We start from the raw sequence: 144,179 nt of genomic DNA, 5'->3' as shown, positions 1-144,179 counted from the left end.
CCCCTTTCTTATCTGCTAACATGACCTGCCCTGCTACAATTCCACATTTTAGACACACATACATTGTCAGGTCTACCCAACCTCGGCTGCTCCCCTTCATGGCCTTGCATCTGGTGACACAGATCTGGGTATTTGTCTCCATTGACTTCACAGGACAGGTTGGGCACACTTGATGCATCTTGGGGTTTTACAGCTTTGTGCATGTGTACCCCTGACGGACTGTGTTCCCCAATCAAGTCTCTTGTTGTTCATTGCTGTTTTCAGTATGTTCTCTCCACCTGGATGTATACCATGACTTATTTTTCCATTACTTGTTCAAATTCAGCACTGTGAGTGACTGCATGGTTTGTGTTTACATTGTAGGCATCTGCATGTGACACATCGTCCACTCCACCAAGCTTCTGTTCCTCTGATGTCCATATGGGTGTTGCCAGTGCACCCTATGATACCTGCACACTTACTGGGACGGTCTTGTCCAGGGTGTGTGATCTGTTGGAGGGTGAGTCAACAGCTGGGTATTTTTCTCTTATCCAATTGCAGTGGTGTCCAACAGGGGGAGTTGGTGGTTGGTGCATGGTATGGGGATGTAGTTGAAGGGATTTATTTGCATGGATGTTGCAGACATGGGGGTCTTTCTGGTTTACTTGCCATGGTGGGTTGAGCATGCTGTTTCTGTGATGTGAAGCTGCAAATTGACCTTTCACAGGCAGCCTTTGTTTCCCAGTCTGCTCTTCACCCTCACCCACGTGGTGTAATTTTCCTCTCCTGCATCCATGGTTGACCCAAAGGCACACTTGGCAACTGACAGTGGGTATGCTGAACTTGTATGCTTGCAATCACTGGCCCCACTGGTGCCCGCATCCCAGGGCTGACTGACACCTGTTTCAAGAGTGCATGTCATGCTGTGCTTGTAATCCGTTTGATTCCCTGCCAGTGGTTTCTCTGTTGGTGAGTTTTGCTGATGGGATGTTGATAGTTGCTCACGCATGGTTAATTTTACTTCTAGATGTTGACACTGGGTGGTCCATGGCAATTACCTTGTTCAATATGGGAGTTGTCAAGGCTGTTCAGTTTCTTTACATTGATGCAATGCATGGCTTTGCAAGTTCAGAATGTTCTTTCAGGTGGGATGCTGTGGATGTGAGCCAGGTGGGTAACATGTGCAGGTATGTCAAAGGCACTGAAGGGCCATTGATATTGATATTGATATTTTACAGGTTGTGTTGTCTTTTGTAGCAGGGAGTCTGCTGCTGTGTGAGGTGATTATTTGTTTGCCTTGTACTGAGGTGAGCGTGTCTGGCTTCATGGGTGTGGGGACACATGGTGATGGTAGGCTGGTGAGTCTATAATTGACGTTTTTGCATGCAATCAGGGGACACTAGTTGCATGGTGATTGTTGTGGTGGAGGCTGTCACTGTAGGGTGTTTATTGGTGAATTGTCATGAAGGGAGCAGGTCCAGCTGCCTGGGTGCTGTGACACATGGCGATGGTAGTCTGGCGAGTGATTGCTTGCAGTTTTTGCATGTGTCTTTCCTTCTGCATGGCATCCCACTCACTCAGCTTTTCATGTCATGTCTACCCATGCTGGCAGTCCACTCTTGGTTCGTCTGCCCCTTCTGGGGGTGCTGTCCAGGGACAAATACACTCACAGCATAGCATTGCAGGACATTTTGTGATGCCATGTTCACCACAGACACCAGGCACATGCCATTGGCTTTGTGTTGTTATTTGTCATAGGGACATGCATCATGCATGGTACACCAGCAAATGTGTTGCTGCCTGTTAACAGCTGCTCAGTGCATCTCACTACTCCCTTCACTTCCCTGCACAGTCCCTATGAACTCTGCCTTCCTTGCTCTTCCCTATTCCCTGCTCCCTATTGTGTGGCAGTCTCCTTGACCTCAGATTCTCATTCCCTTCCCTTGTCTGCTTGTCTCTACTATGTTGGTTCCTGCTGTGCCCTGCCTTCATGTATCACTGATGCCTCTTTGACCAGCTGCCTTCTGCCGGATCCTGTCTTCACTGCAAATCACAAGATGCTTGCATCCCATCGCCTTGGACTTTCCATCATTGGCTCCTATGCTAGTATTTACTGCACTGTGACTGTCCAGATGCCACGTTTATCAGTTGATGTGGTATTGCTTATGCATGCTTTCCGTAGTAGACAAGGGCAAAACAGGGATCCTAATGCTTCTGGACCTAAGTGCTGTCTTTGACCTCGTTGACCATACACTGTTACAACAAGTTCTGGAGAAAACAGCGGGATGCTCCAAGGCAGCCCTGGCATGGTTAGCATCTTTTCTCACAGACCATGTAGCCAGAATACATTGGGAAGAGAAGTTTTCAACACCACCCCCTATAAGTGCAGGTGTACCACAGGGTGCTAGTTTCTCCCCTCTTCTTTTCAACATATTTATGAAATATCTATGTGTACTCCTAGAATCCTTTGGCGTTCATTTTACTAACTACGCCGATGATACACAGTTAGTGTTTGAGCTGGAGGGTGTATATCAACTAGATAAGGAAAAGATTACAACCATCTACAATCTGATAGACAAATGGATGGAAGACAATTGGATGAGCTTGAATAGCAAAAAAACTGAGCTTATGATTTTTGGCTCCAATCAAGCAAGGGGTAAGTTTACTATTAAAGACACATGCATTAAGGTGGTCTCCCATGTTAAAACACTTGGGATGATGCTAGAGGCGTCCCTGGGATCAGAATCCCAAACAAATTATCTTCACAAAAATAATGCATATTATATTAGGCTATTGAGAGCCATATGCCCTCTTCTAAAAGAAAATAATGTGGCAAAAATAGCCAGGGCCATTATACTGGCCCGACTTGACTATGGCAACTCACTGTTGCTGGGAGCTTCCAAAAAATGCATCAGTAAATGCCAGATAATGGAGAACAATGCAGTCTGGGAATAAAAGGGATTGACAGAAGAAGCCATCTGACAGAGGCCTAGAGTTGAGGAGAGAATCCTCTTTAAATCTATGACTCTAGTACACAGATGTTTGTATGGAGTGGCCCCATCTTATCTAAGATCCAAGTTCACACGATACATCTCTAGTAGGGCCCTAAGATCTCAAACATCAGGCAAGTTACAGATACCCCAGGAATCCCGAACTATGGGTGCTGGGAAATCTTTCCCGGTTCGGGCAGCTCAGCAGTGGAACAACCTTCCAGTAACTCTGAGAGCAGAGCCAAATCTTTCTATCTTTAGGAAAAATCTGAAGACCCATCTCTTCAAATAATATGCCACTCCTTAGCCTTCTACTCTCTGTTCGCATAACATGAATTTGTCTCTCTGCGCCCTGATTCCTGCGGGCTACTGACGCATTACAAACAAATAAATAATAATAAAATAATAAATAAAATAATTGTGGCATTGAGAGTGCTAACAAGGGGAACCTGGGTTTCCAACCTCTCAGTCATCTCTATTTGGGAGTCCTCTCAGTGTCATTCTGACTCAAGCCGGATCAAAGTATTCTCAATGTCCCCTGACCAGAACACTGTTTACGTGGTTCCAGGTCCTTCACTTCATGGCACTTTGGGGGGAAGGCTGTGCAGGTGTTGTGGGTGGGGAAGGTGTCACTGTGTGGGGTGTTTTAACTGCATTAACCTGAGGTGGGCAGAATCGGGTGAATTGATGCACATGGTGATGGGTGGCTGGAGAGTTCTTGTTTGCATGTGTTGCATTCCACTCAGGGGGGCACATGTTGCAGTGTAATTGGTTGCATGGATGTGGTGCCTGCCCTGACTTTATGTTGATTTTCTCTACTGAGCGACTCTGCATGGTCAGATCAGTGCTGCATTTGAAGGGGACATTGCTGTTGGATGCATGCACTGAACACATCTGCAGAGTTGGGTGGTTTGCAGACCTGCAAAGGGGAGAATCAATGCATTCCAGGGTACAGCTTGAGCAGGTTCACAAGGTAAAATATGTGAGTTGAGATGTGGGTCTTTCTTGCAGTGCACTTGTATTTCTCAAAGTCTGAATGACTACTTTTATGTGAATGTGCATTGTGAGAATATGTGTTGTCACAGAATGGGGAGGGCACTCCATCTGTAAATTATTGTGAGACACTCATAAGGTGGCCAGGAAAGTCCTCACATGTGTTAGTTGCTAGTTTCCATTGTGTTCTGTGCCTTCCTACATGTGTTCTCCAGTGTGTTGTTGGGAGTCTACAAGCACAATAGTTGGTGTTGTCCATGTGACAGTGGTCAGGAATACATTGCTTCTGTTGTGTTCTTTGGTGTGGACAACTTGGACACTGTTGGTTCCACTTACTATGACTGTGTCAGTGTTTGGAACATGTTATTTTATGTGTAAAGGACACACACGGTATTCCTCTCCTAGACACATATTCTCATGGTGTTGTTATGGGCATGGAGGATATGCCCCAAATCATCAATGGATGGCACCAAGGCTGTAGCCTCACTGTGTGTGCTCCACAGGGGCTGGTTTTCAGGTAAAGTATGTTTGCACCAGCTGGTTGCATGAAACCTCTCCCATTGCCCTTTGGCCTACCAAGGGTAAGGGTTGTTCCTGTGGCATATCAACTGGTATGCCACGCCGTGAGGCAACATTGTGAAATACACATGCTGCCACAATGATTTTACAGACTACTGGTGGGCAGATGGCAAAACCCCACCAGAGTGGTCAAGGAAGCAGAACCATTACCAAAGCACCCCAAATGTGTGCATGCATACAGCCCCTAGTGCCTACATGTGCTGCATTATATCTTAACTTAGCTAGTTTAGCAGGATTCCTGTATGGTGTCTGCAGGAACATTGATAGTGGGTAAGCACTGTCCCCTGCAAATGTGTACATGGTTGTTATTGCCATTTATTGTCATGGTCTGTTGTTTAGTGTTCCAAATGCACGCTTGCATGGATGTGCGTGACAGTTGATACTCACCAATGAGCTAGGTGTTGCCATGTTTTCATGATGAAAGGGCCAGGTAGAGTGCTGACTGGAGGTAAATGTAGCTGTAATGCGTGCTGCCAGGGAAATTGGAATTGACTTGCATGATCACTCCATTTGCATCACAGATGACCTGCACGTTGATGGTATATGTGCTCTATCAATCGGGGTGGGCCTTAGAGCAACATGTTGTTTTGCTTTTCAGATATGTGTAGCAACCTCGGAAATATTCACCCTAGTACACGCACCAAACGTTCTTGGACTCAAGGAGGCAATTATAAACACTTAGACCAATAGTTAGAATATAAATGGCCCTTTACAGGCCCTTTATTCACAAATGTTATAGGTATACAAATACAAATGTTATAGGTATACAAATGACTATGAAATAAATGCAGTTGATGATACCTAAATGCACGGTAAAAAGTAATTACATAAAGAGTCTACATCACCGGTAGTGCAGTTGCAGGAGAAAACTTCATCTCAGCCACGACAACACTACCCAGTCCCAAGGCAGGTAGGCAGAGAGAGATCACAAGTGCTAACTGGGTCTGGAGCTGAGCGTCCTTCCTCTCAGCGAGTCTTCATCATCCGGGTTCTAATTCTCTTTCTCCTCATCGGGATACTTCTTTTCTTATGGGGACAAATCCCTGCTCCTCATGGGTTGAAAACTGCCCCCGGCCGAAGGACAGACATCAAGCATGGGTGGCAAAAAGTGGAAAAATTCAGACATTAGTGGAAAAACCCAGCTTGTCTCCCACACGCTCGTTCTCAGCTCCCCTTATCACTGCACATGCACAGCTCTGACTCCCCTCTTGGCTCATCCTTGAGCGAACAATACAACAACTACCCTTCATAGTGAGCTCATCTGCTTCATACTATAATATTGCAACCGTTGAAGAACTCATGTCTGCTTACTCAGCTCATAGAAACGTAGACTTTCATTGCGGAATGGAAGTGAATGTCCAAAATGGCCATGCACTGGGGCCATGTTTTAGCTCATTTTCGCAAACGCATTAGACATGGGTAAAGATAATGGCTCCAAGCACACATGAAAATTCTGCAACCACATAGACATCCTGGAACACTCTCTGACTTTCCTCCAGTGTTCTTGGCATATATATATATATATGCCTATGCACACACGCATGTGATGTTATGCATGCCAATACCTGGTGGATACAGCAGGATTGTGTGGCTATAGATATCCCACCAACTATGGCAGTGGTGTGGTGAAAGGAGCCTGTGGCAATAAAATGTAGTGTTGTCAGCACCTTTTCAATGGGTTTAAAGGCCTGGGAGCAGATGGCGGGTGATGCTATGTTTTGCTCCAACTCCCAGACTAGGTCTAGGATGACATGGGGTGTGAACCAGTACCTAGCATGTACCCGATTGTCTGGCATCCCAAACAGCATGGTGCGTGTTGCAAAAATCTGGGCCCTGTGCATCCTCCTCCTCCTTCTGTGTCCATGTACAATGTCTCCCATTACTGCGGCACTCATCGTGGCTGTGCATTTGTATGGTGTTCATTGCATGTTTTATATACATTGGCAGTTAGATCGCAGGGTTTGCGTGTGATTTTTCCCAACATGAGATTATGCTTAGCGTGACCTGTCTCTAAACACGTCCACATTATTCCTTGTTCTTCCTCATGCTGCATGGAGAATTGGGAATATGCATGTTCTGCCCCCTATTTTAATCTCTGCACAGGTCCAACCAACACCCTGTGGGGGGTCTCATGCAAAGTGCTCGACCACATGCAGAGAAGTGCTGGACCAGTGTGGAGTCCCGGCAATGTCCCAAAAAGGCTGGCAAAGTCGATTACGTGAATCAGAGTATTTTGAATGCTGAATGACACCCAAAGGGCCTGCTCACTGTGCATAAAATTCCATGAATCAGACCCTTAATGTGGGGGATACTTATGTCCATAAAGTATTGGGATACATTTTACCCACTCCCAATCCGGTTTTTGACTTACCTTGCATTTGTGCTCTGGGCATCATGGCTGGGCTTGGCATGTAAAGTGATGGCAAGGATTTCTGCTGGAATTGATGGTTATGAAGAGGGGTCTTCACCTGCGACCTAACAAGACCTTGAAAAGGTCTTCCACGCAATGCCCTAATTCCAGACTGCAGTCAGTGTGTTCCTCTCCCTCTGTTCTCCAGAACCCTAAATATCGGTTCCAATGAAAGTTGTGTTGGAAGGACTCTCCTAATATCTGCTTGATTAGCTTGGGGTTTGGAAGTCCTCTGAGGGCAGACGTGGGGGATCTGGAGAAGATCTAGGGGTACCTCAAACATAACATTCTTCCCAATTAAATATCCAGAAATGTGACCCTAGTTCTTGTTATTATGACGGAGACTAGTTTTGGAGTAGTGCAAGATTGTGTGCCTACTGGAAAATGTTTATCTTGGTGTATATATTTCCATTAGGAACACATATTTAATTATCAGCATTAAATCGCACATCAAATATTATACAAAAACCTAAATATTCCTTCTGTCAATCAGATACTTTGTTTCATTATACATTCCCTGTTTCAGGTACATTGAACCAAGTGTACCATATTCAAAATTAAAAAATCACTTAAAAATACCAAAAAATTAAAAAGTGCATGGACATTCCTAATCTATCAATTGAACATACAGAGCCCCAGAACTCTTATATGCCATTGTAAAAAGCTTTTGTAAATCTGGCTCTTAATGTCGATAAGTACACATTTGTGTCTAATGAAAATATAGAGAGTCACAGGCATAACTACTCCCAGTCCAAACATAAACTCTTGGACTGTGTACTGCATATCCCATCTGCTTTGATTGGCATGTGGTGCAGCATTCTGAGGAATACTCCCTTTACCAACCACCCATAGAACCTTTACCAATCTTGCAAATATATCTGGGCCCAAGAGTCACCCATGTCCCTCATGGAAGTCACTGTAATTTTACTTTGTCACACAACTCAAACAGTTTTAAGCATAATATTAGGTATTGGACTAACATATGAAGGTCTGAATTTGCAATAAAGCTGCACCCAATTTCTGGTTCTGGCACACCTCTGCCAATGACTATGATGCACTAGATGTAAGCCGGCCAACAACTGAATTAGGCTATACATAACCTTAAACCAGACAATCTCTTGAAGCTAATGTATTAAGTTACTGTACTGTTAGCCACGTTTTAGTTCCTGCATTGTTGGTAAGATAGTTCCATGAGTTGATCACTAGCTGCTGTGATCTGCTATCTGAGTGTGATCTGCAGTTTGAAAATTTGAATACCGGCAAGGCCAAGTCAGGCTTTCAACCTTCCAAGATCAATAAATGAGTACCAACTTCGAATCGGGGATTATTATATGAAAATATTTTCTCTGTAAAGCTCTTTGGTGAAAGTGCTATATAAATAACACATCATAATCATTATCATTAGTTTGTGGCTTCTGTAATGAAAGGCCTGAGGATCTATCCATTCCCAGCATTCAAGGCTTTTCAATGTTGTTGACTCTTTGTGGCAGATGTGTGCAGATGTGAGGAGCAGGGATTCTTGGGGTCAATAGTTCCTTTGAGGCTTACAATCCTTTCTGAATTATGTTAGGGAGCTACAATCTGTCGATTCCCTTTGGTCTCTTTGAAAAGCCATGTATTTGCAGACAGCAGCAGAGCATTGCAATTAAATTAGACGTGCAAAGTTGCAAAATCAAGGCTGTCTCACAGTCTTCTTTTGTACATAGACAAACTACCCATGTACATAAGCAATATTTGAAGGTGTGTGTGAAGTTTGATTTCAATCATTTGAGGGCATCCATTCAAACTTATGATTATGGTTATCATTAATATTGCTGTTAGGATGTTTACTGATCACACCTAGCTCGAGAAGCAACTGCATGCTTTAGAAGTCAAGCCATTCACTGGTAGTTGTGACATTAACATTTTTCAGGCCATATCTTGGGGAAATATATCCAGATATGAATTGTTCTCAGACATCATGTATGCATCAAGCAAGACATGTTCTTGGTTTCTGTTGCTCTCGCTCTCTGAACCAAGCTGAGCTCTTGGCCATATATCATTTAACCTGGATCCTTTCCCATAAATGGAACACAATGTATCTGTTCAAATTACAGTGGACGTTAAACACAGGAATGGCAACTCTGTCTTCTTATGGATTCTTTAAGATTGCTCTCATTACTTGAGAATTGAGGTATAATGTCAGCAGTCAATTAGTACACAAGCATCCTTGTGAGAAGACGGTACAGGGGAGAGAGTGTCTTTGGAAAACTCTAACCCTGAAAAACTAAGTGGTACTCAGTAACTATCAGAGGCAGGCCTTACCTTGGAGGTCTTGCAGGGTTTGTGTTCAAAGAGGTAAGGCCTCTCTCCACTAGCAGCCACACTTCTGTCTGAAGTGAACAGAAGAGCCTAGTAACCGACCGAGAAGGCAGTCTGCATGGAGGGAAAGAAATACCTCCAAAGAGGGGAAAAAAAAACAGCTAGAGCAGCAGAGGAATTGAAGTCTTGTCAGTTTCCAGAACAGAGATTCCAAAGGCAGCCGAATAATGGAACTCAGCGAGCTAGGAAACGGAGGTGGAATGCAGCAGTCAAGCTCAATGGCAGCAGATGAAGCAGGGGAACCGGAAACAAGGTAAGAGCCAGGAAGGGAGTAAGTGGGAGAGACGGGGAAGAGACAAGAAAGGGGAAAACAGGATCAAGGCCAAGGAACGAGTGTCGCAGTAATCAGGGTGGAAGACGCTTATTGCAATGCACCACTTAGCTGGATACCGGCGTTCTTATTCTGCCAGTGCAATGCACCATCTACGATGTCTGCGTCATCACACAGAGTGACACAGGATGTCTGCCCCATCTTGACAAAGGCAGACGCCCAGCATAACATTGCCATAGTGACGTGTACACTTGCAACTGCCATTCCCGGCACCAGCGGTGACGGAACGTTACATCATGCCCCTTTTCAAGGCTTAGTCCGCCCGGCTTCTAGTGCATTTCAGATCGAACTGCTTCAACAGATTAGGGGCTTGAACATGTGAATGTGGTTCCTAAGACTTTTCCGACACAAGATACCCCTTCCAATGTATTAGATACTGTAATGCTCTCCAAAATACCATGAGTTGCATATTCTTTAGACTTCATTGAAATCCTGCTGTAGAATCGGTGGTATAGGAGTTTTCTGTAGCGGGCCTACAAAAGGTTTAAATAATGAGTCAGCCTGTTCGTTTGCTGAGCCTGGAGGAGCAGGAGCTCCCTCCTTCTACTGCTGGAGCAGTAGGCAGCCCTGCACTGATGCCCTGGAGCCCTGCCTAACTCCAGGTATGCCACAAGCCATCAGATGATTTTCGGAATTTTCGGAATTCGGAGCGCGAGTGTGCCGTTTTTCGGCAATTCGCGGCGGATTATTTATTAATATATCCGCGCCGCTCCTGATTGCCCAGGGGCCCACTTCCACGTAGGACTTGCCCCATTACTGCACTGGAGTGCATCTAGCCACCATTGGGAGACACGAGGTCTGCCCCACTCCAAGATGGCCGACCGTCACTGCCACAACACTCCACTCGGCCCCACAGCCCTACAAGCATCGTGATTGGCTCCTCTCCCCTACTTGGGAGCCAACCACAAGCCGGCAGGCTTGGAGCCGGCCCACCACGAAGGCACCCACAAAGGCACTGTGCCTGTCTTCAGCCTGTCTACACCGTCGAGCCTAGAGCCAGGACCCCTTGCCGTCCACCCACAGGGTAAGCATACTGCCCCCCTCCTCCACAATCCACTCCCGACCCGCGAGTTAGAGTCCTGAACTGCTCTCAGCCTCCACAGACATGCACCTCCCAACATTGCTACGTCCAAGGTCCCACCTGCACCGTTGTGCTCTCGAACTGCAACAAAAATATTTCAATGCATATTCTGTAGCCAACTAACCATGCTCTTGCCCTGCATTGCAATATGCTGTCACTTGATAATAGCATCTGCACCTTATGGTCGCCCAGAGACCACTGTGATATTGTGTAGCACCTCATGGTCGCCCAGAGACCACTGTGATATTGTGTAGCACCTTATGGTCGCCCAGAGACCACTGTGATATTGTGTAGCACCTTATGGTCGCCCAGAGACCACTGTGATATTGTGTAGCACCTCATGGTCGCCCAGAGACCACTGTGATATTGTGTAGCACCTTATGGTCGCCCAGAGACCACTGTGATATTGTGTAGCACCTTATGGTCGCCCAGAGACCACTGTGATATTGTGTAGCACCTCATGGTCGCCCAGAGACCACTGTGATATTGTGTAGCACCTTATGGTCGCCCAGAGACCACGGTGATATTGTGTAGCACCTTATGGTCGCCCAGAGACCACTGTGATATGTGTAGCACCTTATGGTCGCCCAGAGACCACTGTGATATTGTGTAGCACCTTATGGTCGCCCAGAGACCACTGTGATATTGTGTAGCACCTTATGGTCGCCCAGACACCATTGTGATATGTGTAGCACCTTATGGTCGCCCAGAGACCACTGTGATATTGTGTAGCACCTTATGGTCGCCCAGAGACCACTGTGATATTGTGTAGCACCTTATGGTCGCCCAGACACCATTGTGATATTGTGTTGCGCCTTAGGGTCGCTTGAGACTTTACTCGCTAACTTATCTCAACATGTACTGCCGCCACACACTGTACCTCTTCACGGGTCTAGTCTACACCTTACTGACTAGTACTACTGACTACTCCGTGCCCTCAGGGCAACCCAACAGCCACTTCATGGAGCCCAGACACACCACCACACACGCCACTCCTCCAGAGATCTTACTCAGACAATACAGACTCAGAACACGCACACCCCATCTAGCTCTCCTCTCCACACCCATGCAGGTCACACCTAGAAACTCACGCCTAGGCTCTCGCACTCACGCCAAGACCTGCTGCCCACCATACACCACAACCCGCAAGCACCCTATCAGGTCCCCTAAGCTCGCTCCAACCCCACACGACCATTGTGAAGTCAGATATCACTCGACTAACAAGCCTACTCACACTACCAAAAACTGTACCCCTAGTACCAACCTCAAGCCAACTCTACCAAATAAGCTCCAACACCTTAAATGTGCTCTATTAAATGTACGCTCACTTAACGCCCACGCTTTAGAAGTCAATGACATCATCACCAACCAAGACCTAGACATATTAGCCATAACAGAAACATGGCTGCACCCTGCCTCTGGCCCAACTATCAGCTTAGCTGTACCATCAGGTTACACGATCCTAAGACAAGACAGATCAGCAAAAATGGGAGGTGGAGTCGCACTAATCTTTAAAGACACCCTAGCCTTAAGACAGACTCCTACCACAGGGGAAGACCCCATTGACATCCTCTCAGCCAAACTCACCCTCTCCCCCAAAGACACAGTAAACATTCATGTCATATATAGACCCCCAGGACCCTCCAATAACTTCAAAGGCATAGTCAACCATCTTCTTGGAAAAAACATTAAACAAACTTCCAAAACATTGTTTTTAGGAGACCTTAACCTTGGATATAATGATAAACTTGACAAAGAAGCTATCACCCTCACCAGAAACCTCACAGATCTAGGATTCACACAAATAGTCACTGCCCCGACCCACAACAAAGGCCGTATCCTAGATTGGGTAGCTGATCACAACTGTGGCTCCACCCTCAACTCCAACACAGCCCTTCCATGGACTGATCACAACTGCCTTCAATTCTGCATTCCCATAACCTCCTACTCCACACCTCTTATACCAGCACCGGCCATGCTAGCCAGAAGTGCTAAAAAACTTACAGCAGAAAATATCCGTCCCCTTCTCAACATCCCTTGCCTAGCGCCACCGTTCTCCTCTGACCCCTGCATACTAGCAGAGATCCTCAAAGACACACTCACCCACGCCATCAATACCGCAGCCCCTCTTGAAAACAAAAAAGCAAAAAAATCGTTTCACTCCAACTCATGGTTCACGGAGGACTTATTAAATCTACGCCAATGCAAACGCCAAGCCCTCAAAACATGGCAGGCCAATCCATGTGACACCACCAAAGTAGACTTTCTCAGTATCTCTAAAAAATACAAACATGCCATATTCCAGGCGAAATCAGAAACCTACAATAAACGTATCCTGGAAGCCAACTCCCACTCAAAAGAGCTCTTCACCATCTTTAAAGAGCTCACCATCCCCCCAATTTGCACAGATGAGATTGTTAAGGATGAGACCTGGTGTAACAGCATTCAAACAGCAATGTTAAATAAAATAGACCTCCTTCAAAATAAAATAGCAGAACACTCTAAGGCACTGCACACCCAGCAGACCCTCTCCGTCAATAACACCAAAGACGAGCACACCTCCAAATTCGATTTCTCCCCAATCACCGAGTCAGACACTCTCCACATCCTCAAACAGCTCAAACCATCTCGATGTAAAGGCGACATATGCCCCCCTAATATCATTAAAGAATGTGCGACCCCCCTCGCACCAATCATCACAGCATTCATTAACGCCTCATTCAAGACTGGCAATGTTCCTGACAGCCTTAAAGAGGCATGGGTACGCCCACTCTTAAAGAAACCAACCCTGGACCCTGCTCAACCTAACAATTATCGGCCTATTACTACGGTTCCATTTCTCTTAAAAATCCTTGATAAAGCTGCACATATGCAGATACAGGCCTACATAGAAAACAACTCTGTCCTAGGTAAAAGGCAGTCTGGATTCCGCAAAGGTCATGGCACCGAAACTGCCCTACTAGATCTTAAGAATCAAATTACCCTGATCCTAGACAAAGGCAAGCCGGCCCTTCTGCTCCTCCTAGACCTCTCAGCGGCATTTGATCTAGTCGACCACGCCATCCTCACCAACCATCTCACACAGGCCGCACATTTCTCTAAACAAGCCACAAATTGGATCACCTCCTTCCTCGAAGGTAGAGTGATGAAAGTGTTTTCCAATACAGCCAACGCAGAGCCTACCACCATCAGGTATGGAGTCCCTCAGGGCTCATGTACGGCTCCTACCCTCTATAATCTTTTCACCAAACCACTCTTTGATAAACTGGACGCACTTGGGATCACATACACCAACTACGCTGACGATACCCAAGTACTCCTCCCGCTCACAGGACTCTACCACCAGGACGCAGCCACCCTCCAGAATATATACGCCACCATCCAAGCATGGATGGCCACAAACGGTCTATGCCTTAACGGAGACAAGACCGAAATCCTCATCCTCGGCCAAAAACCCACCCTCACAAACCTCGACCCCCTCTTCACTAACTTCTGCATTGACAATTGTGTCATCCCAGTTCTACCTTCGGTAAAAACACTAGGAGTCCACATTGACGCATCACTCTCCATGGAGAAGCAAGTCAACTCCATTGTCTCTGCTTCCGCCCTGAGTACCAAGCTTATCAATGCAATCAAACCATTCCTAACTAAAGATAACTGCCTATCCATTGCCAGAGCCACCATTGGAGCCAAACTAGACTATTGTAATGCGCTACTGGCGGGCACTTCCAACTCCAATCTCAATAAACTTCAAATAACACAAAATAATGCACTAAGAGCAGCCCTCAATATACCTAAAAGAGACCACATTGCGAAAGCCAGAAGGGAAGCACATTGGCTACCTGTTAAAGAGCGCATTACATTTAAAATACTTACCACCGCACACAAATGTATTAACCTGACTGCACCTTCATACCTGTCTGACACGCTAGTTAGATCTCACACCAATAGGCCAACGAGACAATGCCACACTAACCTACTTAGGGTCCCTCGCATCAAGCGAGCTAAAGCAGGTGGAATAAGCTTCCCCTACATCGCACCTAAACTATGGAACGCACTACCTAGCACGCTCAGAGCAGAAACCTCTCTCACCACCTTCCGAAAAAAACTGAAAACCACTTTGTTCAACTAATTCCCCCATCATGTGTATGCTCACCCTCTCCTCTCTCTCCTCCTCACCCACAGCTACACACCTATAACTACTACTTTTCTCTTGCATCCAAGTTATGACCTCTATGTATGTATAACAAGTCATGTTCATATCCGCAAACCTTTCTATTGCAACTAAGTTATGACTTCTCGGTATGTACAAGAAGTCATGTTCATATCTGTAACCAGCGCCACGATGCCCTATGGGCTGCCTGTGCGCTTAACAAATACGAATAAATAAATAAATAAATAAATAATGATACATGAACACTGAATGGAGAATGGATGCAGTGCCAAGAGGGAGGTAAACATAATTTATTTGCCACAGAATGTATGGCTTTCAGGATGGAAAAAAGGCCAAACTCTTTGGGGGAAAATGTTCTTAGTGTCAATCTGCGTGGTAGATATTGGGCAGGGAGCCATACTCAATCCCCTTTTTGATACATTGGTGTCTCTGGTCTTCGTTTGACTGTGAATTTCTTGATGCTCTTCATCGAATGGGGTAATGCTACGGATGTATGTAGATGTATCTGGCATAAGGTATTCACCATTTCCTCTGCCATGTGAACAGGAGTGACACATGTGGGAAGTTTGTGTAACATCGTGTGCGGTATCCATAGGTATAATACAACTGAGTATATCTAGTAGTGGAATGTCTTGCATTGTTATAAGAACCTTCTGCCACTAGTTAAAGGGGTGACCAGTTGTCTTGGGCTTGTTTGGGCTTGATTGGGCTTCATTGGAGAACCAACAGAGGTATTGCTCAAGGGTTTTCAGCCTCAGTGTGTCTGTTAGTTTCAGCATGGTTACCAACACAGGTAAGTACACTTGCACACCAATTTGAATGTAATTTAGTTAGGTTTAAACAGAATGGCAATCTTTAGTAAATAATTTGAGGTGCGGGGGAGAAATACACAGCCTTGGTACCTAGGCTGGTTATATACAAAAAACAAAGAAGAAATCCAATATGGATAGCCACGTCCCCTGCACACTTTCTAGACGGACAAGATAGGCCTTTTGAACATTTTTTGTACATTTTTTTGAAATGCAATATTGATAACTTTCAATCAATTCTGTAGAAAATGTCCATAAATGATTCAGTTGAAACTTTCTGTTTTATAAAAAACAATTTTTGCTTTTTATTTGTCTTTTGGTGAGCCCAACGCGTTTCGAGTATAAAAAACTCTTCATCCGGGGCGGCATTTTTCAACAAATTAAAGTCTACAAAAGAAAATACATATATACTTCAATTAGTTAGAACTTAAAGCAGTTTTTACACAATTTTGAAAAACATCATATCAAACTTTTACATCAATTTTAACAGATACATTGTTTACAAGGCAGTCAGCCTAGTCTATAGGGCAACATCCCATTTTTCAGTACTCATTTTAAATCCATCTCCCACAGGGCTACAAGCTATAGGATTTCGTCAAAAATCAACAATTAAGGTTGATATGTAAATGACCTAAGTCTAGCATGGGCATATAGTTTCTTATTAAATTTCGAATGTGGGGTAATGTGCCTTATGCATCCATAGTTGTGGTACACAGTGGTGATGTAAATCACGATCAGAGGTATGTAAAAAAAGAAAGAGTTAGGCACATAATGAACAATTAAAAACAATGTTATTAGTCCCATAGATTATTGGATGTGCTTTCTGGTGTTCGTCTAAATGGCAAAAAAATGTGTCTGGCAAGGGAATTATCAGAATGCAGACAGTTTAGATAAATCTAGAGAATGTCATTTACAACACCTAGTCTTTACAAATACTGTTCAACTTCATGACCATCCCTAGCACTCATAATTCTTTTATGGCTCAAATCCAACCCGGTCCCCTAAAACGTATTTACTTGGTTTGTTTACGTCTTGGCGCGCGTGCGCGGGTGACGTCACGCTTTTCGTGACGTGGCATGCCCTTGCGCGCGATGACCTCACAGCCTCTTTTCAGTATATAAACAGGGACGCCGAGTGAATACATCACTCTGGTGCGGTTCCCGATCATACTCGGACTACTCCTGGACGCAGATGGATACTGAACTTGTAAGTTCCTTTTGATTTAGAGGCTGGACCCTCTCGTTTGCACTTATTATTCCGCTCAGCTAATTTAATAACCGCTTGGTTATATCATTATCCCATTTAGATATCCATACCATCAAGGCTTCACCAAAGTCTTCTTTCCATGAGATGCACTACATAGTGTCCGCTTGACACCTGGATCAGCTTCGCTAATCTTGGACCACTCCATGAGCCTAATATATGTTCCTGGGTAAGATGGTTGCCCATTTTTTACATTCCGAATGCTACTATTTAACCCACCTCTCCTAGCCGGTTTCTCTCATCACTTCCTCCGTATACTCACAGTTGCTTAAAATATTATACCACGTTCTCCAATTCTGTGTACCACAACTATGGATACATAAGGCACATTACCCCACATTCGAAATTTAATAAGAAACTATATGCCCATACTAGACTTAGGTCATTTACATATCAACCTTAATTTTTGATTTTTGAAGAAATCCTATAGCTTGTAGCCCTGTGGGAGATGGATTTAAAATGAGTACTGAAAAATGGGATGTTGCCCTATAGACTAGGCTGACTGCCTTGTAAACAATTTATCTGTTAAAATTGATCTAAAAGTATGATATGATGTTTTTCAAAATTGTGTAAAAACTGCTTTAAGTTCTAACTAATTGAATTATATATGTATTTTCTTTTGTAGACTTTAATTTGTTGAAAAATGCCGCCCCTGATGAAGAGTTTTTTTATACTCGAAACGCGTTGGGCTCACCAAAAGACAAATAAAAAGCAAAAATTGTTTTTTATAAAACAGAAAGTTTCAACTGAATCATTTATGGACATTTTCTACAGAATTGATTGAAAGTTATCAATATTGCATTTAAAAAAAAATAACAAAAAATGTTCAAAAGGCCTATCTTGGCCGTCTAGAAAGTGTGCAGGGGATGTGGCTATCCATATTGGATTTCTTCTTTGTTTTTTGTATATAACCAGCCTACGTACCAAGGCTGTGTCTTTCTCCCCCGCACCTCGAATTATTTACTAAAGATTACCATTCTGTTTAAACCTAACTAAATTACATTCAAATTGGTGTGCAAGTGTACTTACCTGTGTTGGTTTTCATTTGTTTCCCTCCTTCCGAGGGTTGGTACCTCTACAACACTAGCACCCACACACAGAATATGTCATTTTCAAGCATTAGTACGCTTACGGATAAATCAGCCACCACTCTAGCCTTTACAGCCGAAGAAGCCACAAGGATTCTTGGGCTAATCAAGGACACCGGTACAACCACACCATTGGACAATAATCCAGAAAGGCTTATACAAAAACTTGAACACCTAATTAGACGTGAAATCTCACAGAAGCTTCACGCTACAACTCTCGCCCAATATTACAAAGCAAAACGTATTCCAAGAGGCCTCAGAATCTATCTCAGGCCCACCCTTTGCAAGGAAAATAAGGATTTTGTCACTAGATGGGAACACATCCTTAACACGTGCTCATTAGATTTAATTCTTCTCACCATTGAAGAGCTTTCAAAGTCTGTTACTAACCTACAGGAAGAAATTGAAGGTATTTCAACCGAACTATCTAAACTCAAGACAGAAGCAGAACTTGCACAAATCCTCGAAGATACCAATACGAAATTAGAATCCTACAAACAGGATATAGAGCAATGAAAAATCAGAAAATTCCGCAGAGACACCTTGGACTACGCCCGGGACATAGTGTACTTGTGGCAAGAGTTTTATGCAAATAGCCGACCAACACCAAGAAGACCCTCCAGGCAACCAACAGGGGCAAATAATCAAACAGACAGCAGCAAAGTAACTAGTGGTGAATTTGAAGAAACACCTAGTACATCAGAAGCCCGGAGCCAGACTGGGACAATCCCTGATCCACCTACAGAGTCTTCTGAGACTACCGGTAGACCAACAACTGGAACCCCACAAATTCCTTTTTTAGGAAACGGAAAGCCAGAAGAGGACAGAAGAAAACTACGGCAGAAAAAGAAATAAAGAAGAATCTTGTCATCAATATCTCCTCCAAACCCCTCACTCAGGCACAAATGGACACACTTAACCTGGGAATTTCATTCATTCCTACAAACTCCACTCTTACTTTGAAGAAGAAATCAATCTCTTTAAACTAATAAGAAAGATGGAATTGAAGGTATTCTTTAACAACATTGAGGACAACCTGCAACCTAAGCCTACACCAAGATACCTCGAAATGAAAAATAAAAGTAATTTTTACCCTCAGGTAAATCACCCATTGATCAATTTATTTAAACAGAAAACTACAAAAGACCTCAAAAGACTAAAATATGTGCCACCTAAGAAACGAAATATCCGGAAACACCAATTAAGACTCATCAAGCAACTTGCTGAAGACAGTAGTCTCACTTTAAAACAAGCCGACAAAGGAGGCGCGTTAGTCCTCATGGACACAACCCTTTATGATGCTGGCTGTGGCAAACTTTTGAATGACACTCGAACCTACACACTTCTTGACAGCGATCCAATTATGGGGATTTCCAACATGATCAAAACAACGATTGAGAAAGCATTAACAATGGATTGGATATCGGAGAAAACAGCAGAATTTTTTAAACAAAAATATCCAATAACCCCAGTTTTCTATGGCTTACCCAAGATACATAAAAACCTACAAGACCCACCATTTCGCCCAATTGTCGCAGGAACAAATAGCATCTTCCAACCACTTGCTATATACCTTGATGCAGCACTTCAACCATTAGTACAAGCCACTCCAACATACCTCAAGGACAACACGCATTTTTTGAAAATTCTACAAGCTCAACACCTTACAGAGGACAACCTGATTCTTTTTACTATGGATGTCAACAGTCTATACACTTCCATCCCACACTCAGAAGGCATTGAAGCACTGAAATGGTTTTTACTAAATCATGGACGGGTAAACATTCAAAATATTTTCGCATTGGAACTATTGAACATCATCCTCTATAACAATTACTTCATACATATAATGGTCAATATTATCTTCAGATCTCCGGAACATCAATGGGGTCCTCAGTGGCCCCATCTTATGCAAACATCTTCATGTACCACTATGAAAAGACCTTTGTACTTGATAATATACTCTGGAATGATAAAATCAAATGCTGGCAGAGATACATCGACGACATTTTCAGGATATGGAGTGGCACCCAAACAGAATTGCTAAACTTTTGGAATTTCCTTAACAGCTGTAACCCAAAAATCGGATTTACCATCGAAATCGGCAAGCCACATGTGAATTTTCTAGATGTCACGGTGGAAATCACAGGCTCGTCTGTGAAAACCAAGATATACAGAAAACCTATGGACGTGAACAGTTGTCTTCACCATACAAGCCATCATCCGAAACACCTGAAAGACAACCTACCGTACAGCCAGTTACTAAGAGTTAAGAGAATTACGTCAGAGGCAGACACGCTGCATAATGAATACAGCACAGTGAAGAAAAGATTCTTGGATAGAGGTTTTCCTTCGGAGGTTTTTGATAGTGCTATAGCACGCACGGAAACTCAAGCCAGAAATACACTATTGGAAGGAAACCCAAAAAGAAAAGACAAAGGACTAATCCACACACTAAGATACTCATGTCAAAGCTTCCAGATCAAAAGAATAATACACAAAAATTGGGACCTTATCAAATCCGACAGTACACTATCTGAATTGTTCCCGGACCCACCTATGATGGCCTATAAAAGAGGCAGAAACTTGAGAGACCATTTGATAAAAGCAGAGAAACCCAAACAGACAACTCAGATGACCCTCAGCAAACAAAAAAAAGGCACTTTCGCCTGTCTACATTGCCAACATTGTAACAACGTGATCAAAGGTGACAATATTAGACACCCACACAATGGCAAAAAAATAATGCTAAGGAACTTTGCTACATGTGATACAAAGAACGTAATCTATGCAATCCGCTGCCCATGTGGTATGTACTACTTAGGCAAAACAAACAGAAAGGTTAAGGACAGGTGGACAGAGCACAAATCCTGTGTGAGGACGAAAAATTGCAAATCCCCTGTGTACAGACACTTCCGAGACGAAAAACACAATGTATCACAGATGAGATTTGTGGTACTCGAAGTCCTACGACCCCTAAGTAGAGGTGGGGACCTTCCAAAACTTCTGGCCCAAAGAGAACTTTTTTGGATAAACAAACTTGATTCCATGACTCCACTTGGAATCAATGAAGATTAATATTTAGGACCGTTTTTGTAAATTACCCCTGTAATACTTTGAGCCCAAACATCTCATTCCATGATAGGAGCTCAAATATCAAATTTCAAGATTTAGCCTGACACTCCTTAAAACTTTATTCTCTTTTAGCACCTGTTTGTCTAGACAAGGGATCACCTGTACCCGTTTTTGTAATATAAATGTACAGTTTACTCATGTCATGTAAACTCACAACAATTGTAATTTGGGACTAATATTGTGAAATTTGTGACTGATATTGTGTATTATATGCTACCCCATTTTCTAAACAAAAATTATACCTACAGGTACTAGTCTGTATACCTAGGATATCTATACTGTTGGCCTCTCGAGATTTGTTTACATATTCTGTTTTCAAATTGACATGTAAATGACATTCTCTAGATTTATCTAAACTGTCTGCATTCTGATAATTCCCTTGCCAGACACATTTTTTTGCCATTTAGACGAACACCAGAAAGCACACCCAATAATCTATGGGACTAATAACATTGTTTTTAATTGTTCGTTATGTGCCTAACTCTTTCTTTTTTTACATACCTCTGATCGTGATTTACATCACCTAGTCTTTACAAATACTGTTCAACTTCATGACCATCCCTAGCACTCATAATTCTTTTATGGCTCAAATCCAACCCGGTCCCCTAAAACGTATTTACTTGGTTTGTTTACGTCTTGGCACGCGTGCGCGGGTGACGTCACGCTTTTCGTGACGTTGCACGCCCTTGCTCACGATGACCTCACAGCCTCTTTTCAGTATATAAACAGGAACGCCGAGTGAATACATCACTCTGGTGCGGTTCCCGATCGTACTCGGACTACTCCTGGACGCAGATGGATACTGAACTCGTAAGTTCCTTTTGAGTTAGAGGCTGGACCCTCTCATTTGCACTTATTATTCCGCTCAGCTAATTTAATAACCGCTTGGTTATCTCATTATCCCATTTAGATATCCATACCCATCAAGGCTTCACCAAAGTCTTCTTTCCATGAGATGCACTACATAGTGTCCGCTTGACACCTGGATCAGCTTTGCTAATCTTGGACCACTCCATGAGCCTAATATATGTTCCTGGGTAAGATGGTTGCCCATTTTTTACATTCCGAATGCTACTATTTGACGCACCTCTCCTAGCCTGTTTCTCTCATCACTTCCTCCGTATACTCACAGTTGTTTAAAATATTATACCACGTTCTCCAATTCTGTGTACCACAACTATGGATTCATAAGGCACATTACCCCACATTCGAAATTTAATAAGAAACTATATGCCCATACTAGATTTAGGTAATTTACATATCAACCTTAATTGTTGATTTTTGACGAAATCCTATAGCTTGTAGCCCTGTGGGAGATGGATTTAAAAAGAGTACTGAAAAATGGGATGTTGCCCTATAGACTAGGCTGACTGCCTTGTAAACAATCTATCTGTTAAAATTGATCTAAAAGTTTGATATGATGCTTTTCAAAATTGTGTAAAAACTGCTTTAAGTTCTAACTAATTGGAGTATATATGTTTTTTCTTTTGTAGACTTTAATTTGTTGAAAAATGCCGCCCCTGATGAAGAGTTTTTTATACTCGAAACGCGTTGGGCTCACCAAAAGACAAATAAAAAGCAAACATTGTTTTTTATAAAACAGAAAGTTTCAACTGAATCATTTATGGACATTTTCTACAGAATTGATTGAAAGTTATCAATATTGCATTTCAAAAAAATTTACAAAAATGTTCAAAAGGCCCATCTTGGCCGTCTAGAAAGTGTGCAGGGGACATGGCTATCCATATTGGATTTCTTCTTTGTTTTTAGTTTCAGCATGGTTACCAGATGACAAGATCTTTTTAGGGCCGTGTTTGCAAACCGCTGACCATAAATGTGAAGTGTACTGAGCCCCTTTGTCTGACGTAATGTAATCAGGTAATCCATGCAACCGAAAAACATCTTTGATGAACACCTTGCTCATGTCTAAAGCTGTGGGTATTCTATGAAGAAGCTATACATTTGTAGGTTTTGTTAATGAGTCGATGGTTACCATTATGGTAGTGTGACCTTGGGAAGGAGGGACATTTGTGGAAATACAGTGCCTTGGTCTGTCTGGTGCTTTGTCTTGATGATGTTTCTCAAACTGTGAACAGCATTCTCATATTAACAACCTATAAATTACAGATTTTTGCAACTTCTGCACCGTTCTCTATGAGTCTTTTTCCAAAAATATATTTTCTACAGTTTCAGATACACAAATCTGTCTGGTCCCGCCTCCATGGTTTGCTGGGCGCACAGCACTCCCAGGCTCCCTTCCTGTTGGCAGGTGTTTTCTGTTGACAGTTTAATCTGCATATCTTTTCAATCAAGGGAGTCCTTTGTCTCTCCTCAGAGCAAGAGGCCGAAATCTCCTCAGACCTCCATTAACAACTCAATGACAGTTCCTTAGCAGAGAGCAGGGGGAAGATGCCTTTGTTTGGGGCAAACTGTGGAATGTGCCTATGAATTACTGTGGCTAACATTAGTTCACTTTTAAAACCCACTTGTTTAAAATTGTCTTTTCTAAATAACTTACATTTTCAACAAATATACCCACAGATCTCATAATTCCAGTCTTTTTTTTAAACATAGAGATTGAATTGCAGCAACCTATAACTTTCATTAGTTGCTTGTTTTGCCATGTTGCTCATATCTGCATACCACTTGTTTGATTAGTCTGGGTGATGTGGGTCTTCTACTCCATCTAGATCCAGGCCATGATATGCGTCATACTGTTTCCACTCCGCCCCCCCTTTTCCACCTCCTGCTCCCCCTAAACTAGTCTGAGCTTTTAGTAACTTTTGGTGACGGATGGGGAATATTCCAGATACTGTATTTACACATTATTCTGCTGGCAATACATTGGGTCTCATTACAACTCTGGCGGTCCCGTAATGAAGAGTGCCGGTACGGAACCGGCACCTTTTATTACGGGAGTGCCTATTAGAAGGTTCCCTTTGCAGGACCCGGAACAGATGTCTGGTAAAACCAGACATCCTTTCCGGGTCCCGCGAGGGGAACAGGGAGCTAATAACGGGCTATTATTAACTTGCCCGTTATTAGCTCCCTCCCCATTCCCATTGAGCTCTATGGGGGGCTCAAATGGGGAATGGTTCCTTCAAGGAGGAGTTACCGGGTGTTCCAATGTTGGAATGACCCGATTATTCCCCATTGAAGGAACCCAGTTTTGGAGCTAATGTCTGCATAAACATTAACATGTGGCAACTTAAATGTATCAGAATTAGGGTAATTCATATTCTTCAGACTGATATCATAATCAGGGGTGTCAATTACTGATATTCAAACAGTGGGAGTTTGATAGTCTTATTTTTGTGTAGTCTAGTAAGGTTTGTTGACACATTGTGGGCCCAAATTAGTTTAAAACCATCCGACACTAGGTGGGTTCCCTCTTGTACCATTTTAACTCCCTACCCCCTTCTTTTATACCCATTAAAATAAAAGATCTTGATAAAAGATAGGAGTGTAGGCCCTAGTACTACTAACATTTCCCCAATTGCTATTTATTGCTGTGTCGCTGGTATTGAGGGCCCTCGTCTCAGCCATGTTTGTACCTTTAGAGTGAGATATAATGGATTAAGTACACATTCATATTTTCATTTTACATTTTCATATTTGCCATTCATTACTTTAGTAACAAGTTAAAAAAAATGCTGAAATAAGTCAATAGTGCCGAAGTGAAAGAGAGAGAGAGAAAGGAAGAAAGAAAGAGAGAAAAGAGAGGGATAGAGAGAGAAAGAAATAAAGAGCGAGAGAAAAGAGAGACAGAGAGATAGAAAGAAAGAGAAAGAGAAATATAAGAGGAGAGCTATTAATCAATTTACATATGTACATGCACATTTTCACTTTGCACGCTTGTAATCATATTTGTCATTTTTTCTTTATGTGATCTCACACTTTATTTTCTAGCATACTCTCTTTCATTCCCTTATGGCACAGCCACGTTGTGCCCTTCTTGCTGCTCTCCCTCAATTGTTATGTTATCATGTGCGTTTGTATATCTGAGAGATGTATCCAGTATTTCAAGCCTTTCACTTTTACTGCTGTTGGTGTACAATACCCTACTTTGTATGGGCCGTGAAATTGTGGAGCATTCCTTCATATCACGACACTACACACATACACCATTTCTCCAGGCATTAGTTGTTTACTGGGGCTGCCTGCTGCAATTGTGACAGTGTCTGTTTCATTCTCTCGTGTAAAGCGTGGTGCAATTTGGTTTGCTATACTCCTTACTGCAAACTCCTCTCCTAGTATTGTGGCTGTTTTGTGTGCATCTGATGCCCTCCTTATTGGAGATATCGGAGTATGCATCTGTCTCCCTGTAACTATCTCATGCGGGGACATGTGGTGGTCTTTGCTGGGTTGTGTTCTTAGCTGAAATAACACTAGGGCAAGAAATACATCCAATTTTTCTTTAGGGTGTGACACAATTTTGACAATCTGCTTTTAAAGAGGCCGTTCATCTTTTCTGCAATACCATTCGCTTGCGGGTGTAAAATCGAGCATAACTTGTGGTTGATACCCAATAAAGATGTTACTGTCTTGAACAAGTCATTTACAAAATGCGTTCCATTGTTAGAGCGTTTGACGTCACAAATTCACAAACATGGGAAAACCTCACTCACCAAAAAATGTTGCTGCACATTTCACGTCCGCGTGGGCACAGAGCCTGCCTCCACCCACTGCAAAAAAGGGCAGACCACCAAAATGAGATGTCTTGCTCCATTGCTCCTCTCTCCCATCTCTGCCAAATCAATATGCATTTCCGGACCTGTCCGATGGGGCGGGCAGTGCTCCTCTCAATGTTCTTAGGGTCCTTCCTGAATTATACGTTTGACATGTTGTTCATTCTATTGCCAGCTTTGCCACATGTTCCTGCAACTCTGGGAGACACTAGTCTTCCTGTATATCTGCTGCTATATGCTGCTTTGCAGTGTGTGCTGGGAAGTACAATTGTTAAAATGCTATTTGTAACAATTCTCTGGGCATTACCATTTTCCCTGTACAATTTTGGTGCCAAAGGAGATTGGTTGCTGATTGTGCACATCCTTTTTGACACACAATTGTTCCTCAATGGATGCTCTTTTCTGCAATTCAATTATCTGTGATATGGACGTAGAGTTATAACCTGTTCCTTTTGCCACCTCCTCATTTCCTTTTAGTATGAATTCTCCTTTTATATTTTTGTTAAAATATGCCACTTCTTTCGCAGCTGCGTCTGCTGCCGCGTTGCCAGCTCCCCCCTCGTACTCATCTATGTCACTCCAACATTCTTCCTCCCTGTCCTCCATTTGCCTGTTCCTCTTCTCCTCTGCTCACTCGTAGGGGTGTCTTATCGATACGAAATAGGAAGTCCCCAAACTTCCACTCATCTTTTGTTGGACCTACTGGGGTATGCAGGGCTGGCAGCAGGGCTGTTTGTTCGCCCCCGGGCAGAAGTTGGGTTTGCCTGCATATTTCCCTTAACCAAGCCAATTCAGCTTGGGTCATAGTTATCTTAGTTTCCAAGTCTTTTGTTAAATGCCCTAAATTCACTGGGGGTACACATGTTGGCCCATGCAACCCCTTTGGATCATAAGGGGGAGGAGGAGCCGCTGACGGCATGGGGGCGCTTGGTTCGGGCACATACATAGGCTCACTATCTCCCTCAGAGGGCTTAGTTAGTAATGGGTACAAATTATGGGTTCTTTCCCGTCCTCCTTCCCTTCTCCTCCCTCCTCCCCAGCTTTTATAGTTTGGGGCGTTTGTTCTCTGCTGTTACCTTTAATTTGTGTCATCTCCTCGAACAACCTCCACAAATCTAGCACTTCTCTTCTATTCTGGAGTTGCTTACCTTTATAGTTAATCGACAAATAAGTTGCAACTAGGTCCAATACTGACTTGTCAAAGGACCCTCCCTCTGGCCATATTTGTGACTTCCCATCCCCTTTTATTTCTGCTAACCATTGCTCATGGTACTACTTTATCTTCTCGCTGTACACGTGGAGGTGTTGGCCTATGTGCATGAGCGGAGATTCTCCCCCATCATGTGTTTTTCCTTCACTATTGAGTGTGTGCGTGGAGGTGTGTATACTCTAGAGCCACCTTTTATGTTATCCTATCACAATATATTCACCACAAGAACCTTTGATCATATGATTGTTCAACACAATCTTTTGAACGTGCCTTTGTCTCAAAAAAAGTAATTACTTTTCACCAATGGACCTTTATACCATTAAATAAAATAACAAACACACTGACCATATAACATTGAACGTGACGAGTTCACACACTGTAGTAACACCAGGGTTGAACATAAACCCTGCCTTCCTGTTCTCCTTCTACCCCCTTCCCTGAAACCAGGTTTTCCCCCTTAATCCCCCCCTATATCACCCTGTCCTGGTCCCTACTGGACCATACCCTAGACTTTTACTCCTAAAGATAGACAAGAAAAAGAAAAAAAGCACAACTAGGTTTCTGAGCCTTCTTCTTATGCAAGACTCCCAATTATGTATTTTCTTCACCATATAAACTCCAGTACTAGTAGAAATAGCACTATGTGGCGCTGCCTTCCACCCCCTTTCGGAGCTAGCTTCCCGTATCACCTCTTACTTTGTCACCTCTTATAATATCCTAATGGCCATAGGCAGACAAGAAAACTCAAAGTACAGTCTCCCGAGCTTCACACCCACCTACTGTCCCTTCAATACCCCTAATCTGACTCCCTTCCCTTTCCCTTCCTTTATGATCACTCGCAATCAATACTCACATGTCCGTATTGATCCGAGAGCCTCTGTTCCCGGTCGATCCACAATCAGGGTGCTGCCCCACAATCAAGAGCCAAACCCGGCTCTGACGAGCGGTAGGGCTGGGTATTCGCAAAGCCGGGACCCATGGAACCTTCTCAGCAGCGTACGCATTTTCTAAGGTTACCAGTTGCAGTAGGTGGCACTTCTCTCATCAAAGAGAAAAAGAACGCTATTGCATCGGGGTCACCAAATGAACGTGGTCATTCCCATGAATATAATAAAAAAAACATAGACGGATTGGACAACAATGGACACATCCCAGTAGGGAATGAGACCAGGAGAACTGTCGAGTGAGTAAAAGGTAATTGTTATATAAAGATAAAATGGGGCATGCAGAGGACTCTGCTACTCCGAGAGCTCTCTGCCAACATTACAGGTAAGGTACACTATAAGTCCAAAACACGTCATCTATAATGTGTTCTATAAGGGATACAAAAACACTTCTAATTGGACAAGTTAACATAAGACATTATACAATGTACAATAGCACCAGTGCTGGTTGGCTGGAGCCAAAGTTGTTACTTTTTGAGGCGTGTGGGGCAGCTGGGCTCATCAGGGAGGGGATATGGGTCACGCTGGGTCCACACAGCTATAATTTCTGGCTAAGCTAGACTTTGCAGTAATCACAGGCATGCACAATTTAATATGGCACACAAGGTTCATCATAACACATTAACATTGATAAATTGTAAACCAAGGTGGGCATTCTTGACTCAGACCCGAGGGGGGCAGCTGTACGGTGGTCTGGGTGCCTTATGTCGTGTGTGATTCTAGGGCACATTTATCACGTGCTTCAAGTATCAAACATGGGTGTCAGGATTTGTTAGTATATGGAAAATATATGTCTGCTCTGGATTAGTTATACCGGGGGCAATTTAAGGGTGGGCCATGGCCAGAAGTCCCACCTCTGCTACATCAAAGAGGCTCGAAGTTCATTCAGACAGTAACTCTTAGTAGTGGGGGCTGTTTGATCATGGGCAGTTTTGTGGAGACAAATGGTTTCCAAGGGCCAGGCTCTGGCCCAGTCACACACGGGGCAATGATCTCAGAGGAAGAAGAAAGATACAGTGTCAGCTTGCAACAATCCACGCCCAGGCTCCCTTGAGAACAAGACAGCTGCAGCGCAGACAGAGGGGAGGTGGTGTGGGCTATCATGCTGGCTGTGCGCAGCACCGGACAGGGGAGAGATACAGGCTTGCCTTTGCGAGTTTCATGTGAGGTCTAGCAAAAGATGGAGTTGTAGTAAATACAAGATGGAGTCCCTGGGGTCCTGCTAAACACATTGGTTAGGTGTCATTCAATGGCTACCTCCCACCCGTCATCAGGGTTTGGCCGAGGGTGTACTGCCAACAATTCAATGAGCATAATCTTTGCTTTGCCTGGAATGTAGGGGGGCTTAAAAATGTCTCCTTCCCCCCATACATAGGACAGGAGATCAGCTATCACATTTCTTTTTCCCAGAATATAGGTGATGCTGATAGGTGAAAAGTGATAATGTGAAAACAAATTAGCCCACCGGGTCTGTCTGCTGTTTTGGCAGTCATCATGTTACAGAAACTTGATGTTTTTGTGGTCTGTTCGGAGTTATACTGGTGTATGGGCCCCAACGAGTAAGTGTCTCCATTCCTGCCAGGACGGTTTATGGCCAATCATTCTTTCTCTAATACAAAACAATTCCTTTCTGCAGGGGATAGAGTTTTGCAGAAGTATGCCAAAGGATTTTCCTGTCCATCCTGGCCTTGTTTGAGAACTGCTCCAACTGCAAAATTCAAAGCATCCGCTTCTAGGATAAATTCATGATCATACTGAGTTTGATGCAAAAGTGGAACTGAGATGAAGGAGAGCTTAAGATTGTCAAAGGCTGTCTGGGTTTCTGGTAACCATCTACATAGGGTGTTCTTTTTTAAAAGAGTTGTCAAGGGAAGGACCAGCCTAGGTATGTTCCCTCTGCTCAGTCGATGCACAGTCTGAATTCTGACATGTCCATTTTAGGTATAAAAAAGAAGGGAACACCTCTTGAGGACTTGGATTCAGTAACTAATCAATTATTTATAGGTTTTCATCTAAATATGCTCGTAAAGCGAGTTTCTCACTTTTTGATAGGACGAACATTCTACTGAAAGCAAACGCAGCACTGGGCACCAAGTCAATGTCACAGTCATCTATTCTGGGTGGAGGCAAGGACTTTTGCTGTTCTTCAAGAGAAACGTCTTGATATTGATGGTACTTTGCTGGCACCAAATTCGAGATAACCAAAGAAGTTGTTGTGGTGTGCACTGTTAAGGAGATGGATTCCCTGGATGTTTTCCTCTGCAAGCATTTAGCCATACGCTGTTCTGAACCCAGAAGCAGTGACCTGGCTTTCCAGTTTATAAATGATGGATTATGCCACTTAAACCATGGAATGCCTTGAATGACAGGATAGTGGGCTGCGGTTGTCAGATCAAAATATATATTTTTCGATGTGATGGTGTAGAGACATTATCAGCTCTTTGGTTTGTTCTCTGATTGAACCACAACTGGGTGGTATCTGTCGACTCCTTCAATGGGCAGGGCCTTGTCTTTAGGTTCAACAGGGATCCCCATCTTCCTTGCCCCTGTCCCATCCATGAACACTCCTGCAGTGCCAGAGACAACCATGGCTGTAGTTTCGACTTCTGACGAATCAGGCAGAAGAAACTGGATTGTCAGGACCAACAAGGATACAGCCTTATCACTTGAGGAAGTCAGGGATCTGTTTAGAAAGGGACTAGCAACTTCTTCCCGAACATGAGTCCCTTCTATGGGAGCTTGTGTTTCCTGCCTTGGGTGGATTAGCCAAATGACATGAACGTACAAGGTGGTTAGACGATCTGCAGTACATGCACAACCCATTCTGCTCTCTGAAATGAACAGGACAGCCTAGAGGCCACCCGAAAAGGCAGTCTAAAGGGAGGAAAACAAAACCTCCATAGAGGGGAAAAAACCTCCAGCTGAACAGCTAGCTAAGCAGGACAATCTAAAAAGAGGAACTACAGTGATGGAATCAAATCAAAAAGTCTTAGGGCCAAAGTCAATAGGACAAAGGTCTTTTGCTCAAGATCACACAGTTCAGGGTAGTTTGCGGTTAAGTCTTTGCCAAGAGTTCCGGACGAAGTTGATCGGTAGAAAAGTTAGGTTAAAGAGTAGAGAAGGACAAGCCCTCGGATTGGAGAAAGATTTCACACATTTTCATCGCGGCTGAATGTAACAAACAACCAGATTTGAACATTACCTTTCAATGGAGAAGAAGCTGTACTTGAGGTGGACGTTCCTGGTAGTTCCTGCAGGCTCACGGTTCCTGAAGCGACTGTCAGACTGACACAAAGTAAGAAGACTGGAGGGTCCTGCACTACCCAGGGAAGAAACCAGCAGCAGAGGAAAGCAACAAATAAAAGGTGCGCTCTTTAAAATCCAAGCAAGGTCCGACCTTCCTGGCTATCCGGCCCACTGTAGTTCTGTACAGCGAATTCGACAAGAGGAGGGAGTCCTTGCTTGCAGTTTGGGCAAACTGGATGGTCCCACCAGCTCAGGGGAAGAAGATTCCTGGAGGATCTTCTCTGTCGTTGGAGTTCGAGGATTCGGACCTGCAGCAGGGCTTCACCTGGTAGTTTAGTCATGGTAGGGGGTCCTCTTCCATCAGCTCCTCATCGGTTCTTTTGTTCCAGTGGCGACTCTGCCTTTCCAGTCCCAGAGACCTGCTTTTTATGCAGTTTTCCCCCATTCACACAGCCTGGCTGTCAATCCCACAGCAGTGTGGCTGTTCCGCCGGGACTTCAGAGTGCAACATGGGTCTCCAAGGAGACCCTGTACAGGGAGTCCTAAACCCCTCCCTCACATCCTGTCCCCCCAAGACATACAGGCGCCTAAGGAGGGCTTCTGCGTACAATCCCACGAAAAGACGGTGAACAAAGGAATCAAACATGGTTTGGCGCGCAGAGGAAAACACGAGAAAGGCTTTTACAAAAAGAAATGGCAAATAAACCCAGCCGGAACCGTAATAAAACATATATGGTCTAGCGGGTTTAAGTTCAAGGCTACCAAGATAGCCTAAAACAATACCAAGGTTATTTAAGATAACCGCGGTAGGAAAAATAGGGTAGTTACCACTGCCACCAGCCAAGTCTTGATGAAAGGGAGCAAAACAATGCTCCAAGAGAAACAGACAAAAAAGGATAAGTATTAACCCTTTCCAGTACTCCATGTAAGATGGTTTGTACTGTGTCTGTGGTTTGACAGAGGCTAATAAAGTTAATGACAACTTTATGTGTTCTGGGAGACAGTAGTCAGTCCCAGAAAATGGAGTCTGAGTTGGGAAGTCTAAAAGACAACCCTGTGTCACTGCACTGAAGGTGCTGTGTAACACACAGTAAAAAGATGATGCCTGTCGAGTAGGTGAGGCTCCACAGTCTATGAACACAAAAATGTTAAACAAACAAAGCAAAACAGGTGTAAGAGTGGGAAAAAAAGGCTCACACTCTTAAGAGGTGAAAAAAATAAATCCTAGAAATCCAGCAAAGCTGCTGAGGGACACAGTAGGTAAAGGAAATTAGGCTGACATCCAGCATAATGTTTCCAAAGCAACTGCCATGCCAGGGAGCAGCGCGGCGATGACAGAACGTTACAGTAACACATCAGAGTCCTGACCGGGATGAGTCCTCATATTAGGAAACCATAGTCAAGAGGTGCATTCTTGGACATACAGACTCACAGACGCAAAAAGTTCTTCTGCACCAATTATTAATCTTCTGCCAAGAAACATCTATAATAATATATCTTTTTTTTAAAACGTTTATTTTAACACTGCCAGTTCTACTGCCATGTTGCCATTGCATAGCACTCTAATAACGGGTGTATTTATAATCCTACTTAACGGTACCGAATCGAACGCCTGCAGACAAATACAAGGTTGATTTGACTGTGCTTGGATTCAAACGTGTTACTCGCATGTCTCACTAAGAGGGTCTCAATTATATGTTCACTCAATGAGTCATCAAATGGCTTATGGTATGTCTTCACATCACAACCGAATTGTTGTTAGATTGTCCTTGTTTGTGGGACCAGACTAATTTGACAGTTGATAATTCTCCTCTGGAATGGCAAACAGAGATAACATATGATGGCTGGACCTACTGAGCGGCCAGCAGCCATGGTGCAGTATAATAAGTTTGCAATAGAGGGGCTGTCACACTTTCAGCAAATGTAGAAGATACAAGTGGTTTGTGAAGTGTAAGAGTTTCTGCGGCACATTGGTCACGAGTCACTGAGGTGCAGGGCCATATATCAAGTGTCCTCGAGTACCAGTGTCACGCAATTTGGTCGGATTGAAAATCTCAACCTGTAAACCTTGAAAAAGGGTTACATAGTATACACATACAATAGAGAGTACTGTTTTAAGTTGTCTAACAAAATATGCAAAGCTTGCACCCAATGTCAATAACGGTGCAGGCTGAACATTTTAGGAAATTCAATTTAATAAACTACCATTTGGTTTGAAAAGTAAATGGTCTTAAGTACACGTATTTTATTTTATTTATTGGTCATTTGTAAGGCGCCTATACACAAGTGTTTCTGGGTGCCACAAGCCAAAAACGGAGCAGGAGAGAGGAGAAAACAAACAATAAATGGTCCTAGCTGGCCTTGTGACATTTGGGGAATGCAAGTGCAGTGATAATAAATGCAGGGGGAGGGGCAGGTCAGGGCAGAGGGTTGGGGAAAAAGGTAGGCGAGAAGTGCAAGAAGTCAGGGATCAAAGGGGCTGGGCAACTGCTGACGGTTGCCCAGGTGGGCAAGTGCCAGGGGAACCAGGGGAAAGGTCAACTAGTGGGAGGACGGGGTGGACTAGGTTCAGGCTATGAGGTGAGGGGTGCTTGAAGGCAAGTGTAGGATAAGGGGTGATGGGGAAGACAAGATGAGGAGGACCTGCACCTGTAAGGCACGTAAGGGACTAGGCACCAGTCACAGCAGTAGGGGGACATTAGCAGGGTAGAGGGAAGGAGGAGGAGAAAATGAAAGTCTTGAGAAGTTTCAGGAGCTTAGGGAGATCCGTCTCAATATAGCTTTATAGTTAACAAGGTACGGCTCGAGCTGTAGTTCTATAAAGCTGTTCGAAAGCCCTCAATTTTTAATTAATGTGCAATAAATGAGACATGTTTAATTGAAGTAGAAATAATTGCCAAATGATACATAAATGTTGCAGCCACATTGACTTGGTTGAGGTTTTTTTTATAGGGAGGTGGAAGGTGATTGGATGTGTGGAGTATGCCATTAAAGAGAAATCAGGTGTAAGTATGCCTGCCAAGTGCTCTAATTAAGGTAATTTCAGGTGTGTTTTTTCCCCACTACAGAAATGTAAGCTTCCAATTATTCCACACTTAAATACAGTAACAACACATTTGCAAGGTGCCTCTGCATATACATTAACTTAGTGTGCTATCAACTTACATGTGTGTGTCCTTCTTTTCCATTAGCCTTCCCATGCAAAGGTGCACCAAACATGAGGAGGTGAGGGCAAGGTTCCCAGTGACTTCATTGCAGCAAAAACCAATACATCCACGGTCCATATTACACAAAAATGCAGCTCTTCCTTCTCGGCTACTTTACACTTATTGAAACGCTTTCCTTGCCAACTGAAAGAGGAAAACATTTCTTTCTGCTTAATTTAAGTAGGCGGGGCTACGTGACGAGACCAACGCAGCAACTTTGCAGGCTTTCACAGCCGCCAGCAGCGCCTCAGGAACAGGTAAGCAATTACAACCCTAGTTGTGGTCTGCAATCAATCTGCCAGTTCGTATAGCCCGCAGATTGACCAATCAAAACGTCACACATATTCACTCTAGGGTGTTCTAATAATTATTAAACCTGTTCTGTTGGTGCACTCCGAATAACTTTTTTTTCTCTTCCTTTTTGGCAAATGTGAGTTAGGGAAAAATAAAACTTATGTTGTATTCGTTCACACGACACATCTAATGGGAACATTCCAACACAAACTGATAAGACAAAAGCATTCTTTCAATGACAAGTTCCATGGAGAGTTGACCTTATGAGAAGGCAGTGTTCATTTCTGGGCTACGGATCACCTGCTTGAGCAAATCGTGCTTGCAACAGTATTTGATGGATGGTTTGGCCGGCTAAAATGACTTCCCTTTCAACTTCCAACGACACATCCTCGCAACCACCTGAAATGATTATTGTAAAATAGATTTCTGCTATTCTAACTCCTGCTGATGTGTCTGCTGGATCCACAGCAGCTTCGTTCCGAAGCACAGACCAGCTAGACTTGGCGAGCGTCAGCAGCAAACAAAGCAAACCATATAATTTGCTTCAGGGACTGGAACGTGTTCAAAGATACGATATTTGAAACTGCACTTTTTGAAGGTTGTTTAACATACCTTCAAGCATGCCAAAAGGCAACTTAACAAATTACAGAACGAGTGGCACTAGAGATAGTATTTTCATTGAGTAAAGTAGCAGTAATATGCTTGTCGGAAAATCATCTGAGCAAAAAGGAAAACTTCATTTTTTCAGACAACGTACCTTATGGCTAAAGTAATGCAAATCATGCGTAAAAGTCTTCTTCCAACAATATGTAGTGGTGTATGGAATAAACAAAATGTAAGATGTGGATATTTTCCAACATTTGAAAATTGAAAGGTGGCACATGAATATGTCAGTGCCAACGATTCTCACACACCTGGCATGGCTCTCGGTTTCATTCCATTTCATTTTTTTTTGTTTTTTTTTGCGTTTTCTGTGGTATTTGTGGCAGATCGGCAAAACATGGAACTCAAAAGCTAGGATATCAATACTTTATTTCTTCGTAGGTGCAACGTGTGATGAACACTGGTTGCGACTATGTGTCAATCTACAGCTAAATGTGTTTTCCTATCTTCAATTATGTATGCAACAGCTGTCTGGAATGGCTGAAGTATGCAGTTTCAGAATAGTTAGTCTTTGCGAGATAGGTCACCTCTGAGATCGGCAGTTGTCCATCCATCAATATACTTGTTATCTTTAGAAGTGGAATGAGGAAACTAGACAGAGGTTCTTGGAAGTGCCAGCATACAAGGTTCCAGAATGGGTTGTAAAACATTGAGCTAGGATTGTTAGTCTACCTTATCTAACAAGGATACAATGCACTCTATGGAGTATAGAGTATATCATGACCCCAGCACACTTATTTTTACAACAGATACAGGACCTCATTCGGAGTATGGAGGTAGTCATGGCGCTATTTGCGCCATGACTACCTCCCATACCGGTACCGACTCCGACTTGGTTCAATGGGGATTTACCGGTGTAGTCTGACCATTGCGGGACCGGTAACTCCCCATTGAAAAATCCATTCCCCATTCCCATTTGAGCCCCCATAGGGCTCAATGGGAATGGGGAAGTAGCTAATAACGGTACTGCAAGTTGCGGTACTGTTATTAGCTCTGCAGTCCCTTAACGGGTCCCGTCCATAACGCCTGGTCAGACTAGGCATTAAAGGAGAGACCCGCTAAGGGACCTCGGAATAGGGCGCAAAGGGTTTACGGGCACCGGTGTCCTTACCGGTGCCGGTAATCCCTTTGCGCCCAACTCGGAATGAGGCCCACAGTCTCAGTGATATAGCCTCTAGCCACCTTATTGGCCAAATCACAGTGACAGAAATGCAGGTCACATCAAGCTATTTGTAGTACACCCAGGTTTTTACTTATTATACAGTTAGGGTGATCTGATTTGTTTCAACAAAACCCATGAAATATATCAGGTGTGGGAAGTGATGACCATCTAATCTTGTGGTCAAACACATTGCTCAGCCCATGAGCACATACATGAGATCACAACAGTGATCAGAAATGAGATAAAAAGACATCAAATGGGACATCTAGGTGAGGAGGTCAAGATTTTAGGCCGATCTTATAGGTCTTGTCGGGGTGTGTTTTTTGAGTTTGCGTTGTTTGATAGGCAGTGGTGAGCGATGTAGAGGATCTTGAAATTGATGCTGTTTGTGAGTGGGAGATTTTGTGCCACTTTTCTTGCCTCATGGATGTGTTTACTCTTGCCTATGTGTCAACAATGGCTGCAAACCTCTGGAACAACCTCCCTGCCCAGATCAGATTAATCAACTCTCATGCAGCCTTCCGCAAGGCCTTAACAACTAGGCTCTTTGTCTCAAAGAGCTTATCCCTATGAGTTCTGTATTGCATATGTTTCCTCTCATCACCCATTGACTACTCTTGTATGTATATGCCACACTTTGCTATGCAGTATACGGTACTATGTATATGAAACATGTAAACAACTGTAACCTAACAAACTGTCTCTAAGCCTTATTCTTGGGCCGCTTAATGTAACCCTCAAGCAAGCCTTCTTAAGTGTTCTTTAAAGCAGCTCAATGCCTGTGGGCTGTAGTGCGCTCTACAAATTCAAAAATAAATACATAAATATGTATAGGACTGCTCTCAGGGTGTTGTTCTGTACTGTTTGAAGCTTGCTGAGGTTTATTTTGGATGTGCCACTGAGCAAAGAGTTACAATAGTCTAGTTTTGAGCAGATTAGTTCATGTGCTACTTCTAGCTGGTTCTTTGAAGTGAGGAAAGCTTTGCTGGCAGTGATGAGTTTGGTGATAGTACCCAAACTGATCGTTTCCAATTGATCTTGTGATAAATCTGGCCGAATTTGGCCAGTACAATTCAATCATTTCTAAATGATCAGATTGGGTAATCACTACCAAAAATGGGTAGTAGGGGTTGTGGGGGTGTCCCTCGCTCCCCATGTTTGGTAGTGATGGCCTTTGGGGACAGTGGGGGGTCCACAGCTTGCTGAGCTTTAGAGGTAGGGGATAAAAAGGAAAAGCAGACCCGGCAGCGTCGGATTCCACCTGGGATCTGACGCTGAAGGGTCAGAAGATGAGCAGACGCCATAAATATAAGTAGGGGGTGGGTGAGGAATGCATTGGGGACCATGGGGGGTTTAAGTTTGGCCAGATTTGCTCACAGCAAAATTGTTTTCACGGCCAAATTGACCACAGTCAATTCGGCTGTGAACAATTGTGCCACGGCCATATCATATACATCCGAGTCTGGTAGCGTAGCCTGATGTGGAGGCAGTTTGATTGACCTGGTGAGACATATTTAGTGAGGAGTCCAAATATACTCCAAGGGTGTTCAGGGCTGTGGCCATTGGAATGTTGTGACCGTCGACGATGAAGGTTTTGAAGGCAGAGTGCAGTTTGGCTAGGCACCCCGAGGGACCATCAAGGAATATCTCTCTCTTCTTGTCATTAAGGCAGAGGCTATGTGAGGCCATCCAAGATTGTACAGTTTCATATATGGTGTTCACCTTGATGGCGTCTTGAGTATAGCTGCCAGAGAGTGGATGAGGATTTATGTATCATCGGTGTAATTGGTGTATGGAATGCCTAGCCAGTCTAGGTGATCAAAGAGTGGTTTGATATCTATGTTGTATAGGGTGGGGGAGATGCAAGAGCCTTGTGCTACACCGCAGGGGGCTGTAGAGGGGTGCGCAACAACTTTGCCTGCGAAAACCCAAGAAGTTCTGTCCGCAAGGAAGGATGCAATGCACTTAGTCACAGCAGTGGAGAAGTGGGCTGAGTATGTGAGGCAGTGGCATAGAGTTGATGGTCGACCAGGTCAAATGCTGCAGACAGGTCTAGTTGGAGAGGAGGGAGAGGTTGCTTCGGTCGTTGGCCTCGTCAAGCTCTATTTGGAAGTCCAGTAGGGCTGTTCCCATTGCTTCCTTGGGACGGAAGCTTGATTGACCAGTGCTCAGAATGTGGTGTGCATCTAGAAATTCCAGAATTTGTAAATAGACAACTATATTGATGATTTTCCGTAGGAATGGGACTGTTCGTGATAGGTCGTAATTAGGAGTGGCTTGGTCGAGGATGCCATTTTTAGGAGTGGGGAGATCCATGATTCTTTGAGAATCGGTTGCACAGAGCAGGACGTGAAGGAGGAGTTAATTATGACAGAGATAATGGGAGAAGACGTTCTGCACAGTCTTTTACATGATCAGTTGGGCAGGAGTCCCATTTGCAGTGAGAGGGTTTCAGGCAATTGATGATGTTGCGAACAGTGGAGATACAATTGGTCTTCAGCTTGAAGGTCTGGAGCTGGCTGGCATCTGCAGGAGGTGTGCTGCTATGCAGGTCTCATGCAACTGCTGTGACTGCTCCGATGTGCGCTTGATGGTAATCTTAGTTTGCAGTGATGCAATTTTGTTGGTAAGGGTATCTTGGGCCGTGGTGCATCAAGTGTTGTCTTTGATGATTGCGGTGGGTGGGAGATTTGGGGCATCCAATTCTCAGAGGATTGCAAATAGTTCTCAGGAGCTGGAGGGGGCATTGGTGATTCTATCACTGTACAAAGTAGATTTGGTGGTGTGTATAGTTTCTCTGTAGTGACGCAAAGCAGAGGTACAATGAGATTTGTTGGTTTGAGAAGAGTCTTTGCACAAGGCATCGTTATAGATACGTACAAGTCAGGTATGCACAGGGGTTCCAAGTCAGTCAGTTCAGTTGAACAGAAATGTTTTGAGTCTTTTTCTGAAGTCAGAGAGTTCTCCATTCTGAGGTGGGTGGGGCTGGAGGATTTTGCAAAGTGCGGTGGCTTGGGCAGGGAAGCTGAATCCTCCTGCTCTGGTTCTTCTGAATTTAGGTGTGTGCAGGAGGTTGGCATAGCCAGTTCTGGTGGGTCTGGAGGCAGTGGGTTTGGTGATATACTCTGAGAGGTATTGTGGAGCAATGTTAATGGATCAAGGTAAGAATTTTGAAGGAGATACAGTCCTTCAATTGCAGCCAATGGGCATCTCTCCTTTCTTGAGAGAAGTGGTCTGATTTGTTTAGGCCAAGGGCAGCACTAATGGCATTGTTTTGAACTGTTTGTAGTTTATGCAAGTTACCTTTGGAGTTGCCAGTGAGGAGGAAGTGTCAGTAATCCCCCTTGGAGCTGATGGTGACTTGGGCAATGTTGAAGCAATTGAGGGTGGAGAGGTACAGGTGGCAGTAGTTGATGACTTTGACTGTATATGTTGCTGAGGGGGCAATGGAGTTCACTTGTTTGGTGAGTGAGAGAGTAGAGTCCAAGCGGACACCCAAGGTTTTGACTACTGGTAGACCAGAATGGTGTTATCACCAAAGGTGAAGTGGGAATATTCAGGTTCTAGGTTGGCTAGGTGGGCTGGGTTGCTGACAAAAAGGAGCACCATTTTATCGTCATTCAGAAAAACCCCATGGGTCACCATCCAGGATTGGACAGATTCATAGATGCAGTTGGCAGTGCCTTGGTAATGGTTGCTGGAGAGGGATGAGGTTATGGGTGTTGTCTACGTAGTTGGTGTAATTAATTTGATGTTAGTCGATGAGGTCAAAGATGGGCTTGGTAAAGACGTTGTATAGGGTGAGGGAGATGTATGTGTGTTGAGGTCCCCACAGGTGATGGCAGTGGAGATGGAGGAATGGTTGCCGGTGAAGACATGTGACGTGCAGTCAGAAAACAAAGATGAGATCCACTGTCAGGCTTCTGGGGAGAAGAAGGCAACTGTGGAGAGAAGTTTGCAGAGTATGGTATGGTCAACAAGTCAAATGCCACAGATAGGTCTAGTAGCATGCAGAGAGAGAGGTTGCCAGAGTCACAGGCATCATCTTATTGATTGTGTAGGTCCAGGAGGGTGGACTCAGTGCCGTGACCTAGGCTGAAGCCGGATTGGTGGGAACTGAGGAGGTGGTGTTTTTCTAGGTGATCTTGTAAGCAATATTCAATCAACACTACAGCTAAGTCAATCCCTAGTCTGGGATGCTGAGGAAAACCCTTATTGATGTATTTTTATGTCCAGTTCAGTACTCTGGATGACAACCCTTGTATAACACCCCCCTCTTTGAATCCCCCTGACCCCACTGAGCCAAGAATAAGGTTTGTTTTGCAAATTAAAAGGTTTATTTGAACAATTAAACAATATATATATATATATATATATATATATATATATATATATATATATATATATATATATATATATATATCACACTTTATAATAAATTAATATCTGATAGTACACTTAGACATATGATGTTGATCAACAATAGGTAATCTGGCACTCGCACACTTCTTTACAATCAATGAGGAGTTAGTATAGGATGGATAAAGTAGCAAAAATACTTTTATGGTTTCCAGGGAAAATCAATGAGGAATAAAATGCAGTACAGAAATACTTGATATGATTTTAGCAAAAGATAAGATAATCACTTTTTCTCTGTCAATTCACCCCCCTCCCCTATGCAATGTAAGAAATGGAAGGAGATGGAAAGAGGAACACACGGTTCTCAGGAATGCAATCAAATACAATACGAAATTCAGTTCCCCCCCAGCAGGCTTAGAGGAAACAGGTAGGAGTTTGAAACACAGGCCCAAAATGCTTTTTAAATGTGATGGCAATGGATGGGAAATGTGCCAACTGATTTGAATTCCCTCTAGAGATTCAGGGTGAGTGGGAGATGCGTGTTGGTATTAGTTCAGGCTCACTTTAGCAATGCTCTATGAGTTATTACCAAGTTGCAACGGATTTTAACAAAAGAAAGAATGGAGCTGCTATTTTGACAAGTGGAGAAATTGAGCCAAAATCGCAAATCGCGGTAAATTTTGCGAGTGCGTAAATCGTGATTGCAGAGAAAGTATAAGGAGTAGGCCCAAAAGGTTCCAGAGATACGGACGATTTAATAAAGGTAGAATTTCGGATTTAAAGTAAAACCCAAATGACAGGTGACAGTTTGCAGCTGCAGAATTGACAGGTGACAGATGACACGATTTCTAGGAGGCAGTTCTGCTTAGGTTAAAATAGTTTGGATTAGATTATTTTAACTAAGAGATTGGTTCTGCACAGTTTTGCTAGGTACTCACAATATAAATTTGAACTAGGCCTCGTCACGGATATGGTCAACACGTCCGGATGCAGTTCAGTCTGCTCGGCGGGTCAATCAGGCACCGGTTCTGCTCACAGCGATCTGGGTCAGCTCTGCTCTGCTGGTCTAGCCTCTCTGGATTCTGGATGTAACACTGCTTTCTGGGTACTGCTACAGGTTCTTGCAAAAATTCTCAGCAAAAATTCAAACAGCTCTCCCGGCTGTTGAATAGTTTGGTTGGTTTTGAGTCCTGCTGAAGAGGATTCAGCTGGTGGATTCAGGCCTCTCCGCTACAAATTCTGGAGTTAATTTCTGCTACAGGTTCTGGAGAGTGATGGATTTGATCTCTGGATGTGAAGTCGTCGGTCAGCATGCTCCGCAGCAAATGGAATTGAATGTCTCTACCTTTCCCAGCAGTCTCTTTTTATGTGTTTTGAAAATGGGTGTGTCCTGGGCCTAGCTAAGCCTGCCCCTCTCTACTTGTCATTGGCCCAATTCTCCCCTCTCCCATGATTGGGGAATTGGGTTGTGAGTCAGAGTGATGAGGTCTGTTTATGGGTCAGAGGATCCTCCCCTGGTCAATTTGCCCACAAATCTATACCTGATCCAAATACATATTTCCCAGGTACACAGTTGTTTGACATCACATACACACATCATATATTACTAAAGATGGTCCCTTTCCCGACTCTGGTGTTTCTAGGAGCTTGCATTCAAAAATTGCAACTTATTTTCGATTTTAGTGGGTTTTGCAACATGGGTTTTTCATCAAAAATTATACAAAGGTACATTTCCCTTCCACATATATCCCAGTAACTTTCCATGTCTCTACTTAAACACATGGTCTACAATAATCATAATTAGCGGGGTTTGGCCCCAGAACATGGTACAAATTGGAGTTTGTCTCAAATCGTGAGGGCCTTTTTCAAACTAAGACTCTCAAAGTTGTACATTCCTGTCATTTGGTTACAATAAATTATCACTGTTTCTATAAAATATATATTTGTTGCAATTCAACCCCCCAAGTGTTTGGGTCCTCCTCCAGGAGTCTTGGTGGGTCAGTGATCACATGTCTCTCCTTGCTGGCAGAGGGCTGTTGACAGGAAACACTCAAAATTAACATACCCCATTCAACAGAAAGAGCCTTTTGTGTGGGCTCCAGCAGGCTGCCTGGAAGTCTCTCCTCAATCAATCAACAGGGTCATGTGATATCCTGCCTCCTAGTGTGGGAATCTCTGAGGTGTTAAGGTTTCCCAGCCTCTTGGCCTCTGGGAACAGCAGGTGGCTAGATTTTCAATTAACTAACTAGCTTTGAAGTTCCTGCCCCTCTTGCAACTCCTAAATACAGTTTCCCTGTCCGAGTTTAGACTGCTAGCGCCACCTTGGGGAATTTGTCGGTACTGCATCCATTTTTGAGTTGTCTTGAATTACTGCATTTCAAAAGAGTGGTCTTTTGCTTGATAGTATAGGACCCTTGCTTAACATTGTTTTGATGGCATCCTTACAGTAGAGTGGTGATGTGGAACCCCCCACAAGAAGGTTGTATCTTTGGAGTGGTCTTGTGCCAACTGCGCAGTTCTCCTATTCTGGCCTGAATGTGGGTGTCGATAGCTCATCCCCACATCCACCCAGTCTATTGATTTAGTTTGTTCTGGGATAGAATAATGGGCGGCGACAGCTCATCCCCACATCTACCCAGACTATTGATTCAACATGGGTCAAAACCCTTGACAATCTTTGATGTAGTCGGCACGGTCTATTATTTTCAAGAAGAATGGGATGGAAGTGATAGGCCTGTAGTTAGCGGGGATGGCAGGGTTCAGGGAGGGTTTCTTCAGGAGGGGGGTGATTCAGGCTTCTTTGATGGAGGATGGCATATAGCAGGAGTCAATTGATGCATTGAGGATGGCAGTGATGAAAGGGATCAGGGGCTTGGACCATTCTTTGATGTGGGGGGCTGGGCAAATGTCTGCTTTGCATATGGAGGGTTTGAGCTTGTTGAAGAGTGATGCAACCTCTTGGGTGGTGACGCAGATGAATTTGAAGAGGGGGTGCTGTGCAGGCACATTCGCTGGCCCAATTTTTGGACTAGAGGGTGTGGTCGTCAGGGGTGTACCAGGTGTTGGTAGGAGAGGAAGGCTTGGGGGAGCATTTCTTTAAGGGTCCAAGGGTGTCCACAGCCGTGGTGAGGATGGTATTGGATAGGGTGACAATTTTGTTTAATGTTGTTGCTGGTGGTGGTGGGGTGGGGGTTGAGGAAGGGTAGGATGTGGCCACTGGTGAGGTTATGGATCAAACAGCAGTAAGTGAGTGGGAGCTGGAGGAGGATTTGTGGGGGCAGGTTGGCTGATGGGAATGGAGAAGAGGATGAGGTGGTGGTCTGACCAGGCACATGGGGTGTTGGAGATGATGAGAGGATGGCAGTTATGGTCGAGCATCCATTCCAGGGTTCGGCCAAGGTGGTGTGTGGAGTTGAGGATCGTTCGAGAGAATTTGAGGGAATCCATAGTGGACGATAGGGTTGTGGCCTCTTTGTCAGATGGGTCCAAGTAACCCAGGTTGAAGTCGCTGAGGGTGAGGGACTCAGTATAGGGTTTAAGGTTGTGCAGGAGGAGGTGGCAGAGGTCATCCTCGAACGTCTAGGTTGGGCCTGGTGGGAGGTAGATCAGATGGATGTTGATGGTGCTGGAGGTGGACAAGGAGAGCTTGACAGACAGGGATTGGCAGTTTGCGAGGGGTGGTGTGGCAGTGTTGCAGATGTATAGAGTGTCTTTGAAGATAAGTGCGACTCCACCACCTTTTTTGGAGATACAGTCATTGTGAAGCATGAAAAAGCTGGTGGGATAGTGATGAAAAGGGAGGGGCCTGTGGCATCATGGAGCCACGTTTCATCGATGGCCAGGAGGTTGAAGTTGTGTGAGAAAATGAGGTCATGGATGTAAACGGTGTGTGCGATGACAGAACGTGCATTGATGAGCGTACAGGAGTTGGGGTAGTTGTTGGCGGGAGGAGTGGAGGATTTAGCAGGTGATGAGGAGAGGTGTTTTGGGTTATTGGGGTGTCATGCGCATAGGTAAGCATTACACAATGCTGGTGTAGATGGGTGGGGGAAAGTGGGGAGTTGTGTGCAAAGGCTGGCATTACACAGCCCTTGTGTAGGTGGCTGGGGGCCAGTGGGGAGTTGTGCGCATAGGTGGGCATTGTACAATGCTGGCACAGAATCCTGGGGGCCAGTCGCGAGTTGTGCACATAGGCGAGCATTGCACTATGCGGGCATGGGTGGATGCAGTGAACGGCTTGATGAAGGGGTGGATGTGAGTGGGGATGAGGGATAGAGGGGTGGGCAGGGTTTGGAAGCAGGTGGAGCATTTTGGGTGGATGAGGGAAGCGCAGTATAAATGGATGAAGAGTAGCAAGCTAGCGTATAGGGGCTTACCTTGGCCTTTGAGTGGATAGTAGGTAGATACGTGAGCCGGGGTTGACCAAGGGCCTGCAGTGATTAGGGTGGATAAGGCAGGCATTGCTGCAGGCCAGAGGAATGCTGTTGTAATCATGAGGATTAGGAGTGTGCTGTGCATCTTTAGCGCATAACACCTGCTTTGCACAACACTGCACCCTTGGCGTGTGCAGGCTTTGCCGCAGAGGGTTCGGTAGCTCGATTTTAAAGGCAGGAAGGCATCAAGCATGGGGTGCATGCTGTAGTTGTAGCGGACATCTATCGGTCAGCGTAACCTGTGGACCTGCAACGCTCAACACCGTGCCCTTGACCTGCGTGAGCTTTGCAGCAGAAGATTTGGTAGGCCGGCTTTAAAGGCAGGAAGGCGTCAAGCTAAGAGTGCATGGTGTAGTTGTAGCAGATATCGATTGTGCAACATAATCTGTGGACCTGTGGCACACATCACTGCACCCTTGGTCTGCACAGGCTTTGCCGCAGAGGGTTCAGTCGGCTGGTTTTAAAGGCAGGAATGCTACAATAATAGGGTGTGTGTCGTAGTCATAACGGATATCAATCAGGCAGCATAGACTCTGGACCTGAGGTGCACAAATCCGTGCACTTGACCTGCATGGTCTTTGTTGCAGAGGGTTTTGTAGGCCTGTTTTAAAGGCAGGAATTTTGGCTACTGGTTTGGTGCCAGAATTAGTATGAGTGGACCTGGGTTGGCTAGATGGGGAATGGAGAAAGTGATGGGGCCTCATTACGACCCAGGCGGTAAGGGGTTAACGGTGCCGTAAAAGGTGGTGGCACCGTTAACCCCTTACCACCTAATTACGAGGTCCCTTTGCGGGTCCCTACCTTAACGGCTGGTTTTTACCAGCCGTTAAGGATTGGACTCGCAAAAGGACCTTGGAGGTATTTACGCTACTGCAATTTGCGGTACTTTAACTACTGCCTTCCCCATTTCCATTGAGCCCTATGGGGCAAAAATTGGAATGGGGAAGGGCCAATGGTGAATGGGGAATTACCGCCCCACCAACCTTGGAATGGGGCGGTTATTCCGCCATTCACCGTGGCGGAAATGGTAAAATACCAGCGGCAACCATGGCGCTACTAGCACCATGGTTACCGCTTGGGTCGTAATGATCCCCATGGTGTGTGGTCTGACCATGGACAAGGGAGGTTAGATGAGATGGGGGTTTAATGTTGTGATCTTGGATCCAGTTGAGCGTGCAGCGGTGAGAGTGTGTTTGGCTAGTGATCAGTTGCGTGGATTCAAGTGCTGCCAGTGAGCTTGTGAGAGAGGCAGCTTCAGAGTCGAAGTGGCCCAAGTTGAGGTCACCCAAGATAATCGGGTGGGAAGAGGGCTTAAGGTTGTGTCACATGAGCTGGGAGTGGTCCTCTTAGAAAGTAGCAAGAGGGCCAGGGGGCAGTAGATGAGGTGGAGTGAGATGGTTGCATTAGGTGAGCATTTCAGCTTGACAAATAGGGATTCACAATTCAGGAGGGTGGTTGTGTAGAGCACCTAGAGAGGTAGGTAGTCATAGATTAGGGCTACCCAACCTCCTTTTTTTGTGATCCGTTGCAGTGGAGTAGGATATAGCGCTTAGGAGCGGCTATGGGCAGTGGAGGGCCGGATGTAGGCATAAGCAAGGTTTCTCTTAGTGCTAAAGTGACGAGGGCCTCAGTGGTAATGAGGTCCAGTATGTTGTGAGCGTGCGCCAGCAGGGATATGGTGTTAAGCAAGGCACACTGGACTGGATGTGCCAGAGCAGCTGGGGTTGGTGGTGCTGTGTGAAAAGGGGTGTCAGCAGTTGTTGCATTTACACTATGTAGAGCGTGCGTGTGGCACAGACCAGGGTAATTGGCTGTATGGTATTTCAAACGACCATTGTGCTGGGTCAAGGAGGGGGTCAGGGAGAGGAGAATAGGTGAGGTATTTTGTATATCAGGGTGCAAGTTGCATTTGCCTAGTTGGCGTGGCTTTAAGGATGGTATGTCACCTGAAGTTGGGTTGCTGGAGTGAAGATTTCATGTGTGCATTGGGGTAAGATGTGGGAAGGCCTTTGTAGGGTGAAGAGTGGTGTGGGGTTCGTGATTGGCATTCCAGAATATGCGCGGATGCAGTATGTTCTTGTGTGCAGATCCTGCTGTGTGCCTAGGTGTGCAATGTGCTAGTTGCTCATGAGCAGAGGGTGTCATGGGAGGCACTCGAGTCATGCTTAGAACAAACAGCGTCGTTAGGCGATAATGGTTGTCCGGGCAGTGTGTGGACGTGTTGCCAGCTGCAGAGGAGGCCACATATAGTGAAGGGATGTAATCGCACGGAATAGTGGAGGGACAGGTAAGGTATTAAGCAGCATGGCCATTGCGCATCTCATTGTAGTGGGCAGTGCCAGGTGCCACTAGGGTATGGAATGGCCCTCCAAGCTGCGAGATCGCAAAGAGGAACGGAGTAGGTGGCGGGAGCATGGCATTGTTACTGACAGTGCATCAAGACACCGGATAGGCATAAGGCAAACAGAGTAAATCTGCTGTGTACGTCTGAGATGTAGGGCACCCACGCCAGCCTTTAGAATTCCAATACCACATTTGAGGGTCTCGGAATGTGGAGAGCAGGCAACCCTGAAACTGTCACTTGGCCGTTAACTGGTTGATTTGTGTGCTCTTCTGCATTACCAATTATCTGTGCTGGTACACGTTGCTCATTTTCAATGCGAGTAGGTACTTCCTCAAATTGCAAGGGTGGTTGGCTGGTATTGTTATCTTTCAGCAGCCAACTAGTCAATGTACCCTCGCTTTGCTGGCAGCATTTTCTATGCCGCATTTCCTTCTTCTTGGCTTTCTTCGTCTGAGAAGGAGGCTCAGACACTGATACAATAGTTGAGTTTGGAGGTTCAGTGTACAGACACAGAGTTTGCTTCTGAGGTTTATTAAGAGCTTTCAAGCGAAGTAAAAGGCGTTTTTTTAAGCGTCTTTCCTTGCGTATTTGATAATTGAGGGGTGATGATAAAACATTTTCTGAGGAACAATTTGAATCACGTCATCCTGAGATTCAATGATTATATGTGCAGGCTCAGCAATGCCATTGAGAACTTCCCCAGATTCAGTTAATAACTTTGTCAATTAAGATTCCTTGAGAAAGGAACCCATGATATTGCCCTGCCTTGTCGCTTCCTCATAAATGCGTCCAAAAAGGTTCAATAGGATCTTTATAGCAAAGTGTACTACATTGTTATTTGATGCTGATGTTAGATTTAAGGAATTATACTGACTATTGGTTTAGTTGTCAGAGTCAGAAGGGGATGTATGCAACGATGGTGGGGTATCATCCATGACTATATTTAGGAGGCTGAGAGGCATTTTGTCACCAAAACAGTAGGGTTTAGATTCCGAGAAATGTCAGATGAATTCAGTTGGACGCCCATGGACTCTACTTCTTCATGTCAGCCTCCACAATAGGACGCATTGAATTGCTAACTTGGTAACATAATTCCAATCTCCCTAAATGTAGAGTGCAAATCTGATTTATTTCCATTTGGTGCATCATGGATTTGTATGTTGATCTCTTATTGTTCTGCATTATTCACACGTGCAATAGTGGCCTGTTTTTTTGTGCAAAATGAAGACATTTCTTTTGTTTTGTCTTTTGGGCATTCTTTGTTGGAACCTGGGTTACAGAAGTGTTTATTATTTTGGGTGAATCCACACCAGAAGCACCGCCTGCTCCCAGCATGGTGGCACGCCTCTATCCGTTGCATTTGCCATATGGTTTTTGCTTCCATAGGTTATAATTTCTTGGTTTGAGTGGAGGCTTCCACGGTATTGTGGTTGTTATTAAGCTAGTGGGAGGACTTTAGAGGGAAATACACTAGAGCGTGTCGTTTCACCACCGTGGCTCAAAGGGACCAGCCCCGCAGTCACCATGAGAAAGAGTTGAGGACATTTTTTGCAGGAGGCACAAGAGCTCATATTATTACTGCCAATTCTTTAAGCACCTCCCCAAACACTTGCAACAATGAAAATACTTGGGAAGGTACAATCACCTCGTTGGGGAGAGGGGTGTCTCTTAAGTCACTTACTTATTTCTTGTAAGTTGTTCTCCGTGCCCCTTTTTGAAACACGCCGGCTGTCCCCCCAAAAGGCCAGATGGGGGCAGTATCCAAGGCCACCCAAGTTCTGGCACCGCAAGTTGTCAACCAGCATTCCTGCTCCGCTCGTGCCACAGAACACAGAACCCTCAATCACACTCCTCCATGCTGCGCTGCTTCCAAGAAAAGACACAGGAGATAGACTCTCCTCTATAATGCTCCACTGGCAGCTCCAGTAAATCCGAAAACACAGAAAACTCGGTCACAGTCCACCACATTTTCAGCTAATACTCAATCTGTTTAATACATACGAGTTATTCAAATATGTTCATATGCAGATAGTTAGACTATGTGTTCAGAACAGTTCAAAAACTTTAGATTTATGTATATGTATAATCAATGCATCATGGTGCATGTTAATGTGTGTTTTATTTAAATATCTATTAAGTGTTGACAAACTTTATTAAAATGTGACCCACCTGACCTTAACATTTTTTTCTCTCGATTTATCATATTCCTTGAGAGTACATGTTTTACCTACCTAGGAATCCCAAGTTGAACTCACCGCAGATCAGTAGCCTCGGATCTCGTGTTAGGTGTCAGGCTCATTTGACAGGTTCGTCTTGCCAATCAGAGCTCTGAAATACTCTTAGGGAGGATTGATGCTCTTTAAAAGGCCCATCTCATTTCCAGTTTGTTTTTATTTTTCTGGGCCGTAGAGGAAGTTTATTCATGGCAGTATCACAATTGCAGTGGGATTGTGAGTAGCTCTGGATTTCTTTTTAATGTTGCTGTTTATGTGTAGTGTGTTGTTTTGTGCAGAGCGTTTGTTGTCCTCTTTTGTCCTCTAGTTTGTTCCGTGTTTTGTTAGTTTTCACTTTTTTTAAAAAAGAAGCAAAAACCCTTCACTTCACTCTTCTCCCTTTTCCTTTCTGTTTCTCCTGATAACACTTTAAACAACAAAAACACTTTCCTGTCTTTGTTCCTTATCCCAATAAAACACCAAAAAACCTTTATAAAGTTGTTAACCCTTTTCTAATTTCCCTTCTGCATGTATTTTGTTGTCATTGTAGTGTTGTTTTGTGTTGTGTCTTGTTACTTGGTTGCAGGTCTTTTAGTGTTTTTGTTCTCTAAATTCCTTTTTACTGCGACAATGGGACATGGGTGGTGGGTGAAGAGGATGAGCTGCATTTCTACATGGTAAGTGTGAGAAGCTCACGCTATTTATTGGCACCAGTTATTGGACATGGCTTAATTAGCATATCTAGGCTTCTAAGTCGATAGTGGAGTCTGATGTATTGAGAGTAACCTATGTAGACAGGTTGGAAGAGGAGACAAGGCCATTGTGATTTTTGCTTAGAAGCATGACACTCCTAGCACACTGGCATGGGCGGCAGAGGAAGAACATGCAGTGGAGCAGAGGGCATGCAGGTATTGCAGGAAGAGGAAATAGACATGTGCCTCATGCGGCGAGATGGGGGAGGTGCTGAAAGATCACTAAGATGGTTCCTATTTAGGTTAGGCAATTACAGAGGATGAAGTGGTCTTTAACCAGCAGTGTAAAAGTGCACAGCAAAGGGCAGTCCTTGTGGAGGGATCCTGTGGTAGCATCTCAGCAGGTGGTGTATCTACCTGAATCGGAGTAAGAGGGAGACCAGGATGCAGTGAAAGAGGAGCCTCACCCTGCACATGCAAGGCAAATGAGGCTACCATGGGGAGGCATTTCCTGTAACGCCATCCTTCCCTCCTTTAGGTGACTGAGCAGAGGGGGAACAAATGAGGCAATCATCTGGGAGTGATGTTCCTCTCAGGGAGACTGATCACAAATGAGAATGGAACTACTTTTTGGGATATCCTTTGAACATAAGAAGGTGGCTTTGCTCTTTGGGAGAGCCAGTAACAACCAGGGGTACAGCAGCGCTCTGTGAGAATGCACCATGACTTTAAATACATGTTGGTTGGGATTATTTCTGATAATAGTAGCCCTCACAAAAACTAATGAACAAACAATGACATTTGTTTTTGGCAGCTATCCATGTCACACACACACACACACACACACAACATCTATCCACTTTCTGTCACATTACATGCACCGGTTAACAATTCTTCATCATTATTTCAGCTGGTTTATTGGTTATGTCAAGATCATTTTCCGCAGGCTTCCACAATGAAGTGACTGATCAATTCAAAATGCTGCAATAAGAACTGGCTCTGCTGATCAGTTTAGAGATTCAAAAGGGACTTATGCAAGTGCGGCTGTCCAGATGAACCACTTGTTGTGTCAGTCTAGAAAAATGGATACCTCTCATGATTGGCGGCAAACGTATTTTGGTGGCCGTGGGCCAACCGTCTCATGCAAGATACAATAGAAATACAGGTTTCCGAGTTTACCAATGAACGGCCATTTTGATGTAACAAGGATCGCCATTTTTGTTTCTAACAATTGCTCATTGCTTTCTGTTCAAATTGCTTTGCAGCACATTTTCTGCTTACACTGCTCGACTGATAATATTGTTGTCTGAACGTGAAAGGACAAGGCATCAGGGCCGCGAGGCTAATAAGAGTTTGTTGAAACACAACGTAGGCAGTACCGGGAAGGAATGCCCGGCTCCCTCCCGAATGTAGCCTTGAAGCAGAGCCGCAGGGCATTTAATCATTTCACAGCTGCCAGCTAGTCTTGTTTTATGGTACAATATGTTAGAATAAAGCAGCTAATGGCTTGAATTATGCTCTTCTTATGGCCCACCTTTACTGAGCCCTGTAGAGCGTGTCGGCTCCCAGGACATGAATAGCACCGCATAGATAGCAAGGTCTGGAATGTGACTCTTCCCCCGTATGTAGCTCGCTTCTAAGAACAGAAGCACTGTGTTCTGTTCAACAACTTAATGATGCCTCTGCACTTGCAAAATTGCATATTGTTACTAGAATAGATATTTGAAGGTGTCATAATTGTCGAAAGTGTCCATCATCACACCGAGTTCAAAGAAACCCAATAAAGGGGGGTGTTAAACATGTCATAGCTGATTGTATGATATGCATTTTGTATATATGTAACTGATGTACGTAATTCACTCTCTTGCGTCCCTCGAGGTCCAGAGATACACGTCGCAGGGTGTGAGACTGAGTTGGCCAACTGAGACTATTTACTTTGCAATAAACCCTAGCTTTGGGAATACAACCTCGTGTCTGGCGTATCTATCGTGTGTGGTGACTTGCCTTGTTTCCATAGACGTAAGGGACCCCTAGGGGCCCCTTTCAATTGTACCAATACTGTATGAGTCTATCAAACTCTTTCCAGTATTGTGGTCGTATTTTCAATGGTAGCCTTCCAAGTACAACGTTAATTTTAGGAGCTGAATTAATTTTAAGGGTTTTTACCTTCCCTCATGGGGATACATCTAGAACTTTTCATCTCCCCAGATCCAGTCTTAATCCTTCACACCGTTCCTTTAGATTTTCCTGCACCATATCCTCAATCTTGGGTGTTAACCATATATCTAAGTACCTCATCCTATCCGGGAAGCATTTAAAACCCAACAAAGTAACCCATAATCTATTACAGGTAACCGTTAAGGGAATCACTTCTGATTTCATCCACTATGAATGATTAACTCTCCCTACTCTCACATGATGGCACTTGTGTTGTTCCCCCACATCTAATAACTGACAGGTTAACACAACATGAACAAAATGCACCCTAATCGTACTCAGAGTGTCCCCAGTCCCTGGCTGAACAAAACTACTACTACTACAACTACTAATAATAATAATAATAATAATAATAATAATAATAATAATAATAATAATAATAATAATAATAATAATCAAAATAATAATAATTCAGATGAAAAGAAGTACACTGTGGTGTGTGGCAGTGTGCTTAGGTGTTATGGTGAGCAGTGTTCAGTGTTTGGAGGCGCTTCTGTCTCTTCTTTTTCCTGGAGTGTTGGTGAGCAGCATACGCTCCATGTTTTAGGAACTACTGGTGCGCATGAACTTATTCTGTTCTTGAATGCTACTATCCATGAGCTATCGGCAGTGTGTGCCCTGATAGTGGGTACATAGACCCTTACCTCTGTTTTATATTTATATACTTTGCCAATCGCCCTGTTGATGGCACTATTGGTGCGTATTAACTCCTTTTGTTCTTCAATGATATTAACTACGAGTTATCAGGAGTGTGTGTCCTGATAACAGGCAAATAGCCCTTTACCTCAGTTTTACGCTTATACACCTTGTCAACTGCCTTGATGTCTGCCCTAGTGCCTCGTCTCACAAACTGCCTATAAACATTCAATCGCCGATCCAGTTATTTGCACTTTGGTCTTTCTAATTATGAAAACGACTCAACAACAGAAGTACGCCCTGCGAAGTGCAGCACAGCAGGTGGGCAAAAGAACGTGTGGTCCATCCACCATGAAAGAATTGACAGTCCCTTCCCCCTTATGAAAAAAGACATACTGTACTTGAATTTAGGGATGCAATCCAGGATCCCTGGATTACCAGTAATAGGAGAAAGCACCCCTGTTCCAAATTCTCCCACAAAGGTATCTCCTAATGAGAAATCATTGACTTGTTTGCCTCCCATTGATAATGATAAATCATTACTAAAAATGTGCATTGGACTGCAGAGACGTTCCTTTGGAGGAGCTCAGCAACAAATTTTAGCTACCTTGGAACAGGACAATATGATTGGCACTCTTATATATGCTAAACCGGACCTTCAAACACTGCTTTCCTTTTCAGATTCCTCTTACTTTGATTCTACCAGTAATCCTGAGAACAACACCATATCCCAGGTTTCCTCCTTTGCAGAAGAAGTTGAGATTTCAACTCCATCTACAATATTGAACACGATACTAGCAAAAATTGAGTCTCTAATGTCTAGATGTCCTCATATTGCAGGAGAGCAGCAGGAGCTCCATTTCATCTTGGGTAATGTAGATGTGATCCTGATGAATAGTACTGATTCTGATAGTAATGCTTTACCAATGACTTCTGAACCTCTTGAAATTGTTCCTCCACCTCTGCCTCTTCCAGTTCTGACTCCCATGGCCTTGGGGCCACAGGGTCCGCAGCCAAATAGACTACCCCTTTCTCCTTCACTGTATTCTCCCTCAGCTCTCATAGTGGTTCTATCCTGCGAAATGAGAATAGGAAATAGCTTGGCCGTTTACACATGTCCACCCAGACCTACCAGACGCAAGGAAACTAAACATGCACAGAAAAATAAAAATACCCAGAAACAGGTGGTACACACCACAGAGAGTGACACTGCTCAGGTTGTTGACCAACAAGATTGCTTGCTGGTCACATCTAATTCCACCATCTAGGCTCCAAGGAGAGTCTCTAGAGAACAGGGATATGGTACAGTTAGAATGGTGCACCTGTGAGGCCCCCTTGATGCTTGATTTCACCTGTGTGCCCTGTTTACTGTGAATGCGGAGGTCATCCCTACTGAATACCTTGGCACTCAAAGGTAGATATAGGATAAAAGGGAGACAGGTACATTACTGTGACAGTGGTGTGGCTACTGAGGATGTTTAGCCCCCACTGCATGCGGCCAAACTTCACCTTGGAACCACAAATTCTGGCCAGATTGACACTCAGACAATGTCCCTCTCTATGTGTCCTGCATCAAACCTTCATGAATATGTATGGAAAAATTCTCATTAGAAACATGAGGATGTGGCCCCTCTTTGGACAGTGCCCAATTTGACACAGGAACAGTAATGTTGTAAATTTGTGATTTCTCTACTTTCCCCCAACCTGAATTCAAATTCCCTGAAAGGCCTCACTGTAGGGCATTATCTCCGGGCCACTTCCAATTTCTATCTTCAAGATCTACGTGAAAAAACCCTAACATGTTTTTATGAGATTCATTTAAATATTGATGATTTTATTGATTCTCCAGCATACATGAAGAAATTGAGGTAAAATACACAATCTTTGTAGGTTACATACTAAGGCAAGTCTTGCTGAATTTTTAAGACAGGGATTCACTCCTGACACTCCTCCTACTTATTTAATTAAGCCATGTACTATTCGAATTAGGATATTTATCACCTATATGCGGTTTAACATTCTCCCCACGAGAGAGGTTGTGGAATGTTGGACAGGGTTGCCTCATGAAAAAAGGCTTTGTCACTTTTTTGTGGAAGAAGTTGAGGCCCCTCCCCATTTATTTACCTGCTGTCCCAGGCTGATCAATCATTATTTAAAAGGCTATGCTACCCTTGCGTCTAGTTTGGATAGCGTTACAACAAACCAAATCTGGAGATGCATATATGGTGTGGAACGTATTTTATATGAAGCAGTCTCATCTTACATATGGAGAGAGATTTTGCACAAAATGCTGTCATTTTTAGAGTGACTGTTATCTTTTTATGCACCACTACATTACATTTTGTATTCACTCTAAAGACATCCTTATTGTCTAAGCAACTGTAGGCATTGTAGTGTAAGAAGAGGGAAAAAGTTATTATTTTTAAATTAATTACTATCATGTACTTTTTTTATTTTTGTTTTATGTGAACACACATTTTCTTATCTGATTGAGCTATTTTACTGTCTGTTCAATTGTTTATGTGCTTACGGTTGTATTGTCTTTTAGCCAAATGCACAATAAAGAAAAAAAAAATACTAATACTAATATCACAACCTGACAAAAAACCTAAATCAAGGAAGAATAATGACTTTCAGATAAGAGATTGACAAGGAGCAAACTGGGTTCTATGTCCATGGAACTTTGAGTGTTCAAGGCAAAGGCCGGGTGGCATATCCCTGCAACTGTGATTGGAACAAAAAAACATCTTAGTGAGTGCTATATCCTAAATACTGCATATTAGAGTGTGGAACCCGGAAAAAGACAATTATTCCTATATTTGGGCTTTTGAGACACAGTGGGTCAACGCTAAATCATGATGACACCTTTTTGTATAGTATCCCCTCTAATTTGTAGTTATCTCCCTATATAACCAATAGAAGTCAACCCACCCAACCTGTTAAAGTTAATAAAGATCATTTGAACATTATGTTTGACTAAAGTGTACTGTGTATGTATCTAAAAAAAATAAATAAAAATGAACAATGGAAAATATGCAAAATACATCAGATTATGCTAAAGAGGAGAGGAGAACATCTTTAAGGTGAGAGCAGAATAAAGGAAGCGTGAGAGAAGGTCTCATAAAGAGGGGTCAGGAATGTTAGTGCTTAGGTGCAGGTAGTGAGAAAGAGCGGAAGATGGGTTGCACACAAGAAGGTTTCAGGAACGACAAGTAGAAAGTGTGTTTAGGAAGGTAGGGTATGAGTGGGACATAGACACTATCAAGGATAAATAAGAAGCGGCCAATCCATGAAAACATTTCAAAACGAGTGAAAATATAATTACGAGAAAATGGGGTTCAAGTGAAAGGCATGAAATTGAACAGCGTGAGGAAGAGATGAAAGTATAATGTTAAAAACAGAAAATTATATGAATGATCAAATGATGCAACACAGGGGAGCAGATTGTTAGGCCAGAATACCAATTAGCAGAGCAACAATCAGTGCAAACATCAATGTTTTTCCGTTGTTCTGCACAAGCCACAACTATAATTACATTCGAAGGAAGAGAAATGTCGATGGTAAATCAAAAAAGGTTGTGCAGGGGATGAAACAGAGTGTGTGGGTGAGGCCTGGGGATATCAGGTCAGGTGAAGAGGGCAATCCCTTTGGTTTTCTGAAAATGTCTTATCAATATATACATTTATTTTGGCCGAGGGTTTACAGTGCCTGTGCAGAACATGATGTAAGGGAGGGAAAATGATCAGCTATGCTCACAGTGAGAGCGGCAAACTGGCAGTCAGTTGCTTAGGGTCGGGCCTAGACTTTCTGCTTTTGATAAAATATGTACTTTAACATGGTTTATTGTACGTTTGGGGGATGTAATATGTTTGCCGTGCAAATCAGTCATGCACTCCCTACTGATAGCATGGTTGTTTAAGCGGAGAGGCTAAATTAAGACCATGGTGGACCATCACATGTATTACCCAACTTTTTAATCAGGAAATATTCCCTGTGGGTATGAGGACTTCCTCTTCCCTGGTGAGTGAGTAGAGAAGGAAGTTGAAGTGAAATACATTGGGGAAGAGGGGATGGAGGATGCCATGCCATAGGGTTGGATGTTCACCTCCTCAAGGATTGCTCAACTTTGTAGCAACATGATTTCCTTGGAGAATACAAGGCTTCAGCTCCCCTGAGGAAGTGATGATAAGTAGGTACATTGATATGTCAATGTGCAATTCGCCCCAGACCTCCTAATACAGAAAACCAATACCGCCAAGTTCGACTCCTGGTAGTGGAATGCAAAAGTGTAATGTTTCACAACCACTACATTACACTTGAAGTGACCAAATAATACATACACCTCTTGAACTTGTTCCAAGGCATGCACCATGTTTGTAAGCATCACCAAAATGGATCTCGTGGTTCAAATGGATCCAATTCTTTCCCCACAGTGCTGATTGTTAATGGCCAGGCCCACGATGCATGGTGACATATTTAAACTGCTGCACTGGCACCCAAAATGTGATGATGCTATTGCCAAAGGTGTGAGGGAATCTGTGTTTTCCCAGTGGTTCCCTAGTGCTTGGAATCAATGATAGCAGATTGAAATTGCTGGCACATCATGTTAGCAAAAGGCAGTCTTTCCTAACATAAAAGAGGTGAACGTTGTTTTCTTCTTACTTCTTCAATAACATTGGGGCATAAATTAACACTTGAAGTATATAATTATAAACCTCAGGAAACCTTTTCTATAAAGTTTGAAAATGTTGTTGTCTAGAAGAAACTTGTCTGCATCGTTACTTCCCATAACATCTAGTATTTCCAGACGATAGACAATGAATTTTTGTTGCTTATTCTGGTCAAAAGCAGAAGCCATATTGGTTTAATAAGCATTGTTTGGACTATTTTATTAACTTTAACCGACTTTAATGTGACTTATTTGAGTAGCTGTCAATAAATCAATAGGAGGCCTAAGAGCTTTAACGCTTTAGGGGGTTTAATAAAGGTTTAGTTATTTGACACAGAAAGTATTGAACACATACAAAGTCTTCTCCAAGCAACAGCCCTATGTGTCTTGCCTTTGAATTAAATCATAGAAAGAACCATTCTCTGGGGTGCTTTTGCGTGCAACAACTAAAACTCCAGTGCTTTTCAATTTAAGATGCGTGTGTTCCTGGTAGGAATTGATGTTGTGTTTTCTACGGAAAATATACGGATTCACTAAGTGAGAGCAAAATAGCCCAATATTTTACTTGATATGTTTGAAAAAAAAGCTTTCAGGATGTTATCATTAGTATCAGGTGATGAAAAAAGGCCATACATCCATTGATATTCCATGATAATCCTGCTATTAGAACAACAAACACAGGTCCCCGTTGAGGGCAGATTTATAATCACTGTGAATAGAAGGATGGGTTAAAGCGACTAAGCACTTTTCAAATCTTAAATACAATTGCAAAAGAAGTGCCTATAGCAACGCGCAAGAACATAACATACAGATAAAGCCCATGATAATAAATTGAAAGCCTTGTGGGAAATTATGAAGTATTAAAGCGTTAGTTCCTATTATGTGAGCATTCAACAGTTTCCTTGTGCATGGCCGTCAATTCACCAAAATGTAAGGGCAGTGGGAATCATGTGGCATCATGTGTCTGATGACCTCAGTGGACATATCATCATATGCCTTTCGTCCCAATGAGCTCACAAGATGTGATATCACATGTCCTTTGACCCTGGTGCCTACATATTAAGTGACATCACAAATGAAAAAAAAGAAGACGCTAAGCGTACGTTTCATAGAATATGAAATAGCAGTACAGAAGACACACTATTTGTTTTAGTTGCCAACTATGCAAATAGATAGTTACTTATGGGGGAGTATCAATATGCCATGGTGCAACCCCAACAATGCCATCAAAGACTGGGGGTGGGGTTTGCCTTCATATCAAATCCAGACCCATTTGGCCAATTACTGACTTCTTATGCCAGGTATAGTATAACATTCCAGGTATAGTCATATTATGATGCAAGCTGACTCTTATGCCCGGTGGCTTCTATAATATTCCAATAGGTTCCTTTTGCAAGCAGGTACTGGCATTTTATGCCAGGTAAACCTGACATGCCAACTCGGGACATCATACAGAAGGAGGAACCGCACATGTGCATGTGCTGTCCACAATTGGCAAGTGTACTCTCCTTCGTCCGTTTAGAGTGTTGTGCCACCTGATCCACCAGTATTACAAGCCATAGAAGTGGCAAAGAGCTCTGTTGGCAAGAATGCCAAAAAGAGTTCAATGAGTTGTAGAGGTCTGCAGGGGATCGAGGTTTGATATTAGTTGATCCTGGGATTGACAATGCTGCATTTTAGGGGCAAATTGTAAAGTTTGTTAATTAATTAAACAAGCTCAACAATTCACAGTCTTATATGGATTTTGGAGACAGCATATACCACCGTTAAGACAAATTCTAGCACCTCTCTATAAAGTGACATGAAATAAATGGTGACTTTGAATGGAGGGATGAGCAGGAGAAAGCATTTCAGCTGGAAAATGATACAATCCAAACAGTGCTTGATTTATGGTCATTGAGAGCAGGAGAGGTTGAATGAAATGTGTCTGCAAGCGATAATTATGCCAACTGGAGTTTATTACAAAAACAGGACAGAAATGTGTACCTTTGGGATTTTGCAGTCGTACATTACCCAAAGCTAGGGACAGATACACTCCCTTTGAAAAACAGTTGTTAGCATGCTATTGGACTCTAATAGACAGAGAGCAAATGACAGTGGGTCCTGATGTATTGATCCAACCAGGAATTTTGATCATGCAATGGGTACTGAGCTGTCCTAAAACACATCAAATAGGACACTCTCAAGAGGCTATCATGATTACATGGAAATAGTACATTCAGGATCGAGCCAAAACAGGGAAGGGAGGAATTGCGAAGATACACAAGCAAGTGCCTGCGGTCTGTGAGTCTCCTGTAAAATGTAGAGTCCCTTATGTAGATTTGACGAGTGAACACACTGAACATCAGTGGTGGGGGGGCGCCGCCCCTCCACCCCCACAGAGAAGGAAGAAGAGAAGAGAGTATTCTCTTCTTCTCAACTAAAATGCTAATTAAATTTGTGCAGAGCGGCAGATGAATCATTTATTTATTAATCTGCCACTCTGCAATGCTGTGCTGTTTGGCTGGGCCTGGCCCGCTACTGCAGAGGCCCGGAGGGGCGCGTCCCGATTTAGTTAAAAATCTGTAATGTAGAGTGCGTGGAGCTCGTAGCTCCACGCACTCTACGTAACTACTCTGCCATTCAGGAGGCTGGCGGGGCGCTGGAGGGGTGGCCCCGCACTCTTGGAATTGTGCGCAAACAGCGCACCACCAGAGAATGATTCCAAACCCCTCCTACCTACTGTATGCTGGCAGGTCATGCAGCATAGCAACAGGTAATTTTGGATTGTCATTGGCTGTTTGCCAGCCAATGACAATCCGTGGGTGTCCAGACAACTCGTCGAAAAAAAACTGGTCGACTGCAATTTGGTCGACGCAATTTGGTCGAAAACCAAATGGTCGAATTTTTTTTTTTATTTATATATTTATTTTTTGGGTTTTCGTTTAGTTAAAAAAGGGGTTTTTAGAGAAAAAAAGGGGGTTGGGGGGGACCCCCCCCAAAAAAAAAAAAAAAAGGGTTAAAATAAAAAAAAAAAATTTTTCGACCATTTGGTTTTCGACCAAATTGGTTCGACCATTTGTCTGGTCGACCAATTTTTTTCGACGAAATGTCTGGCAACCCAATCCGTGTGTGGACTGGTGTGGGCGGAGTTAGGTGGGCACACGGTGCCTCACCTTCTCTTTCTCGTTCTTTCGACAGGGCCTTGCTGGTGTGGTGGTCGTGTGCGTGCCAGCTGTCCCTCCCGAGTAGGCCCATCCACGTGTGCTGCTGCGCCTGCTGCCTGCTGCCCGCACTACGCCGACATAGTATCTGGCGAAGACCAAATCCAACAACAGTGATTTGAGGTAAGTGAAACAAACCGTAACCGGCATTGTGTAAAGCATTCAAGCCCAACAGGCCCATTATAACACAAGTCGTGTTATAATTGTCCTGTTGGGCTTGCATGCTGCTGCTAAACTCTTAGTCTTCACCATGCGACATGCTGCCTGGTGAAGACTAAGAGGTTTGTCGTGTGTGGCGTGGCCAGCGGCTGCGGGCCGCAGACTGCAGCACTCAGCTTACTGGCGAATGCAAGATGCTGCATGTCACAGCTCGCGCCGCGGCCCGCCGGCCATTGTGTTGTGCTTCTGGCCTTCCACCCGGCCTTCACCAGGATTGCAATCATGTCCTCCTGACTTGGACCAGGATTGGAATCCTGGTGAAGGCCAAGTTTAAAACAGTAAATGACCACTACGTATTTGAAATACATAGTGCTCATTTACTGTTTTAAATGTGGCTGAGGCGCCCTCGGGCAAGGTTCGGTCTTGGGGTCTCTGGCGCACCTCCAAGAGGAGGTGGGTTAGCTCAGTGGGGAGAGAGGGAAAAGCAAGGTAGCTTTGCTGCTGTATTGTTGTGAGCAGTTCGGAAGTCACGGGGTATTGTTGGTCTATTTGTGTGGTTTAATTCGAGTGAATAAAGCAGCAGTGGGCAAACTGCAGTCCCCCATATACTCTGGTTCACAATTTTTACGATTCGACGACCCATTGACTGTGGTAGCTAGGGCTGATGGGAGTGGCACAGAACCCCATAATGTCCAGAGGGCTGTGGTTTGCCCCATCACTCATATAGAGGCATATGTGTCCACATAGGGGACTTTTGTGTGCATGGTGATAGGGTGCACAGGTTGGAGTGGCAGTAGGATAATTGGGTGTGAGTTGTGGAGGTGTAGAGTTCATAATGTAACATAGAATAGTCATGTATAGCACCCGTATGCCATTTTAATGGCATGTCTCTGGGAGTTGGCCTATGCATGCAGTACAGGGATGTCAGATTTCTGTTTCTGGGTTTGTTTCTAGATGTTTGACACAAAGGGGATGGAAGAAGTTGTGTCCAGGTGGGGTCCTTGTGTGCCTGAAGTCATATGACAGCTATTTTCCTCGAGTCCCATACATTTTAAGAGCTGCACCAAAGAACCACGCGCACTTGTCGTCTTCTTTTACCATATTACACTGTTTAAGTGAGTACTGAAAACTGCTTCCTGGAAGTTACTCACCCCAGTAGATCTCAGCTGTGCAACTCTCTGGGACTTCAGGGTGGCCCACCCAGAAGGCCCAGAGGTTTGCACAGCTGAGATCTACTGTTGCGGTTGCAATACAGCGACCTTTTCCAGAAACCTGTTTCGCTGAGATTGTGCTTCCGGTATGATTTTCAGCCTGAGCTAGTGACGGGTACCCAACAGCGTGAAGGCAAGCGCTGGCTCCAGCACAAAGAAAACGGGCTGCCTCCCTTTAGTAATGTAATGAAGCGAGGCCCAACCTACTACTGGCCTCCCATGTTGTGAATACAATCACGGGTAACCTGGCCCTTCTGCAGAGGGGGAACTGCATCCACTGCCACCAAAATGGCTGAATAATACTACCTCATATTCTTACTGCAAATTGTAGGTGTCCCATTAAGCTTGGGAAATGTATTGCTTGTTGGAAGCAGGCACGCGCCCAAGTGAAATGCTGCATTATGTTTTGATCCGCTCACGCTGTTTGCATTGATGCAGACTCTTTTTACTTTACAAAGAACAGCGTGACTATTCGTGTTTGTTGCCACAGTACTTGCAATTGCAAAGAGTATTGAGTCCAATAAATTGTAGGCTTGTTGGACTGAGCCTGGCCCTGGAGGCTCTGCGACACAGCCATCCATCGAGCTATCAAGCAGTGCAAAAATATCATGTTGGTGACTGAGATCAAATATTATAATGGAAAACGTATTGTTACAGCTCGCAACCATTACAGGCCTCCTCATTGCTCACTTTAACAGAGAAAACTTGTTGAATGTATAGGAAAAGTCACTAAATTCTTGGTCGGCAGACGTGGATTATTTTCAGTGGCCCTACCAAGCTCTTATTGCTTGCAAGCTCTTGTTGCTTGCAAAGATGTAAATAGCAAGAAATGTGGGAAGATGTGGCGAATGTCTCCATTGTACAACCTACTTCAATGATCTGGATGACGACTGATGACTTTGAGGTTGCCATGTTGTCTAATACCGATTTGGCTGCACTGCACCGTGGTTTGTCAAGAAAACGTCATGGACATGAGCGTGATGTTTTGCCCTCTTCTGCAACTTGCCTTTCTTTTGTGCTGCAGTTTTGAACATCTCAAGCTTTTGCCTGGCTGATGTTCATAATGCTTCGAACTTGATTTTTACTTTGACGTGTCTTGTGGTCGTATTGCATAATGATTCTCTACTGGAGGATTCGGATTTGAAGAGTACTTTTTCCGTGTATGAGTACTGCACATTTTGTTCTGACACTGATCGCATATGGAGGAATATAACACGTATTGTCACCTATGACATTGCTCCAGCCAATGTGTGTTTCCTTATGTCTTGTGATCCTTGACACATTGATAAATGCCAGCAATTGAACTTGATGAATAGAGTGACCTGGACTGACTTTGAGAAGCATTTATGTGCACATTCTGACAGCGCATGCTCTAATGTTTTGAATTCAATGTTTTGTAATTTTACTGTTGTGGCTGCCAGCTATCTTCGACATGTGAAACTGCTGACAGGTTGGGTATTTTCCTGTGGTAACTTTACTTACACCTACATTCCTGAATATATTTCTAGTGGACCTTGTGCTTTGACAAAGCTTGGTTTGATGATGTTTCTTTTACAACCTGTGATTTATCGTGCTACACGTTCCGTTCATCATATTGGCTATCATCAGATTGTGATTCTATTGTGCATTAGTTCTCTGAACCTGAGGTTTATGAGGTTTAGCACTTGTGGTTTCCTTGTTGGGTGTGTGGGGGTTAACTGGTGATGGCAATAAAGCATTGACAGAGCTGCTTTTAGACAACAGACATTTTAGGAAGCCTATTTTGCAAAACAGGGCTGCTGTAGATTATTTGTTTTTGAAATAATTCCTGCCCCACACCCTTACTGCCCACCCTGCCACCCTTCCCTCACAGATGCCTCTCACACCACACTTCTAAAGATAGTGACCGCTCAGATGAAACACCCTACCTAACACCTCCCCTGACAGACTTCTGAGCCAACACAGACCTAGCGCTACACATTCAACAGAGGATGTCACACTTACACTAATCCTAATCTCTCACAACACAACATACTACCTAGCTACCCTCTCTCAGTCAACCCTAATGTCACTACCTGCAATAGCAGACTAGGCACTAGACTCCACGTCACGGCCAGTAAGCCACCGGCAACTCCTAAAACTAATGCTAACAACAAGGACACCGCCGCAAATAAATTTAAATCTCCCCCCTTTAAAGGAGCTCTACTCAATGTCAGATCCCTTGTTGCTCATCCCACAGAAGTCGCTGACATCATCCTTTCTGAAGATCTCGAATTCCTTGCCAAAACAGAAACTTGGCTTCATGAGGCAGCAGGACCCTACCTAACACTAGCTATTCCCGACAAATATTCCATCCTCAGAGCGGACAGACCTAACGCTCGCGGAGGAGGTGTAGCTATCATATTTAAATCCTCACTAAACCTCAGATCAGTCACCTCCTTTCCACTTAAATCATGCGAGTACCTTACTATCAAACTTCAAACCACCCCCAAGAGTACGATTACCTTTCACTTAATATACAGACCCCAGGTCCTCCTGAAACCTTTGAGGAAGACATCACCACTCTAATAGCCGAGAACTCTAAACCCTCAGCACAAACTATTATTCTTAGGTGATTTTAACTTAGGATACAATGATCCTAATATCACCCCATCATCATCCCTAACTAATGCCTTAACCGAGCACAATTGAATCCAACTTAGCTCTCTACCTACCCATCAGAAGGGTAGAATCATTGACTGGGTTGCCGCCCTTAATTGCAATATCACCTGCAAAGCCCCTCAACCTCTCGTATGGACTGACCACTACCTCATACCACTTGACATTAATACTAACTACTCCAATCCCAAACAGTGCACCCTTGCACCATCCTGCCCGACCAGAAATAAGCGCAACATTACCGCAGAAACCCTAATCCCCCTGTTCCTCCCCACTCTAAATACGCTCCCAGCCACTGCTGACCTCAACCTACTGGTCAACTCTTACAATGATGCCATTACCAACACCATTGACACTATCGCCCCACTAAAGTTGCGGAAAGGCAAACCTAGAGCTCACTTGAACTCCTGGTACACACCTGAACTCAAAATATTGAGAAAAAAGAAAGCCAAGATGGAAACTCTTTGGAAATTATCTCCATCGGCTAAAAATAAAACCAACCTCACGATTGCCTCCTCCCTCTACAAAAAGGAAATAATCCTCACTAAGAAGGAAGCCTATAATGCCAGAATAACCCAGGCAGGCTCCTGCGCTAAAGAACCTTTCACTATGCTAAACGAATTAGAAAATCCCAACCCACCGACGGACACTTGCGTGAAAGACAAACTCTGGTGCACTAGCATCCAAAAAGCCCTTGCCAACAAATTCACAGGGCTCCAAACCAAAACTGAGAACAAACGACAACAACTATCTAGTAGTAATCCCACCAGCCCAAGCATTCCACTTCCTACAAACTCCAACACTGGCTTTACGTTCAAAAAGGTAACCATACCAGAAGTCCAAAAAATTATAACCTCCCTAAAACCCTCCAATGCAAAGGGGACAGTTGCCCCGTCCAGGTCATCAAAGATGCAGCTATATATCTATCCCCCTTCATTGCTAAACTAATAAATCTATCCTTCTCTACCAACTCACTACCCAGCAACCTGAAACAATCATGGGTTCTCCCACTTCTAAAAAACAATCCCTAGACCCGGCCATTCCCATCAACTACAGACCCATCTCCACGGTTCCTTTTCTGCTAAAAATCCTTGATAGAGTTGCCTACCTGCAAATCTAGGATTACCTAGAGACCAACCAACTGTTAGGAATACGTCAATCTGGCTTTCGACCGCAACATGGAACAGAAACTTCCCTTGTTGACCTCAAAAGTCAGATTGATGATATTAAAAATAAAAGTAATGCCGCCATCCTACTCCTTCTAGACCTCTCTGCAGCCTTCGACCTGGTCGACCATAAAATCAACCACCTCTCATCCGCAGCGCACTTCTCCTCCTCTGCTGTCATGTGGATACAATCCTTCTTGTCCAACAGAACCATGAGGGTTTTTTCATCAACGGCAGCAGCAGATCCTATCCCCATTTCCTGCGGTGTCCCACAAGGTTCTTGTGTTTCCCCTACTTTGTATAACATTTTTACAAAGCCTCTCTTTGACAAATTGGACCATCTGGGTGTCACCTACACTAACTATGCAGATGACACCCAGATACTCCTCACCATCTCAGGTATCTACAGTGCTGGCAGCACTAGAATTAACAAAACCTTCTCCATCATTCAGGCATGGATGGCCACACACGGCCTCTGCCTGAATGATGAGAAGACTGAGCTTCTCCTTGTCGGTTCACCTAACAACCTGCAAAAACTACCCAACTACAACAATATAATCATTGACTTTAACACAATTCCCATTGTTAAAAATGTGAAAACCCTTGGCTTCTACCTCGACGCCAATACTAACCTCTCCAAACAAGTTAATATGACTGCCTCAGCCACTGCCTACACAGGCAAATTGATCAGAGCCTGTAGGCCCTCCTTATCCACCAACAGCTGTCTCACTCTGGCTAGAGCTCTCATACCATCCAAATTGGATTACTGCAATAGCCTCTACCTAGGCGCCAACCAATCTGTAATCAACAACATCAGCCACCAGCGTTACTAGATCATCCAATACTCTATGCCTCACAGCGCCCAGATTTACCTTAAAAAAAGCCAGAGGCTCCAGATTCATGGCCCTTGCCTCTCAACTATGGAATACCTTACCATTGAACATTAAATCAATTGAATCATTTGATCCATTCAGGAAACAAGTCATTGGTTGGTTACTGGAGAAAAACTAACCTTACCATTCTTTACTATCTCCTATGCCTGATGACACTGCTATTACTTTAACTAAAATAAGGCAAACTGTATATAATGTACATACTGCACAATTTTATAACTGCATATCATATTTATATTTATATAGTTTTTTTTGCAACCTGTTCTAAAAGCGCCCTTTTACCTCTGGGTCTGGAGCGCTATATAAATAAAATAAAAATAAACAAACAAACATAATTGGGGTTTCAATGATGTTGAGGAGATGTGCTGTTTTGATTTGAATGACCATTCCTGTTCTATTGAGAAGCAAATTCATAACTTGAATGACCTGATTTCCCAAGTAACTCAAGATCAGAACGGGAGCTGGTGGGATCAAATGTTTTCATGGATTCCTGAAGCTTTGTGTTATTTTTTTTTTTGTGTGTTTGTAGTTTTTTTTATTTGTATTGTTTGTTGTATTATTTCGTGTATTCCTTATCTAGTAGGGATGTTTCGTCGGTTTCAGGAACTGTCATTTGTTTCATTGGGGTATGCTAGTTGATTGTGCATGATTACAGTGCATGTGCGAAAATTAGCTAAATAACACGGCACTGGTGCACAGCCATTTTGGACATTCACTTCCATACCATAATGCAAGTCGACGTTTCAGCAAGCTCAGTTAGGAGGCAGACATGATTTTGGCAGCAGTTGCTATATTTTAGTACAAAGTCGATGAGATCACTGTGTAGGATAGTTTGCACATTGTCTGCTCAAGGACAAGCCCTGAGGGGAGTCAGAGATGTGCCGGTGTATTGATATATGGTGCTGTTTACGAGAGCCCGGGGGATGAGCTGGGTTTTTCCACTGTCTGGATTTTTCCACTCTTGCCTCCAATACTTGCTGCCTGTGTTTAGGCCGGGGCAGTCGGTAACATATGAGGTGCTGGGATTTGTCCCCCTTAAGAAGAGAGGTATCCCAATGAGGAGACTGTGAATTGTAACCCTGGGTGATGAAGTCTCGCTGAGCGGGAGGATGCTCTGCTCCAGACCCTGTTAGTTAAAGAAATATCCCTCTGCCTACCTGCCTGGGACTGGGTGGTGTTGCCATGGCTGAGATGAAGCTTTGTCCTACAACTGCCCTAACGGTGATGTATACTTGTGGTGTTTGTTCGTGTTCATGTATCTATGTATAACCAGTTGCATTCATTTTATAGTTTTATGTATGCTTAGAATGTGTGAATAAAGGGCCTGTAAAGGGTCAATTATTTCCTAATGATTAGTCTAAGTATACCTTATTGCCTTCCTGAGTACAAGAACTTTTAGTTTGTGTAATAGGGTGAGTAATACTGAGGTCTTTACACGTGTCTGGAAAGCAATACACCACCCCAAAAGGAGTAGTTCAGCCAAAACTGCTAGATAACATCTCTTCTGTATGATACCGCAAGCATACCCAGACATGTAGCGAGTTCATTGGCCATTAGAGGTCACATGGATCTCTAGCGTGACAAACTCGGGACCCATTTTTAGGCATACTCATCCTCTTCTGGGTGACTTCAGAATAATAAAGTGCTTATGGCAGGAAGGCTCTGAATGCATCATAACATAAGGCATTGCTCACAGCAACACATCAGTCCATCATTCCTGCCATGCCATTAAAGAAGGGAGAAGACAATATGTGAGTCATGATTGGTCCCACCGCTGTAGATGTTGTCCCACTGGAACTGCTAGTTCAGATCACTAATGCAAAAAAAAGCAACTAATCCTAGACAGGTTTCAAACTAATTGGCAATTGTCAGTGAAGTGCAGCTTGGTTCGCTAGCTACTTTGGTGCCTTGTTGTACAAGGCTTTATAGATAAAGCACATGGATTTGAAGTGAATTCCTATTTCAATAGCAAGCAAGTGCAAGACCTCCACGGAAGGTTGGTGTGATCACAACCTTTCATGTTTTAATAAACCTGGGAACTTTGTTTTGAATGAGTTGTAGGGTATGGATAAGGTATTTTGGAGACCCAAGTATAAACTCTAGCAGAAATTAATTCAGGACATGACTTATTAAACTAATAGCTCCACCTTTGTGGTGCATATTCAGAGTAGGATCTTCTTGAACATACTGAGGTGGAAATGACAATAATTAGAGATTTGTCAAATCTTCCAGCTGAAGAGGTTATGTGAAAGAAGATGACAAGGTTTTTAGTTCCAGTGTCAGCAGCAGCAGTTGGGTCCTTGAAGGAAGGCCGAGCAAAAGGTATGGGCAATGAGAGTATACATCTAGCAAAATAATTTCTGCTTTTACAGCATTGAAGCAGATGTTGTTGCCAATCATCTACACTTGGAGGGCGACCAAGCATTTAGTGATTTCCTTTGATTAATTGTTTGAGCTATGCAATTTATAGGCAATCTGAGTGTCATCACCATACAACTGGAAAGGAGCAAGTCAGCAAGAGCTTTCATGTACCAATTAGGGTGAGCTCTGTGGAACACCCGAAGTAGGTGAAAGGGTTTGGAGTAGAAGGTGTTGAGCTCCACTTGAGAGGTCCTGTCTTCTAGGAAGGAAGCTATCCATTGAAACACCACCCACTGAACAACCAGGGGGTTCTTTAGTCTACAAAGCAGGGTATTGTGACTGACTGTGTCAGTGACAGAAGAGAGGTCAAAAAGATTAAGGGAAAGCTGGGGATTTTGTGTCTGCCATGGACAGGGGAGTCTCCTTCATGTACAACTGTGTGGATTCTGTGTTATGTGTTTAGCAGAATCACAAATGGAAATTGTGTACAACATTTTGTTTTTCACAGTAGTTTTGTATTATCAATTTTCCAAGATCTTACCCATAAATTGAATCATTTTGAGAGGATAGTAAGTCAAGAATCAATGGTCATCAGAAGGGTTTTTATGGAATGGTGCAATTGTGGCTTTCTTAATATCAATGGGCACATCTCCATGGAGCTAGTGAGGAGAGTGGATAGAGCATAATCGGAGGTATTGATTGACAATATCAAAAGCAGCAAACAGGTTGAAAAGAAAGAGGACTACTGGGATTTCCCAGCCATAGACAGGAGAAACTCCATCTTGTGCGACAATATGGATTCCAAGCTGTGTGCTGGGCAGAATCCATATTGGAAATTGTGTCAGATATGTTCTTGTTCACAGTAGTTCTACATTACTTTATTGGTAACTTTGTCCAAAATCTTACCCATGAATGGATTGTTTGTGATACCATTATAGTTAGCCAACATAGGCAGGTAAAATGAAGGTTCTGTTTTTTTGAGGAGGGGGATGACGGCCTTCTTTAAAATCAGGGGGTACTTCTCCATGAAAAATGTAACTATAGAGGAGAGTGGTTATAGCCGGCGCACATGTATTAATAGTTGATCTGTTAAACCATAATTACATAGTGCCTCCTTATATTTAATATTTGCCTACGCCCAATCGTGTTACACGGAAAACCGCATTGCAAAGTTACGATTTTTTAGTTTCTGCTTCACCGCCATTTTAAGATTTGTCCGCCATTTTGATTTTCACTTGTGTTCCATATTCTAAAATGGTGGTCTGTGTTTTCGTCTTGCAGTTGAGCGGATGAACCTTTGAGTTCTGTTAATGTTTAGGTTGTCTGCGAGCCAACTGCTTAAGCAAAGCAAAGAAACCTTGTGCTTCATATGAACAGCTCTTCGAGTGTTGTCGGCGCTCACAAGCCTCATCCTTGTATAAACACTGAAACAATGAAGAGTAAACAACGATTGTATGTTTTAGCTGAACTACATTGTAAGAGGTTCTTGAAACAAGGCTCACCGCAGATCCGAGAACCTACACCATCATTGTATTATCATGGAAATGTAAATTCATATAATCATTTGCATAATATTGTAAAATCTGTCATATGAACTAGGCACAAACGCTAGAAACAAATTATTAACGTGAAGAGAGGCTGGACAATATTGTAGGAAATGTATAAAAATGGCAATGTTTAGATGTCCAGTACCTCACTCTTCTCACTGTGTCGCTGGTACACACTGCGAGGTGTTGGGGCCAGATAGCTATCTGTTTTGCTTTGTAAACTGTACAGTAATCAAAGATACTTGTATCTTTTTAGCCCGCGATTGGTGTATTTCATTTGTGGTACTGTAATTTATTCCACATTACAGCCAAATGTATTCCCATCCCCTCAATAAAGACATTCTGTTTGGGAATACTTGCTTGATTAAGAAGTGTAACTAAGATACTTGATTTTTCAACTTTCTCTATACATTGCTTAGCCCATGCATACATTTCTCTCTTCTTATCTTTAGAAACTGTACTTCGAGTCACTTTTTTTGATAGTACTCAGCTCGATATTTCTTTGTTCTTTCAGATGGCGCCCGAATAGGGACCCTCAGAATTGATGTCACCTCGTTGAAAGACGTGGCTATCGGACTGGGATCGGATGAAGAGAAAAAGGGGGCCCCTTTTGAATGAGACGCAATACCTCAACAGTACTGCACAATCCAATCCCTGGAAGGGGAGCACGTGGTCAGAGATGGCATCTTGACGAGGGTCCATATATCGAGGCGGGCAGTTTTGCCGAAATGACAAACCGCGAGGGTCCTTTGTCCTTTGTAATCAGATTGGACCGCCTTATTCCTTTGTAATCAGGAGAGTCGTGCCCCGATTCTGTATCCTGATATTTGTTTGCAAATTTTTCCTCATGAGCACAAACGACGCCAGGTAACACTAGTGATCTGACTTGCCTGGGAAATTATCTGCCTGTTCCAGGGCGTTATTCCGCAGAGACAGACAATCTTTGATATTTGGCGACTGGCGCCACAGGAGGGGTCGCCGGCATGTCAATGTACCGTAAGAACGGCATTTGGTAGTATAGTATTCAACAATATTTGGCACAGACAAACTAGACATGCTTCCGAATTTCAGTGGCCTGTCAATGGTAGTTTTGAGATTGCCCGAATAGAGCATTTACAAACTATATTGTTAAAGGAAAAAAAAAGCTAGACCTGCAGCATTTGATGTAATACAGAAATGGAAAAGAGAAGTTATGTAGCAATTTAAGATTAAAGAGAATCATGCACATCGTCATATGTCAGATTCAGAAAAAGCATCATTATATGATCAACAAAAACAGTCAGAGTCTGTTAGAAACATGGATAGGGCTTTTCAACTTGGCATACAGAAAAGATATCCATATCAAGATTTTCATGTCTCAGATGAACTAATTAACAAACTCTTAAATGAACATAGGCCTGCTACCACTGCACCACCTCCTTATACACCTATTCCTGTTGTCTTATATCATCCTGCTGTCGCACTTCCTCTGGTAGCAATTCTTGTTCTTCCCATGGCACCTCCACTGCCGATTGTTGCTCCTCTTCCTATTCTAGTTCCTCTGCCTGTACTTCCACCTTTTCCGATTGTTACTATTCGAGTAATTCTGTCTTTGTTACTAGCGGTAGTGTCTCCACTACCTGTTGTACATGATCTATCTACTCTCTCTTTCCGAAGCGGATCTGCTCCACTTGTAACTGATGAAGGGGCGAGTGCTGAATCAAAAAAAGTGACTCGAAGTACAGTTTCTAAAGATAAGAAGAGAGAAATGTATGCATGGGCTAAGCAATGTATAGAGAAAGTTGAAAAATCAAGTATCTTAGTTACACTTCTTAATCAAGCAAGTATTCCCAAACAGAAGTCTTTATTGAGGGGATGGGAATACATTTGGCTGTAATGTGGAATAAATTGACGGACATAGATGTCCCATAAGGGTTGAGGGATTTAAATGTTTTAGCTTATTCAAGGGATTCTGCAGAGAAAGTATATGAGCATGTTGAGAGGGTTTTGAGTTAAGAAGGGAGATAGAACGGTTACAGAACGATGAATAGATGGTGATAGTTTGGACGCTTTTTACGTGCAGAAAAGGTTTCTTCCTCCTTGTAAGTCAACGAATGAAGAAACGCGAATTTGCACAAGGGATGCGCTTAGATGGATTTCGGATGTGTCGATATCTCCCATAGAAGTATATGATAAGTATAGTCAGTATATTCCAGAGATGCAGAGGAAATTGTTACAGGTAATGGTAGAATACCTGACGGATGAGTGTATAAAGAAAAAGATTTGTTGTCCTGAAGAATTGATGATTGTTTATAAGCGAGCCTTTGCACCCAATACTGTTCCTTCCACTTTAGCGCTCGATCTGGCTTTATTGGTCAACAAACGGAGTTGCCTACTTCTCAGTTGCCTATGAGGAAGAGTCCTCCAACATTTGTTCTTAAAGTTGAGATTCAGATAGTTAGAGGGACTAGAAGTGGGAATACACTGTGTCGAGGTCAGCTTGTTCCACAAAATAATGTGCAGTTGGGTCCTGTACACGTGAACCCATGTGCTTATTGCAGACAAGGGGGTGATTGGAGAGCACAATGCCGGATCCTTCAGCAGAGGTCGAATAGCACATATGGTGTCATGGGTAGACCATCCAGAGGCCGCCCTGGGGTAGGGTGTCCTGGTAGAAGCCAGTTCACTCAAAATCCACAGTCATTCTCACAAGATAATCAGCAACCTAGTATAGATAGCAGAAATAGTTTTGATAATCCTTCAACTGCCTATCTTTCTGAAGAACTTGTCTTCGACGATATGTATTGTGTCGTTAGGACAGTCTGAAGCAGGGTCTGGAACCTATGCCTATTCCCATTAATCAGAAAGGTCCTGACGTTGAGATGAAGGTGGGGAATAGGAAGCATCTATTTTTGATAGATACAGGAGCACAGAAGTGTTCCATTGATCATTTACAGGTTCCAGACATTCCATTGTCAGGGCAGAATAACGTTTTTGTAGGATTTTCTAGCACGCCAGTAGTAAATCCGGTTTCTCTGCCGGTACTGATTTCACTGGGGCATTTACAGATTATTGTCTGTTTCTTTTGACAATGAACTGTGGAGAGAATTTTTTGGGGTTGAATCTGTTGAAGGAATTAAATGCAGTAATCAATTGTTCTTCGAATGTAGTACATTTGACGATTTCACCCCAGCAATCTTCTGCCTCACAGTTTTTGACCAGACCTTTGCTGCCAGAATTACGTTAAGTTTTGGCGTGTTTATGGGCGGTTGACGATAATGATGTTGGTGTTTTACAAATTGAGTTTGTTCAAATTATCTTGAAACCAGGAGTTAGTTGCCACATATCCCACTATATAAGATTTCAATTGATGGTGAGCAATCTTTGAAGTGTATAGTTTCCGATTTTGTACATCGTGGAGTAATTGAAGAAATTGCAGGAAGGTTGTGCAATAGCCCGATTTTACCTGGGTACAAGAAAGAGGATAATGTGATTCCTTTTTGTTTCATTATCAATTTACGCGCTATCAATAAGATTGTTGCTCCACAATTTCCAATTGTGCCTGATATAACTATGATATTAACAATGATCCCAGCTTTTGCTACTCATTTCAGTGTGGTGGATATTGAGAATGCCTTCTTTTGCATTCCCATAAATGCTCGCGTTCACCCTAGGGGGACGCTCATTTACATTTACCCGTGCACTACAAGGGTACACAGAGAGTCAGAGCATTTATAGTAGGGCTTTGAAAGAGCAGCTCGACACACTTGAGTTGCCTTCCACTTGTACATTGTTTAAGTAAGTTGACAACCTTCTCTTAGCTGCAGACTCAGAAAGTGCTTTCAAAAAGGGTACTGTGTTATTGCTTATTCAATTAGCAGAGCATGGGCATAAGGCTTCATTAAAAAAGTTTCAGTATTGTCGACAGGAGGTCAAAGGAGGGAAGAAGATTGACACCTAAGCGGATAAGAATCATTTCTAGCATGTCTGTCGAAAATACACAGAAAGAAGTTAGAGCCTTGATGGGAATGGCTTCTTACTGTAGACAGTGGATCCCAAAACCAATGTTGGCATTGGCAAAGAAGGGCATTTCTTTGCCACTGTCGTGGAACTTGGAACACCAGAAACCTTTTGATCTGCTCAAGACTGCACTGTGTTCAGCACCAGTTTTGGGCACACCAAATTATGATAAGGCTGTTGTGTTGTATGTGCATGAATGTGATGGATGTGCTTTGGCTGTGTTAATGCAGGAACATGGGGGAAAGAATAGACTGTGCGGTTATTATTCCTCCACACTTGATCCTGTTGCATGCACTTTGCCGAGATGTCTGAGAGCTGTCGCTGCTGCTGCTGCATCTGTAAAACAAAGTGAGGGTATGGTTTTAGGTCACACTTTAACTGTAATGGTACCCCACTTCGTAGATGTTCTATTAAACAGAATGCAAACGCAACACCTTACTTCTTCATGATTAACAATATACAAACTGATTCTATTTGCACCGCATATCCAAATTAAGAGGTGTTGTGTATTGAATTTGGCTAAATTGTTACGTCTTCCGCAAGATATAGCTTGCAGTGACGAAACGTCACATGACTGCCTCTATACCACAAAGCAGGAAATTATAGGCAGGATGGATTTAAATGATACACCTTTGAATGATCAACAAAGGGAGCTGTTTTGTGATGGCTCCTGCTTCAAACTTCCGGATGGTACATCCACTTCTGCTTATGGTATCACTACACTAAGCACAATTGTGGAAACCAAGAGAATTTCACATAACTCTGCGCAGGCCGCAGAGATTGTCGCACTGACTCGAGCTTGTGAACTTTCCAAATGGCTTATAGTAGACATATTAACAGATAGCCAGTATGCCTTTGGTGTGGTTCACAACTTTGGTAGACTATGGGCAGAACAAGGTTTCTTGACCTCACAGGGAACAAAAATCCAACATGGCACCCTGATAGTTCAGCTACTCTCAGTACTTGCACTTCCTACTCAACTAGCAATCATTAAGTGTGCTGCACATCAAAAGGTAGTAGATGATGTAGGGAGGGGAAGCACTTTTTGCTGACTGGATAGCTAAATGGACAGCTACTGATTTATAACTCAGAAATGTATGTCAGGAAAGAAACTATAAATATCTGTACAGTAGATGAAGGGATTGACTCGATAAAGAATATTCAAGCTGATGACAATCCAAAAGCACATAAACACTGGGCTGAGGATTTAGCAAGTTTGGGTGAGGAAGGTTGTTAGGTGGACACAAAAGGGAAAAGATGGATGCTACCCGATGCATATGTCACTGCTATGATCACAATGGCTCATGGTCCTACTCACATATGTGCTAGGAAAAATGTTTAAATTGTTTGAACCTCTCTGGGTAAATGCAAACATCTCAGTAATTTGAAATAGCCAGGTGCTTACCTATAGCTCTACTGTCCATGCGGACAACCCCACAGACTAGAACTGGACTCTCCCTGTATGAAATCATGGTGGGGAGGCCAGCTAACATTTGCAAACTGCCGAAACCCAGAGCATTGAAAGATGTGGAGTATTTGCTTCTTACTGAATACTGTGACCAATTAACTCAAAACTTGTATTTGATTTATCAACAGGTGCGAGAAGCCCTCCCAGTTAAGTACGAGGGGCCAGGTCACAGAATTTGACCAGGTGAATGGGTGCTCATAAAGTCATTTGAGAGAACATCCAGTCTCGCACCGCGCTGGAGAGTACCATTCCAGGTCCAGTTGGCCACACAGACTGCTGTACGAGTAGCAGGAAGGAGACACTGGATCCAGGCGACACACACCAAGAAAATACCTTTTTCTTTGCCACTCAACGAAGAAGAAAAGAAGGAAACCACTTGTTCTGTTTCTGGTGATCAATCTACTTTGAACAACATCAAGGGTGTTTCTAAGATACTTTCTGAGCCCATGGGACCTGGGGGGACTGCTGCTTTGTCTTAAAATTCTTATTCGGACCTTTCTGCACCCTTAGCAATCTTTCCTCTGTTTCACCATTTCCATCAGGAAATGACGACACTTTGTTCACAGATCATGCAGTGCCTAAAGTCTTGCTGTGCCCAAGGGAAGTGACTGTTGAGCTAGTTCTTTGCCACTCTCTCGCTGAAAAATAGGTAAGTGGCTGGGGCTGACAAAAGCTATCTTCAATCAAAATACATCACATGGTCAGGAGATCACCAACGAACGAACTTAAGGAGTCCGTCGCAGAAACCTTCCAGAATTAACTTTTGTGGAACAATTCCTGTCACTACTCCTACTCATATGGAGCAACCAATCAATAATGTGGCTAACAAAGACATTGGACATAAAATTAATGGCCCTTGAGGTCTTATTGTTTTCTCTTGATTTTGTTACTTGGTCAGTAATCATCATTTTAGGGTTTTGGTATATTGAGGGGGTGCGTCCATTTGAAACTTTGATACCCACTGAGAGTGTTCCTACTAGGTCTTTTCTTTTCGTGCATCTGCACACTCTATCTCCTAGGGATTCCCAACACAGACAGAGTTATCAAAACAATACGCTTTTGTTATTTATGAATGCGACCCATGCAATTTTTAATAGAACTAGTTACTGGATATGTTTGCATTTGCCACAACATGGGGAAAGAGGGTTGGACTGGTATATTCATCCTTTGCCTTAAACTACTGCATGCTTTGCCTCTCTAAGGGCACTATTCTTTGGTCGTTGGAATGATAGCATCTCAGGGAATTTCGATGGGACTGATTTGAATGAGGTTGAAAGGCGAGTCCTGACACCTCTGGGATGTTCGCTTTTTGTAAATAGGAGCAAACTTAGCGTTGCTTCTGTTAGGCCTTCTGATAGACTTTCTAGACCTTTTCAATCGTTAATCTCTTTCAAGATGGCTCCTGTAGGCAACCGGGATGACACGCCTTCTTGCTACACTATTAATCACAGCCCCCACTCTGTTTCCTTCTGCATACAAAGGAATAGTTCTCAGCCAATGGGTACTTTTAGGGGTTGTAGCAATATTGCAAATTGGATTAGTGAGGGTAGACCTTTGTATGTAGATGTTGCCGTTTATTTTGTTTGTGGCAATGAAGATATTACTGTCAAGGATCTAATGGCGATCAATATATCTAATGAATATGATTCAGGATGTACAGACATTGAAATGTGGAGTTGCGAGTAAAGCAAATATATTCAGTAAGCTATTAGCTTAGGCCAAATGGAGGGTTTGTTAAACCGTAATTATATAGTGCCTTCTAATATTTAATATTGGCCTAAGCCCAATCGTGTTACACGGAAAACCGCATTGCAAAGTTTTGATTTTTGAGTTTCTGCTTCACCGCTATTTTAACATTCGTCCGCCATTTTGATTTTCACTTGTGTTCCATATTCTAAAATGGTGGTCTGTGTTTTTGTCTTGCAGTTGAGCAGATCGACCTTTGAGATCTGTTAATGTTTAGGTTGTCTGCGAGCCGACTGTTTAAGCAAAGCAAAGAAACCTTGTGCTTCATATGGACTGCTATTCGAGTGTTGTCTGCACTTACAAGCCTCATCCTTGTATAAACACTGAAACAATAAAGAGTAAACAACGATTGTATGTTTTAGCTGAACTACATTGTAAGAGGTGCTTGAAACAAGGCTCACTGCAGATCCGAGAACCTACACCACCATTGTATTGTCATGGAAATGTAAATTCATGTAATCCTTTGCATAATATTGTAAAATATGTCATATGAACTATGCACAAACACTAGACATTAATTAACATGAAGAGAGGCTGGACAATATTGTAGGAAATGTATAAAAATGCCAGTGTTTAGATTTCCAGTACCTCACTCTCCTCAATGTGTCCTCTGGTACACACTGCAAGGTGTTGGGGCCAGATAGCTATCTGTTTTGCTTTGTAAACTGTACAGTAATACAATAAACTTGTATATTTTCAGCCCACGATTGGTGTCTTTCATTTGTGGTACTCAGCCTCAATATTTCTTTGTTCTTTCAGTTCTTATTGTGAAATCTGGACAGGGGTCCAACTGCAGTAAGGAGGCATTCATTTTGGACACAGATCTGATTAAATCGTTAGAGGTGAAGAGTTGGAAAGCTGTTTGTGTAATATTGACTGCATCCCTTTGAATATTAGAATTTAAGCGGTAATGGTTCATAACCTAAATGGGTCTCATTCGATAGTATAGATTAGCATATAGATTGTGTCCTACCATATGCATCGCTAAGAAGGCAGAAGAGAGAGGTTCAGGATGCCCAGTTAGACAAGAAGGTTACCCACGATGTAGACCTTTTCAGACATGGATTGGAGTTTATTAATATATTCTGACCACGTGATAGTTTTTATGATATTTTAAGCTTTTGAAAGTGTAATAATGCCAATTCACACACATGATGTTTTATTATGTTTGTGTATTTTTCAGGTTTTCTATGATGTTCATAATTATTATGCTTCGGATTTTAAAGTTAGATCTGTTTTTATTGTAATAAATGCCTGCTCCGGTTTTCACGTTAGGGCACACCAGTGAATCTAGCCTACAGTAAATGTAGTCCTTAGCCACTCATCAGTAAGCATGGGTGAAATTGTGAAATACCAGCTGCGAACATAGTCACACACTTTTACAAATGTATGACTATTTCAAGATGTTGCTTCACCTTTAATCTGTTCATATTTATCGATGTAAAAATATGCCTGCAGAAAGGCAGTGAAAATGCAAGGATTCCACTGGTGTGAAATGTACCATGAATTTTACTACCGTTATTTTCTGTCTGTGTTGTGGTGTCCCTCCACAATTGTTCACCGGACCAGTCCAATACTGAATTCCCCCACCCAAATTCTCCATTTAGCATGAGGTACCTGTGTGTGTAGTCTATATTCCTCACACATGGTCATGCTTGAAGGAGGTGAGGTAACATCATGTCCACTATTGTCTCAGAAATAGTTATGCCTTTAGTCCTTAGCAAAATGCTGCTTGGTCCAAGTTTATGACCAGCACCAACATAAGTAATTGCACCTGGATCTCTCACTTCTCCTCAGCGTCGTTTGTGTGGTCATTGTTTCACCATATGTTGTTTATGTTCTTTACTTTGACGGAATCGCAGTAATAGGTCACTTATTACCATGTTTCGATTACTCAGTGTTCACCATGTGCAGTCAGAGTATGTTGACAAACGCTTCTATGTAAAATGTAAGGCTTAATGTTGGTCATAGGCACGTTATGTTTCTATTGTAATTGTTTTTCCTGAACCGAATTGAAGTGTTAACTTCAAAATAAATGTGCATGTTGAAAAGTGCAGGAAAATGCGTTTCACTGCGAGAAAAAAACCATTACGACATTTATGTCTAATTAAAAAATAAATTTTAAATAAATCGATATCTATGTGTTCTCCATTTTAACTAGAATAATGTATGGATAGTTGCTTTAAACATTGCAAATGTATTTGCTCTAATAGCACCGTAAAGTAATTGACCATACCGCAGGCTTAGCTTATGGACATTTAATGAGGTGAACTGTGGAGTACTGTAGCGAAGTAGCACTTTACATGTCTCATTCCTCTTTATTGTGTGGGCCGACTTTTTGTAACACCCTCTAGATATTCTGAACTACGGCATGCGTCTACTTTACAGAAATAACAATAGGAATTCTCTGCAGGCAGCCAGCAGTTCAGGCAGTCACATGTACGTATTAAGACTTAAAAGGAAGTCTTTAGCAGTTGGTGAGGTTACTTTAGGATTTCTTCAACGCCTCACACAAAAGAGTGTCAGCTACACAGACTAAGCTGTTTCTACTTTCAAGATACACTGTGAATTGCATTAAATTATTCAAGGGGAAGATGTGTTCCCTTATATCTTGAATACTTTTTTATTCCATTTCAGAAATTCCACAGTTTGGTTGTTTTCACCATGGGCACCCAGGCCCAGCAAAGCATACAGCATGTGTTAGCAGGGCCGGTGCAAGGATTTTTTGCCACCCTAGGCGCAAGGCAATTTTATCACCCCGGCTACCAACCGTATGTTTCGCTCATCCCAGATGTGGCCTCTCTACTTCGCATGCATGTCTTGCCCGTCATGTTCACAAATTGATGTTTCTCCATCATGTTTTAGATCTTAAGAACAATATAAAAATAAATCACTCTCTTAAGCACACAAACATTCAGCCCAGATTAGAAACTATGACTAGGGTAGGAAGGATTAGCAATACAAATAGGCAGAATCAAGATAAATATACTATATCAGTACGGTTTCAAATAATGACCCTCATACATTCCCTACCCACACTTTTTAAAGGTTGTTGGAAGGAGGCTATCACTTCCTTATGCCAACCCCACTGACTCTTTGAGCACCCCCGAATTGTAGGTGGAACTACCAATGGTTTTTGCCAGTCACATCTCTGTCTCTACCTGCATTCATTAAATCTCTCAGAAACCACTGTTCAAGTCACTAAAAGGGAGAGAGAGTTATTGGCTGTCAGTAAATCTGCTACCACCACCACTAGCTCTGTTTGGTCGTAGCCCCCTCACTTCATCTTTCCAGGTACCTGAGATGGATGAAAAATAGCCTTTGCTGAATTGAATTCGCTAGCGAGAGGACTATACTCCTTTAGCGTCTCAGAGATAGAGAGGAGAACAGGAGCGAGCCAGCACCCCCAAGCAGATGATACTAACCATAGCACTATCTGGAGTTACAGGGAATACAAGTGGTGAACATTCTTTGACCAGGCTGATTACCCGCAATAGGATGTCATTAGGCAGAGATATGAAAATGGGCCAGTGGCTCTGCTCTTGGACAAGCCGCTACGAGGTGGAGTGGAGATCATGTGAACGCTCTGTTTCCACCAGCCTTTCTAAATAGGGGATTTATGTGCTGTACATCTGTGAGTTTTGACCATTTTTACTAGCCAAATGTTCTTTAAAAAGTCCCATTTCTCAAAAGGATCTGCCTGGTACTTATCGGTTTGCTGTGTGAAGTCATTAACTGTGTTTCAGGAATGTGTTCCACATCACTTCCTTAAATGACTAAACATGTACAGCACTGGTACAAACAGGGTACATTTTATTCACACACAGAAAAGACAACACATGCAGTAGAATTTCAAACTTTCCTGACTTACAAGAAAGGTAGAATATGGATATCAAAGCAAGTTGCCCTCACACAAAGAACGCGCACCAGACAAGTCAGAGATACGTTCAAGCTATTACGATTCATTGCCTTGCCTGTCAGTGTTAGGCCCTGTAAGGATATTTGGCATGGTACAGCACAGAGTACAGCACTACTGCACAGGTAGCAAACAGCACAGAGTACAGCACTACTGCACAGGTAGCAAACAGCACAGAGTACAGCACTACTGCACAAGTAGCACATTTTTTTTTTAGCACCACCACAAGGGTGCGGTGCATTGCTATATGGGTTACCAGATTAACAAGGAAAGACAGGCTATTCAGTCAAAAACGATTTTAACATATAAGATGCAAATCTATTTTTACAGTTAAAAGCACACGTGCTCATTTAAAAATGCACACTATTTTTCACCTGAAATGCCTATGGTGCGAGAGACACATTTGAAAATTAACAGCTAACCTATTAACCATTAACCTGACTAATAAAACCTTATTTAACATAACCCACTAATGAAATGTGTTCTCCACTGCAGAATTAGGCATACTCTGAAAACCATTTAAATGTGTGTGCAGATTTTTTTTCTTCTCTTCTTTGTCTGCTTCTCCGTGTTTTTGTGCACAGTAACTGCAGGAAGAAGGAAGTCAGATTTGCAACAATTGCAAATGTATAAGCGAAGCTATTGTTGAGAGTAGGAGGATGAGAGATGATGGATTTCATTGGGACACGTCAAACAGAGGGCTGAGATGAAAGTTTTAGTGGGCAGTATCGGGGAAAAAGTCAGGCAGACATTTTTCTGCACTACTGGGGAGAAGACCTGGCTGTGGGACTCCTGACTGAATGCAGATCCCTGCGTCCTGCTACAGTCAAGATTTGGCAGTCGAGATTGGGGAGAGCTGAAAGAAGGACCTTTCCACTGGCTGAGGCGTTCCTATCTGAAAAAGCTGAGAATTCCAGGCAATGACCCCGGTTTGAGAAGGCAAGCGTTCCTTTTTGCTGGAGTTAATCCAAGGGAGCCACATTCACAAAGAGAACAGCCAAAGAGAACAACTAAAAAGATAAGGTAATGAGAAGTGTGGGAGCTGAGTGTGTACGGTAATATGCAGTCAGTGTAGGATTCCTGTGCATGCCTTAATCAAATGCTAATGTTGCAATTTGAGTTCTGTTCTCCGCCACTCTCTTTGCAGTGTGTCATAGACAATGCTTTTACTGTACCATTTTATTTATTTCTGTAAAGAATGAGATCGTGTTTAAATGCAACTTTTATAATACAGAAAAATATTTGAAAACAGACGGGTGGTGTATTTAATATTTACCATTACAATGCCGATGATGTGGGGAGATTTTTAAACAGTGCAATGGTCATTTTAAGACAGATGTGTGCATGTCAGAATCAGTATGAACAGTTGTGAGTGACCGTAGCATAGCTTGTTGGAGGTACATGAGCCAACGGGAAGAGAGACTCTCTGAACATAGCACCCTACCGTATATAAGGTAGTGGAAATTACCGCAAGACTACCATATATAGCTCTCTGTCGTAAATAAGTCAGTGAGTTCGCCCATGGTGGCACACCATCACTATTACTGAAAAATGTGGTCTTCCTAAAATGTAGGTCTGAGGTCTCTCTAGTGATCACACGAAAAATCTAAGCAAAGATAAGGGATTTTGGACATTGGGGCCACATATAAAACAAGGGAATTATGCTCACCAAAATGCCACCAACCGCGCCTACCAACCACGTATACCAAATATGCAGGTCTGGGTGCTGAAATAATGCATGTCCATTGTATTATTGTTGCACATGGCCAAATCTGAATACAAAGAGTGATTATTGCTAAGTTATCTTTCGGCGGTAATAAAATACTGTCAGGCCCCAAATCTCCACAAAATACCCTACATATTTATGGTGCGTTGCAGGCCGGGAAAGTGATCATAGAGTACCTACTGGGCGTGGCAAGTGTGTCTCACACTGCCATTTGCACATTAAAGGGAACCCATTTTATAATAGCAGTGTGCCACTAAAAACGAATTTCAGAATGTCACAAAGGGAAACCACATTCTCAGATCTAGTGCAATATTTAGAGGCAAAGTTATTTGCACATGGGAATTGGTCTTCGAATAGCACGTTAGAATGGAGTAACCGCATTCAGGGTGAGGTGCAGAAAGAAAAACTAGACAATATTTTTGCAGAAGGCAGCATAATTCAGGTCTGCCTTACAATATTATTGAATGCAGCCGATAAAAGTGCAGAGAAAGACTGTTTAATACGGCTATGCGGCAAAATATGGTTTATTTTAAACAAATCCCTGCGAATGCAAGAGAATGATACTCAGCTAATTAACAGGTTAAAGACTGAATTAGAGGGGGCAAGTAAAAATCAGGAAATGTTGAGAGCAGAATTGGATGTATGCCAAAAAGACATGCAATTAAAATGCAGAGACTTTGATACTCAGTTATCCAAAAGCAAGAAACAATTTGAAGATAGTGAGCAAGAATTGGCACACTTAAAAGCCTTAGTGGATCACATTAGGCAGGATAAAGATGAGGTTGTTTCAGAAATGCAGATTTTACAAAAAGAACATTGTGAAAAAGAAGGTGATCTCCAGAGTGCAGAACAAGAAATGATTAAAATGATTCAAGAAAGAGACAAGAGAAATAAAGAGTTCAATGAATGCCAAATGCAAATGTGCGATATGCAGGAGGTGATTAATAAAATGAGTGATGAAAATAATTATTTGCAAGATGAAGCCAACAGACTCCTTAAAAAGTGTAAGGACTTAGAACAGCAAATGTGCATTCCCAGGTCCCAGGAGAGGCAGCAGGGTACCACATTCAATGGAGTGGAGGTGAATTCTAGCTATGCCCAAAGAGCTAGTGCCCCAGTGACTGGGCCGGTGACTGAACTTGGTTGCAGCGCCCTTGGGGGATTTGATACTCCCATTGGGGGCAGCCACCAATCTCATACACCTGAAAACAGGATTGAGTCACAAAATAGTGCAATTCCATGCATTGCAACAAGTAGCCCCATAAAAATAATGAAATCCATTAAAGCCCTGATCAAACCATTTAAAAAGGGAGGTGAATGCTGCATTGAGGATCACTTAGAAGCGGTGCATGACATTTTTAAAGCACTCCAGATACCTAGGGAACAGTACAGACAATATTTTCATTTAACTTTAGATGCCCCGACGGCCAGCATCATAAGGGGATTAAATGAACAGCAGAATATGACATGGCTGGAGTTTGAAAAAGGAATTAGGCGTCATTTTTCTCCTTTTCAGTCATTGCAGGAGGCAAAGAAAGTCGCGTACACAATTACTGCTGGACCTAATACATCCCCTCGCCAATTTTTACAAGACTTAAAAAGAGCATTCTCTCGCTTTGATGTATCTTTTGACTCAAATTCCAATGAGTTTAAAACCGCATACTTCTATGGGCTACAGAAAGACATCATATCCCAATTGGTCCGTGAATTTGACCGTGACAAGTCCCTTGAATGGATTGTACATCAAAGCACAAAGCTATATGAGGTACTCTATTGTCAGGGTAGAGAAAGTGATAAAATGAAAGATACCAGGCCTAAATCTAAAGAACCCCCAGCCACAGTAATGGAAATCAGGTCAGCCAAAATGTCCCTTGAGTCTGCTCAAAGCCAAGGTAAAAATAATGTGACACCTGAACAAAGGGGTAATCAACAAAGATCGCCATTTCCTGTACCAATGTTCCAAACACATGATCCTAGTAATAGAGAGAGCTACATCAGCCCTAGATATTTAGGGGATAGACCCCGGGTAGGATATCGGCCTGATATGGCAGGTATGAACAATAACCAGAGACAAAATCAAGATCAAAGAAATGATGGTCCCTACCAGTCATTGGGGACACAGAGCAGATTTGATCCCAGCACCATGATATATGGTAATCAGGATAGGCCCCGATATGTGGATCGATTTACTGATAATGGAAATCAACATAGGGGCCAGTACCCACAATCTGAGAGACAGGACATGAGGCAAAACGTGAACTACAATCCACGCCAGTACAATGATTCCCCACCAGGGAACTATAATCAAAGGATGGGTGCAACCCGCTCCCCTCCACAAATGAATCAAGAGTTCAGAAACCATCCCAACCGACATCAATCACCTGAGAGGTATCAGAATAGATCCAATCAGGGGAAAAACAACCAATATCGACCCAGGCCACAGAAAGAGGATCCTAGAGAGATGGAAAGGTTCCAGTGCCTTGAGGCCCAAGTGAAAATGTTAGCTGAGCAAATAGGAAAGCTCTATACAGCGCAAAAACAACCTTCCAAAGAGGGGGCTGATGGCCATAGCAATGACCGGGGGGCTTCCGAAAAGTGACTAAGTACTCATGATAACTGCAGTGCCAAAATGACAGATTGCTCTGATATAATTTTGCATAACAACTCTGAGATGACTAATGGATTAAAAATGAAAGTACCAGTAAATGAAATTGTGATAGAAAGTGCAAATACTTCTAAAAAAGAGGTACGGTTTAACTTAGAGCTAAATAAAACAGTAAAGATTTGCACAAATGAAAAAGAAACATTAGGAATTCCAAAAGAACAAAGGAAGAACAAAGGAACAGATTTAAGAAAAATGACTCATGCATGGGGAATACCAGTGAACAGGGAGTAAGTGGGGATGCCATAGCTCCTTCCCTGGGCAAGCAAAACAATGACCAAACACAGACAGAAAAAGGAAATACTCACAAGGAGGGTACAAGTCAATCACCTTTGAGCCACATATTTTTGAAGAGGCTGAAAGGGCTGGTATTACACTAAATGATCACAAATGCACAGAATTAAAAAATGACAAATTGCTGAATGATGTTGTTACACATGTTCAGTTGGAAGGTTGTAATGTGGTCTCTGATGTTACCCAGATGGATGGGCGAACAGTGGCCACACTCCAAAAAACCTCTGAACATGGAGAAATGAATAAAATATCACGCACAGAAATGGGTAAAAAGGAGGGAAAAATGTCTTTTCATTTACCAATGTGCTTAGCCAAAAGTGAAAAAGATCTGAGAAAGGTGAGCCCTGAAATCAGTAAGAATTCACATTTCTTATGTGTATTAGAGGAAGTTGAGGACAGATATTATGCACCCATCACTGTAGAAGAAAAATGCCACACCTTCGCTATGATTGACACTGGCGCACAGGCCACAATTATGTCCAAGGAGCTGGTAAAGAGTATCAATGAAGGGAGGCCTCCACAGAGTCAGATCACAGTGAAGGCAAATCAAGGCCCAGTGCATAACTTTAATGGGGAGGAGGTGCCCATCATAGGTGTAACTGAGGTTGACATAAAAATAGGAAAGCACAGAATGAAACAAGAGGTATTGATCACATCTATTTGTGAAATTCCATTTCTGATGGGGACAGATTGCCTGAAAAGATTGTCTCCTCTCATAGATGGGGTGAATTGAGTGCTGTGGTCATTAACCAAAAAACCATTGAGGCCTAAGAAACTAAAATCACAAAACAGCAATATAAATGAATGTCACACCGTTGCCAAAACAAATGATGCTGTGGAGGTATATCTCCAGAATAGCTGCATACCTAGTGTCACTGTTATATTAATGTGTCAAGACAAAATGCAGAGCGACAATGAAAAACTACCTGTACAAATATACTTGGACCCAAGGAAAGATTGGCAGACTGCCATAGATGAGCACACATTACGTTTCTATTTAAAAGAGAAAACATGCAAACAGAATATTGCTCCTAAAACAGATTCAGAAAAACACATTACCACTCTGGCAGAAATACACATGGAAGATGAGCAACCATGGGTTCATGTTGGTATAAATGATTATCTCAAAACAATAAAAGCCACTTTAGCACTTGAACATGAAAGGAGTTTCATTAATGAGAAATTGTTGCAAAAAATTATGGAGAGGGAAGAAATCCCGAAATTTAGGATTAAAAACCAATATGTTTCTGGGTTGGACAGTCCAGACTTTGAAAACCGAATTGCAGGCAGATGCATGCTTAAAATTAGCATTGGGCAGAAAACAATTTACCATAATGTATGGATAGTGAGTGGAGCACAAAATGAATTTTACATGGGCAATGACATCATGCACAGAATGTGTATGGTGTTAGATTTACTTAATCAAAAAATATGGTCACGCCTAGGTGGTCCGGCACCTGAATTTGAAGACAAAAGAAGGGCTTATCATTGTGCACAACTGGTTCCTTATGCAGTCGAATTACAAATGAGGAAAAATACTATTATTCCTGCATTTACAAAACAGTTTGCAATAACACTGAAATGAAAAATGGACAGCAGATGAAAGGCTCTGATGCATGTGTATGCCTGAATGAATCCATAAAACAGCAAGGCCTGGATTATGAATACATTCCATTGGTAGACATTGGTGAGGGATCTGTAAAAATCATGGGCCCTCATTACGACCCTGGCGGAAAGTGACTGACCGGACCGCCACAGCGTAAATAGCGTTTCCGCCATTGCAAGAAGGAGCAAAGTGCGGCCCATTCCGACCCATCGGGCACGAGCACCACGGCATGGCGGAAGTGCAAAGTCCGCGATGGCGGAAATGAACCCAAAACGGCCCACACCGCCGCCGTACGGCGCCCTAGGTGCAATACCGCCACCCATCACAGCGGACACCGCAGTGTGCGCCTACCGTAAAGTACGGTGACCGGAAATATACGGAAACGGAAGTTAAAACACGGGCCCGGAACGGGAAACAACCCGCCGTACACCTATAAAACCACTAAAACCACACAACCACTAAAATCACTACCCTGAGACACAACCCAACCCGTCATCCACCCTAGCGAAACCAAGAAAAATGGGAAAAGTAGCGAAGAAAGCGTGCGACCGCAAGCGGCAGGTTCACTTCTCCCGTGAGGAACTCACCGTGCTAACAGAGACCCTCCAGGAGAATGCTGCCGTCGTCTTCTCCACGCAAATGACCAGGACGGCACTCGCAAACAAGAAGGCCATATGGGCTCTGGTGGCACAGCGGGTAAGTGCGGTGGGGACCGCACCCCGCACCCCACAGCAATGCCGTAAGCGATGGGACGACCTGCGGATACGCGTCCGCAGCATACTCTCTGCCAACCGCAACATTGCCACAGCCACCGGGGGAGGGTCGGAATCACCCATCAAGCTGACCCCCTGGGAAGAAATCTGTGCCTCCACCATCGGAATGGAGAGCATAGAGGGAGTCGGAGGGATGGAGAAAGGAGTGCAGACATCCGAAGAATCAGGTAGGTGGGCCTAATGAAACAATGCCAAAACCACAAAGTCCATCCATGTGAAGCACCATGTGTCCCCATAGTGCAACAGAAACACATGTCCAGGAGAACGTCCACACACATCGTCCTGATAGCGCACGTTAAAACCCACAATAAATACATAAATAATTAAAAACCCCTAAAACACGCACTACACGTGCAGCAGCCACACCCTAACTCAAGGCTGCCAAACAACTGCACCCTCACTCCACACACAAATGGAAGCACCTCCAAGGCCCCGACCCAAATCACCCTCAGGTACCACCCCAATGCATGTGATACAATGCCATTCCAATTCCCACAGACCCACCAATAACCCTCGCCCTCCTTTACTCCACCACAGGGTCCGATCCAAACGACGAGCTGCAGGACACCCCTACCAGCACACCTGCAAAGAGGGCCAAGACCAACGGCCAAAGACCCTCCACCTCAGCTGCACGCATCAAGACACGGCAGCAGCACAAATCAGGTGGCAGCACAGAGGAGGGAACATCAACAGGCACCCCAGCAGCCAGCATGCCCACAACACCACCACAGGTCCCCCCAACGGATGCCACAGAAGGCACTGCCTCCGGTGGCAGCAGCACCATAGGTGACACCCCATTGATGGCAGCATGCTCCGACACAGAAGACGGGGATGTCGAAGTCAGATCCATCCATGACCTGTCCCAATCCCCCTGTCTGTCCCATCCCGTACTACATGAGGATACCACGCAGGGGCACCCACAAGACGACGACTGGCCATCCCCCACAAGCCCTGTGGCAGGGCAACATGAGGACAACAGCCCCTCTGTGACACCCCCGCAAATGGCCATGGCCCAGCAGAGGCAACAGTCCCTCGACCAGTTAATAGTGCAACAGCAGCAACTGGCCACGCTCCTCAAGGACCATGCCGATGAATGTGGGGGCACTAAGGCAGACATAGAAACATCAACTGAGACACTTAGGGCAGAAATGGAGAGAGGTACAGAGACACTAAGGGCACAAATGGAGAGTAGCACCGAGAGCCTGAGAGTCCAAATGGAGAGAAGCACCGAGAGCCTGAGGGGGGAACTGCATGCGACGTCCAAAGACGTATGTGGTGAACTTGCCGCAGTGCGCCGTGTGCTCACTGAGCTCTCGCAAACCCTTAGGGACATGCATGGACGTGAGCAGGCAGAGACATCATCCGTTGCAAGTTCCGTCCAGGGCAGCCCCCAACGTAGATCTGGGAGGAACCTGCGCTCCACAGGGAGGGGTGCCCCTGATACCCGCAGAGGGGGCTTGCAATAGCGACTGCCCACGGACGATGAGCATCTTTGGACACTGGTGTTGGGGGGGGAGGTGGGAGGGTGGAGGGGGTGCGTTGGGCTCACTTGGGTGGCGGGTCGATAGGGTGTACAACATGATATCACATATGCCATAAAAAGTGCACGATCAACCAATGAGATGTGTGGACATTGATCTTTGTGTACTAGGCCATCATAGGCGTACAGTCCATATTGTGCATGTCCCAGACACACACAGTGCCACGAGTCCCGTGTCCATGTATCAGCCACCAGGCGTGAGTGCTAGAAGCATACATCAATGAGATGCTGACGAATGTCACGGGCCTCCGCTGCCTCGCAGACTCCTTGAGGTGCTGCCACATCCCCACCCTCATCATGACCATCATCAGGTGCTTGCAGTTCTGCGTCAGGGGGCATGGGCACATTTCTACGTACGCACATGTTGTGGAGCATGACACATGCCATCACCATCTTTGCAACCTTCTCATGGCGGTACAGGAGGGCCCCGCCAGACCTGCTGAGGCAGCGGAAACGACCCTTCAGTAGGCCGAATGCCTGTTCAATGACTACACGGGTACGTGAGTGGGCATGGTTGTAGTCCTCCTCATGCTGGTCCCGTGGGTTCCGGACTGATGTGAGGAGCCATCTCTTCAGTGGATATCCAGCATCACCTGTATGTGGACGAGAAACGTATGATGTGGAATGCCATTGCTACGTACGCACACCCCCCGCCCCTTCCTGCCAGGTCATTGCCGAATCACATACCCCACATTATCATGCATGAAATGAGACTCACCGAGTAGCCAGGATCTGTTCCCTGCGTGTCGCTCCATGTAGCGTGGTATTGTAGAGTTCCTCAAGACCATAGAATCATGGGTTGATCCAGGGAATCGGGCAGTCACACACCATTTGTACATTCAGAGAATGAAATTGTTTTCGGTTGCGGTACTGGGCCTCCATGGCATGTGGGACGACCAATTCCACATGGGTGCAGTTGATGGCACCAATGCAACCCGGTATGCCGGCAAGTGCATGGAATCCCACTTTTGTGTTGGTAATTTCCAGCTCCGAGCGTGGTAGGGAGATGTAGTCGTCTGCGTGCTGCAGGAGGGCATCGAGCACTTGCAATAGTGTCCGTGAGAACAGTGGCTGAGAAATGCCATGCAACTGTCCGACTGTGTGCTGGTAGGTGCCTGTGGCCAGGAAGTGGAGTACAGACACCACCTTCAGTAGGGGTGGGATGGCGGTTGGGCTATCCATCATGCTGACAAGGTCAGCCTGTGTCATGTCCACAATGGCGGTTATGGTGTCCCGGTCCAGACGGTAGAGGGTGTGGATCTGCTCATCAGTGAGGTTGAACGGATGTGCTCGGAGGCGTGGGATTGCGGGCTGCCTGCGTGGTGGTAGTGGCTGTGCTGGCGGCCCTTGCTGGCCCTGCCTTGGCCTCCTCCTCCTCCTGCGTCTCCTCCGTGCGGCCGGTTGTAGTTGGTGTTCGTCTTCTTCTTGGAGTTGGAGTACTTGCAGTGCTATCAGGTCCCCCAGGGCCAACATCGCGAGTCCTGCCGGTAGCATTTCGGTGTGGTTGTGGGAGGAGACTGGCTGTGCAATTTATGTGTTTCCAGGCTGAATGGCCTCCACCTGTGGTGATTCATTCCACCTGTGCAAACTGCTCTCCCCTTTGGCCGAGCACGTCCCGCGCACAACGCTGCAATTCGTGGAATGGCATCTTGCTATTGCAATCTTGTATTTGTACCCGATGGCCGTGTAACATTGGTTGATATGTTCATTCTGCTGTGGTCCCATTGTTTTTTTTTTTAAAAATCTTTTTATTGACAACATACACGACAGGGTGGGTCTATTGGCCTGTTCCACCCGCAATAAATGCAAGAAAAAAAAAAAACACATTGTCAAAAACATTTTCTGGTTAACTCCCAACCCCCCTTCCGCCCTCCCAGTCCCTCCCCCCAAACAATTGTTACGCCAACTTTAGGGAAAATGCAACTATATTTAGCATAGGGAAGAACACTTGCATAGCGCTTTGATAAAGAAAAGTGATCCTTGAAACAGTAGGGTAAAATCATGTGGTGATTAGGTCAGGGCAAGATCAACCCTCTGAGGGGCGTGGGGACCAGCGCATTGCATCCATTAGTTTAAGCATTTGTTCAATCGCCCCTCTACAATCGCATAGTGATACAATCATCATGCAGCAGTACTGCCGTCCACTCCTGGACAAAATCAGACATAGTATTATTTGCTATTGCCGAGAGTTTTTCGTAGCTGAATATCACTCTGAGCTTGCAGAGCCATTCCTCTTTGGAGGGGGCCAGGACACTTTTCCATTTTTGCGCTAGCGCCAGTCTCCCTGCCCGCAGCATGGCGCATATAACCTTGGGGAAGGCATTCACCTCCGACTCTGGCATAGGGGAGCCCAGTAGGATTTCCAGCGGGTGCAAAGATGGACCATAACCCTCGATATCCTTGATCCAACTGAGGAGCTCCGTCCAGTATACCTGTATGGACGGGCAACTCCACCACATATGAAACCAGGTTCCCCGTTGATGGCATCCCCTGGGGAAGAGGGGGGAAACATCCTGGTACATTCTAGACAATAGCGCCGGGGGGCGATGCCATGAATGGAGGATTTTAAAGTTATGTTCCATAGCTGCTGTGTAAAGGGAGCCTGTGAAAATGCACTTGAAAACCGCCCTCCAGGTGTGGTCCTCTATTGGCATCCCCAACCTCTCTTCCCATATGCGCTTGAAGGGTTGTCTGCCTTCTAGGTTGGCTAGAATCAGCACACTATAAAACTTAGATAGCGAACCTTTGCGGGATTTACTTTTGGCCAGGATTAGTTCAAATGGAGTGAAGGGGCGGCTAAGCTGAGCGGACCACCGTGATTGGGTAAGTATCCCTTTCAGCCGCAGGAATTCAAAGACCGTGGGGGGCTTGTCCACCAGAGCATCTGTCAAGTTATCGTATTCAATGAAGCCCTCCTCTCGTGTAAGCTGGGAGACTCTTTCCAGTCCCATGTCAGACCAGGCCTGGGTGTCCCGAAAGCCCCTCATGTCCAGATCGATGGGCGGGCCCCAGAGGGATGACAGAGGAGAAGGCCATGTAGATATCAAGTTATTAGTTTTGCTGGGTTTCCACAGTGACCAGAGGACTGCTAAGGTAGGATGTGTTTTGAGTTGTGGGGGGAGTGACCTGGGAGGGGCCCAGAGATAGTCCCTGACCTTCCTCGGGTGTGCGTGGGTGTCTTCGATATACGTCCAGAATGTACGCATATCGTCCCGCATGTGCTCCAACATCACCCTGAGCTGAGCTGCTTTATAATAGAGCCTAAAATCGGGGAGTCCGAAGCCACCATGGGACTTTGGGAGGGTCAGAGTGGAAGTTTTAACCCTGGGCCTTTTGCCGTTCCATATGAAGTGGAGGACGCGGGACTGGAGCACCTCGAAAAAGGCTTCAGGTATCACGACAGGGAGAGCTGAGAAGAGATAGAGAAGGCGAGGTAGAATGTTCATCTTAACCGAGACCATGCGTCCAAGCCAGGAGAGCGTGAGGGGGGCCCATCTTTTGAGGTCGCTGTTGACCTGGGCGAGGATTCCAGGGAAATTCCCCTGGTATAGGAGTGACAGATCTCTGGGGATGGTGACGCCCAGGTACCTTGTGGATGCTCGCTCGATTCTAACCCCTTGAATGTCGGTTTTGTTCTCAATATCCTGTTCCCCTGGGCCCATTGGCATAATGCTTGATTTGGATGCGTTTATTCTCAGCCCCGAAAAGGAGCCGAAAAAGTGTATGAGATCAAACAGCCTCGGTAGGGATTTGTGAATGCTGGTCAGATAGCCCAATATGTCGTCTGCGAACAGAGAGAGCTTAAACTCACACTCACCACATCGTATACCCCTAATCTCCGGGTCGTTCCTAACCGCTATAGCCAGGGGCTCCATGGCCAAGGCATATAGGAGAGGTGACAGGGGACAGCCTTGCCGGGTGCCTCGGGAAAGGGAAAAGGGTTCGGATGTACCCCCATTAACAGATACTCTCGCCGAGGGTGAGTTATATAGAGCTGCGACCCACCTACAGAAATTATCTCCCAATCCCATTTTCCTAAGAACCTTGATCATGTAGGGCCATTCGACCCGGTCGAAGGCTTTCTCAGAGTCGAGTGAAAGGAGGTATCCCTCCACTCCCTGCTCGGTGGCCTCATGCATGAGGTCGAGGGTTTTTCTGATGTTATCTGACCCCTGGCGCCCCGGGATGAAGCCCACTTGATCTCCATGTACCAGGGTGGGGAGGAATTTTACCAATCTGTTCGCCAGAAGTTTCGCCAGTATTTTGACGTCAGTGTTTAGGAGTGATATGGGGCGATATGATTGGCATAGGGCTGGGTCTTTGCCGTCTTTCGGTAGGACCACTATCAATGCTGACATCATTGTGGGCGGGAGGGACCCTTGGTTTAGCGCACAGTTAAACAGCTTGGTCAGGAAGGGGGCGAGAGTGGATCTATAGGTCTTATAAAATTTGACTGAGAAGCCGTCGTCCCCCGGGGCCGTGCCACTTTTTAGGGAGGAGATAGTGTCAATTACCTCTTCCGGGGAAATAGGGATTTCCAGAGTGCCGGCCTTGTCTGGGAGCAGGCCCGGGACAGGGAGGGAGTCCAGGAACCTATCAACTTCTATCCCATCCCCCTTATATTCTGAGCAGTATAATTTTTCATAATATAGCCTGAATTGTTCCGCTATTTTGGAGTCCCTTGCGGTCGAGTTACCGTCCACAGAGCGGATTGAGTTCACTCTCCTGCTGTTCCTAAGTTCGCGGAGTCTCCAGGCCAGTATCTTGTCGGCCTTTTCCCCTTTTTCCATATATTTTTGTTTCAGAAATGAGAGCTTCCTTTCCGTTTGCCCTATCTGGAGGTGAGCCAATTTAGAGCGCAGCTTCTGCAATTCCTCCCACTGCCCAGGGAACATCTGTATTTTCAGTTTACCACCCGGTTGTATGGCCCCTATCTTGGTTTTCAGGTCTTTCTCTTCCCGGTCCCTCTCCCTCTTTTTCCCCGCCCCAATGCCAATTAGGGTGCCTCTGATGGTTGCCTTAAATGCTTCCCATACTCCCATAGTGCCCACCTCCCCGTTGTCGTTCAGGGAGAAATAATCTTCTATGGCTGTAAGAAGGGTTTGGCGCGTCTCCTTGTCGTGTAGAAGAAGGTCGTTACAACTCCATCGGGAGCTGGCTACAGGGGCAGGGGGGAGGCCAATCCTAATCTTCACCATGTCATGGTCCGTCCAGGGGACGGTTTCCACCCCAGCGCTGGAGATCTCACCCTGCATAGTTGAATCAACCAGAATATAATCTATACGCGAGAAGGCATCGTGAGGCTTAGAATAAAAAGTGTAGTCGGGGTTCAGTCCTTTCTTGGGTGTACTCGTGTCACACAGCCCCAATTCCCCATTCACTGCCTGGAAGGTTGAGGCCAATTTTTTGTGGAGGCGGATGTTGGGACAAGGGTTCACAGACTTTCTGTCCCTTTCGGGGCAGAGCACCATATTAAAGTCCCCTCCCACCAGGAGGGTCCCCTCCGCAAATGACATTATTGTCCCCTTCATGCTCTCCTAGAAAACGTCCTGCGACTCATTTGGGGCGTATATGCAAACCAAGGTGAACAGGCGTCCCCGCACATCCCCTTTTACCATGAGATACCGGCCTTCGGGGTCGGCCTGTGCCACCTTAAACCCAAAATGAGCCCCGGGAGACACTAGTAGAGCCACTCCCCTCTTCTTGGACTGGGTAGAGGCTGAGAATACCTGATCTATATTTTTAGCTTTGAGCTTGGGCTCTTTCCCCCGAACCCATTGGGTCTCTTGCACGAAGAGAAACTGTAGTTTTGTCCTCGTAAATTCCCGCATGAGCAGTGACCTCTTGGTGGGTGAGTTGAGACCCCGAACGTTCAGAGACCCCACTGACAAGGATTGGAGTGAATCATCCATTAGGACGCATTGTGAAGCACCTAGCTCCAATTTCAAAGTTGCAAGCGTTGTTACTCCCTCTATGTTTCAGCACCACGCTGAGGGTTAGGAACAGCCCCCAGGGTGTGATCAAGTCCCCAAACGTTGGCGTACTATAACAGATTCCCCAACATCCCAACATCCCCTCTTCTCTCCCCCCACCCTCCCCCTCCCAGATCGCCTGGTTGTGTTGAGGCATCGTCCCAAAGTCACACAACCGGCCAACCATGTCTCCCCCCTCCGGGCTCGTTACCTCATTATAAACACCCATTCGAGCCCCCCCCCGCCCCTTCGGGCTAGTAGCAAAAGTTTGAAATGCAACAACATCCCCCCTTTGTGGTCCCATTGTTTCACATACTATCTGTGCAGTCGCGAACAGAGTTGTGAAGGGTCAGTGGAACGTAGTACTCGAGTAACGGTGGGCCCTCATTCATCACTGTACCGAGTTGCAACGACGGGCGGGGCGTCCCATTCGTGGGTGAAGGCAGTTGCCATTTTCACACACAGCCGCACTCGATGGATTAATTAGTGTTTTCAAACGGCCACAGATGCCTCTTCGACGTGATGTTGCAAATGAGGAATTCGAAGGGCGGCGCTTTCGGTTTTCAGCTAGCGGCGAGGAGATGCCCACAGGTCTGACTGCAAATATAACGTTCTATTGTTCAATGTCCTTGGGACAGGGGCCATGGCGAGAATGCTATGATTGATATGAATAGTATGGGATGCGCAATTGCGTAGTAGACGATAAGGCAGGACGTTCCCAAATACATGTTACTTCACTAGACTGGAATTACGGGCTGGGGCACTGTGGATTTTGCAGGCTGCATAACGCACAGACTCAATGGATATTTCTAATGTTATGTGAGTAAATAGAATGATGAATGGATGCATGGGCAGGTGATTTGATACAGAGTTTGCCATGTACAGGGCTTCTTGGGATCTGTCCGCCCCCCCTGCGCTATGTGATGCAGGGCTGCCATAGTGGGACCATCGTCTATCTGGCCTTGTTGAGCCCTCCCTGTCTCGACGCGCCTTCAGACACTTGTGTCCATGCACGTTACCAATCCCATCTGAAGGATTCTGTTTTGACAGACGCATGCACAGGTACACTCGTTTGTGATGGTGTTTTCACCTCGATATAGATAGTTATGATTCGCAAGTGGTTTTGGGGTGGTGATGATCCTTTGGAGTGGGCTAGCATGCATATGGCTGTGGATTTAGTGTGATCATTGAAGTGAGTTGTTCGAATGTAGTTCTGATGGCCATTCTATTCTTTTTCTTTTCTTTTGGTTGACAGGTATCTCCTCCCCTTTTGCCACTGCCATTTGTATGCCACTCCTGCAGATGGGTTTTACTCCCGACACCTGCTGCTTCGTGTTAATCAGTGGAGCAGCATTACGATCTTATGGGACGATCGCCAATGGGCCACATGCCCTTACGCAGTACTGGTGGCTCGGAGCAACATTTCGGCCTTTCAGCTGGACTAGTGCCTCCCCATTGGGACGGCCCTGCGGTTCTGTGCGCTTCCATGTTGCCTTTTCGTACGTGAATGTGGCTCTGTGTACCATGAGGGAACAGGGCGTCACACAAGTGGTGGCTGGTCATTTCTTGCGGATGCAGCCCACAATGGTGAAATGTGTTTTGGAGTTCATGGCCTGATGGCTGTATGGGCTTGGTGATATTGATGTGCATTAAAATTCTATTCTGATATGGGCCGTGTAGCGTTCTTCTTTGCAAGTGATGTGGCATATTCCTATTTGGGGAGCGATGTATTGTGAGGGGATCTGCATTGGGTTCCAGCTTCGGAGTTTTGTTGCGTGGTCCTGTACTGGGCGCGTTTGCCTACGAAGCCCGTGAGGTCAGGGATGGGGGCTGCCAATATGACAGTTTGGATGTTGTCATGCTCAGTTGCGGGGGATTGGGTTTTGTGTGACAGATGCCGGTCAGCCAGGTGGACTGGTGGAATGTTGTGATTTTCTGAATGTTGCTGGTCACAGGTGCCTGTGTTTGCGTGCGTTTCTTGGTGGGGGACTGTGGTCATGTCCATTGGGATGGCTTCTGTATTCGTGCCATCTGTGCCCTGCAGCTCCCATTGGCCCCTCTTGAGGTTCATTTGTTCGTTGGCATGCATGGGTGACTTGTGCATTTCACTGGTTGCATGTGGCTTCGTTGCACCTACGGGGAGTTGTACTTTGTGGGCAGGGAGCGGTGTACGGGCAGTCAGTGGGGCCGTTTACGGTTGATTCGCGATGCCGTACTTCTCACCATGGCGGAATGGTGCATTCCGCCATGCTTGATGGCGTTAGGTACATGTCCGCTGGGGTCGGAATTGGCGTACCGTTGCGCCATGGTGGTGTTTACGGTTTGGCATGGCGCGCGCGCGCGTGCTTGGTGCAGTTACCGTTGGCGTTCACTACGGTGTCGCTAATGGCATCGTACTTTGCGGTGACGGGTCGTAGTCGCACCAAGCGCTATTCGATGGCGGTATTGCATTTCCGCCATCGTTTTCCGATTTCCGCCAGGGTCGTAATGAGGGCCATGGTAAATAATAAAGGTTGTCAGGATATTCATTTAGAGGAAAACTCCCCATTAGGAATGGCCATACAAAAATCACATTATACGGCAGATTTAAATAACATGGTGATTGGGAATATTCCTGAAAAATATGTAGATGCCAAGGGCGAGTTGCCAGAACACCTGGACTCTCAGCCCAAAGGAATATTTAAAATTCATTCTGTGTATCCTTATGATTCAAATGAGACAGTGTGCTGCCATCAAGAGGATTGCATAATATTTAATTTAAATGAAAATGAAACAGGAAATCAGCCCATTGAAGTGGAAGCTGATATGCCAAAATATTTAAAAGTGGCAGCTCTACAAAAAGACACAGCCACACAGTTAGAGGAAAACGCTGAGATTCCTTTACCAGAAGAGTTTCCAGAATTTCCCAAAATGGTAGAAGAGCAGATCTCCTTAGCGGATGCATGTGACAGCGATAAGGATAGAGACGACCTGAGGGAAATATTTATGGAGTTTAAGGATGTATTTGCAAAAGATGCTTATGATTGTGGTTTAACTGATTTACATGTGGCCACACTACCAGAAGGTTGTAGCAGAAATCCAGTGTTTGTACGCCAGTATAGACTACCGCTGGCATGTTTAGAATCATTGGCAGAGATTATTAAAAATTTGGAATCACGGGGAATAATCAGGCCCATTCATAGCACATCCAATACGCCTATTTTAGGTGTGTTAAAGCCAAATGGTCAATGGCGGCTGTGTGCAGACTTAAGAGAGTTAAATAAAAGAGTACCAGTATCTAGATGGCCACTCCCATTCATTGATCAGGGCCTAGCTCATATACATGGTTCAAATGTATTTACCACGTTAGATCTCACATCTGGATATTGGTGTGTGCCATTGGCAGAGGAGATACAACACTTATTTTCCTTTACATTTGACAGGACTCAATATGCCTGGCTTAGAGCTCCGTTCGGGTACATCAATAGTGGGAGTGAATTTGGCATATTTTTGAGAAAGGCCATGCCGGATGCAGCGGAAAGAGGAACAATAGTTTATGTGGATGATGTCCTGATAAAAAATGAAAGCCTGAAAAGCCATTTTGATGAAATAAGACATGTGCTTGGCCAATTGCAGAAAGCAGGCGCCAAAGTATCTTTGCAAAAAGCACAATGGTGCAAGAAAAAAGTGAACTTTCTAGGGCATGAAGTGACTGAACGTGGGCTAAATCCACAAAGGAAGAAAATAGAGGCCATACAAAGATTAAAAGATCCTAAAGATGTGAAAGGAGTAAAAAGTTTATTAGGGATGACAGGCTATAACAGAAAGTTCATTGAGAATTATGCAGAAATCACTCAACCATTGACTAAACTGCTTAAACTAAATACTCCCTGGAGATGGGAAAGAGAGCAGTCTGATGCAGTGGCTAGATTGAAGGAATGTCTTGTAAAGGCACCATGTTTAGCATACCCCATAAAGGACAGGGATTTCTTTATAGAAATAGGTTTTTCTGAACATTGTATGTCAGCAGTATTATCACAAAAACACGATTTGAATCACAAAACCATTGCATATGCAAGTAAGGCATTTTCCCAAGTTGAAATGAAATTTAATGAATGTGAAAAGGCCCTATTAACCACTGTGTGGGCGCTACAACATTTCCGCCCCATTGTTCAGGGAGAAAAGGTGATTATTGAAACAAATCATCAACCTTTGCAATTTTTAGAGAGTAAAAGAATTAGATCAGGCAATCTAGCGCAATCCAGAATCACTTCATGGACGCTGGCATTACAAGGTTTTCCCGTAGAAGTGAGATATGGACAAAATAAAAAGAGCCCAATTGCTCAAGGGTTAGCTGACTTACATGATTGTGCAGCTGAACAAATACCAAATGAAATGGAAGTGGAAACTAGTTTGCAGGAATTTGAACAATCATCACACAAAGCTTTTGATGAAAAAACATGCAAGGATTTACCAACTGTATATGTGGATGGTTGTGCTTTTCACATTGAAAATGACAGTAATAAACAGTTAGTGGCAGGAATAGGAAATGTCTGGTTGAAATGTGAAGGCGTTCCCAGTATAGGGATGAGGATTGGAGATAGGAGCAGTCAGGTGGCGGAATTGGCAGCCATCTATAAAGCAATTGCTACTGCAGTTGATAAAAAGTTCAGTGAAATTGTCCTGGTGACTGATTCTGACTATGCACGGAATAGCTTTGTGGAGTATTTGCCTGGTTGGAAAGCAAGAGGCATGGTTACATACAACAAAAAGCCACTTAAACATGGAAAAATGATACAAGCCATAGACAAATTGGTGTCAGAAAATAATTTAACAATATACTGGAGAAAAATTCGTGGGCATTTAAAAACACCAGGAGAGGATAAGGAGGGAAATGATAAGGCAGACCATCTGGCTAAGATTGGGGCTGTGATGGGAGAATTGCTACCTATTGATTATTTAATGGGTGAAATACAAATTGATGCAGTGACACGTTCTAAAGCACCAAAGGAGGTAGATCAACCGGTGGTGCAGTGGAGTCATGACACGCCAGACCAAGATTTGATTGAGGCACAAAAGAATGATCAAATTTTGGGAATCTATTATAATCATTTGATAGATCCTAAAAAAAATCCTTTAACAGAAAAAGATTGTATGGGAAAAGAAGAGTTGAGGGTGTTATTAAAGAACAAAACACGAATCAGATTACAGGATGGACTCATGATTAGAGAGTCCATAACAGGACAAATACAGTGGGTAGTACCCCTTTCATTCAGAGGACTGATGCTACACCATGCACATGATGCCATAACTGCAGGCCATAGAGGTTCACAAAAAACATTGGAAATACTAAAAGATTATGCTTACTGGCCACATATGTCCCAAGATGTGGAATTATATACTAGAGGATGTCTAGTATGCGCCCAATTTAAACCTGCTTCACCAATGCATAGAGCACCATTGATGAAAAGAGGCCTAACTCTCCCATGATCAGATTTGCAAATAGACTATGTAGGTCCTTTAAAAAGGTCGAGCAGGGGACACCGTTATATTTTGAGTGTGGTATGTTTGATGTCGAAGTGGATTGAGTGCATTCCTGCACCAGATTGTAGTGCGCAAACAGCAGCCACATTGCTGGTGAACCATGTGTTCTCAAGGTTTGGGTTACCACAAAGAATTGAGTCAGACAGAGGAAGTCATTTCACAAGTACTCTAATGAGTAAAGTATGGCAAATACTAGGTGTGAAAAGGAAACTACATATCGCATATCGGGCGGCGTCTTCAGGTACAGTTGAAAGAAGCAATAGGTCTGTTGTGGATATTTTAAAGAAATTTGTGGCAGAAGCAGGATCCAGCTGGGATTTACGTTTACCATTGGTTTTGATGGCAATCAGATCGACTCCTGCCAAAGCAACAGGTGTTAGCCCTCATGAGGTCTTGACAGGTAGGAAAATGGTGTTACCACAACACCTACTATACAGAACACATGAGCAAACTCTAGTGAGTGCATCCACAGTTTATGTATATATTGATGAACTGAGGAGGCATTTGCAACATGCATTTGCTTTTGTGCAGAGAAATCTGGAAAGAGCTGCTGACAGTGCAAAGTCATATTATGATAAAAAGACATCAGTAAAGGAATACAGTGTAGGGGATCAGGTGTACAAGTTTCATTTTGGAAAAAGTAAACAGAAAAATTCTAAATTTCTAGCAGCCTGGCAGGGGCCATTTCGGATTATAGATAGGGTCTCTCCTGTAGTGTATAAAATTTTGAAAAATGAAGGTGAAACAGCAATAGAGCAGTTTGTCCATGTAAATCAAATCAAACCATGCCATCCCAGACATGAGATCAGGCGGCTTGAGCATGTAGAAACAGATAAAATCCCTTGAACACAAAAAGAGAAAATAAATGGGTACAATCAGGAGGCAGTGACAAAGAAGTTAAAAAGTTGGTTGTTATGATGGCACATAAACACTGTAGTATATGTAAAATATAATATAAAATAAATATAAATAAATAAATAAATAAATAAATGCACATATAATGGAAGCTCATGGTTGGTGTGCAGAGAGAAAGTGTGTTAAATATTGAATATCTGCTTGTTTTCTTTTAACTTGTGTTTAATTTCAGAAAAAAAAAAAATGAAATATTTTTACCAAGCATGTTTTATTTTTGGCAAAAGGATGAAGTTAGTATTGTGCTATGTACTTAATCTGTTTATTTTCTATTTTGATTTAGACAATTAACATTATTTGGTCGGAGGTTCCGGGATCAGAGGCCACGGGAGACGATGGAGTCCTGGAATCCCCTGGATGAAGACCAAAAGATGCCTGCCTCCAGGTGGAGGTGAAGACAAAATAACCGGAATGCCAAAAGAGATGACTGCTGTGGATTCAAGATTGCCAAGATGAAAAAATACTCGAATGAACCGAATAACATCGCTGGTCGGGACATACCAAAAGAGACAAAACAAAAGTTCCGGCATATGAAGTTCCACGTATTTATTATTTTAATTATTTATTTTAATTTGTTATATTAATTATTTGTTTTAGTTAGTTGTTTTATTTCGTTGTTTTTAATTGACTTGGAAAATTTAAACTTAAAGTAATGCCACTTCCACTGAGAAGGCAAATGTGGAACATTTTATGAACTGATGGACTCAGATGAAATGTTGATTGCAAATTTTTCATTGATGCACATGAATATTCATTTTGTTGGATTGCTATATTGTAAAAAAAAAAAAAAAAAGAGAGAGAACAAGTTGTTTTTAGGAATTGGCTTGGATTGTAGCCAAGTTCTAAAAACAAAAGGAGGGTATATGTAAGGATATTTGGCATGGTACAGCACAGAGTACATCACTACTGCACAGGTAGCAAACAGCACAGAGTACAGCACTACTGCACAGGTAGCAAACAGCACAGAGTACAGCACTACTGCACAAGTAGCACATTTTTTTTTTAGCACCACCACAAGGGTGCGGTGCATTGCTATATGGGTTACCAGATTAACAAGGAAAGACAGGCTATTCAGTCAAAAACGATTTTAACATATAAGATGCAAATCTATTTTTACAGTTAAAAGCACACATGCTCATTTAAAAATGCACACTATTTTTCACCTGAAATGCCTATGGTGCGAGAGACACATTTGAAAATTAACAGCTAACCTATTAACCATTAACCTGACTAATAAAACCTTATTTAACATAACCCACTAATGAAATGTGTTCTCCACTGCAGAATTAGGCATACTCTGAAAACCATTTAAATGTGTGTGCAGATTTTTTTTCTTCTCTTCTTTGTCTGCTTCTCCGTGTTTTTGTGCACAGTAACTGCAGGAAGAAGGAAGTCAGATTTGCAACAATTGCAAATGTATAAGCGAAGCTATTGTTGAGAGTAGGAGGATGAGAGATGATGGATTTCATTGGGACACGTCATACAGAGGGCTGAGATGAAAGTTTTAGTGGGCAGTATCGGGGAAAAAGACAGGCAGTCATTTTTCTGCACTACTGGGGAGAAGACCTGGCTGTGGGACTCCTGACTGAATGCAGATCCCTGCGTCCTGCTACAGTCAGGATTTGGCAGTCGAGATTGGGGAGAGCTGAAAGAAGGACCTTTCCACTGGCTGAGGCGTTCCTATCTGAAAAAGCTGAGAATTCCAGGCAATGACCCCGGTTTGAGAAGGCAAGCGTTCCTTTTTGCTGGAGTTAATCCAAGGGAGCCACATTCACAAAGAGAACAGCCAAAGAGAACAACTAAAAAGATAAGGTAATGAGAAGTGTGGGAGCTGAGTGTGTACGGTAATATGCAGTCAGTGTAGGATTCCTGTGCATGCCTTAATCAAATGCTAATGTTGCAATTTGAGTTCTGTTCTCCGCCACTCTCTTTGCAGTGTGTCATAGACAATGCTTTTACTGTACCATTTTATTTATTTCTGTAAAGAATGAGATCGTGTTTAAATGCAACTTTTATAATACAGAAAAATATTTGAAAACAGACGGGTGGTGTATTTAATATTTACCATTACAATGCCGATGATGTGGGGAGATTTTTAAACAGTGCAATGGTCATTTTAAGACAGATGTGTGCATGTCAGAATCAGTATGAACAGTTGTGAGTGACCGTAGCATAGCTTGTTGGAGGTACATGAGCCAACGGGAAGAGAGACTCTCTGAACATAGCTCCCTACCGTATATAAGGTAGTGGAAATTACCACAAGACTACCATATATAGCTCTCTGTCGTAAATAAGTCAGTGAGTTCGCCCATGGTGGCACACCATCACTATTACTGAAAAATGTGGTCTTCCTAAAATGTAGGTCTGAGGTCTCTCTAGTGATCACACGAAAAATCTAAGCAAAGATAAGGGATTTTGGACATTGGGGCCACAAATAAAACAAGGGAATTATGCTCACCAAAATGCCACCAACCGCGCCTACCAACCACGTATACCAAATATGCAGGTCTGGGTGCTGAAATAATGCATGTCCATTGTATTATTGTTGCACATGGCCAAATCTGAATACAAAGAGTGATTATTGCTAAGTTATTTTTCGGCGGTAATAAAATACCATCAGGCCCCAAATCTCCACAAAATACCCTACAGCCCTCGCTGTGGGTTACCCAGAGAAAAAAGATATTGTTGCACATGACTTTTGACAGATACATTATTTATTAATTTAATATTTTAATCATTTTCTAGCATTTTTAAAGCGCACAGCAGCCCGTAGGCATCGTGGCGCTGTTATATAGAATCTTGCTGGTTACAGAGTGTAAGAATGCTTGTTGGTTACATGGCATCAGAGGTTAACATGCATATTAGAGATGGCTGGTTACAGGGTGTAAAAATGCTAGGTGGTTACATGGCATCATATGTTAACATACATCTTAGAGATTGCAAGGAGTCAAAAAATGACATTACATTTTAGAGGTTTCATAGGGTGAATCCAGCTTATGTATCATATCATATCATATGTATCATATCACCGCAGCAAGTACCCTCAAGTACCACTTGGCCGCTCACTCTCTGTGTTGCAAAATCCAAAAGGACTGCTTCTTTCTTGCCGCGCTGACCGGAGATGTATTTTCACTACTTTACTGCGTGGACTTCAAGACCCAGCAGGTGAATACTGCTGAACTATATATAAGGACTATATAAGTACTATCGTATCACTTTAAAGTAAATTTTATCTTTATTCTTTGTTTGTATAGGCATTGAGACACACCCCTTAGAAGGCATGTATAAAATAGAGAGGGTGCTCACACCGCGTGCGCGCACTGCAGCAAGTACCCTCAAGTAATGCTTGGCCGCTTAGCTGCATAGCTGCAGCGTTGCGGCCTACGGCACTAATCTATAGAGGTGTACTTTTTGAGTTTCCAGCTATTATCAACTGCAAGTCTCTAAGATTCTATCTCGCGGTAAAACGAAATTCTCTGAAATCCATGAAACCCTGTGTTAGCTGTTAGCTTTATACCTATTTTTCTATCATGTTGTTTTGTTCCTGTTAATACACATGAAGTGTTTGTTTGTTTATTGAGGCTTCTTTTGCAACATTTTCAAGTATAACCACTTCCAAGTATACGGCATTAAATCAATGTGTCGGAGCCTGATTCCTTTGTAATATCTATCCCCACTTTTCTTCAGATTTATGTGTGTTGCTTGACAAAATACTAAACCAATACAAAAGCACATGGTAGTATTTAGTAAAAATGTTAATGCAAGTATACACACTGAAAACAAATATGCCAGGGCAAACATGATTAGCGTTGACCTCGGTAGCCAATCAGGCTAAACAATTAACGAAAACAAAACAAGCGTCAACACGCAAATCAATAATACTAACTCCCATTCTCCGATTGCCAAATGCAACCAAGGACATTAGGTCGTTTTACGCCATGCAAAACGAAAAAGAGACTCCAAATAAAGAAGTCTTAATCACTGGAGTGTCTGTTGCCAAAGTTAATGACGGCAATGATAAAATAAGCTTGCAGAACACAGAACCATTGTTGAAAGCTGTGAGTGTCACAGTGGATACTGAAAATTGCGCTAATGACCCGCAACCTGCGGCACATCTGGCGCCACAATCAATGCCAGAAATAACTTTGCAAAACTTAAATCAAGCAATATCGGATAATACTTTGCTACAAGCTACAAAATCGCTGACAAAACTTCAGAAGGTGAATCCATCAAGCTTGGAAAAAATCACAGAAAGTGATGAAGTATTCAAAATATATCCATGCCAGCGCAAGAAACATTTTGGCCTCTTCTATTAGCACCTCTCCGGATTATAGGGCGAGATGTTCTATGCACTCTAGCATCTCTATTGCTGCCTCTTACATCCAACCTACTCCGAGACGAGGACAGTTCCCATAGTGTTTACACCAAAACAACCTACCACTGGGTTAATGGAGGTCACTCTAAATATGCTAAGTACAACAATTAAAAGCTTGTATAAGCTTTAGAGACAAAGTTAAATGTGAAATCAATGCAAATTCAAAGAATTCTAGAGTGGATGGACAGACATTTTGGACATTTTACATCTGAAAATCCACCAACTCAATTGAGTGTTACATCCTAAATGAATGTACAGTTTCCACAGGGCAAAACTCAGGATATAACCCAAACTGCCCTACCAATTTTTATGCAAATAATACGTCCAGTAGAAGACGGCGAGGCTGCAGTAGCAGCACTTGATTCCTCATGGATCAGTCTAGACAAAGAAACAATTGTTATATCACCACCACCGAATAAAGGAAATTATGATGTGCTCCAACAACATCCATCTGTTAAGAGCTCGCCAAGACATTTAGGGCCTCATTACGAGTCAGGCGTTAAGGGGTTTACGGCGCCGTAAACGGCGCCGACCCTTAACGCCTGATTACAAGGTCCCTTAGCCCCATGGTGAGTTTAACGCCTGCTTTTTGCAGGTGTTAAAATCCATGGCGCTAAGGGACCTTGGAGATAATTACGGCACCGTAATTTACGGTGGCGTAATTATCTCCTTCCCCACTCCCATTATACCCTATGGGGCAAAAATGGGAATGGGGAAGGGTAAATGGGAAATGGGGATTTACCGCCCCACTCACCTTGGAATGGGGCGGTAAATCCGCCAACCACCATGGCGTAAATGTAGTTTACGCCACGGCGGTAAAGGTACGACCCAGGCAGTAACTTACCGCCTGGTTCGTAGTATGGCACTTAATGTCTAAGCCATATCAGAACATCCCAAAGACAAAGAAAAATACGAAAAGCAAAGCTTGAATATCGGTAGCAGAAGCTACTCAACCAGTATCAGTATTAAACCAAACTGATACAATGAGAAAATTGACCATGGCAGAGAATAATATCTTATCAAGCTGTAAGGAAAGACCTGTACCTAAGGAGCTACTGATGGCAAAAACTTCACCTCCAGTTCAACACCCATTGGATCAACTCGTAGAAATGGTTAACAATAAAGCTAGTGGATTACCGAATGATCCTAAAACAAATGTACAAACGCCACAAACAAAAAGTTCTAACTCTTTAGTGCCATTTCAAATTCCAAGTATACAGACTTTTCCTCCTCATGTACCGAGCCCGCAAGCAATAACTTCTGTAACCAACATATTAGCAGACTCAAAAACACAATCAATGGCAGATGACCCAGTGCAACAAATCAAGGCAGCTGTTGATGCATACTTTTGACAAGGATTAATGGAAGGTCCTCATCCAGCTAATCCTCAATGTAGATCCCTGAGAAGATGGCAAGGAACTACTGAAGAGGAGCAGAGATATTTTCCACTCAAATGACAAAAGAACAGACACAAAACAAGTTTTGCACAAGCCACCAACATGCACAGCAACAAGCCAAGAACACGAGTAATTATACAAATACAGTTTCAGTTTTCAATAAATTGAACATAATGGGGAAAGAAACAGGACGAAATGAACATTTGAAAACGCCTAAGAATGACCAAAAAACACAAAATTTTCCAAATTACCACACGTTGATACTCAAATGTAGAGAATCCCTGCATGCAAAGTATGATTTGTGCCGAAGTAGTATCTTAAATATCTTCAATGAAATACCCCAATTAGAAGATATTTCATCTGTGGATATTGACGAGGTGGAATTCCTGTGTGACAACAACTTGTCAATGGTACGCCTTCGGATCAAATCAGGCCTAGTGATGAATACAATCTGGAAGGCGAAGATGATCCTGTTTGAAATTGGGTTTCTACTAGCACAGGATCCCGAGCACTTGAGCCAACAGCTCAACGATTACACGCTTAAGGAAAATCAGAACCAATCAAAACAACAGATACAACAAAATTGTAGTTGTACATTTTGTGATGATGCTCAACAAACATAACCATTACTAGATGAACAGAAAATCTCTACTACTCTATTAAGCTGGAACACTAGAGGAAATAGTCATCTTCAATCAATCCCAAACAAAGATCTCAATGAATTCGATAGTATAGCCCTCCGGGAAACATGGATGATAAATCTGCCTATATTGGATGATCATGAAATTTCCTTGATTCCAGCAATACCTGCAAACAAGGGCAGACCAATGGCAGGTTTATTAGTGGCAGTTAAAACAAGTGCGGGACTTACGTTACAACCGTGGACGTCATTGAATAAGTTCATACAACTAGTTAAAATCTCAAATGGAGACCACGAACTGGCACTGATCAATCTGTATAAAAACCCAACAGCAATTGCCGACAACGTTTTCTACAAAGAATTATCCACTTTATTTGAAATAATAGCTAAAACAGATCACATCAAGTCAACAATAATAGTGCTTGACTTCAATCTTGACAGTATGAACATTACTAAAAAGATTGACTTTCAAGGTATTGAAAGGCTGAAAAACTTTATGGAAGACGAATGACTAATGGCTCACTCCCCGGAGACATCCCACCTCAATCAACATGGGAGAGAGGAAAGTCGAAATGCATCATTGACTACATATTCCTCTCTGAAAACCTTTTTATGCAAGTGACAAAATTTGAAATCTCAAAACAGGCGATTAGTGATCACCACATGCTAATCTTAACTTGGCCCTGGGGTGCCCCACCCACTAATCAACATAATGGATGACAAGAAATCTAATCATCAATAATGCAAAAATGCGTTTTGGGTGGACACCTGATAAATTACAGCTGCTGAAGATTGTCATACAATACCAACAAACTAATATAGGCTATGAGTCCTACGTAGGCATACTAGACTCATTCAGAACTAAGAAACAAATTAACTTACAAAATGGCAAAATAAAGACTAACTGCCATACTTATGATCCTTATCGCCAACAAATGAAAACAAACAAAAGAAAGGCATTGAGAGCTGCCGATGGATTGCCAATTGAAGAAAGGAAAAGAATTAGTCAATCCATCAAATGTAAATATAAGAATTGGATTTGTTCATATAAGGCAAACATGTTCCAGAGGGACAGGGAGACATTCATGTCCACAATAGCGGGGAAGAACAGCTCACAAATCTGGTTAATTTTGAATGAAAGAGCAGGTCAAAATCAGGTAGACTCACAAATGAATGGAGTTTCTGAAATTGATTGGACAACACATTTTTCCAGACTATATAGTGACGAAAAATTAAATACCTACATTTATACTAAACAACCAGATGCAGCATGGACGTTACTTTGCTCAGAAGAAATCATCGAAGAACTCAACATGAAATCCTCAAGCTCATGGGCTGCAGGCCCTGACGGCCTTTCAAAATATATGTTGAAAGAACATCCTAAACAATGGTCCATCATATTGAATACGATCTTTCAACATATCCTACAAACTCAAAGGATCCCAGACTCATGGCGAAAATCATTGATTATTCTCATCTTTAAAAAAGGCGATGAAGGATTACCCTCCAACTACCGCCCCATCGCTCTCCTCGATACACCAGGTAAAATCTTTGCATGCTTGGTGCTGCGTGATTTTAACCAATGGATGGATGAGTTAAAACAACGGGACCCAAACCAAACGGGTTTTGTAGCAGGCATGGGGACAGCATTAAATCTCCTCACTTTGAATGCATTGAAGAAAAAAGCCCATAACACAAAAGTCCCAATCTATTTTGCTTTCATTGATCTGAAAGCTGCCTTCGATTCAGTATTGAGGGTTAAATTAATCAGCAAACTGATTAAAGCACAATGTTTCAACGAGTTTGGTAGACATGATAAGAAATCCATGAAACCCTGTGTAAGCTGTTAGCTTTATACCTATTTTTCTATCATGTTTTTTTGTTCATGTTAATGCACATGAAGTGTTTGTTTGTTTATTGAGGCTTCTTTTGCAACATTTTCAAGTATAACCACTTCCAAGTATATGGCATTAAATCAATGTGTAGGAGCCTGATTCCTTAGTAATATCTATCCCCACTTTTCTTCAGTTTTATGTGTGTTGCTTGAAAAAATACTGAACCAATACAAAAGCACATGGTAGTATTTAGTAAAAATGTTAATGCAAGTATACACACTGAAAACAAATATGCCAGGGCAAACATCATTACCGTTGACCTTGGTAGCCAATCAGGCTAAACAATTAACAAAAACGAAACAAGCGTCAACACGCAAATCAATAATACTAACTCCCATTCTCTGATTGCCAAATGCAACCAAGGGCATTAGGTCGTTTTACACCATGCAAAACGAAAAAGAGACTCCAAATAAAGAAGTCTTAATCACTGGAGTGTCTGTTGCCAAAGCTAATGACAGCAATGATAAAATAAGCTTGCAAAACACAGAACCATTGTTGAAAGCTGTGAGTGTCACAGTGTATACTGAAAATTGCGCTTATGACCCGCAACCTGCGCCACATCTGGCGCCACAATCAATGCCAGAAATAACTTTGCAAAACTTAAATCAAGCAATATCGGATGATACTTTGCTACAAGCTGCAAAATCGCTGACAAAACTTCAGGAGGTGAATCCATCATGCTTGGAAAATATCACAGAAAGTGATGAAGTATTCACAAATATATCCATGCCAGCGCAAGAAAAATTTCGGCCTCTTCTATTACCACCTCTCCGGATTATACTGCGAGATGTTCTATGCACTCTAGCATCTCTATTGCTGCCTCTTACATCCAACCTACTCCGAGACGAGGACAAGTTCCCATAGAACTTACACCAAAACAACCTACCACTGGGTTAATGGAGGTCACTCTAAATATGCTAAGTACAACAATTGAAAGCTTATATAAGCTTTAGAGACAAAGTTAAATGTGAAATCAATGCAAATTCAAAGAATTCTAGAGTGGATGGACAGACATTCTGGACATTTTACATCTGAAAATATACCCACTCAATTGAATGTTACATTCTCAATGAATGTACAGTTTCCACAGGGCAAAACTCAGAATATAACCCAAACTGCCCTACAATTTTTTATGCAAATAATACGTCCAGTAGAAGACGGTGAGGCTGCAGTAGCAGCACTGGATTCCTCATGGATCGGTCTAGACAAAGACACAATTGTTATATCACCACCACCGAATAAAGGAAATTATGATGTGTTCCAACAACATCCATCTGTTAAGAGCTCTCCATGACATTTAATGTCAAAGCCATACCAGAACATCCGAAAGACAAAGAAAAATACGAAAGGCAAAGCTTGAATATCGGTAGCAGAAGCTACTCAACCAGTATCAGTATTAAACCAAACTGATATAATGAGAAAATTGACCATGGCAGAGAATGATATCTTATCAAGCTGTCAGGAAAGTCCTGTACCTAAGGAGCTACTGGTGGCAAAAACTTCACCTCCAGTTCACCTGCCATTGGATCAACTCGTAGAAATGGTTAACAATAAAGCTAGTTGATTACCGAATGATCCTAAAACAAATGTACAAATGCCACAAACAAAAAGTTCTAACTCTTTAGTACCATTTCAAATTCCAAGTATACAGACTTGTCCTCCTCATGTACCGAGCCTGCAAGCACTAACTTCTGTAACCAACATATTGGCAGACTCAAAAACACAATCAATGGCAGATGACCCAGTGCAACAAATCAAGGCAGCTGTTGATGCCTACTTATGACAACGATTAATGGAAGGTCCTCATCCAGCTAATCCTCAATGTACATGCCTGAGAAAATGGCGAGCAACTACTGAAGAGGAGCAGAGATATTTTCCAACTCAAATGACAAAAGAACAGACACAGAACAAGTTTTGCACAAACCACCAACATGCACAGCAACAAGCCAACATACATAAGACGAGTAATTATACAAATACAGTTGGAGTTTTCAATAAATTGAACATAATGGGGAAAAAAAGGACATAATGAACATTTGAAAACGCCTAAGAGTGACCAAAAAACACAAACTTTTGCAAACTACCACACGTTGATACTCAAATGTAGAGAATCCCTGCATGCAAAGTATGATTTGTGCTGAGGTAGTATCTTAAATATCTTCAATGAAATACACCAATTAGAAGATATTTCATCTGCGGATATTGACCAAGTTAAATTCCTGTGTGACAACAACTTGTCAGTGGTACGCCCACGGATCAAATCAGGCCTAGTGATGAATACAATCTGGAAGGCGAAGATGATCCTGTTTGAAATTGGGTTTCAACTAGCACAGGATCCCGAGCACTTGAGCCAACAGCTCAACGATTACACGCTTAAGGAAAAACAGAACCAATCAAAACAACAGATACAACAAAATTGTAGTTGTGCATTTTGTGATCATGCTCAACAAACATAACCATTACTAGATGTACAAAAAATCTCTAGTACTCTATTAAGCTGGAACACTAGAGGAAATAGTCATCTTCAATCAATCCCAAACAAATATCTCAATGAATTCGATATTTTAGCCCTCCGGGAAACATGGATGATAAATCCGCCCATATGGGTTGATCATGAAATGTCCTTGATTCCAGCAATACCTGCAAACAAGGGCAGACCAATGGCAGGTTTATTAGTGGCAGTTAAAACAAGTGCAGGACTTACGTTACAACCATGGATGTCATTGAATAAGTTTATACAACTAGTTAAAATCTCAAATGGAGACCACGAACTGGCACTGATCAATCTGTATAAAAACCCAGCAGCAATTGCCGACAACGTTTTCTACAAAGAATTATCCACTTTATTGGAAATAATAGCTAAAACAGATCACATCATGTCAACAATAATAGTGCTTGACTTCAATCTTGACAGTATGAACATTACTAAAAAGATTGACTTTCAAGGTATTGAAAGACTGAAAAACTTTATGGAAGACGAATGACTAATGGCTCACTCCCCGGAGACATCCCACCTCAATCAACATGGGAGAGAGGAAAGTCGAAATGCATCATTGACAACATATTTCGCTCAGAAAACCTTTTTATACAAGTGACAAAATTTGAAATCTCAAAACAGGCGATGAGTGATCACCACATGCTAATCTTAACTTGGCCCTGGGGTGCCCCACCCACTAATCAACATAAATGGATGACAAGAACTCTAATCATCAATAATGCAAAAATGCGTTTTGGGTGGACACCTGATAAATTACAGCTGCTGAAGATTGTCATACAATACCAACAAACTAATATAGGCTATGAGTCCTACGTAGGCATACTAGATCCATTCAGAACTAAGAAACAAATTAACTTACAAAATTCCAAAATAAAGACTGCCATACTTATGATCCTTATCTCCAACAAATGAAAACAAACAAAAGAAAGGCATTGAGAGCTGCCGATGGATTGCCAATTGAAGAAAGGAAAAGAATTAGTCAATCCAACAAATGTAAATATAAGAATTGGATTCGTTCATATAAGGCAAACATGTTCCAAAGAGACAGTGAGACATTCATGTCCACAATTGCGGGGAAGAACAGCTCACAAATCTGGTTAATTTTGAATGAAAGATCAGGGCAAAACCAGGTAGACTCACAAATGAATGGAGTTTCTGAAATTGATTGGATAACACATTTTTCCAGACTATATAGTGACGAAAAATTAAATACCTACATTTATACTAAACAACCAGATGCAGCATGGACGTTACTTTGCTCAGAAGAAATCATTGAAGAACTCAACATGAAATCCTCAAGCTCATGGGCTGCAGGCCCTGACGGCCTTTCAAATTATATGTTGAAAGAACATCCTAAAATCCTAAACAATGGTCCATCATATTGAATACGATCTTTCAACATATCCTACAAACTCAAAGGATCCCAGACTCATAGCGAAAATCATTGATTATTCTCATCTTTAAAAAGGGCGATGAAGGATTACCCTCCAACTACCGCCCCATCGCTCTCCTCGATACACCAGGTAAAATATTTGCACGCTTGGTGCTGCATGATTTTAAACAATGGATGGATGAGGTAAAACAACGGGACCCAAACCAAACGGGTTTTGTAGCAGGCATGGGGACATCAGTAAATCTCCTCACTTTGAATGCATTGAAGAAATAAGCCCATAACACAAAAGTCCCAATCTATTTTGCTTTCATTGATCTGAAAGCTGCCTTCGATTCAGTATTGAGGGTTAAATTAATCAGCAAACTGATTAAAGCACAATGTTTCAATGAGTTTGGTAGACATTATCTATCAATTATATTCTTATACATCAGTACAAATTAGACTTTTAATGGCTGGCCTGTTGTCGGCAGCAATATGTACTGCAAGAGGGCTGAAGCAAGGTTGCACACTTGCTGCAGCCCTTTTCAACTATTTTATTCATAATGTAAGATTCTCTTTTCTGAACATTGTTTCTGATTCACCAAAAATGAATAAGTCATGATACATGCTCTCTGGTATGCTGATGACCTAGTCTTAATTTCTAAGACACCATCTGGTCTTCAGCAATTAATTTCCGCACTATGTCAGTATTTCAATGAAAATGAACTTGTCATCAACATAGAGAAATCCCAGGTAGTTATGTATGCACCCAAATACACAGCAAGGAATACAATGGTGTGGAAAGTTAAAAATGTTAATCTTGCAATTGTACCAAGTTACACCTATCTAGGCTTGGCTTTTGATGGTCACCCTGTTGCACAATCACAAATGTCAATGATTAAAAAGAAACTCACTAGTGCCATATCACAGACGAAACTAATCCTGTATACGTTTGGAAAATTCACTATTTGGCCAGCAATCATCTTCTGGCACCACAAAATCACCCCCACACTGCTATATGGGTTAGAAGCAACTGCCATTTTGAAATGCAACTATTTGAACAAACTTGAGGCCAAATACTGGAGTGCAATTCTAAATGTTCCACAATGTATTCCAGGACCTTGGTTAAGATACAAATTAGGACTCACTTCTCTACAAGCCAAATACCAATGGCAACTTTGCGTTTTATTTTCGTGAGTGCCTAACCTATTCCAAGTTTGATTCTGTATTAACAACACTTGCCTGCTACATGTTGACTTCTAAACACCACTTTGTGGAAGAGTGGTATAATTATGTTGTGGAAATAATGGCAGTGGCTGACATTACCCTGGAGATCTTGATTAATGACCCAAACCGAGCCAAAAAAAGATCTTCCTACAAGACTGGATTAACACACGATCCATTTGTTTAACCTATAAACATTTTGACCAGTACCTCTTTGGTGAAAAGAAAATGGGATCTATTGAACCATACTTGTGTAAGGCCCCGAATCCCCAAATACGATCTGCCATATTAAGGCTACGATTGCATTTATGGCCAACCCGTGATTTAATGGCTGAAAGAAAACTGATCAGTCATGACAAAAACATCTGCCGATTTTATGTAAATATATTAAAGAAAGAAACAGTAGAGCATTTGATCACAGAATGCACATCCCTATTTGTGGAAAGAAATACATTTTGTGCCAAACATATGGACACAATTGCAAGCACCCCAACAGAATATAGGTGGGCAACAATACTTGTAAATTCCAATATGAGCACATGCATAGCTACAATTAACTATCTTAATGCATTACAAATATCAGATGAGTATAAAAGCTGCTGAATTGCTATTAAGCTACCAAGATGCATTGCTTAATAATTATTCTGTTACACATCGTCAAGCTCTCATATTGACATATGGCTGCCCATTGATATGCTTTTTTTTCTGTTGGTAAATGGTTATCTTTTCATCTTCCTGTCTCTAACCATCCCTTTAATCCTATTTTACCAATTATACTCGCAAATATCCTTGCATTTTGTTTTTTTTTCTTTCTGTTTGTTTATCTGTTTGAAAATTTGTTTGTTTGTTTAAAACTATGTTCTGAATTGTCTTAATCCAACTTTGTAAATAATGACTTAATAATGAAATCAATTTTATGAATTTGATATTAAAAAAAATTGTAAAGTTGAGAAATCAGCTAATTCAATAAAAAAAGAATAAAAATGATCTTGGTGGTTTCATAGGATACAGTCAAATTAGGTACCATATACATTGTGTAGGGGGTTTGAGGGTCTAGTTGAACAGAGTGGTTTTGAGGGATTTGAGGAAGATGGATGATGAGGGTTCAGCTCTAAGAGCGTTGGGGAAGGCATTCCAGAGTTTAGGCGCTATATGTGGAAAGCCAATACCTCTGGATTTTGCTCTTTTGATGGGTGGAATACAAAGTTGGTTGGCGTAGTGGATTTTTTTAGGGCCAGTTGAAATATCCCTTGATATGGTTTCTGATAGGTAGGGTGGGGCAGTGAGGTTGATGCATTTGTGCGTTAGGGTGATGATCTTGAAGTTTATCCTTTCCTTTACAGGGAGCCAGTAGGCAGGTTGCCTAGTCTGAGAGATGTGATCTCGTTTGGGGATGGGGAGAGCTGCATGGAGTGTGTTGTTTTGAACTGTTGGAGCCTCTTGAGGTTTTTTGTTGAGGTGCCTGCAAGGAGAGCATTACAGTAATCAACTTGTGCTCCTATTGTGGCACGAGCGATAGACAGGCGATTCTCAGTGGTGAGGAAGGGTTTTATGGCATTTATCAGTTTGGTGGTGTGAGCAGAGGCAGAGGCGATGGCGGTGGCCTGTCGCGACATTGAGAGGGTCGAGTCAATGTAGACTCCAAGGGTTTTTACTGAAGTGGAGACTGGAATGATAGAGTTGTCAATGGTGAAGTGGCTATAATTTTGGTTAAGCTTAGGCAGTATTTCCTTGGGGCCAAGGAGGATGTTCTCGGTTTTGTCTCTATTTAAGCAGAGACTGTTGGCTGCCATCCAGGTTCAGATTGTAGTACAGATTTGGAGGAGTGCTGCTGCGTCTTGGTCGTAAGATCTTGTGAGAGGGAGGAGGACTTGGAACTTGGATGTCATTGGCATAGTTAGTGTAAGCTATGTCGAGCGAAAGCAAAAAGTGCTTTCGTAAATAGGTTGTATAGGGTAGGCACGGTGCAGGATCCCTGTGGCACTCCACAGTGGATGGTGGTGGGTGCTGCATTGGCCTGGTCTGAGTAGACCTTCATGGCCCTTCCTTCTAGGAAGGAGGTTATCCATGAAGTGGCTTTGTCTGAGAAGTGGGCTGCGTTGGAGAGATGAGTGGCCAGGATGGCATGATCAACAAGATCAAAAGCAGCAGAGAGATCTAGGAGTAGCAGGAGGGCAGGTTTGCTCTTGTCCATTAGCTTGGTAATTTGGCTTTTTAAATCTAGGAGGGCGGTTTCTGTGTCGTGACCTTTGCAGAAGTCTGGTTGTCTTTTGCCTAAGATGGTGTTGGATTCGAGGTAGTGTTGGATTTGTTTGTGGGCAGTTTTATCTAGAACTTTGAGGAGGAAGGGGACGGAGGTGATGGGTTGGTAGTTGTTAGGGCAAGTGGGATCTAGGGAGGGTTTCTTTATGAGGGGACGGACCCAGGCTTCTTTTAAGCTTTGAAGTACTGTTCCTGATGAGAATGAGGCATTGATGAATGCTGTCATAATAGGGGTCAGAGCATCAGAGCATTCTTTAATGATTGCTGGTGGGCAGATGTCCCTTTTACATGTGGAGGGTTTTAATGTGTTGGAGGAGTTGGTGTGATTGTGTGTGTGAGAGCATGATGGGGGAGCTTAATCTGTGTTTTCTCTGGTGTGTGCTGAGAGGAATGCATGGGTGTACTTTTATCTCTGCGTGCACTCTGAGTCTAAGGATCCTTAAGTGTAGGAAGGATTGGTCATCCCATAAATCAGCGTGGTGGCTTAAATCGGTGGCATTTGTGGGTGTAGTGGTGTTGTGTGGCTGGGAAGGAGGTGGAGCGATATGTGAAAGAGTGAGAGGCATGATGCTTGAGAGCCAAGGCGTGGTAAGAATGAGTGCTAAGGGGAAGGTGACAAGATGTAGGGTGGTAGTGGGTGGTGTGAGTTGGCACGCAAGCAAAGTCGCTAGTCTGAGTGTCTTTATGGGACACATTTGTGTGTGTGGGAGGTGAGTGGGACAGTACAGTGCAGGCTAAGTGTGCATAGAACAATATGTGCAACAAATACTTTGAAGCAGCAGGGGTTCTGAAGCAGTAGTATACTGTGCTAGGTGTGCACAGAAAAGTATAGGCAGTGAGTACTTTTAGAGCAACAATGGGGCAGTACAATGGAGGCTAGATGAGCACAGAACAGTAAATTCCGCACATGCTTATTGTATCCACAATGTGGCTGTACAATGCAGGCTAGGTGAGCACAGAACAGTAGATGCAGCAGATGCTAGTTGTATCAACAATGGGGCAGTACAATGCAGGCTAGATGAGCACAGAACAGTAAATGCAGTAGGTGCTTATTGTATCAACCTAGGGGCAGTATAATGCTGCTACGTAACCACTATTTGCTAGTAATGGGGCAGTACAATGCAGGCTAGATGAGTACAGAACAGTAAATGCAGTAGATGCTTATTGTATAAGCAATGGGGCAGTACAATGCTGCTAAGTAACCACTGTTCATATTTGGAGCAAGAATGCAGCAATGTGTGCATTGGACTGGCTAATTAATGGGAGCAGAACAGTTAATAATTCAGTGTAAAACAGATTTTTATTTGGTGGCTAGCTGATAGGGATATAGCCCGATAGATAGTTGTCTCACTTTCAATATAGGCGAGTAGTAGGTAACGTGAGCAGACACAAGAACACATACAGTAGGCAGTTAAAAAAAAAAACAGAGCAGGCACTATTAATATAAGTTTGACATTGTTATAGAGTAATGGATAGCATTCGGAAGTGCTGCAATGGCCAAGATAGTATTGGGGTCTCGTTTATAGAGCTGGATGGCTTCAGAGTGCAAGAGAAAGAGTTAGATCGGGGAGCATTCAGATGTGCAATGGTGGTAGGCGCAATGGGGAGCACCTCAATATTGAGCAGCACAATGAATGAGTAGATGAGGAATGGGGAGCCGAAAAATATTAACAGCATATGGTGCCAATTGGTAGGTGCGTTGTGCCCTACATCATCGCCTTTTCACCATGTTGCTGTACATATGGTTAGTTAGTTTTAGCGGCTTGCATATAGACAGGGATGGTGCACGCGCATGTTGATAGGTTTCACTGCACAGCACAGTGCGCCCTGGGTGTGTGGAATGTCTTACCAGCAAATCAAGACAGACGAATGATGGCGACAGGGTCACGGGTCTGGGAGACTTCTGGGACTCATGTAGACTGCGTGATCTAATGGGTGGGTTTAGGGTTGGGCAGAACTCCAGGCCACCCGGCTCGGACAGGCTCGGACAGGGTGTTAGCCTTTTTTGCGTGCCTTCGTTTCAGGGCTGGCTTCGTCTTTCAGGCGAATTGCACTTGGCTCTTCGGTACGTTGTGGCCAATCAGCTGTTTGAGGCGGGATTCTCAGTTCAGCAGTGGAGAGTCCCGGTCAGGTCAAAAGAAGACGGCAACCATCTTGCAATGAAGGAACCCTTGTGGTTCTTAGTGGCGCCATGAGGAAAGACTGTTTTTTTTCATTTTTAAATGCTGCTTAGAATTCACAAATGCAAATTGGAAAAAAGTAAAAAGCAGTGTGCAGTCAGATTGTACTTTTGAGCCATTTGCGCTCGGGGCTCCGATAATGCCCGCAAATGGCTAGTGGGAGCCCTTAGGCTTAGCTGCTAGGCAGGGTAGGGTGAAGGTGGTGCTGCTCCTGCAGCACGATATGGGCTCCAGCTCCACAGGACTGCTTCTGAAACAAGAAGGCACTTTGCGACAAATTGGTGGACCATAATATTGAGTCTCTAAATTCATCTTATTTCTGGGTTCGATGCCCAAAAGGTACTTACCTAGCTTTAATGGTGGCTATTATGACATTATGGAATAGGAATGAAGAGAATCATCTTAAGGAGATGAATGCCACCATAATTTTCAATTAAATGTGGGAATATTAAATAAGTGTCATCTTACTCTCCCTGATGATTATTCATTTTTAGGAATTAGCATTTGTTTTTAGATATGTGTGTAATTGTTGCATATTCATGATAATTGTGTAGGTAAAGTTTCTATTTATTAAATCATGCTGAATAAATAAAACATTTTTAAATACTCCCACGCATCAAACAATTACTGCATGGGTTTTGGCAGGCTCCAATTTCCTCACAAACACCTGTAAGTCACAGTCTAGGCAACACATCTTTCCAAAATTAGGTGCTTTCCCCACAAATACAGCACGTGCAGTTACTATATTCATAGCGTTGTAGTAAAGGTGCAGATTCAGTGTTGCCAAGAGGGCCACACCAACCAGTTGCAGGAGTAATGGGTTAGGGGAAGGGGCATCCCTAGAGGGGCAACATCATTGACAGCTGCAATGTGTATCTTATGTGCCATGAGCTCAGGTGCAGCTAAAGAAGTTTGTGGGGAAGAGTGAGGGTGGGTGCACCCATGGGGGATAGGGAGCAGGGGCAGCGAAAAAGAGTGGAAGGGGTAGTACAATATAATATCAACCACAGAACATCAATTTTTGGACATAAACTGCAGGTAAGTGACCACTTGTTTTTTCACACGCACAAGCCTTGTGTTTTGTGGCAGACTCATGCGAATGGCAAGCTTACCATTCCCAGGAGACTTTAGTCGCTGGGAAATGGGTTAAGCTGATACTTTCAAGGCCAGCCAACCAGGCAACTGGGCACTTACTGGGAAACAAAAGCATTCAACTAATAAATACAGGCAAATAGGAGTACAATCACGGTGGTCTAAGCAGTTTCAAATTGCTCGTTGGGAGATGGGTCTGGGAAGAGGGCTGTGTGGCGAGGGGGTGACCCGGGAGGTGGGCAATCATCGAGAGAGGGGAAGCCCCTCCCTCAAAAATGATTCTTGCTAATAAGGAATTATTCCTCCCCTTTCTTGTACGCCTCACCAGGTGAGCTTCAGGGAAAGCTGCATTCCCGAGTCCTTGAAACAGGTCTCTGTGACTCTTTTGTTAAAGAAACCAGGTTTAGACTAAAACGTTCACTCTAATTTCAGACCTATTTCTAATGCCCCTTTCCTTTTGAGAATTTTAAATAAGGTAACTACATACCAAATACAGGACTATTTAGAAGTATCTGGAGATTTACACCAGACAGATTCAGGTTTCAGAGCTTGCTATGGCACTGAGAGTGCCCTACTGAATATACAAACGGAAATGCTCCAGATTATGGATAATGGCAAGGTGGGGCTGCTGATGTTGTTAGATCTGTCAGCAGCCTTTGAACTAGTCGATCATGATACATTGTTATGTAGTTTGACAAATGCTAGTAGCTACTCCATCAAGGCAGTAACCTGGATTGAACCTTTTGTGAATGGACGAATGTCTAGAATTGTTTGGGGAAACGCCTGCTTGCTTGATGAGCCAATTGAAATGTGGTGTGCCTCAGGGTACATGTTTACCCCCCTCCCTCTTTAATGTCTACTCCCACCCTCCTAGTGATCTCTTGGATAGGCTGGGCATGCATTTTACTAACTACGCTGATGACACTTAGCTCTTCTTCGAGCTGGGCGGTGAGTACACAGAGGACGTTGAAAGGATTACTAAAGTTTACACTGGGATACAGAACTGGATGGCCACCAATGGGATATGCCAGAATGCTACTAAGACTGAGCTTATGTTCTTTGGCTCATCCCAGGCCGCAGCAAAACTTGACAGTCAGTATAGTGGGGTCACTATTGAAAAACACCTCATCAAGGTAGCTGGCAAGGTCAAGACATTGGGTGGTACTTTTGAATTGTCTTTCAGCTCAGATGCTCACTTTCAAATAAAGCCCAGTACCATTTTAGGCTCTTGAAACTAGTCAAACCTTATGTCTTAGAGTCTGATTGTGCTGCACTTGTCTGTGCATTAATAATCCCAAGGATTGAATATTGCAATGCTTTGATGACTGGGGTCAGTGAAAATAGCTTAAAGCACTTGCAGGTACGACAAAACAATGAAATCCGTATTAAAAACAGACCCAGGCATGAACCCATTTCCTCCCATAGAAGGATCCTGCATTGTCTCACAGTGGAAGCATGAATCTGTTTCAAGACTATGGCATAGTCCACAAATGCCTATATGGCCAAACCCCAGGTTACTTGAAAGACTGTGTTAAGGCTTATCATCCGGTGGGTGAGAACCACTAGATCAAACAATGGTGTTTTCCTTTCTGTTCCTAGGAGTAAACTAGCTAGAGGCATGGGCAGGTCTTTTGCACCCACTTCCAATTTTTTTTCGTGCTGAAAACAATTTGTTGAGCTTTAGAAAAAATTTGAAAACCATCATCTTCGAGTAACTAATGCTGGATGACCGATGTCTGTCTTTCCTCTTTCTTTCTCCTTGTCTCTCTTGTCTTGCTTTCTCCTCTCTGTGCCTTGATGCCTGTGGGCTCTGGCGCATTACAAATGAACAGAATATAAAATAAATAAAGGGCTCATAGGCATCCAGGGGACACCCACAAATGTATTGCAGGCTCCCGCACAAACACATCCTCAAGGGGGTAATACTGTATGGGTTCATCCCTCTTTTTTGTTTTTGGGGTGGGTCAATCTTACATAGGGATGGTATATGTGCAAAATGAACGTGTAAGAGGGACTACCCCTCTATAAATCTGCTTATTCAGAGAGAATGCACCACTTTCTCTATTACAAAAGTTGTAAATTGATATCACATGTTCTCTCCAACATTTCAGATAAAATGTGTGATTTGCCTCGCAATAGTGTTAGTGACAATAGAAAGCAGAAAAAGAATGTGCTATGGTTTGTTCAGTCTTTTTTCTGTGTTCTTCTGTCTCTCTCTTTTCGCTGGTGTGTGTTACATAAAGGGTCAGGCAGCATGGTCTAAGACATTAATGATACTATAAGAAAAAGAAGGAATGTATTAAATACAGGCATATTTCATGATGCAATTGGGGAATGCAGAACACAGCATCAGGCAATGTATGGTATGATGCTATGTGGCATGTGGGAAAGAAGGAAGGCTACACTTGTTATGTGTGCTCTCTCATCCCCCATGTCACAGAGACACCCATGTTTTTTCTGCCCCAGGAAGTCTTAGCCAGGCGGGAAGGGTGCATAATGCACTTGTCATTGGGTAAAACACAAGGGGCTTCATTCCGAGATTGGTGGTAGTGATGGCGCTATTTGCACCATGACTGCCTCCAATAACGGTACCAGCACTGGTCTCGTTCAATGGGGACTTAGTCCCCATTGAAAAAAACATTCCCCATTCCCATTTGAGCCACATAGGGCTCAATGGGAATGGGGAATGAGCTAATAACGGTACCGCAATTTGCGGTACCGTTATTAGCTCTGAAGTCCCTTAGCGGGTCCCGTCCATAACGCCTGGTAAAAACAGGTGTTGAAGGAGGGACCCGCTAAGGGAACTCGTAGTAGGGCAGTAAGGGATTAACGGCACTGGTCTCCTTAACGGTGCCCAGTATCCCTTACCGCCTTACTTGTAATGAGGCCCAAGGGCTTTTTTAGGGATAGGTGGAGTCCATTCACTGAACAGATGAAGGAACATATGTATATGCAGACAACTATATACAGCTAGGGAACATTTCCTCAACCAAGGCTACAAAGCATCGGATCTTAGAATATATAACAGATGGTGCAAGGAAAGGATAGCAACTGTTCACAATGCACAGCAGCGTGCACTGCATACATTTTTCAGGGCATGATATTTCATGGTGCCTCACAAGGCCACTAATGATGATACAGGGATCTGTATTTCATGATGGCAAATGGGATGGGGGAATGGTGCAGCAGGATTGTGGTGTTTGAGGAGGATGTGGTAGCAAACATAAGTTATAGTTGCAGGTCAGAATGGAACACATATAAACATTCATTGACCTAGATAGATGAGAGATATCCATTGGTCCACATACCACCTCTTAACAATGTTCTGTATGTTGTAGGTGCACAGGGTAAACATATTTCAGGGTAAATGCCAGTTGAACCAAGGTGATGATGATCCCAGTAACTGCTGAGTGGGACAGCTGTGGTGATGGATCATTGGTGGTCATATGCTCAGCTGCCTCCTGATTCGTGGGGACTGTGTTTCCTCGTCATGCTTTACAGCCCTGCCTTGCTAGCGCCCTACGCAGGACTGATGCCATCATTGACCACCCAACAATGTTGAAAAGAAAAATAAAGTAGGAAGAGAAAGCACAAGAAGGGTGGGGGCACACATTGACCAGAAAGAGGTGCAGCAGTAACTACTAGTCGGCATCATCAGCACAAAGTTTGGAAGCCATTCCATCCCACTTCTGACTATTTTCAAAGGATTCCATTTTCTCTACATCTCTTTTGCTTCTGGGGTCTCAAGCAGCCACTAATGCCAAGTGGCTACAAGTAACGCGTTATGAAGTGCTAAAGTCAGCCAACAATGAAAAGGGACTCAATGCAGTTAGAGAAGAAACCAATGTAGTGAGACTAGTTATAGATATATAAAGTCCATGAATGTTGTCGGGGGGAGGTAAGACACAGGGTGAAAAAGTAAATTCAACACAATCAGGAGCAACCAAGTGTGATACACAAGTCGTATTTACAGTGCGACCTGCAAGTTTGGATGAGTATGATGCTTGTTGGGTGGCATGTTCAGCCAATGGGCAGGAGTGTATGATAACAGACTCGTCCCCGTTGGAATATGAGGAAGAAGTGGGGGATATCAACATGGTACCCAGGTTATGGATCCCCCAAACAGTATGTAAGAGTATGATGGGCAAAATAGTGTTCATTGAACTAAAGAGGGAATCTGGTAAAAGTGTAGATTCAGCGTTGCCAAGAGGGGGGCACCTAACAGTTGGGGGAGTCAAGAACATAGGAAAGGGGCATCAGTGACAGTTGCAATGGGTAATTTATGCACTGTGTGCGCAGGTGCTAGAGAAGTCTGTGGGGGAAGAGTGGGGGTGGGGGCACTCAGGGGGAATAGGGATCCAAGGCAGGGACAAAGGGTAGATGAGATAGTACATATAATAGGAACCAAAGAACAGCCATTTTGGAACATAAGCTGCAGGTAAGTAAACCACTTGTATTTTTGCGCCCACAGGCACTGTGTTTTCAGGCAGGCATGAATTGCTCGAGCGCTGATAAATGTTACAAGCTGACCATTCCCAGGGAACTGTAGTCATTGGGAAATGGTTTCAGCTGATACTTTTGAGGTTAGCAAGCCAGGCACCTGAGCAATCAATGGGAAACAAAGGAATTCAACTAACAAATACAGGCAAAGAGGAATATAATCAAAGTGGGTTAAGCAGTTTCAAATCACCCCTTGGCAGAAGGGCCTGGGATGAGGGCTGTGGGGTGAGGAGGTGAGCTGGGAGGTGGCCAATCATCAAGAGACTTTTGTTGTCCCTAGGGTGCAACACTGTTTTGTGCCCTTGCCAATGTCCGTGGGGCACCTCATTGATTGGATTCTGTGTGAATGTCTCCTAATTGCCAAGCTCAGGTTGTCTTGTGTATCTTATGAGAACTGCCACTGGTAGAATAATAAAGTTCCAGTGGTCAGTGCAATTACGCAATATAATGAACATCATTTTGTGGCTGTGTGGGGAGGTTTGTTAGGTCACGTGGGGTGGAGATGTAAAGCGTGGGTAAGGAGGCTCTGCTCCAATCATTACTAAGTTATGTATTTTCAGCTATAGGGGACTGACATAGTCTTACCAATAATCTTTGTAGGATAGTTTTACTAACTGCTACCATTTCTGTTGTGCTAATTATGTGTGAAATGGATACAAAGTTTGCCCACAGTAGGCGACACTGACAACTCTCATGTTTCAGTTCTGTTCAACTGTGCTGTTTGAATTGCACTCTCCCAGTTGGTCTGGACCGGCAATAAACTATGTTCCTTCCTGAATGGATTACATTAGTTTTCAATCTGATACTTGCCTTTGGAGACCCCTGGTAAGGCCATGGGCAGGGCCAGCAGAGCTTTTCCTCAAACAGGTACAACGTAGACCCAGCTATTGCAAGCTACCCTCAAAATAAATTAGGTGCTGCAAGAGTACGGCCAATGGATGCTTTTTGCAAAACAATGAAGCATGTGCAGGGTCACTACAAGCTTCCCTAAATACCAAGTATACATAGTGCATTGACAGGGCTAGTGGAAGATTTCGTCTAAAACAGATGCAGCATTTATACAAGAAGAGCAAGCTTCTCTCACAACCTTTCAGCATGATCAACTGGAAGTCAATGCAAGTGTCCCTCAAAAGAACGGACAGATATAGCATGGATAGGCCAGTGCATGTTTCCCTCACAAGCGGGTTAAGAAAAGCATGGGCAAGTCTATTACATGTTTCCCTAACAAATGGATACTTGAACAGCATTGGTAGAGTAAGCCAGGCTTCCCTCACAAACAGATACACTATGGGCCTCATTACAATTCTGGTGGTCCGGGAACTACGGTACCAGTAAGCATGGTGGTACTGTAGTTCCCGGACTGCCATACTACGGGCTGTGCTCGCGGGTGCCTGACAGCTCGCCAGGTTTTTCCTGGTGGGCTGACCAGCACACGCAAGCACAGCACGTCGGATGCACTGGCACAACGTGCCGGTGCATCCGATGTCCCATTCCCCATTCAGCCCTATGGGACAGAATGGGGATGAAGAGGCCCTTGATTCCGGCACCCGAAAATGGCCAAGTACCGGATCCGCCTAACTCGGCATGACCTGGTTCTTGCCCATTCACGGGTGCAGGAAGAATTCCAACTCCGGTGGCTGCCGGGCCATTTTTAATGGCACGGCTACCGGCCGAGTTGTAATGAGGCCCTATGTTCAGGGTCACTGCAAACTACCTTCAAAAACACGTACAACATAGGCTGGGTCAGTTCAAGTCCCATGCAAACAGGTACTGGTACAGCATGCCAGGCCAGTTTAGGTTTCTCTTACAAATACAACATTGGCAGATTGACTGTTTGCAAAGACCTGTGCACACTTAACTCAACTTCATATATCTATGGTACAAGAAAGGTCAATCCAAGCTTCCCTTAATGGTGGTAAAGGTACAGTTTGTGCAAGGTCAGTGTGAGCTTTCGTCTTTAACTGGTACAGATGCAATATGGACAGAGCTTGAGAAAACTCTTTCATTAGCAAACTTACACAGCACAGGCAGTAACTGTGAAAGTATTGTTGCAAGCAACAAGTACAGCATGAACTCTAGATCCATGGATCCATGCAGCCTGCTAGCTCAAATGCATGTGGAGAGCCTTCATATGATCCTCTTCCCCATTCAGCACCTATTACCAATGACATGGGCCTCCTGGCAATTGGGGCAGATACAGGGAATTCCTTCTGCAAACATGCCTGCTTTTTGTACTCTAGAGTTACGTTTGTGGGGGTGGAAGGGCCAGGTGAAAGAGCTGTTGTTGGCCTATACACAATCATACACAAAGCCATTTCCCATTGCAGAAACTCTTCACACTTAGGTCTGCCCACTCTGCACACCAACCAATATCAAGCTGTCCAAGGTGGTGGAAGGCAACAGCCAGGGATCAAGTCATAAGACCGAGGCCAGTGCAACTTGGCTGGATCATATGTGGCCTTTTGAAATCGGCAATTGCACTGCAGACAAAGGGCCATATATGTCCTCCGTTTAATAGCACCCCCAGTGGCACACTGGTTGCTCTGGCCAGGCTTTTAAGTGAGATCACTTTGGAGGGTCAGATCTTTTTTTCATCATCTAATTGCTAATATGAGCTTCCAAAATCTTAAATGTGTTTAATACTTTTCACTGTAAGATTAACGCTTGTCCAGAAACTTGACATAAGAAGACCCACATAAAGAATTTGACAGTTTGAGTGTTTTAAACTTACTCTCAACATGCACACATTCTCAGCAAGCATGCTTATCTAGGATATATGACCTGCACTGGATATGCATATACTTGAAAAGACAGCAAGGCTTGACCAATAGAGTTCAGGATTGCTTTGAAAGTTAGCATAGAACATCACAAGTTAAGTGGGCATTTTGTCTTTACCTTTTCAACAAATGCTAGATAATGCTTCCAGCTGTGAATTCACTGAGATACAAAGAATGTTACTTATTAAATAGCATGTGCGCCCAAAATAGTCTATTCCTGAAGTAGTTTCAAAGTTGCATGAATAGGAATACATTACCTCCGCAAACACTGTAACAAATTAATTATGGGGGTCAGTACTGTAAGGATATTTGGCGTGTTACAGTACAGAGTACAGCACTACTGCACAAGTAGCACATTTTTTTTGCATTACCACCACAAGGGTGCGGTGCATTGCTATATGGGTTACCAGATTAACAAGGAAAGACAGGCTGTTCAGTCAAAAACGATTTTAACATATAAGATGCAAATCTATTTTTACAGTTAAAAGCACACGTGTTCATTTAAAAATGCACACTATTTTTCACCTGAAATGCCTATGGTGCGAGAGACACATTTGAAAATTAACAGCTAACCTATTAACCATTAACCTGACTAATAAAACCTTATTTAATATAACCCACTAATAAAATGTGTTCTCCACTGCAGAATTAGGCATACTCTGAAAACCATTTAAATGTGTGTGCAGATTTTTTTTTCTCTTCTCTTCTCTGCCTGATTCTCCGTGTTTTTGTGCACAGTAACTGCAGGAAGAAGGAAGTCAGATTTGCAACAATTGCAAATGTATAAGCGAAGCTATTGTTGAAGAGTAGGAGGATGAGAGATGATGGATTTCATTGGGACACGTCATACAGAGGGCTGAGAGGAAAGTTTTAGTGGGCAGTAACGGGGAAAATTCGAGGGAGACATTTTTCTGCACTACTGGGGAGAAGACCTGGTTGTGGGGCTCCTGACTGAATGCAGATTCCTGTGTCCTGCGGCAGTCGAGATTGGGGAGGAAGCCCTTTTCCTGGCTGAGGCATTCCTATCTGAAAAAGCTGAGAATTCCAGGCAATGACCCCGGTTTGAGAAGGAAAGGCGATCCTTTTACTGGGGTTAATCTTCAAGGGAGCTACATTCAGAAAGAGAACAGCTGAAGAAAACTCAGATAAGGTAATTACATAAGCGTGGGAGCCGGGGGTGTGCACGAAAATATGCAGTCAGTGTAGGATTCCTGTGCGTGTCTTAATCAAATACCAATGTTGCAATTTGAGTTCTGTTCTCCGCCACGCTCTTTGCAGTGTGTCATAGACAATGCTTTTACTGTACCATTTTATTTATTTCTGTAAAGAATGAGATCGTGTCTAAATGCAACTTTTATAATACAGAAAATATTTGAAAACAGACGGGTGGTTTATTTTCTATTTACCATTACAATGCCGATGATGTGGGGAGATTTTTAAACAGTGCAATGGTCATTTTAAGACAGATGTGTGCATGTCAGAATCAGTATGAATAATTGTGAGTGACTGTAGCATAGCTTGTTGGAGGTACATGAGCCAACGGGAAGAGAGACTCTCTGAACATAGCTCCCTACCGTATATAAGGTAGTGGAAATTACCACAAGACTACCACATATAGCTCTCTGTCGTAAATAAGTCAGTGAGTTCGCCCATGGTGGTACACCAACACTATCACTGGAAATGTGGTATTCCTAGAATGCAGGTCTGAGGTCTCTCTAGTGATCACACGAAAAATCTAAGCAAAGATAAGGGATTCTGGACATTGGGGCCACAAATAAAACAAGGGAATTATGCTCACCAAAAATACCACCAACCACGTATACCAAATATGCAGGTCTGGGTGCTGAAATAATGCATGTCCATTGTATTATTGTTGCACATGGCCAAATCTGAATACAAAGAGTGATTATTGCTAAGTTATTTTCGGCGGTAATAAAATACCGTCAGGCCCCAAATCTCCACAAAATACCCTACATATTTATGGTGCGTTGCAGGCCGGGAAAGTGATCATAGAGTACCTACTGGGCGTGGCAAGCGTGTCTCACACTGCCATTTGCACATTAAAGGGAACCCATTTTATAATAGCAGTGTGCCACTAAAAACGAAATTCAGAATGTCACAAAGGGAAACCACATTCTCAGATCTAGTGCAATATTTAGAGGCAAAGTTATTTGCACATGGGAATTGGTCTTCGAATAGCACGTTAGAATGGAGTAACCGCATTCAGGGTGAGGTGCAGAAAGAAAAACTAGACAATATTTTTGCAGAAGGCAGCATAATTCAGGTCTGCCTTACAAGATTATTGAATGCAGCCGATAAAAGTGCAGAGAAAGACTGTTTACTACGGCTATGCGGCAAAATATGGTTTATTTTAAACAAATCCCTGCGAATGCAAGAGAATGATACTCAGCTAATTAACAGGTTAAAGACTGAATTAGAGGGGGCAAGTAAAAATCAGGAAATGTTGAGAGCAGAATTGGATGTATGCCAAAAAGACATGCAATTAAAATGCAGAGACTTTGATACTCAGTTATCCAAAAGCAAGAAACAATTTGAAGATAGTGAGCAAGAATTGGCACACTTAAAAGCCTGAGTGGATCACATTAGGCAGGATAAAGATGAGGTTGTTTCAGAAATGCAGATTTTACAAAAAGAACATTGTGAAAAAGAAGGTGATCTCCAGAGTGCAGAACAAGAAATGATTAAAATGATTCAAGAAAGAGACAAAAGAAATAAAGAGTTCAATGAATGCCAAATGCAAATGTGCGACATGCAGGAGGCGATTAATAAAATGAGCGATGAAAATAATTATTTGCAGAATGAAGCAACCAGACTCCTTAAAAAGTGTAAGGACTTAGAACAGCAAATGTGCATTCCCAGGTCCCAAGAGAGGCGGCAGGGTACCACATTCAATGGAGTGGAGGTGAATTCTAGCTCTGCCCAAAGAGCTAGTGCCCCAGTGACTGGGCCGGTGACTGAATTTGGTTGCAGCGCCCTTGGGGGATTTGATACTCCCATTGGGGGCAGTCACCAATCTCATACACCTGAAAACAGGATTGACTCACAAAATAGTGCAATTCCATGCATTGCAACAAGTAGCCCCATAAAAATAATGAAATCCATTAAAGCCCTGATCAAACCATTTAAAAAGGGAGGTGAATGCTGCATTGAGGATCACTTAGAAGCGGTGCATGACATTTTTAAAGCACTCCAGATACCTAGGGAACAGTACAGACAATATTTTCATTTAACTTTAGATGCCCCGACGGCCAGCATCATAAGGGGATTAAATGAACAGCAGAATATGACATGGCTGGAGTTTGAAAAAGAAATTAGGCGTCATTTTTCTCCTTTTCAGTCATTGCAGGAGGCAAAGAAAGTCGCATACACAATTACTGCTGGACCTAATACATCCCCTCGCCAATTTTTACAAGACTTAAAAAGAGCATTCTCTCGCTTTGATGTATCTTTTGACTCAAATTCCAATGAGTTTAAAACCGCATACTTCTATGGGCTACAGAAAGACATCATATCCCAATTGGTCCGTGAATTTGACCGTGACAAGTCCCTTGAATGGATTGTACATCAAAGCACAAAGCTATATGAGGTACTCTATTGTCAGGGTAGAGAAAGTGATAAAATGAAAGATACTAGGCCTAAATCTAAAGAACCCTCAGCCACAGTAATGGAAATCAGGTCAGCCAAAATGTCCCTTGAGTCTGCTCAAAGCCAAGGTAAAAATAATGTGACACCTGAAAAAAGGGGTAATCAACAAAGATCGCCATTTCCTGTACCAATGTTCCAAACACATGATCCTAGTAATAGAGAGAGCTACATCAGCCCTAGATATCAAGGGGACAGACCCCGGGTAGGATATCGGCCTGATATGGCAGGTATGAACAATAACCAGAGACAAAATCAAGATCAAAGAAATGATGGTCCCTACCAGTCATTGGGGACACAGAGTAGGTTTGATCCCAACACCATGATATATGGTAATCAGGATAGGCCCCGATATGTGGATCGATTTACTGATAATGGAAATCAACATAGGGGCCAGTACCCACAATCTGAGAGACAGGACATGAGGCAAAACGTGAACTACAATCCACGCCAGTACAATGATTCCCCACCAGGGGACTATAATCAAAGGATGGGTGCAACCCGCTCCCCTCCACAAATGAATCAAGAGTTCAGAAACCATCCCAACCGACATCAATCACCTGAGAGGTATCAGAATAGTTCCAATCAGGGGGAAAACAACCAATATCGACCTAGGCCACAGAAAGAGGATCCTAGAGAGATGGAAAGGTTCCAGTGCCTTGAGGCCCAAGTGAAAATGTTAGCTGAGCAAATAGGAAAGCTCTATACAGCGCAAAAACAACCTTCCAAAGAGGGGGCTGATGGCCATAGCAATGACCGGGGGGCTTCCGAAAAGTGACTAAGTACTCATGATAATCGCAGTGCCAAAATGACAGATTGCTCTGATATAATTTTGCATAACAACTCTGAGGTGACTACTGGATTAAAAATGAAAGTACCAGTAAATGAAATTGTGATAGAAAGTGCAAATACTTCTAAAAAAGAGGTACAGTTTAACTTAGAGCTAAATAAAACAGTAAAGATTTGCACAAATGAAAAAGAAACATTAGGAATTCCAAAAGAACAAAGGGACAGATTTAAGAAAAATGACTCCTGCATGGGGAATACCAGTGAACAGGGAGTAAGTGGGGATGCCATAGCTCCTTCCCTGGGCAAGCAAAACAATGACCAAACACAGACAGAAAAAGGAAATACTCACAAGGAGGGTACAAGTCAATCACCTGAAGAATTCTTTGAGCCACATATTTTTGAAGAGGCTGAAAGGGCTGGTATTACACTAAATGATCACAAATGCACAGAATTAAAAAATGACAAATTGCTGAATGATGTTGTTACACATGTTCAGTTGGAAGGTTGTAATGTGGTCTCTGATGTTACCCAGATGGATGGGCGAACAGTGGCCACACTCCAAAAAACCTCTGAACATGGAGAAATGAATAAAATATCTCGCACAGAAATGGGTAAAAAGGAGGAAAAAATGTCTTTTCATTTACCAATGTGCTTAGCCAAAAGTGAAAAAGATCTGAGAAAGGTGAGCCCTGAAATCAGTAAGAATTCACATTTCTTATGTGTATTAGAGGAAGTTGAGGACAGATATTATGCACCCATCACTGTAGAAGAAAAATGCCACACCTTCGCTATGATTGACACTGGCGCACAGGCCACAATTATGTCCAAGGAGCTGGTAAAGAGTATCAATGAAGGGAGGCCTCCACAGAGTCAGATCACAGTGAAGGAAAATCAAGGCCCAGTGCATAACTTTAATGGGGAGGAGGTGCCCATCATAGGTGTAACTGAGGTTGACATAAAAATAGGAAAGCACAGAATGAAACAAGAGGTATTGATCACATCTATTTGTGAAATTCCATTTCTGATGGGGACAGATTGCCTGAAAAGATTGTCTCCTCTCATAGATGGGGTGAATGGAGTGCTGTGGTCCTTAACCAAAAAACCATTGAGGCCTAAGAAACTAAAATCACAAAACAGCAATATAAAAGAATGTCACACCGTTGCCAAAACAAATGATGCTGTGGAGGTATATCTCCAGAATAGCTGCATACCTAGTGTCACTGTTATATTAATGTGTCAAGACAAAATGCAGAGCGACAATGAAAAACTACCTGTACAAATATACTTGGACCCAAGGAAAGATTGGCAGACTGCCATAGATGAGCACACATTACGTTTCTATTTAAAAGAGAAAACATGCAAACAGAATATTGTTCCTAAAACAGATTCAGAAAAACACATTACCACTCTGGCAGAAATACACATGGAAGATGAGCAACCATGGGTTCATGTTGGTATAAATGATTATCTTAAAACAATAAAAGCCACTTTAGCACTTGAACATGAAAGGAGTTTCATTAATGAGAAATTGTTGCAAAAAATTATGGAGAGGGAAGAAATCCCGAAATTTAGGATTAAAAACCAATATGTTTCTGGGTTGGACAGTCCAGACTTTGAAAACCGAATTGCAGGCAGATGCATGCTTAAAATTAGCATTGGGCAGAAAATAATTTACCATAATGTATGGATAGTGAGTGGAGCACAAAATGAATTTTACATGGGCAATGACATCATGCACAGAATGTGTATGGTGTTAGATTTCCTTAATCAAAAAATATGGTCACGCCTAGGTGGTCCGGCACCTGAATTTGAAGACAAAAGAAGGGCTTATCATTGTGCACAACTAGTTCCTTATGCAGTCGAATTACAAATGAGGAAAAATACTATTATTCCTGCATTTAAAAAACAGTTTGCAATAACACTGAAATGCAAAAATGGACAGCAGATGAAAGGCTCTGATGCATTTGTATGCCTGAATGAATCCATAAAACAGCAAGGCCTGGATTATGAATACATTCCATTGGTAGACATTGGTGAGGGATCTGTAAAAATCATGGTAAATAATAAAGGTTGTCAGGATATTCATTTAGAGGAAAACTCCCCATTAGGAATGGCCATACAAAAATCACATTATACGGCAGATTTAAATAACATGGTGATTGGGAATATTCCTGAAAAATATGTAGATGCCAAGGGCGAGTTGCCAGAACACCTGGACTCTCAGCCCAAAGGAATATTTAAAATTCATTCTGTGTATCCTTATGATTCAAATGAGACAGTGTGCTGCCATCAAGAGGATTGCATAATATTTAATTTAAATGAAAATGAAACAGGAAATCAGCCCATTGAAGTGGAAGCTGATATGCCAAAATATTTAAAAGTGGCAGCTCTACAAAAAGATACAGCCACACAGTTAGAGGAAAGCGCTGAGATTCCTTTACCAGAAGAGTTTCCAGAATTTTCCAGAATGGTAGAAGAGCAGATCTCCTTAGCGGATGCATGTGACAGCGATGAGGATCGAGACGACCTGAGGGAAATATTTATGGAGTTTAAGGATGTATTTGCAAAAGATGCTTATGATTGTGGTTTAACTGATTTACATGTGGCCACACTACCAGAAGGTTGTAGCAGAAATCCAGTGTTTGTACGCCAGTATAGACTACCGCTGGCATGTTTAGAATCATTGGCAGAGATTATTAAAAATTTGGAATCACGGGGAATAATCAGGCCCATTCATAGCACATCCAATACGCCTATTTTAGGTGTGTTAAAGCCAAATGGTCAATGGCGGCTGTGTGCAGACTTAAGAGAGTTAAATAAAAGAGTACCAGTATCTAGATGGCCACTACCATTCATTGATCAGGGCCTAGCTCAGATACATGGTTCAAAGGTATTTACCACATTAGATCTCACCTCTGGATATTGGTGTGTGCCATTGGCAGAGGAGATACAACACTTATTTTCCTTTACATTTGACAGGACTCAATATGCCTGGCTTAGAGCTCCGTTCGGGTACATCAATAGTGGGAGTGAATTTGGCATATTTTTGAGAAAGGCCATGCCGGATGCAGCGGAAAGAGGAACAATAGTTTATGTGGATGATGTCCTGATAAAAAATGAAAGCCTTAAAAGCCATTTTGATGAAATAAGACATATACTAGGCCAATTGCAGAAAGCAGGCGCCAAAGTATCTTTGCAAAAAGCACAATGGTGCAAGAAAAAAGTGAACTTTCTAGGGCATGAAGTGACTGAACATGGGCTAAATCCACAAAGGAAGAAAATAGAGGTCATACAAAGATTAAAAGATCCTAAAAATGTGAAAGGAGTAAAGAGTTTATTAGGGATGACAGGCTATAACAGAAAGTTCATTGAGAATTATGCAGAAATCAATCAACCATTAACTAAACTGCTTAAACTAAATACTCCCTGGAGATGGGAAAGAGAGCAGTCTGATGCAGTGGATAGATTGAAGGAATGTCTTGTAAAGGCACCATGTTTAGCATACCCCATAAAGGACAGGGATTTCTTTATAGAAATAGGTTTTTCTGAACATTGTATGTCAGCAGTATTATCACAAAAACACGATTTGAATCACAAAACCATTGCATATGCAAGTAAGGCATTTTCCCAAGTTGAAATGAAATTTAATGAATGTGAAAAGGCCCTATTAACCACTGTGTGGGCGCTACAACATTTACGCCCCATTGTTCAGGGAGAAAAGGTGATTATTGAAACAAATCATCAACCTTTGCAATTTTTAGGGAGTAAAAGGATTAGATCAGGCAATCTAGCGCAATCCAGAATCACTTCATGGACGCTGGCATTACAAGGTTTTCCCGTAGAAGTGAGATATGGACAAAATAAAAAGAGCCCAATTGCTCAAGGGTTAGCTGACTTACATGACTGTGCAGCTGAACAAATACCAAATGAAATGGAAGTGGAAACTAGTTTGCAGGAATTTGAACAATCATCACACAAAGCTTTTGATGAAAAAACATGCAAGGATTTGCCAACTGTATATGTGGATGGTTGTGCTTTTCACATTGAAAATGACAGTAATAAACAGTTAGTGGCAGGAATAGGAAATGTCTGGTTGAAATGTGAAGGCGTCCCCAGTATAGGGATGAGGATTGGAGATAGGAGCAGTCAGGTGGCGGAATTGGCAGCCATTTATAAAGCAATTGCTACTGCAGTTGATAAAAAGTTCAGTGAAATTGTCCTGGTGACTGATTCTGACTATGCACGGAATAGCTTTGTGGAGTATTTGCCTGGTTGGAAAGCAAGAGGCATGGTTGCATACAACAAAAAGCCACTTAAACATGGAAAAATGATACAAGCCATAGACAAATTGGTGTCAGAAAATAATTTAAAAATATACTGGAGAAAAATTCGTGGGCATTTAAAAACACCAGGAGAGGATAAGGAGGGAAATGATAAGGCAGATCATCTGGCTAAGATTGGGGCTGTGATGGGAGAATTGCTACCTATTGATTATTTAATGGGTGAAATACAAATTGATGCAGTCACACGTTCTAAAGCACCAAAGGAGGTAGATCAACCGGTGGTGCAGTGGAGTCATGACACGCCAGACCAAGATTTGATTGAGGCACAAAAGAATGATCAAATTTTGGGAATCTATTATAATCATTTGATAGATCCTGAACAAAATCCTGTAACAGAAAAAGATTGTATGGGAAAAGAAGAGTTGAGGGTGTTATTAAAGAACAAAACACGAATTAGATTACAGGATGGGCTCATGATTAGAGAGTCCATAACAGGGCAAATACAGTGGGTAGTACCCCTTTCATTCAGAGGACTAATGCTACACCATGCACATGATGCCATAACTGCAGGACATAGAGGTTCACAAAAAACATTAGAAATACTAAAAGATTATGCTTACTGGCCTCATATGTCCCAAGATGTGGAATTATATACTAGAGGATGTCTAGTATGCGCCCAATTTAAACCTGCTTCACCAATGCATAGAGCACCATTGATGAAAAGAGGCCTAACTCTCCCATGGTCAGATTTGCAAATAGACTATGTAGGTCCTTTAAAAAGGTCGAGCAGGGGACACCGTTATATTTTGAGTGTGGTATGTTTGATGTCGAAGTGGATTGAGTGCATTCCTGCACCAGATTGTAGTGCGCAAACAGCAGCCACATTACTGGTGAACCATGTGTTCTCAAGGTTTGGGTTGCCACAAAGAATTGAGTCAGACAGAGGAAGTCATTTCACAAGTACTCTAATGAGCAAGGTATGGCAAATACTAGGTGTGAAAAGGAAACTACATATCGCATATCGGGCGGCGTCCTCAGGTACAGTTGAAAGAAGCAATAGGTCTGTTGTGGATATTTTAAAGAAATTTGTGGCAGAAGCATGTTCCAGCTGGGATTTGCGTTTACCATTGGTTTTGATGGCAATCAGGTCGACTCCTGCCAAAGCAACAGGTGTTAGCCCCCATGAGGTCTTAACAGGTAGGAAAATGGTGTTACCACAACACCTACTATACAGAACACATGAGCAAACTCTTGTGAGTGCATCCACAGTTCATGAATATATTGATGAACTGAGGAGACATTTGCAACATGCATTTGCTTTTGTGCAGAGAAATCTGGAAAGAGCTGCTGACAGTGCAAAGTCATATTATGATAAAAAGACATCAGTAAAGGAATACAGTGTAGGGGATCAGGTGTACAAGTTTCATTTTGGAAAAAGTAAACAGAAAAATTCAAAATTTCTAGCAGCCTGGCAGGGGCCATTTCGAATTATAGATAAGGTCTCTCCTGTAGTGTATAAAATTTTGAAAAATGAAGGTGAAACAGCAATAGAGCAGTTTGTCCATGTAAATCAAATCAAACCATGCCATCCCAGACATGAGATCAGGCAGCTTGAGCATGTAGAAACGGATAGAGTCCCTTGAGAAAATAAATGGGTACAATCAGGAGGCAGTGACAAAGAAGTTAAAAAGTTGATTGTTATGATGGCACATAAACACTGTAGTATATGTAAAATATAATATAAAATAAATATAAATAAATAAATAAATAAATAAATGCACATATAATGGAAGCTCGTGGTTGGTGTGCAGAGAGAAAGTGTATTAAATATTGAATGCTGTTTTATATATGCTTGTTTTCTTTTAACTTGTATTTGATTTCAGAAAAAAAAACAGAAAAAAAAATATAAACGAAATATTTTTACAAGCATGTTTTATTTTTGGCAAAAGGTGGAAATTAGTATTGTGCTATGTACTTAATCTGTTTATTTTCTATTTTGATTTAGACAATTAACATTATTTGATCGGAGGTTCCGAGATCAGAGCCCACGGGAGAGACGATGGAGTCCTGGAGTCCCCTGGATGAAGACCAAAAGATGCCTGCCTCCAGGTGGAGGTGAAGACAAAATAACCGGAATGCCGTGGATTCAAGATTGCCAAGATGAAAGAATACTCGAATGAACCGAATAACATCGCTGGTCGGGACATACCAAAAGAGACAAAACAAAAGTTCCGGCATATGAAGTTCCACGTATTTATTATTTTAATTATTTATTTTAATTTGTTATATTAATTATTTGTTTTAGTTAGTTGTTTTATTTCGTTGTTTTTAATTGACTTGGAAAATTTAAACTTAAAGTAATGCCACTTCCACTGAGAAGGCAAATGTGGAACATTTTATGAACTGATGGACTCAGATGAAATGTTGATTGCAAATTTTCATTGATGCACATGAATATTCATTTTGTTGGATTGCTATATTGTAAAAAAAAAAAAGAACAAGTTGTTTTTAGGAATTGGCTTGGATTATAGCCAAGTTCTAAAAACAAAAGGAGGGTATATGTAAGGATATTTGGCGTGTTACAGTACAGAGTACAGCACTACTGCACAAGTAGCACATTTTTTTTGCATTACCACCACAAGGGTGCGGTGCATTGCTATATGGGTTACCAGATTAACAAGGAAAGACAGGCTGTTCAGTCAAAAACGATTTTAACATATAAGATGCAAATCTATTTTTACAGTTAAAAGCACACGTGTTCATTTAAAAATGCACACTATTTTTCACCTGAAATGCCTATGGTGCGAGAGACACATTTGAAAATTAACAGCTAACCTATTAACCATTAACCTGACTAATAAAACCTTATTTAATATAACCCACTAATAAAATGTGTTCTCCACTGCAGAATTAGGCATACTCTGAAAACCATTTAAATGTGTGTGCAGATTTTTTTTTCTCTTCTCTTCTCTGCCTGATTCTCCGTGTTTTTGTGCACAGTAACTGCAGGAAGAAGGAAGTCAGATTTGCAACAATTGCAAATGTATAAGCGAAGCTATTGTTGAAGAGTAGGAGGATGAGAGATGATGGATTTCATTGGGACACGTCATACAGAGGGCTGAGAGGAAAGTTTTAGTGGGCAGTAACGGGGAAAATTCGAGGGAGACATGTTTCTGCACTACTGGGGAGAAGACCTGGTTGTGGGGCTCCTGACTGAATGCAGATTCCTGTGTCCTGCGGCAGTCGAGATTGGGGAGGAAGCCCTTTTCCTGGCTGAGGCATTCCTATCTGAAAAAGCTGAGAATTCCAGGCAATGACCCCGGTTTGAGAAGGAAAGGCGATCCTTTTACTGGGGTTAATCTTCAAGGGAGCTACATTCAGAAAGAGAACAGCTGAAGAAAACTCAGATAAGGTAATTACATAAGCGTGGGAGCCGGGGGTGTGCACGAAAATATGCAGTCAGTGTAGGATTCCTGTGCGTGTCTTAATCAAATACCAATGTTGCAATTTGAGTTCTGTTCTCCGCCACGCTCTTTGCAGTGTGTCATAGACAATGCTTTTACTGTACCATTTTATTTATTTCTGTAAAGAATGAGATCGTGTCTAAATGCAACTTTTATAATACAGAAAATATTTGAAAACAGACGGGTGGTTTATTTTCTATTTACCATTACAATGCCGATGATGTGGGGAGATTTTTAAACAGTGCAATGGTCATTTTAAGACAGATGTGTGCATGTCAGAATCAGTATGAATAATTGTGAGTGACTGTAGCATAGCTTGTTGGAGGTACATGAGCCAACGGGAAGAGAGACTCTCTGAACATAGCTCCCTACCGTATATAAGGTAGTGGAAATTACCACAAGACTACCACATATAGCTCTCTGTCGTAAATAAGTCAGTGAGTTCGCCCATGGTGGCACACCAACACTATCACTGGAAATGTGGTATTCCTAGAATGCAGGTCTGAGGTCTCTCTAGTGATCACACGAAAAATCTAAGCAAAGATAAGGGATTCTGGACATTGGGGCCACAAATAAAACAAGGGAATTATGCTCACCAAAAATACCACCAACCACGTATACCAAATATGCAGGTCTGGGTGCTGAAATAATGCATGTCCATTGTATTATTGTTGCACATGGCCAAATCTGAATACAAAGAGTGATTATTGCTAAGTTATTTTCGGCGGTAATAAAATACCGTCAGGCCCCAAATCTCCACAAAATACCCTACAGTACTCTCAGTCATCCCTCCCAGTAGTGCTTAAAAACATTACACTTATTAGGTTGTTCATGTGAATGAAAAGGCTCAGAGTAAATGTTCTGCAAGCACAATACACTACTTAGCCTGGTCCATGCCCTGTCATGAGAAGTTCTGGGAGGGTTCTACGATGACTCTTGGTCGGTACCCTCATCCTGACCATATTGTTTTATCAACATTATTTCCCGTGAGATCTAAGTGTTTTATGTGAGCCAGACCATGTACTGTACTGCTCAAAAACTTGTGTCAATAGGCAAGAGCCCTGCTTCCACTGCCATGTTAGAGATTCCTAGAAATGTGACCACTGTGACCACGGAAGCCCCTAATTGCAGGAAGACATTATGCAGCTACTATAACTCAGATTGGCTCATATTTCTTTTGTAATTCTTCAAAGCAGAGGGATAAACCTGGTCTTTGGCACCCCTGCTTGTCAGCACCATAGGCGGTCATATAGATTGCCTAGTGTGTACAATGGCCTTGGCTGTCAGTGGTTGTTGTAGTTCAATCAACGATTAAACAACGTGTCTATTAGGCATCACAGAATGCATTCATCAATTTTCTAAGTTTGTGACATGTATTCAATTCAAACAAGCATAACGCAAATTGTGTTTTAAGATGTATTACTTCATAAAGGTGTTCTATGCGACTTTTTAATACAAACAGTTCAATGAAAACATTGCCCTGTTCATTAACTGTTTCTTGATGCACATTATTTGGCTAATACTGCATACATTTATCCCATACACCTAAAATTGTAATTCAACCATGAGGAAATAGTTCCTGAGCATTTGCCCTACTGCGCAGCCTCACAGTGTATGTTTCACAATATGGTTTAAGTCTTTTGTTATTAACAACAATGATATTTCTATTGTGTGCATGTTTGTACTTTTGCAGATAAAAACATATGTTTTAGTAAGAAATATTATTAGAAATACTATTGCCTCTACCGAACAATGATCGAACATAACAGAAGCTCCACTGAGAATGATTGTAAAAAATAGCACAAGTGTCCACAAAACATGTCAAACAAAGTAGTTCACAAACCATGACAAAGTCTGCTGCATCAAGAAATAAAAAAATCGACCGTGTCATATTTTGAAAACCAATAGTCAGCATGCACTAAATAGTGTAATTGTGTAATATTTCTATGATTTTATACATCCAAACCTTTCACAAAAGGCTGTTCCAAAATTTATACTAAGTGTTGCAGTGGTCATTTCTAAAAACCGTATTCAAGGAAAATCACAATTTTGCTATTGTCATCCAGCAAAATGAGTTGGCAATTTCAATATTAATCCTGAGGGTACGACGTAATCCCTAGTCGAACTGGTGGCAATGGGCACAACCATAAAGAAATGGATGGCAAAGGATGCAACTCTGGTTCCGTGGAGGCATCCAACTTTAGTTGCCCACTATGGATCCTGCTGTGGCCATATTCATCCACCCGGTATCATCAAGAAGGTCACAACATGGTGGAATGACTTGAA

Source organism: Ambystoma mexicanum, chromosome 5p, assembly GCF_040938575.1.
Source record: "Ambystoma mexicanum isolate Mex_15411 chromosome 5p, UKY_AmexF1_1, whole genome shotgun sequence".
NCBI lineage: Eukaryota > Metazoa > Chordata > Amphibia > Caudata > Ambystomatidae > Ambystoma > Ambystoma mexicanum.
Note: the sequence above shows the minus strand (reverse complement) of the source record.